The sequence below is a fragment of the Phocoena sinus genome, chromosome 13 (genome assembly GCF_008692025.1).
Source record: "Phocoena sinus isolate mPhoSin1 chromosome 13, mPhoSin1.pri, whole genome shotgun sequence".
In the NCBI taxonomy this organism is placed as follows: Eukaryota; Metazoa; Chordata; class Mammalia; order Artiodactyla; family Phocoenidae; genus Phocoena; species Phocoena sinus.
In genome coordinates this window covers 8350422-8494600 of record NC_045775.1, presented here as the reverse complement: position 1 = coordinate 8494600, position 144179 = coordinate 8350422, and the positions used below count along the sequence as shown (strand labels likewise).

General features: G+C 48.0%; 1 protein-coding gene and 1 long non-coding RNA gene across 3 annotated transcripts; one reads left to right on the top strand and one right to left on the bottom strand.

The window, feature by feature from the left end:
• Nucleotides 1-56640: 56640 nt before the first annotated feature.
• Nucleotides 56641-125318, bottom strand: LPIN1 (lipin 1). Its single transcript, XM_032653039.1, has 20 exons — nucleotides 125207-125318; nucleotides 109716-109916; nucleotides 108887-108982; nucleotides 105305-105603; nucleotides 102326-102451; nucleotides 96499-96628; nucleotides 94845-95160; nucleotides 93651-93744; nucleotides 92798-92988; nucleotides 91628-91721; nucleotides 90778-90847; nucleotides 87592-87684; nucleotides 84454-84533; nucleotides 78730-78856; nucleotides 77329-77477; nucleotides 76882-76968; nucleotides 69371-69523; nucleotides 64130-64244; nucleotides 62336-62439; nucleotides 56641-59235 (listed from the first exon to the last, which is right to left on the bottom strand). The coding sequence occupies exons 2-20, from the start codon at nucleotides 109905-109907 to the stop codon at nucleotides 59076-59078; spliced, it is 2676 nt and encodes an 891-aa protein (XP_032508930.1). The 5' UTR covers nucleotides 109908-109916; nucleotides 125207-125318; the 3' UTR covers nucleotides 56641-59075.
• A 233-nt stretch (nucleotides 125319-125551) lies between these two features.
• On the top strand, nucleotides 125552-138725 carry LOC116764426. 2 transcript variants are annotated; one of them, XR_004352881.1, is made up of 5 exons: nucleotides 125552-126627; nucleotides 128004-128054; nucleotides 130813-131012; nucleotides 137835-137932; nucleotides 138058-138725. It is a non-coding gene; the product is annotated as an uncharacterized LOC116764426 (long non-coding RNA). The 2 variants fall into 2 exon arrangements; XR_004352880.1 differs by lacking the exon at nucleotides 130813-131012.
• Nucleotides 138726-144179: the final 5454 nt, after the last annotated feature.

Genomic DNA, 144179 nt, shown 5'->3' with positions numbered 1-144179 from the left:
GACGAAAAGCTGGAGGAAGCAGGCGGAAGGAAGAGTCTTTGAGCCGTTCTCTGGGGCAATCTGTACCATGGAAAGTTATTTTTAATTTGTTCCATATGAATCGTGAAAAACATGAAACATTCAGGGGGTTTATCATCATTCTCTATGAGATAAATACTGTGTTCTGCAATAAAAAAATGGAAAATATGTATTTAGTCCAAAAACTCCGTTTAAAAAAAAGTTAACATAAGGAAATGATTTCCTAAAGAGCCTTCCAGTCTGAGACCAAAGACGGACTCAACCATCTTAAGGATACAGATCAGATTTATCACTCCAGTTACGTCCTTCGACTAGGACAAACTTAAGCCATGAGTTTTCCAAGCAGCGAGATTAAATTCTGAAGAACCCAAGCATGTGCTCCACTATGCTGTGCATCTAAAGCCTTGCTCATTCCATGTCCTACAGTCCCACATACCCTGCTTCAAAATTACTAGCTGTGGAACCCTGGGCAAGTCACTGAATATCTCCGAACTTCAGTTTTCCTATTACCATAATAACTACCTTCCATGGTAGGTAAGAAGATAAAACGATATAATAGAGCTTTGTTTGGTGAACCGTCTAACTTATTTATAGATGTTAGCTACTATTGCTTTTGTGGACTGAAAAGCAGACACAGAATATTTCCAGGACCTATCGGGAGCTCAGCAATATGCTAGACACTAAGGAAAGAAACACAAGAAAAGAAGAAGATGTGGCCCCTGAGTCCAAGGAACTTGTAAGCACGTTTTCAGACATAAACAGGAAACAAAGAGAGACACATGTAGGATAACAAATAAGCAAGTTAGTATTTTTACGAAACAAAAATTAGTATCTTAAGATACAAATGACTAGAAGATTCTGGTAAGAGTTAGGCACATGTGTGTGGCTACAGGAAAACACAGCGGGAGGGAAGGCAGATGCCCCATGAGAGGTGAGCGAGATGGAGAAGACATATCTTAGACGTCAATTTGGCCAAGACAACGCGATCTAATTTTCCCTCTGGTTCTGCTCATCCTCCAGTCAACGCACACCTCCCAGATGTGGCCGTGGCCCAGCCAGGCTAAGTCAGAGGAAGACTTGGAGAAAGCCTGGTCTCCAGGCTGGCCATGGTAGAGTCACCCCTCTGGACACAGGCTCCCCATCTGCAAAACAGGACATCAGTGGCCCCACCCCTCCAAAGGGAGGGGCTTTGAGAGAGGTCATGCAGACTGTGGAAACGGGACTAAGGATCACCTGTCCCAACAGGGGAGAAACAGACCAACTGGGAGGGAAAGGAGATTAGGAGGAAAATGCAGAGTTCCTGTTCGGTGCCGGGTTCCCTATTAACGTGCCTTGTTGCACATTTCCCCTCTTAATTCTCTCAACTGGAGTTGAAATTAATATTCCCATTTTACAAAGAAGGAAATGGAACCTCACAGTTGAGAGACTCGCCCAAGATCCCGTACAAAGGAGAGATTTGAACCCAAGTCCTTCGGACACCAAAGCCCACACTCTTTATGGCTCCCAGAGGAGGTGGAAAGCCCTGGGCTGGGCAGACATGGCAGGGAGGCCTCCACTCTGCCTTTTCCTCTTGGTTGAGAGAAGAGAGGCACTCCGTTGGGGGCGCAGAAGGAGGAACCAGAGGACTGCAGCTTAAGAGTGGCTCACGGCTCCCCCATGACAGAAGGGAGCATCTCAGGGGCCCAGCCCGGGTGGCCCCAGCTGGGGATACACTCGGTCCAGGGATGAAGATGGGGCATCTGACGGGGTGCTCCCTGGAGGGCATGTGTGGCCCTGCCCTGGAGTCCAGGACCAGTGTAACTGAGGGGCTGGTCTCAGGGACCACCAAGGGGAAGCAGCACCGAGAGCCTGGGCCCAAAATTTGGGGAGGACTTTACTTATGAGGGTGCTCAGCCAGATCAGAAGTGGGAAGAAAACTGAAGCTACAGGCGAAAAATGCAGGACCCAGCATGCACAGGCAACCTGCATGTAACAGGAGGGCAAGGGTACAACAAACCACAGGAGAAGCAAGGCCCACCTCTTTGCAAGAGCAAAGCTCAGTAGTTTCAAACAATATTTTCACATTGGCACAAATTTGGAAAAATGGAATAGAATTCAATAATCTACACGAATTTTTAAAATAAAACATGATTTCAAAGAAATTTCACACATGAGGCAACCACTGGAGCTGCCCCCAAAAAATCTCCCAGCCATTAGGCTGTGTGACGGGAATTTTCTGAAATAAAATCGTAGAGACAAAGAGGAGGCAACACAAAGGGAAGGCAGCCAGGCCAGTCCTCAGGGGAGGCCAGGCTGGAGGCTGGAGTTAGATACCCAGTGGCTGAGGAAGGGGGGCCAGGAAGACAAACAGATGAACAAAGGACTGGCCTCTCAGGGCCCATTTACACAAATTTAGAAGAGTGTCACCAGGCAAGAGACATCTCCCACGCATCCAGGGATTTAATGTGAAAGAACTTGTCAAACTGCAGGTGTGTGTAAACTGCAAAGGGCTCCAGGACAGAAGGAATTAGCATCTTTATTATGCAGCGCTAACCTAGGTGACCTTGCCTGTGTCTTGACTGGTCCTCTCTTCTCTGACCACACCTCCCTCCTCTGTAGCTCCTCCCACCTTCCAAGCTGATGCCCCACCCACAAAGATCTGCCCCTCTGCTCTCCTGGTCCACCAGTTGCAGATGTGAGCTTTGCAATGGTTGCTCCCTTTGGCCACTGTTTCTTAGACCCACAGTCCAGACGCACGGTTCTGGCTGAATCATGTCTGTTGCTCTGGCCACTCTGGGAGAGACGGGTCCACAGCCTAATGGGGCTGGGAGAGAAGGGAGTCCAGAAACATGCACGGGGGTACCTGTTGTGGGTTGAATTGTATCCCCCCCAAAATTCATATGTTGAAGGCCTAATCCTCAGATCCTCCAAACGTGCCCTTATTTGAGAATAGAGTGGTAGTTGTTAAGGGGAGGTCACATTGGAATAGGGTGGGTCCCACATCCAATGTGACTTGTGTCCTTATAAAAAGGGAAAATGTGGCGACAGACACACCCACGGGGAGGACACCAGGTGAAGATGAAAACAGATTGGGACGATGCTTGTACAAGCCAAGGATGCCAAAGATTGCCAGCCAACCAGCAGAAACTAGGAGCGAGCATGGAACAGATTCTCCATCACAGAGGGAACCAAGCCTGCCAATGCTTTAATCTTGGAGTCTGGGCCTCCAGAACTGTGAGGCAGTAAATTTCTGTTGTTTAAGCCACTTAGTTTGTGGTATAGTCGGCCCTCCAGATCCGTAGGTTCTGAATCCTTGGATTCAACCAACCCCATATCAAAAATATTTGGAAAAAAAAAAAATCTAGAAAGTTCCAGAAAGCAAAACTTGAATTTGCCAAGCACCGGCAACCATTTACATAGCATTTATATTATATTAGGTATCATAAGGAATCTAGAGATGATTTAAAGTATACGGGAAGATGCGCATAGGTTATATGCAAATACCACTCCATTTATAGAAGCACCTGAGCATCCGTGGAACCAATGCCCCACCGATACTGAGGGACCACTGTTCTTTGTACCAGCATCCCTAGCAAACTACTAAATGCCCAACCTCTCCCACCAGGGTCAAAAAGGGCTTAAGAAAATAGTATGGCCTGAGCCAGGTCTTAAAGAATGAAAAAGAGGATTCCAGGTAGAGTAGGGGCATGAAGGTTATCCTGGGCAGGGGAAAGAAGACAAGCTACAGCGTGAAGATGCTCCCAGTGAGCCACCGCTTGCTTTCCTGAGTGTCTAGCTCCTGGAGAGAGAGGCGGCTGACAGGCTCAGTGGCACACAGCAGGACCCAGAGTGGGGAAAGGCCTTGGAGATGTAGAACAAGTCTCTGGTTTTACGAACAGGGAAATTGAGGGTAAGGGAGGGGAAAGAAGCCACCCAGAGTCACACGGGGACAGAGCCCGGCCAGAACTAGAACCTGGGACTCCAGACACCACTTGGTACCCTTCCGCTTACAACATAATTGATGCGAATGGGCTATGATTAAGCACAGACTTCTCTTTAAATCGAGGCTCATTAAAAGAAAAAACTTATCCATGGTTTTTTTGCAGCAACATGGATGAACCTAGAGACTGTCATACTGAGTGAAGTTAGACAGAGAAAGACAAATATCATATGATATCGCTTATATGTGGAATCTGAAAAAAGGGTACAAATGAACTTACTTACAGAACAAAAGTAGAGTTACAGTTGTAGAAAACAAAACTTATGGTTACCAGGGGGTAAGGGAGGGGAGGGATAAATTGGGAGACTGGGAGTGACATATACACACTACGATATATAAAATAGATAACTAATAAGGACCTACTGTATACCACAGAGAACTCTACTCAATACTCTGTAATGACCTATATGGGAATGATCACTCTTTAAAAAGAGTGGCTATATGTATAACTGATTCACTTTGCTGTACAGCAGAAACTAATACAACATTGTAAATCAACTATACTCCAATAAAATTTTTTTTAAAGTATCCATGGCTTTTGTTGGTATCACACAAAATATTTCATTTTCCAGTGTAATCAGTATAACATAGATTGGGCTCATAGCGAGATTCACACAGGAGAAGCTGCAGGCCTGGCACAGCCTGGGATGCTGTCACCTGCGAAAAGGGAGCTGCTTCTATCAGGGGTTCTCACCAGAAAAGTGCGTCTCGCCATCCTAAGGGCGTCCTGCCCTGGACCGGAGAGGGAAACGGTGTCCGGTACTTCCCAACCACAGCCCTAATCACTTTAACACGTTTGTTTTTCTGCTTAGATTAAGGCCGTCGGGAACTCACTCTTCTTCTAGCCAGATCTAGGGAGAAATTTTGCTGTAAAAGTCATGGGGTGGTTGCACCGGGAAGGTTCCAAACCCTGTGTGGATTCGCTGGACTCCACCTGGAGGCCATGAGTCCCGGGCCAGGCGGATGGGGTCCAGCCAGGAGGCTCCCCTCCTCCAGACACCAATAGGAAGAACTCAGAATTCACGGTGGCAGCCTCAGCCCGGCTTCTCCTCTCCCAGGCTGTGTGACACAGGACAAGCCCAACCTCATGAAATGCAGCTTAGCGACCTCACTTGGATGAAGGTAGAGTGCTGGCCAGGTGACCTTGACGTTCCTCCCCTCCCCACTTGTAAAAGTGCTGTGCTCATTTTCAAATAAAAATTGTAGGATTAAAGATCAAAATGGGCTTGCATTTAGGAGCCACTGACATGAGCTGTCTCCATTCCCCTCTTCTCCACCCTTCTCCTCTGTGACCTTCCCCCTTCCTCTCTTCCTTTGCTTCAGAGTTAATCCCCTCCTCCAGGAAAGGGGAGAGGACAGAACCAGGGTGCATGTCCATCCTGTTCTGTCCCAGGCCCCTGGCTCTGGACTAAGCCTTTATGCAGTATCATCACTTCATTGAATTCTCAGAACTCTAGGAAGGGGCTGTGTTTGTGCCCATTTTACATATTTGAAAGCTGAGGCTCATGGAGGTAAAGCAGCTTTGAGGTGTGGGTCTTGATCCCTAAACTTGCCCATCCTCTTTTCTAATTTGACCCCACGTCATAGTACCAAGTTGTACCTGGGATTCCTAAATCTATCCCCTTCTACCTCCCCAGGGTCAGGTTCAGGCCCCCATCCCCTCTCTTCTTCACTGTTTCAATATTACCCATCTCCCTAACTCTTGCCATCCAGCTTCTCCCATCTCTGCAAGTTCCCTTGTCCTCCTGAAGGTCCGACTCAATGGCCTTTTCTCCAGCCAATGCGTTCATACCATCAACAAATTCCCCAGTCTCAGGACACCCGAGGCATTGTTTACCGGTGACTTTCTTCCCTGTGCTTCTGATTACTTCTCCTCTGCCTCTTTCACTCTGGAGTATAATAGAGGAAAATCATGGACTTAGAGGCTCATCCCCAATCAGCTACTTCTAAGTCTCACTGATATTTTTTTCCCTAAAGCTTTCTCTGATTCCATCTATTCCCTGCCCGAACCTTCCATGCTTCCCCATAAACTACCACCCTGCTGGAAATAACACCATCATGCAAGCGATCCACCAGACACAGGGGACGGGCGCAAGTATTTTGTGGATTCATCACAACGTACTTACAAGGGAAAGTAAAAATCAGGTCATCTTGCTTCCTTAAGAATGCTGATCTGAACGCAAAATTCAGATGCCACAGAGCTACACTGTTTATTCAGATAGATGCCAAGAAAAAAAAGCTTAACCCTTCTTAACTCAGAATAAATGTCCCTCGGCTAGAAAAGTGATCTCTTCTCAGGGGTCTGGAATATCTACAATGTTTTACAAAGGACAAATTAACATCTTTGAATAGGAGATGTGTGAAAGGGGCACTAAAGCTCTAGATTTTGAATGCAGTATTACACAATAGAGTAACATCTAGAATGGAGAAGATTCTCTATTCCAAAGTGTTAAGGATATTATGAGATTCAGCTTCCAGTTCCGGCCACTCCACACTTTTAAAATATCCCCTCTTTCTTCTCAAATCCTCCTAAATAAAGTAAAAACTTTTTAAAAAAATACCTTAGCCAAGAATACTTAGAATTGGTCATAGTCAGAGTATAAACAGTTAACAAGAAAGATGAGAGAGAGAAAGAGGCAGCAGGGTGGTGCTAATCTTATATTGACAATTAAAGGACGAACCAAAGCATCATACACAGAAAACTCAAGTCCAAAGTAACAAAAGGAGAGTTAAGTCGTAATGAAAACTCACTGACTGTTGACTCTAAACAGTTTTCATGCACTAAGAGGTATGAGAGTGTTGTCCAAAACTTGAAGAGCTCAAATCTTTGCCTTGTTTTCTGTTTCATCATTATTGAAAGAATGAGGTGATGTCACGCATATACAGGGTCTGCTTTAGTCCTTGGCACCTGGTAAGCATTTCATCATTTTTAATGCTTTTCAAAGTCCAGTTCAATAGGTCCTTTAGAACTCTCATTCTTATTGGCCACTTGGTTGGAGGAACAGACCTATTTATTGAGGGTCCACTGTGCATTCATCACTCTACAAGGACTTGTAAACTGGGGTGTGTGGGTGCAACCCATGTGGTATTTGGCATGAAATGATTAACGAGCACTGCCCCCCAGCCTCCAACCACGGATTTATTTCTAATAGTGTGATGCATGGTGTCTACATTTCTACCTGACGGAAGACCCTGTTTTCAGCTCAGACTCCAATAAGGAAGTGAGTCTTGCTACCAAAAGACATTCACAACACCCCTCCTTTCTCCACAGAGCGGCGGAATTCAACACTGAAAGAGGAGAGGTGGGAAACTAAGAACAGAAGGGAAGCCATGCCTGTATTCACAAGAAGCAGGCAGCCAACAGTTCCAGCAGAGTGTTGAAGGAAGCTACCTTCCTCAGAGCTACAGGGAAAGCGACTGCACAAAGGAAAATGGAGCAAGTACACGCAGAGACAGGACAGATACGGGCTCCTGTACAGGAAGACGCCGTGGAAGCAGGTGGGCATCACAGATGATGGGCAGAGGAGTCAGCCCTCTCAGACCACATCGTACTGGTTACCAGTAACTCCTGATAAGGAGGTTCTCAACCCTGGGTGCTCTGCACATCCATCTGTGAAACCTGCTTGGTTGCACCCTAGCCCGACCTAACTAGACTCTCTGGAGGTGGTGCCCCAGCATCTCACAAATATTAAATGTCGTTATCCTGCCTCTGACCGCCACCTCCAATTCTTCCGTATCTTTCCTGCCTTCATTCTCTTGACATCTGTCTTTGACCTTGAAGAGACCTCCAGGTCCTGGATCCCTCCATTTTCCCACACCCTCCTGGTCTCTCCTTTCTCTCCCAATCTGAAGTCTGGATTAGTCTGTGGTCTTCGGAGAAACAGAGCCAATAGGATATAGAGATAGAGACGGACATAGAGACAGAGACAGAGATAGAGAGATGATATAGAGACAGAGACAGGCAGAGACAGACAGAGAGATTGATTATCAGAGATTAGCTCATGTGATTAAGGAGGCCAAGTCCCGAGGTCTGCAGGGCAAGCTGGAGCCCCAGGAGAGCCAGTGGTGCAGTTCTAGTCTGAGGCAGAAGACTCATGTCTCAGCTCCGGCAGTCAGGAAGGCGAAGTTCCCTCTTACTCAGTCTTTTAGTTCTAGAATGGTCCTCAACTGATTGGATGAGTCCCAGTGACATCGGGGAGGACAACGTGCTTTACTCAGCCTACCTATTCAAATGTCAACCTCATCCAGAAACATCCTCACAGACGCCCCCAGAATAATGCCTGACCAAATGCCGAGGAACCACGAGGCCCAGCCAAGCTGACACAAAGCAGACCATCCCGGTGATAGCTCCTGCCATCTCTGCCAGGCGAGCTCCAGCTTTTCTGAATTTCTACACCCAAGTGGCTCGGTGCTCTGGGGGGACACTGCATACCCTGGAGTGGGAACAACTCCAAGGTCATCTCTCCAACTCCAGCTGAATCCTCAGCCCCTCCCTTACACCTCTCCGCTTATCCTGACTCACCTCCAACCCAAGTTCCTTCAGTAATTATTCCACTCACTTACCACTCCCCTCAAGTTCCCTATAAACCCCTCTCAGGGCCCTACTACCTCATGCCTCCCGAATTGTAAACCCAAACATACCCTCTCCCATAACTACTTTATTTTTCCCAATTTTCCAAACTTCGTTCCACCTGCACTTGATGCCCACTACTATCATTTCCTCTCCTCTATCTGCAATATCTATCTATCTATCTCCCGTTCTCTCTCTTTCCTGCCTCCTTTCCCTCAAACTTCAAACATGCTCACTTCTCTCCCATCCTGTGATTGACAGAACAATGCCCCCACCTAGAATCTGTGAATACATTACTTTATACAGCAAAAGGGACTTTGCAGGGCTTCCCTGGTGGCGCAGTGGTTGAGAGTCCACCTGCCGATGCAGGGGACACGGGTTCGTGCCCCGGTCCGGGAAGATCCCGCATGCCACGGAGCGGCTGGGCCCATGAGCCATGGCCGCTGAGCCTGCGCGTCCGGAGCCTGTGCTCCACAACGGGAGAGGCCACAGCAGTGAGAGGCCCGCGTACCGCAAAAAAAAAAAAAAAAAAAGGGACTTTGCAGATTGATTAAATTAAGGACCCTGTGATGGAGAGATTTTCCTGGATAGTCTAGGTGGACCGAAATGTCATCACAAGGGTCCTGATAAGCTGGAGGCAGGAGGGTCAGAGTCAGAAGATGTGACGACAGCTGCAGAGGTCAGACTGATGCAAAGAGGGGACCACGAGCTAAGAAATGCCGACAACCTCTAGAAGCTGCAAAAGGCGAGGAACCAGATCCTTCCCTGATAAGGAATGCAACCCTGCAGATGCCTTGATTTTAGGACTTGTCATCTCCAAAACTGTAAGAGAATAAATCTGTGTTGTTTTAAGCCACTAAACTGGTGCTGACTTGTTACAGCAGCTGTAGGAAACTAATACACATCTTGAAGATAACCTCCCTTGATTCAAATCCCTCTTTATCCCACCATCCAAGCTCGCCTTCGCTTCTTACACAAGCTTCTAAAGTTAATTGTCTGACCTCCTCTCTCCTACTTCCTCATCTTCCATTTACTCTTCAACCTACTGCTTCCTGTCCCATCCCTACTGATGCGGATTTTATAATTTATTAGTTATAATAACTCATTGTCAAGTGCAGTGGAAACCATCCAGTCATATCTTACTATGGATACTCAATGAGTTTACTGAATGGGGCAGGGGAGGGGTTTGACTGCCACCCATATACTCACACCCTGAAATCTACAGCTCCAGCCAGACCTCTCCCCGTGTGCACATCCACTGCCGGCTGCACATTTCCATACAGGCTCCCACTGGAGCCTCAAATTCAAGTTGTTCAAATCAAAACTCATTTCCATTGCCATGCCCATTCCTACCCCCCGCAAAAAAAAAAAAAAAAAAAAAAACCCTTTTCCTAATTTATCTCTGTTTGAATTACAGCCAGAAAACAAGTCACCTAACCCAGGGTTCATCTGCGATTTCATGCCCCTCCTTCCGTCATCCATATCCCATCAAGCTCACCAGTCTTACACCCTGTCTCCTGAATCCATACATGTCTCTTCATTCCCCAGGTTGCTATTTCATTCAAGGTCACCATTATTTCTTGCCTGGAATTACCTCAACTTATCTACCTGCTTCCTCGCGTATTGACCTGCTCTCCCCACTGCAACCAGTCATTCATCCAAAGTGCAAATCTGACTACTTCTTGCTGACAACATTCTGTGGCTTCCTGGATGAGACAGAGCAAGCTGTGTGGCTTACAGGGCCCTTGATAGACTCATGCCCACCTACCTCTCCAGCCCCACTTAACTTCAGCCTCTGTCTCAAGCGTCACGCACCAGCAGCAACACATCGACCCAGGTATTCCCTGCTCCCATGTCTTATTCATATCCTTCCGATTCCCTTCCTACAGTTACTTATCCTTCAAGACTCAATTGAAGCATCCTCTCCAAAAGAAAACTTCTCTAGACTCTCCCAGGCTGAGTTAGTTTCCCCGCCTCCACGCTCCCGGAATGGGCTTGCCAGCGCTCGGCACGGTGCCCTGTGCATAGCAGGCAGTGCTGTCGATGTTTGTTGAGTGAGTAAGTGAATACATAAACAGTCCATGCTGGTTAAAGGGTGCACTGATCCAGGTGAGAAGAAGAGGCTCTAGGAGCACAGTGGAGGGTGCCTCGCCCTCCTGGAGAGTGAAGGAAAGCTCTAAGAAGGAAACAGCAGATCTGAGCTTGGGAGGTGACTTAGGGGAAGGAGAGGAATTGTGTGTGCTGGGCGGATAAGCAGAGGCAGCTTCCCAGGCACGTCACGTGCCTCGTCGCCCAGGGACCCTACTTGTTCTAATCCTCTGCAGCCACCATCTTGAAATTCTTCACCTTTGAACATGGAGACCTGCGTTTTCATTTTCACTGGACCTACAATGTAGGCACCTGATCGTGCCGATAAGACAAGTTTGTCCAAGTGCAGAGGGCCAGGAGAGCCTTTGAAAGGGCTCATCGGGACCCCTGAAGGCAGCTCCAGTCTGACTGGGCTCCTCTAAACCAGACACTCAGCCACAGTAAGAATGAATGTGCTCTCCCCACCCCGTGCATCTTGATCTATTTATAAATGTTTAGAGTTTAGGAGGGAAACACCAAATCCACATTTCCAGGCCTTTTTCTATGCAAGATTTAAACGTGCAAATCGTGAGGCAAATCAGATCCTTATGTTTCAGATTCGTTTACGCTTTGTTCATCAGAAGTCCCTCCTACCCCCTCCCCAGGAGGAAGATCTCACGTCCAAGAAGGCATCGAAGCTCTCCTGGAGCTTTTGAGTTTAAACAAAAAGGGAGGGGATTTGAAAAATCTGAATCTGACTAAAGAAAACTGAATTTAAACCTCAAAAGTTTCAATTACACTTTGCAACTCTACATCCTCAAGTTAACGCAGCTCAACTCTGTCCCTTGAGTCACCCCAATATCCCTGTGGCAGGCACGGCCCCCAAGGAGGGACGTTTCCTCCCAGGGAGGAGATGGGGCCTTGATTGTGCATTGGGAACTGGAAACTCGGAGGAAATCATATCGACAGTTGCTTGAGAAAAAATAAGCCTCTTGCTCAGACCACTGTGTTTCGAATCACAAATCTTTAGGACTGAAAGGGATCATTGAGATCATCTACAGTAATAACTACCATGTGCGAAGTACTTTACACTTGATAAATCACTTTCACACTCATTTTCTTATCTAATCCCTGCAGCTATTTTGTAAGGGAGGGAGATGGTTATCATTGCTTTCAATTCAATAGCTAGGAAAATAAGGCTCAGAAAGGTTAGGTGGATTTTCCAAGCTCACACAGCAAACAGTAGCAAGGCCAGACCCAGAGCCATGCTCTTGACACCGCCGCCCCCCCCCCCCCAACCCTGGGGCTTGTCCTCAACCCCACTCACCATTTCTCAGGACGAAAGAAGGCCAGCCACGTCCAAGCCCTCCCTTGTCTTGCCAGCGTCCGCCCGGTTCAGAGAAAGGATGACGAACCAGCCAGAACGTCCACCTCCCTGCGTGGCGTCCTTTCTGCCTCTCTCAGCCCCGCTTTCTCTCTTTGTTGGAGGAAGTCAGGGAGGAATTCTCCTTTCAGAGAAATGGCTTTATTGTTTCTGACATTGCAACACCCGCCCATTGGAAACAGCCATAAACAGAGCAACTCAATTTAACCTGTGTATCTTTCCAGTTCTTACACAACCTGGTAAAGTAGATATTCCGTAAGCTATCTTCCTCCAAGAGGAAACTGAGTGTCAGAGAGGATAAATAACAGCCTCTGTGACATAAATGGTAAATAGTTAACAGTGCCAAGACTTAAACCAAGTTTTCTGACACCAAACCTAAAGATCTTTCCACCAAGACACAATGATGGCATTTGGCTTCCATCCCATGAGGAGGGCCAGTGGCAGAAAATGGAGCCGATGGAAGGAAAAGGGGAGAGAGGAAAGATATCTCTACAGGCCTGCCAATGGGACAGATTACTATATGGTTTGCCTGTTTGGCCAGGATTATTAAAAACTGCAGGAAAATCTTATGCACAAGGAGGAAGACAGACTGAGAGGAGGGACTGGGCTGGCTTAGAGCACAACCTGAGGAGCGCTTAAGTACGTGCACACAAAAGGCACACAGGTTTACCTCTTTCATGTATATGCAAACTAAGCTATAAGTTAGTACTAAGCAGTACCCCTGAGGTGAATTAATTAAAAAGTTATAATTCACAAGAGGCCTATATTACTTGATAATGTATCACCAAGGCTTATGAATGTGAGAATTAATTACTTGGCCCAGATACTGAAGGAATGTTTCATTTCTTGATCTCTTGGTTTCAAGTATCCACTGATTTTATCCAGCATTGAAATGAAGCTAACAATTATTATGTTTACTAAATTATTAGTTTAACAAACAGTCATCACTTATTAATGAGTTAATATTCAGTGTCTTGCTGTGTTGATTATACATATCATTTCATTTAACCCTCATGACAACTACGTAAGATGGACATAATTATCATTTTATATGTGCTAAAAATAAAATATATATATAGGCTCTGTGATCTAAGAAGCCAAAGTTACACAAGTTAAATAATGTACTGCATACACAAACTTGTGTCTCCCCAGTTCCGCCCATGGCAATGACCTTCCTCCAGATGAACCCCTTGACAATTCTGGATTATGAAGCTTCAAATGACTGAGAATTTATTCCAATGGCTTTGCCTGGTTTTCATTCAAACTTAGGAGTACATTTAAATCTCGAATCTACAGGCACGTAAGTCCATTCATTTCCATGCTATGTGTTCATTCCTAACTTGTTTCTAAATTCTGCTTTAACCAAAATCAAAATCAAATGTTTCTGCCTGGTAGGTAGTACAAATATGGAGCCAAATTCCAGTCATCATTGTGAGGACTGTGGGAGCAGAATGAATGTAAACAAGTTATATCCACAAAGTCCCTAAGCCCCACTGCACGCAGCTGCAGGAAAAAGGAAGCAGTGGAGAAACTAGAATTTTTTTTTAAATATGGATTCCATGTGGTTCTAAGTTTTTAAGATGTTTTAAATTTTAATAGTAAGTTTTTATTTTCTATCATGAACATATTTTTTCTTCTATAATATGAAAATGCCTGTTAATTGTTGAAATTACAAAGGACAATTTGGGTGGGTATAGAATTTTTGAGTCATAATCCTCCCAAACTTTATAGATGCTATTCCACTGACTGCCTTTATCCAGTGTTGTAGACAGAAGTCTGAGGACTCCTTGACTTTTTCCCACTGTACTTTTTTTTTTTTTTCTGTCAGGTTTTTTAGGATTCTTTGGTTGTCCATGGAATTCAATATTTTCACCAGGATATGTAAAAATGTTTGTCAGATTTAATTAAATCTTCTGGATAAAGTGGATAAAGTTCACCTGACAGGTTCACAACTTATTTGGTTTTAGAAACATTTTATTCTGTATTACTTTGAATATTTTTTTCTGATTTGTTCTCTAGGCCTATCAGTTATTCTTTTTTCTAGTTCATGTTTATTTACATCATCTTTTTTCTGACTTTTTACATCTGTCATTTTTCTCTCCATCCAAATTTCACTTTGATTTGGTTCTCTATTATTATTTCTGTACAACACTGAATTTCTACTCTGCTATTATTTGTTTTACTTTATTTTCTGGAGTCTGTTTTATCCAATCGTGGTAATGCAATTTCAATCAAAATACAGTGGAATATCTTGGGAGACTTGACATCCTAAAGATTATCTATAGAAAAAAATCTATAAAACTAAATGGGACATTATGAGGGAGGGAATGGGGAAGAGTAGAAATAAAAGGAGGGGATCCATGCAATAAAAGATATTAAAATGAACTTTAAAACTAAAATAACAAAAACAGGAAGAATCATAGCCTCTTGCCAATATAGGTAGGCAAATAAATGGAATGGTATAATTTTGTTTCAGCTGGAAAGAAAAAGGATTCTACTTGGCAAAGGCAATGAAACTCCTAGCTAACCACTTAGGGAAAAAATACCATACTAGAGCCCTGACTTATATTTTATAATCTAAGTTCTAAATGAATTAAAGATTTCATTTTTTAATACATAAGAATACTTAGATAAAATTGATCAATATTTACATAATCTTCATATATAAGAAGATGTTTGAAGCACATCAACAAAGATAAAAACCATAGAGCAAAATCTAACAAATTTAGAAAAATAAACATTGAAGGTAATGGGAAAAGATACAAATGAGGATTGTTTTTAAAAGGAAAGAAAAGAAGAAAGAGAGAGAAAGAGGGCGGAAGGAGGGAAGTGTAACCGAGCAGGAGACTGTGGGGTCTTCCCAGAACAGGGCTTCCCCCATGCCCTCTGCTTGCCTTTTGTCTGTACAAAAACTTTAGTCAAAGAATAAATTTAATCAGAGAAGCACGAAAATGCAGAAAGAAAGGAAAACAGTCAAGCAAGACAAACTAATATTAGTTTGGCCATTAAGCAAAGTCAAGGACATTTAGTTCCTCCTCAAGGGCTGTAGATAATATTTGGAACCATGTCCTTTGAGCTGTTTTGCAGATACTGAAACTCCCACCAGGTGGAAGAAGTGAACCGTGTGCTGCCCACAAGCACGCAGACCCCAGACCGGTTGGAACCAGAAGGTTAATGGTGTTGACTCCTGATGACCTCACCAGCAACCAATCAGAAGAATGTCCACGAGCTGATCACACACCCCACAATGCTCCTCCCTCACCCTGTCTTTATAAACCTTTCCCTGAAAGCCTTTGGGGAGTCCTGATCTTTTAAGCACTAGCTATCTGGATTCCTTGCTTGTCAGCCCGAATAAACGCTTCAGTTTCCTTCACCAAAGCCTGGTGTCAGTAGATTGGCTTTACTGTGTGCGGGCAAGCGGACCCAAGTTTAGTCCAGTAACAGAAGGAAGGAAGGGAGGGAGGGAAGGAGGGAGGGAAGGAGGGAGGGAGGGAGGGAGAGAGGGAGGGAGGAAGGAAGGAGGGAGGAAAAAAGAAATATGTATGGCCCAAAACTTAAGAGAAACAGTAAACTCACTATAATCAAATCATTGATTATAATCAAATCATTATAAATGGAAGGTAACTCTTAACATGTTCTCAACTTTTATCTCTTGCTTCAGAAGCTCTATTTTTATGCATTTGTGATATGTAAAAGGCTTTAATTGGACAGTCTTGTAAGACCTGAAGTTGGCAGAACTTGCTGGAAACTGGCTAAAGGGGACACAAACATGAAGTAGAAAAATATAACTGTGCCCGAAATAAAAATCACAACAGGTAGGACTAGGCTCAGATGACAGAAAACTCACCATGGCTGATGTCGTCCAAGAAGACATTCAGGAAAACTGGAGTCTTGAACTTGAGCTTGAGAAAAGAAAAATCCAGAAGAGTGAACTCGAGTGTACTTCATACTTGGCAACCTGCCTCAGGTGACCAAGATGGCTGTGAATTCACGGAAGATAACTGGACAGTAGAAAACTTACTCAGCCTAGATTGCAAGAAAATGTGTTTATGCATCATGCTTTATAGTTCTAAAGAATCCTTTGATACATTATTTTCACAAAATCTTCCCACAACCCTTAGCGTTAGGCAATGAACAGGTCATAACCCTCCTTTTAAGAAGAAACTGAGGTCTAGAGAGATAGGATGATATACCTGCACTTGAACTACTACATGTAAATGGAGGACGTACTTCAGCCCCGTCTCACAGGGAAGCTCACCTTCTTCTTCTCCACCCTGTTGCCATGTGGAATAAAAATAACCAGCTCCACGCCTCTGCCGTACAGCTGCACCAGCTTCAAAGAGTGGCTGCTCATCCAAATTTCAAGTTGTTGTGCTAAGGAACACCAATTGCTGTTGCATGTAAAATGTTCTTTAAAAAGTCAGGGCTTCCCTGGGGGCGCAATGGTTAAGAATAAATCTGCCAGTGCAGGGGACACGGGTTCGAGCCCTGATCTGGGAAGATCCCACATGCTGCGGAGCAGCTAAGCCCATGCGCCACAACTACCGAGCCACACTCTAGAGCCCTCAAGCCACAACTACCGGGCCCGTGCGCCACAAGTACTGAAGCCCGCGTGCCTAGAGCCCGTGCTCCGCAACAAGAGAAGCCACCGCAACGAGAAGCCCATGCACCTCAACGAAGACTAGCCCCCGCTCGCCGCAACTAGAGAAAGCCCGTGCGCAGCAACGAAGACTCACCACAGCCAAAAATAAATGAATAAATAAATAAATGTATTACAAAAAAAAAAAAGAATCCAGATACTCTTACCACCAAGAGAACCCTTTTGCTGTATCTGGAGCCCATTCTCGAAAGAGTAAAGGAACACTGCAGTGAAAGTATAAAAGTTGCTACCACAATGGCATCACGGCTGTAAACAGATAAACCAGAAAACACCTACTAGGATATGCCGCCGACCACGACAGAACTTGCTGTGCTAATACTCCTCATGTTGGGCGTCTGTTTCTCCAGACACAAAACTACACGTGAGATGCTCTCTAAACACCCTCTCTCCCTTGACTCTGAGAGGTACCATGGTTTGAGTAGGAAGTAGGCACACACTCAGAGAAGATTAAATAAGGCAAGAGGCCTGGAAACCATGTGATGACAAGGAGTGACCAAAGGAACCAGGGACTAGAGATGAGACACTGAGGGACAAGAGTGATGTCTGCAGGGATGGCGTAGGGAAGACTGACTGGTGGCCACAAAGAGGGAAACTGAGACTGATGAGCGAAAAGCCCGGGGAGTCAGAAATTGATTTAAAACAAAACTAGAGCCATCCGAAGATGAAACAAGCAGCTTCCAGGGAAGGGAAAGAGAAGGGAGAGAGGAAAACGGTTATTGCACTCCTGTCTTGACCTTTGACATGCATGACCTCTGAGCCCTGAAACAATCTTGATACCTGGGCATTATCAACCCTATTTTCCAGGTTAGGAAACTACTGCTCAGAAAGAAGCCATTTGATCAACATCAGGGTAGTGAGTTACTGAATGCCCCATCAGGAGGATATTGAAACTGAGGCTGAAATACTAATTCAAATGTATTTAGGCATCGCATGTAGAAGGTTAGAGGAAAAGGTCTTTATGATCCCCTCCAGCCAGGGAATCCCATTATTCTATTGTATTTGGGTGCTACTTCCTAATCACAAAGAAGAATCATGTACTTCAAAATACTGAATGGGAAGAAAAAGCCCCATTGCTACTAAGCTGCCAGCACCGCGATGACCACCACCATCACTGTCATCGCTATCAGCAGTGCCATTATCAGTACCAACACCCACTCTGCGCTGGGTACTAGTATAAGCTGTAAGTGGAGATACCGACTGCCATTCAATACAATAGCTGTCAAGGTAAGTTTCTCTGTCATCATTTCCCAAGTGAGAAAACTGAGCCCCGAAGAGGTACATTATTATCACCTAGCAAGTTAAGTGGCAGAACTCAGCCTCAAGCCCAGTTCTGTCTTCTTCCAAAGCTGGTGCTGTCTTCAGAATACCCCAGTCTCTCCCTAAGACTTCCTGCATGCCGCCATACCAATCCTGCACCTGAGCACAGGATATACCACATTAGGAAGCAGAGGAACAGGTGTTAGAGCCGCCCCCTGCTCGCATGGTTTAAAAAAAAAATGCTCTCCTGCATGTAGCTATCACGACAAGTCTTGCTTCGATGGGCTGCCACACTCCTTGAGAAACATGAACTTGATGGCATGCTAAGAAGCAGCCTGGCTTCTCAGCTCTCTGTGGCTCTCGAAAGGAAGCTCCAGGACTCTGGCCACTCCATTGGAAAGCTCTACTGGCAGGACCTCAAGCAGGCAAGACGCCACCTTGCAGAGTGTACCTCATTGGAAAGGTCCGGCCCCCAGGGCCATCCTCCCCACTCTGGGATGCTGACTTGGCTTGCCTACCTCACAAGGTACCAAGGCCGTCAGTAACTTTCCCCACACACGCACTTTTTCCGACTCTCTGGCTCTTTCAGCTGAGGCTGCAATGTTAAACACATAGTTCTGTAAATTAATTCTTTGAAGATTCACTCTTGTCAGCTAACTTTTCTCACTGAGATAAGCCAAGGAAGTCACTTCCTCGCAACTGAATTTTCCATTTTCATGTACTCCTGAGCCTTTTTAATTTGACAGTGTTCCAAAACCTCTGTTCAGCAGAGCTCAGCAGTTAGATCCAAGAATCTCAAAAATGTTCGCTTAAAATTAATGGGGAAAGTGATAATCCCATCTTGGCCTTGGATTTTAAAAAGTGGGTATATCATCTGGGGTGAGAAAGGAGGCAGAAGATGAAGAAGCTTTCAGTCAGCAGTTGACTTAAGACAATCCCAGTTTTTCAGTCTCGTTCTCCATTCCAGCCTCAGTACAGTAGTCAGCTGTGCCTTGAATAGACTGGCCAGGCTACAGGTAAATGTCACTACAGGTGAGAACTTAGAAGAATGAGTCACAGCCTCTGCCCTCCAAGAGATCACAGCTGAACAGTAGAAGGACACACCATCCACCATGGGGCAGGGCAGACAGTCCTCAAGGTGCAGGGGTGTCCTGGGAGCAGCTCTGGGCCGAGAGGCTTGAGTCCTGGCTTTGGGTTCTGACTGCATCCCTCATTTACTCCGTAAATTTGGACAAGTTGCTCCCCTTCCTAAATTTCAACTTACTCATTTTTCTAAAACAAAAAGGTAGCACCGGAGGATAACTAAGATTCCTTCTGTCTCTAGCTTTCTAAGAGTTAGGAATAGCAAAACGTTCCAGGAGAAATACAAAGGTTCTAGCAGAAAATGAGAAGAGTGGTTGTCATAGGGTTGATTGGGGAGAGTGCTGGGAAGGCGGCCGTCGTGAGCTGGCCTTTGAGAAATGCCTAGAACGTTGATGGATCTGGAGATGAAGTGTTGAGAGACATTTCTGTCAAAGGTGACACCCCTGCAGCTGCTGAAGAGGAGAGGGAGGGAGATGGAGAGGTAGGGGAAGGGAGAAGAGCAGAGGTAACACCACCTGATGAATAGTAGTAGTCATAGCTGCACCACGCTTTACCGTTCACAGAGCAGTTCCCCATACACTGGCTCACTTCAGGACACAGCCGGGAGGCAGGGAGCGGCACTTTAGCCCACCTTATGGACTCAGAGTCGCTCACACGTCTGGTAAGTGGTGGAGCCGGGACTCACCCTGAGGTCTGACCGACAGCAAGCCTCACATCACATAGCACAACTACAGGCTCGGCATGCTGTCACCACACGACGTGGTGTCCAAAGGCGGTCTGCGTGCATGCCCTCAGCTGTGTCAGTGGCTAACGTGGTCTCCAGAGGCAATGAGAGGGAACTCTGCTGTGTTCTTTTTTATTTTTTGGCTGCGTTGGGTCTTCTTTGCTGCGCGCGGGCTTTCTCTAGTTGCAGCGAGCGTGGGCTACTCTTCGTGGCGGTGTGCAGGCTTCTCATTGCGGTGGCTTCTCTTGTTGCGGAGCACGGGCTCTAGGCGCGCGGGCTTCAGTAGTTGCAGCACATGGGCTTGGTAGTTGTGGCTCGCAGGCTCTAGAGCACAGGCTCAGTAGTTGTGGCGCAAGGGCTCAGTTGCTCCGCGGTATGTGGGATCTTCCCAGACCAGGGCTCGAACCCCTGTTCCCTGCATTGGCAGGCAGATTCTTAACCACTGCACCACCAGTAAGCCCCCCTGCCATGTTCTGTTCAGCCCGGGACCACTGCTTTCACTCTAGGTCTCACACTTCATCAGGGAAATTGCCCCATTGGAACATTGCAGAGAATAGGTAGAATTCCTAAAGCCATGCAATGTTAGTCACAGTTGAGGGATCTTGGGGCATTCGAGTGGAGAAGACATAGTGGATATGCAGTGTATTAGAATTATCTGAAGGGCTGTTGTATCAGCCAGAGTCCCAACTGGAAACAGATGGCTTTAACCAATTGGGTTAATTCGAGGAAGATTTGTCTACGAAGGGACTATTTGCAGTGGAATAGGTATAAAAGGTAAAAAAGAAGAAGGCTAGAAGCAGAGAAGCTGTTCCCTCAAGACACAGAGTATGTAGGGAGGAAGTAGTTCCTGAAATCTGAAGAAAGTCATGTAGAGAGAAGGTCTCCTTGAAAAAAAATCAGTGACAATCAGTAAGAACAAACCCAACCAGAGAGAACCCCACAGGTAGGCGCCTAGGTAATACAGACATCCGAACTCACTCTCCTCTCTCCTTTCAGTCTCCTATGGCCAAAACCAACCAGAAGTCAGAGCATACAGGACCCCACGGATGAAGTCCCTTGAATTCCATATAGGTCAGCGTCCCAGGGCAGAGAGCAGAGGGACGAGGTGGAGAGAGGGTCTGGAGGGCCAGAGGGATGTTATCAGACACAGCTGGTCTTGTAGAAGAATTAGACGTGGGTGTGAGACCATAAGGGGAAAGCGGGGGTGGAGGCAGGTGGAGAAGGAATTAGGACCAAGAGACTTTATGAGGAAATGAATTTTAACTAAATTTTAAAATAAGTAAGGAAGAAATTAATAGTCAAAAAGAGGGAGGTATAAATTAGGAGGTTGGGATTAACGGATACACACCACCATATATAAAAGAGATAACCAACAAGGACCTACTGTATAGCACAGGGAACTCTACTCAATATTTTGTAATAACCTATGGGGGAAAAGAATCTGTAAAAGAATGGCCATATCTATCTATCTATCTATAAATATGTATGTATATATCTCTGAATCACTGTGCTGTACACCTGAAACTAGCATGACATTGTAAATCAACTACACTTCAATTGTTTACAAAATCTAGTGAAAGACAGCTGAGCTAGGAAGACTGCTAGTTCATGCTGAGCTTCCCACCACCCAACTTCAAGTCGAAGTTAGAAGACCAGTGACACAAATTCTCTAGAGGAAATTCAGTGGTCAACTGGATTAAATAACTTGTAAAGTTTCCTCTAACCCTGATATTTCAACATTTTATACATAAAAAAGGATAAAAAGTAAAATAATAGGAGGGTGTTTGGTGTTTTTAAATCAATCTAGAAGTTCTCCCAATCTTCCCCCTCAATCTTCTCCCCAATTAAGTACCTGCCTTCACTGTGCCTGGAAGATAATAAAAGATGCTTATTGACTAAGGATGGCACCAGAGTTAAAGTTCTGATTAGGTAGAATTCTGAAGTCCTTTGAGTTTTTTAAACAAACATCTTGCTTGCGTATTGTGAAAATAGGATGACCTTGACAAGGAAAGGGCATGTTTTTTTCCAGACCAAACAACTTCAGAAGACCACTTTCTTCATCATCTCAAGAAGTGTCACATTTCCTCGCAGAATTTTCAGCCATAATTTCCCCAGAGTCTCTCTAAAATGGAGTCGAAAATTACAAATGAGGGAGTAGCTGAGAAGTGATTTGCCAACTTTATTAACCTCTAGATTTGTTTTCCCTCTTGTTTAGCAAATAACAATAACAGTATGTTTCCCAGCCTTATTTACCAAAAGAGTTACACTGTGATCACTGTCAAGGTTAATTAACATCTGGATTTGCTGATGTTTCCATTTCCTGAATTTTCAAACAAATGCTTTAGAAGACTTTAGCAACTGCATAATTACCCATAATGTATTTCATATACTAGAGGCATCTCACGTGGGCTTTGTATTAAATGAATAATAGCAATGTTGTTTTGAGTGAATGGTAGTTTCGTTAACTCCATTGTTACTAAGTAATTTACACTTAGTTAGAAAACCAAGAAGGTCGTTTGGAATTGTGTGCGCTGAAATCTGCCATACAGATTATGTGACCTCCATTACACAATGTGCTTCCCATTATTTCACAATGTCTTGAAGAATGGAACTAATAAAACTGATATTCCATAGTGTAGGGGGCAGACTAGCAGTTTGATGTAACGTTTCAGCTCACGGGAGAAAAAGACCACCCAACGTTTCACTGTGCAGGTGAGGTGCAAAGAAAAGCTGGCTGACTACTGTTTTCTCCCAGAATTAATGGAACCAATTGGCATATCTCCCAAACAAGCATGACAGAGCCGTAGGTCGATGGATTCCATTACTAGTCTACAAAAACCATGAATTAATTCAGTTATGCTCAGGAAGCCAAAATATTGCCGCCATTAGGGAATCTTTTAGGAACCATGGTTTTGATTTCTTTGTTCCCACATAGTCAGTAGTAAGTGGAAGACGTGATCATCAGCTCAGGCCGTGTCACGACAGATTAGTGGAGAGCCATTCCCACACAGGCCGCCCCATGAGGAGGGCAAGAGGAACGCTGTGCCTGCAAAATCTTCAAAATGCGATTCTCAATGCCAGAATTTCACCTAATCCCCGAGAAATTCTTGTTGCCTACATAATCTCTTCTACCCACACAGTACAACATTTTTAAGTCCTAAACCAAAAAAGCAACGCTGTCTCTTCTCTGCATTCATCCAGCAAAATCCACCTTCATCCATACATTTGTTCACATTTGTTACAGACACTCACAGGCTCTTTGCCTGCACTGAGCAGGAGGTCTTCACAGACCAAGTTTCATCTTATCCACATACTAAGTCTGCCATGCATATATGTCATTGCTGTTTTCATCATTATTGTGTGTATCACTCCCTCCCAGCAATGTCAGTCTATGTGCTTGCTAACACAGCACAACTCACAGATGGGGAAACAAATGCACGTGGGCAATGGGCTTGCCCAAATCACCTGGTGCCTTAGTGCACTCAGGCTACTGTAACAAAAACACTTCTTATGAACAGTAGATATTTATTTCTCACAGTTGTGGAGGCTGGAGGTCCAAGATGAAGATGATGGCAGATCCGATGTCAGGTGAGGGCCTGCTTCCTGGTATATAGTCTTTTTGCTGTGTCCTCACGTGGAAGGGAGGAGGGAGTTCTCTGGGGGTCTCTTTGATAAGGGCACTAATTCCATCAATAGGGCTCCACCCTCATGACCTGATCACCTCCCAAAGACCCCACCTCCTCATACCATCACATTGGGGGTTAAGTTTCATCACATGAATTTTGGGGGGACACAAACATTCAGTTTGTCACACCTGGTTAATGGTCACAGAACTTAGGTATTGAGAGCATTCCAGGTCAGTCTGACTGCAAGTTCCATGATCCTCCTACTGTAGCAAATTATTTCAAGCACTGCAGCATCAACCATTTTCTCATGGGCTCTACCAGCGATAGTATGAGAAACATATTCTAGACACTGTTCAGTGGACTCACACATACAAATGCCTGGTACTCACTGAGCACTTCCTGTGTGCCAGGCACTGTTCTAAACGCTTTACAAGTTGTTTTACACACCTTTCAATCCTTACAACTATCATGAGGAAAGTTATTAGTATTATCCTCATTCAACAGATGAGAAACATGAGGCACAGAGGGGTTAAGTAACTTTCCCAAGGTCACACAGCCAGGAATTAGCAAAGTTGAGATTCAAAACCAGGTAGTGTGGCTCCAGAGTCCGTGCTTTTAACCTCTACATTACCCTCCATCAACATACGGGATCTTCATTTATTGAGTAAAGCAACCATTTACTAAATGCCTCCTATGTGCCATCCGTGAACAGGTCCTGGGCACCCAAGAGGTAGTGAGAGGATGTGATCCTTTCTGTGCTAGCATTTATAGCATGATGCGAGAGGCAGATAGTAAACAATTAAGAGCTATGGAGGAAAACACACAGTAAGAAAAAAACGATGATGCAGAGGCAGGGGACAAGATCCTTTTTAGACTGAGTGGTCAGAAAATGCTTCCTGGCTCTAATTTGATGAGAATCAGCACTTCAGAGAAATATAAATAATGGATGAGAAGGACACAGATTCTCCCTTCATAGTTCATTTCCTCAGCCTGAGTTTGCATCTCAGCCTGGACCATTACCAGCTTTGGGGCTTTGAATGAGTTACTTCCTTGAGATACCACACTCTATCTACAAAAGGGAAGTAATAATAATAACTCCCTAGGCTGCTATGATCTTTAGAATGTAGAGAAAGCACCTGGTTCAGGCCTTGCTACCCAGTAGATGCTGAACAAAGGTCTGTCCTTTTGCCCTTATTTCTCCTCATGTGCCTCCTCAGCCAAACCAGTGCTGGGGCCCTGGTACCAGCGGGGGCAGGTGTCAATGGAATGTTCCAGCTCAGTCACCCTCACACCCAAATCTTCTCGGCGAGGCCCAGACCTGCTCCATTAGTGTCTGAAATAAAACACATCTGAGTGTCAGCTGTGAATGCAGCACTGTGAAGGCCATATGGGCAAAGTGAAGCCATCTGCATTTCCACCTCTGCCCTCAAGTAGTGTATCAGTCAGAATAAGCTCGGTTCTGCTGCAATTACAGAAAGAAATAATCCCAAATGCCCAGAGACTTAGAACAACAGAGGCTGATTTCTCGCTTGTGTTATTGGGTTGGCCAAAAAGTGCCTTTGGTCTTTTAAGTAAAAATAAAAGACCCATTTTTCATTTACACCAAGAACTTCATTGAACAAGGTATCACCCTTTTGTTCCACTACCTTCTGCCATTTTTCTGGCAACTTCATGATTCCATCTTCCCAAAACTTTGTATCTTTTTGAGCAAAGAACTGTTCCAGGTGCCTTTTACAGTCTTCCAGGGTATTGAAATTTTTTCCATTAAGAGAATTTTGTAAAGACGGAAATAGATGGAAATCCAAAGGTGCAACGTCTGGTGAACATGACGGATGAATCAGAACTTCCCTGACAAGCTGTAACAGTTTTTGCCTGGTCATCAAAGAAACATGTGGTCTCGCGTTATCCTGATGCAAGATTATGTTTTCTGTTGACTAATTCTGGACGCTTTTCGTCGAGTGCCGCTTTCAGTTGGTCTAACTGGGAGCAGTACTTGTTGGAATTAATCGTTTGGTTTTCTGGAAGGAGCTCATAATAGAGGACTTCCTTCCAATCCCACCATATACACAACATCACCTTCTTTGGATGAAGACCGGCTTTTGGCGTGGTTGGTGGTGGTTCATTTCGCTTGCCCCACGATCTCTTCCATTCCACATTATTGTACAGTATCCACTTTTCATCGCCCGTCACAATTTGTTTTAAAAACAAACTTCTTCGTTACATTTCAGTAGAAAATGGCATGAGGAAATATGGTCAAGAAGGTTCTTCTCACTTACGTAGAACCCAAACATCAAAGGGAATCACATAATCAAGCTGGTGCAAATGACTAACACTTGATTTGGATATTTTGAGTATGTCAGCTATCTCCTGCGTGGTGTAACATTGATCGTTCTCAATTAGTGTCTCTATTTGATCGCTATCAACTTCAACCGGTCTTCCGGACCGTGGAGCATCGTCCAGCGAGAAATCTCCAGCACGAAACATCGCAAACCACTGTTGACACGTTTGATCAGTCACAACACCTTCCCCATACATTGCACACATCTTTTTTTGCGTTTCAGTTGCGTTTTTACCTTTCTTGAAACAATAAAGCATAATATGCGGAAAATGTTGCTTTTTTTTCTTCCATCTTCAATATTAAAATGGCTACACAAAAATTCACCGATTTTGATAAGTCACTTTTTAAATGCACGCTGATATGACAGCTGTCACATACAATCTAACAAAATTGTTTCTAATGAAGTTAAAGGCAACTAAGTGCTACGAGAGCCATCTTACGGCAAAAGCCAAACGAACCTTTTGGCCCACCCAATACATGTCACTGTGACCTACTGGGAGACCCTGCCAGAGACCCAGGCTGAGTGAAGCTTGTCCCATTTCCACGATGGCTGAGACTGGACAGAGCAAAAGGGCGAACCAGATGCTGGCTCATGAGCTTCTGCTCCCATGACAAATATCACTTCTGCCCACGTTTCGTTGTCTATGACAAGTCCCACAGTTACACCAAATGTCAAGGGGCCAGGGGAGTGCCTGAAGAACAAGATATAGTCTCTCCACAGCTCCAATGTCCCCACAAGGAGTGTATAAAGATACTGCGTGTGCCCAAGAGGAGGGAACCTTCCTGGGAGGTTCTCTTCCAGGAGGCTGGGAGAAAACTGCTCCCTCAAATTGCCCTGGTGAGCAATTTCCTTGAAGCCTTATGTTTTTTCCTAGAAGTTCATGTGAATCTTGCATCCAACTCCATTACATATAACTGTGTGTTTTAATATCAAAATCGATGCTTACAGCAGGTGGGCAGTGCTGTGTTTTTGCATTACACCTAACCCATCACACCTCATGTTTCTGGGAAAGCATAGTGACAGATCCCTGACATTCCAAAAAATTATTCTTGATATTTTCACAAATTGCCAACATCTCTAAGCCATCATTTATTTTTTTTTACTTAGATTGCTTATTTTTTCTGGATAAAAATACTATTGACCGGGACTTCCCTGGACTTCCCTGGCAGTCCAGTGGTTAGGACTCCACGCTTCCACTGCAGGGGACACGGGTTCGATCCCTGGTCAGGGAACTAAGATCCCACATGACGTGAGGGATCACCAAAAAAGAAAAAAAAAAAATACTATTGACCGTTTACTGAGAACCTATTACGTGCCAACCATGATCTCATTATCTCATTGCATACACGATCTACATCACCTCATTCCATACTCGTAACAGTTCTCTGAGAAAGACAGTTTCTAGTAATGATCAGAGGTAGAGGCTCAGGAAGGTCAGTGATTGGTCAGAGCAACATAAAAAGAGGCTGAAAGGAACGGGAACCCCGTTCTGAATGGCTCTGTATCCCTCACCTTTTTCCACAACAACCATGTTCCCTCCCAGTTGCCACTAGGAAATCAACCTCGGATCCCCATCAGCACAAATGAGAATCTGCAACACCAATGTTATTTCCTTGCATCTTTAGCGCACATGAAGAAAGAACCACTCGATTACTCCACAGGTGGCACTAAAAAGCTACTTTGAAATACAGGAGCTGGACAGGGATGGCTCTGCTCATTAACCTGCTAAGCAACACCGTCACACACCAGCCTCACGGCCACTGGGATTCAAGTTCACACCATGGGGAAGACGACAGACTACCACGCAGCGTGGACCTCAGAGTATCTGGTGATGGGTCCAACCAGGATTATAAAAGACACAAAGAAGTGTGTGGCCCCCGCTTCCCAGGCAGGATGACGGGAGGCTGGGGCCAACGGTAAAAGGACAAGGAGCGGGTGTGAGCGAGGCGCAGGCTTCCTGATGGGCTCACAGCATCACCACGAGGCCCCAAAGGCCTTTGCCAAGCATCCCTGTGTCAGTTAACCATGGACCCTGGAGGCAGTGGACACAAGCTCAGCTGGAGGGGAAATGTCGCACAGCACATCAGCTCTACCTGTCAGTTCTGGTTCCAGAGACAGAGAGCCTTTCTGAACATTGTTCTGCTAAGTGGCAAAGCCACTACATCTTACATTTTTTAAGAGATAGGTCAAAAAAGATGTTCTAAACATGAAAGCAATGGCTGTTATCAAAAAAGAAAGAAAAATAGATTCAACAGCAAAACACGTTAAACCCCACATGTCAAAAACAACTCCCCAAACAAAATTAAAAGGCAAATGACAACCTAAGTAGGAAAATATTTGTAATTTAGCAAACACGAATACAGGGCAATTCATACAAATTGATATAAAATGGACAACATTTTTTTAAAGGAAAAGACATTCACAGAAGAACTATAAATGGTCAATAAGCATTTCTAAAATGTTTATCCTTACTGCTTACCAGGAATGCAAGTTAAAATAAGGTACCTTTTTTTGCCTAACTGGCAAAAATGATCATTTTTCTCTTTTCAAGATAATACTCAGCACTCTTGAGAGTGCCACAACGCAGGCTGTGAGAGAGTAGATTCCAGGAAAGCAGTTTAGCAAAATGTATCAAAAGCCCTAGCAATGTTATCTTCTTTGATCTAGTCATTCACTTCTGGGGATCTGTCCTAGGAAAATCACCAGAAATGTGGATAAAGATTTATATTCCAGAGTCTTCAATATACTGTCATTTATAATACCTAAAAACGAACAAACAAAAAGAAATGCAAGCAACCTAAACAGCAGAAAAAAAATTAATAAATTAAAGACAGGGTAAGGATAAATATGGTGGAGAGATACGATAGAATATTGAAAGGTATCATATTTTCAAGAATTATTTGGTGACATGGGGAAATGTTCATAATATAATGTCAATTTAAAAGGCAGGCTCTGATATTCTTTTAGAAGAAAATATTACACAAACGTATATACACGCACAGTCATCAATTCACTCACATGCTCGTAAGACAGGAGGAAACACTAAAATACTGACAATGATCATCTCTGAGTGGCGCGTTATAGATGATTTTTGTCCTTCTTTAGATTTTTCCGTATCTCCCCAATTTTCCAAACGAACACAACATACGTATAATACATGTATAAGATATAAATATATCATACATACATTCATTTTTATAATCTAAAAGAAGTGTTTTGAAAACAGAATGTGATAGATGGACAACAGTGCCACAAATTATTCCCTCCCTGCATCCATGCCCTTGGGCAGCGACCACCACACAGATTCTGAGCCAGGTAACTTGGTCAGTGGGATGCTAGCCGTTGTGACAGAAACAGAGGCTAAAAGGCGTTCACACGCTGGAGTTTGTCTAACCTGGTTGCTCTTGGATCCTAAGACAACTACCGTGCGACAGAGCCTGGGCTTGTCTGTGGCGTGATGAGACACAAACTGCCCCAGTGCCCCAGCCGTAAGCCAGCTAATCTCGAGAAACAGGGGTGCCTAGCCAGCAGCAGCTCACCACTGAGGCAGAAAAGCCACCCAGCTGATTCCAGTCCAAATCACCAACCCAGGGAGTCATCAAATAAATAAGTCGTTGTTGTTTTAATCCACTAAGATTTGGGGTGGTTTGTCATGCAACAAAAAATAAATGACATAGAAGAAAACACACTCTAGTAGTAAAGTGGGGAAATCTTGGGTTTCTCCATTAGATACTTTATTTGACCTCTCAGTGACTCTATGTTTTAATCTCTAACATGAGAATAACACTACGTGCTTCACTGGGTAGTTGTGAGAATCAAATGAGTTAATGTACATGAAAGCATCTGACACAGAGTGAGGCTAATGAATCTGAACTACTGTTAATTGTTAGGACTTGTTAAGAAAAAAGAAACAGTTAAGAACGTTAGGAATAGATGAATCGGGATACATCTATCTCCACAGTGCAGGAGTGGGCTAAAAATATTATTTTAGGAGTCAAAGGATTTCAGTAGTATGAGCAAAGGATAAAGCCTTGGGCTGGAAATTGGGAGCATGAGTTTTACACCCTAACTCTCCCACTGACTTGGAATGTGACATAGGATGCTTTTTTGATATAGCCATTAACTCCTAAGTGGTGGTCCCTCAGGTCCGAGCCAATTGCAACAGAGCCAGGGAAGAGCTCTAGCCAGGGTTATTTCGGATGTAAAGCTTGAAATCCATCTTCTTACCTGGACTTTTACAAATTAGTTTCAAACTGCTTCTGCCATTCACAGCCCATCCTACCCCATAAGCTTAGCACTTCAGCCAAATAAAACATCCCGATATTCTCGAGACACAGCACATGACTATCGTACCTTTCTTATGCTGTTCCTCTGCTTGGAATGTCTTTTCCTATCATCAAATTCCCATGCATCCTTCGAGACCTACCCGAAGGAAGACTCCTCTGAGCTCCCAGACAAAAGTATCTCCTTCCCTTCTGTTCCAACAGCTACTGATTTTCAGTCAGGCTCTCTAGAACTAAGTCAGGGATCCTTGGGCAAGTAATCCATTAAGGGAGGGCTCTCAGTAAGGTCCTTACGGAGGAGAGGGAAGCAGATGGGGCAGTGGAGAGAGCTAAGCAAAAATCTGGGCTCAGCTGAAGCCTATGTGGACCATAAAAGAAACCCTAGGCTTGTCCTACCTTGAGGCAAGGGGTCAGTCTAGTCTTCTGTATCCCGAGTTAACCTTTGGCTGGAACCCATCCTCTGGAGGAGAGCGTAACCTTGCAAGCATTTCCAGGGCTGCACCCACTATCCAAGGCAATTCTCAGAAGGAACTATCAGGTAGAAGGGGTCTACATGGGCATCAGCAATGCGGTCCAACGCTTCACCACTCACATCCCTTGCCTCTCATATTAAGTTCACTCTATTAAGGCACTGCTTCTTCGGGATTCTGACTGGGCATACTTCCTGGGGAAACTTACAAGAGAGGGGCTGTTGCGTTGTTCCCAAGGTCGTATCTGAAGTTCATCATCTCCTTCCTCCACCACCCGCACTGTTTCCCACCACGTTAGCTAGCACTGCTGACCTATGTGGATTTTCCTGAGGCAGGGGGAGACCCGACCATCCCCTAAGGGGGCCTGAGCCCCTACTAAGCCGTAGCTGTGGAACTTGCCCACTTACTGTCAAAATCGAGTGTGGCAGTGCCAAGAGATGCCCAGGGGAGAAACTCAACGCCAAACATATTTCCCCTGCTCTCGTTATAAAGCAGCAGCCCCACTTCCTCTTGATGAGCACGGCCAATGACCTCTACCAGTAGAGGAACTCCTTTCTTTGCCTGATGATTATTGGCACACTGAGCCCAAAATGGCCAGCAGATGTTGTAGCTTTAAGTCTATGGGTTCTTGTTGTATTCCTTGGTGATGACATTGCCACTCTGGGACCCAAGACCTCTAGACCCTCAGAGCCCAAAGTTGCAGAAATGACAGGAAACATAAATTCCCCAAGTGGGTCATTAGGGGGCGATGGTGAGCAGAGCCACTCCTGCTCCCATCTCTTAGTTCCTGGACCCGTGTGATCTACCTATTCCATAGCACGTCTCACTCCAGGGACTATATTTGTGTCTGTCTTCTAATGCCCCCTTGTCCAAGGGCTCCTTGGGGGCCAGGTCTATTTTCATTGCTCATAACTCACAGTGCCCACCATACAGTGAGGGTGATGAACAAAGAAGAAAAGCACTTTCTTACACCGCATACCGCATGCCTCTGGATGGCCAGTCTCACCTTCCTCCAACAAAATATCAATTCTCTGGTCCTAAAACCTGACACAGGGACAATGGGTCAGAATGGTACATTAGGACCATCCCAGGATGCCTGCAAAACAAATGGCTACCCAATTTGGGATAGCTCCTTGAAGACCTGACAAAATTAAAAATACCAGCAGCAGCACATGTGTGGTTCGGAAGAGGGAGAGGGAGGGAAAAGGCCAGGGTTTCCAAGGTAAAAAAATCAGACTTTGAAGATGAAACCCATTTCCCTGCCAGGCAAGACTCCCCTATGTGGGACTTGGGGCTGAGAGATGGTCACCTGGGATCACAGCAATGTCAGGTCTCTGTCCCCAGGACCACATCTGTTTGGGCTCTGGAAGTGGGAGATACGATGGGTGGGCAGAAGGAGTGACCATAGAAAACGCTGGACAAGGACCAGCTCCCTGGCCACAGCCAACACTGGATATCCTGCCTTGGTCAGAAGGGACCTGGAAAGGAAGCAGACACAGAACAATTGGGAAAGGTCTAAAAACCACAGGAGTCTGATGAATAAAGCCAAGAGGCTGCCCAGTGATGCAACTCATGGGAGACAAAAAAAAAAAAAAGAAGAGAAAAGAAAAGAAATAAATAAGAAAAAAGAACCTTCCAGTCCTACCCGGGAGCATTCATCCTTCAGCTTGACCTTCCAGGAATCTGCTGACAAACACAAAGTGTTTTGTGTGACTTTCTGCCTGGGTCCTGGAGTGACTGAGAAGGGGAGGAAGGCAGGGAAGAGGCTGGAGTGGGTGGGGGAGACAGGGGGAAGGGGAGGGCTGGGGACCGGGGGAAACCTCGTTCCCAGCACGGTGCGTTGTTGGGCGCCATCTGCTGGTGTCCTGGGGAACCACACCCATCTCCCTGCCCAAACAAAGTAAAAACAATGTTTCAGAGAGAAGGTACATGTCAGAGGAGAGCAATAAAAATCTGCCTCTGATGAGCCAGATGCTTCCATGTACCTTGAATGTTACGTTCCTGTTAGGTGAGAATTGCTCTGCCAGTTTTACAGATGGGAAACTGAGGTTCAGGGAGATAATTAATTTCACAGAGGGCAAGACGATGAATTTGCTGTCATTGAAAAATCCATCCTCTTTCTGAGCTCATACAGCCTGGAATAGTTCCTGAAGCATAAACGTTCTCTGAGTGAATGACTGGACCAGGCTTCAGTAAGTGGGTCTTTTTGTAATCTGTCTGTATAAATCCAACAGAATAGGAAAAACTAAATGCAAAAATTAGAACAGCAGCTGTGTTTGTCAGTGGCGCTCAGGAAATGCCCGGGGCTTTATCATCCTCCAAGATTACAAACTACTTCAAAGCCTGGGAGGGGTTTGATTCCTTTTGGACCTCTTCCTAGCCCTGAGCTGCTCTGGAGGGGCCACGTTAGGAAGGAGATCAAGCTGCACAGGCAGGCACCGAATTAAAGGAACTCGAACCAGTCCTAGATGGCCGGTGGCAGCCACCACTGAGGGTTCTGAAAAACCATTCACTATTTAGTGACAGCTTTACCCCCTTTGTTTCCTGTCCCAGACTAGGACCCTTCTTCCTCTCCAATGTCTGGTGATATTCAGGCTATCAAGTCTCTTCATGCTGGGCCCTACCAACCGTTCCATTCAGTCCCCCCCCCATCACCCCCACACACACACACACACACACAACCTTCCTATAAACACAGAAGCATACCTACTATCCATACTCCTATACACAGGCAAAAATTGCACCAGTCATGGACTCCGGCACAGAAACCTCAACATCCCCAAAACACACTGGGATCTGTCACATCTTTGAATCTTTGTAGTACTTCTCTCTGGCTGGGATGACTCTCCTTCTCAGGCAAACTCCTATTCAACCTTCAAGACCCATCTCCAATATCACCTCTTTGTGAAACCTCCCCCCCCGACCCCATTCACTATTTAGTTGTTCCCTTATCTGAATACCCAGAGACTTTGTTCATACTTTACTACCATACATAAAGCACTATCTTCACCTGTGCATGCCCTAGATAGAAGTAGATACTTGGTAAGCGTTCACTGAATGAGTACAGGAAAGAATGAGCACAAGCTGCTTATAAACCCTCTGTGAAACAGAAAAAGAGTCAAAGCGGGAGGGAACCTGCACACCATCAGCCACTAGATCCCAGCTTCAGGACCAGGCAGCTCTCAACCCTTGGTCTGGAGCCTCTCAGCAAGGGGAGCTGACTTTCTGGAGGGGGACGGGGAGGAAGTGGGAGGCTCCTAACTCGTGGAGGAACAATGCACAGCCAGTCAGAGAGAAAAATGACCCTCATGTCAGCAGCATGTCAGAAGTACTGAGATCTAGAAGCTTCTGCATCCAGCTCAGCTCCTGTACAAATGTGGTCCAGCACTGGGCACTCATTTATTGTGCTCAGGCTCTGATCTCTCTTTACATTTATCTAGAAAATGGGATTTCCCGAGTGCCCAAGCTAGGAAGCAGCACCGTTCCCTCATTTCTAAATGAACGGTTTAAAAATAAGAGGACAAAAATGACCAAAACCAGTGGTAAATCTGCTCATCTGAGACCTTCATCCCTGTCCCAAGGCCCTGAGTCCTAGATTACAATGATCCTGCCCAGGAAGGGAGAAGAGCGCCAACAGTTAGGGACCATCCACTGTGCACCAGCTGCTTGACCTGCACAAACGGCTTCGAGGCAGATGTCATCAGGCTCTTCTGCCAGGTGAGGACAGAGGCTCAGAGAAGCAGAGGAACTTGCCCAGGGCGCCCAGCTTGTCAAGCGGGGCAGCCGGCCTCACTCGAGGGGTTGGCTCCGGCACCTCGCCCACTGCACTGCAAAGACAGCCTCCCACGCACACTGGGGGCTGGGGAGCAGGTAGCAGAGCCAGCTGGTTTCCTTTGCTGTTTGTCCTCTAAATGACCCCTTTCCAACTCTGTATCCCACGTGGGAAGGACTCTACAAAGGGTTTGAGGGAAAACTCCATCTACGCAAGGAAAACTGCAGAGAGGAAGACAGAAGCTGAAGCCTTTGCTCTTCTTTGGATGAGCAGGTATACCCCCTGTGGACCGGGCGTGCCTGGCCCTCCCCTTCACGGCACAGCGACAGAACGCGCACTGCCCACACCTTGACTGTGGGGCACTTCCGCAGGCCTTGGGACTATAAACCTGGTTCAGGGTTGCGAATAGGTAGGTGCACTACCACTTTTTTACCAAAGCTTGGCAAAGGCGGAGAAGTGAAAAGATCATATATTACAGGATGTGAAACTAAGTTTCAGGCTAGCAAATCCTTGATCAGCCTTCCTCAACAGTATCGTTATGGTGCATGTCAGAAACACTCACCGTATAAGCCAAACACTGCCTCCTTTTTTTTGGAACACAAAGGCAAAAAAAACAGCGAGTTATGATTCTTACGGCAAAAACAAATATCACATCAAAACGGCAGGACCTTCCCTCGGGGAGAGCGAGATGCCCAGCAGTGGCAGAGAGATTTGTACCATTATTTCTTCCTTATTTATTCATGAACAAAAGTGCATTGGGTGATTACCAGGTCCCAGACACTGTCCCAGGCCCTGGAGATGCAGCAGCGACAAGATGGACAAAACTGCCCGTCTGAATGCAGCTTACATCCCGGTGGAGGAAGACAGACGGACAAGGCAAGCTTGCAAAGCACAGGCAACGTAAGAAGGTGATGCATGCTACAGGAAAGATACGATGAAGAAGGCAGGGGAACGAGAAGCGCAGGCCGCGCTGTGCAGAGCACCGGCTCCCACAGTGCCCCTCCCCTAAGGAGCTTCTGGAAAAGGATGGATAAAGGAGGGCTTCCCAGAGGGGGTGACCTTTGAGCAATATTGACCAGCAGACCGGGGGCAGGGAGGGTGGGCATTTCAGCCGACAGTCAAAGGCCCAAGTGCACAGGCAGACAAATGTCCTTAGGGGTGTTGACTAGCTGAACGTATTAGTCACCTCAGGCTGCTGTAACAAAACACCATGGACTGGGGCCTCAAACAACAGAAATTAATTTTCTCTCAGTTCTGGAGGCTGGAAGTTCAACGTCAAGGTGTCAGCAGGTTGGGTTTTTGGAGGCTTCTCTTCTTGCTTTGTAGATGGCCACCCTCTCACTGTGTCCTCATGTGGTCTTTCCTTTGTACCCACACATCCCTGGTTCAGATTTCCTCTTCTTATAAGAACGTCAGTCAGACTGGATTAAGGATCACTCTAAAGACTTCATTTTAACTTAATCACCTCTTTAAATACCCCATCTCCAAATGCAGTCATATTCTGAAGCACTGGGGTTGGGACTTCAGCATATGAACTTGAGGGGATACCATTCAGCACATAACCCCTAGCTTATCAAGAAACAATTTCCCATGGATAAAGAAGAGGTGGTATGTGTGTATATATATGTGTGTGTGTGTGTACACACACACACACACACACACACACACACACACACAATGGAATATTACTCAGCCACAAAAAAAGAATGAAATGTTGCCATTCGCAGCAACATGGATAGACCTAGAGATTACCATGCTAAGTGAAGTAAGTCAGACAGAGAAAGACAAATATGATATCACTTATACGTGGAATCTAAAAAATAATGCAAATGAATCTATTTACAAAACTGAAACAGACTCACAGAAAACAAACTTATGATTACCAAAGGGGATATGGAGGGGAGGAGGGGTAAATTAGGAATATGGAATTAACACATACACACTACTATATATATGAAATAGATAAGCAACAAGGATTTACCATATAACTCAGGGAAAAATATTCAGTATCTTGTATTAACCTATAATGGAAAATAATCTGAAAAAGATATATATGTAGAACTGAATCACTGTGCTATACACGTGAACCTAACGTGATATTGTAAATCACTATGCTTCAATTAAAAAAAGAAAGAAATTTAAATTGCCTAAAAAAAAAAAAGTTCCCCTTGACCCCTTCAGAGCAGAATGTCTCAAAGTGGTCATCCAAATTCATTGCTTCCATCATTTCCATTCTTCTGAAAGTGTTCTTCTTAGGATTCTAAAGCCTTCCATGGTGCCAAGTCCAATGGACCCACGTATCCAACCACCCAATGGGTACCCTAAATTTAACGTGTCCAGCATGGAGTTAAGTGGGCTCCTCCCTTTGCCTTTCCTAATGCGCTTTATCTGCTACCACCATCTTGCTAGTTTAACCCCAAACACAGGAAACACCCTTGATTTCTCCTTTTCCTTTAAGCCTCCCATCTAAACAATCAGAATCCCTCTGGCTCTACCCCCAGAATATTTCCTAAATCCACGGGCTGTTCACTGCCCGCCTCCACCCCTTCCTTGGGGCAAGCCTCCATCCACCCGACCCTCACGTTCACTGTTGCTCTCTGTTACTCATCCTTCCCACCACTTCCCCCCACCTCCTTAAAATACCTCAGTGACTTCCCCGTGCTCTTAAAACAAACTCCACCTCCTCCCCATGGCTCAGGGAGGCCCTGAGCGATCAGCCACCTGCCATTTTCTCTCAGCTCCTGTCATGTCCCTTCCCTCCCCTGCTGTCACACAGGCCTTCTTTCACTGCTCTGAGCACACCTGGCTCTCTCCAGCCCCAGGTCTCTGTACTTACTGTTCCCTCTGCCTGGAAAGCCCTCTCCCCAGCTCATCTCATGGACGAATTGTTCTCACCCTCAATGCTCAACTTCAGCACAGACCTTAGCCAGTCACCTCCCCAAAACGGCCCCTGCAATAATTCTGCCTCACCTCCAGGTAGCGCCTTTTAGAGCATCCTCTGGATTACACTGTTATCGTCTGTACTTCAACTACAAGGGCAATGCCGAGGCAGCAGGGACCTTGTCTCCTGTCACCGGACCAGTGCGAATAGAAGCAGGAACCACAGCTGAGCAGAGGCATCAGCGGAGACGTGAATAGACGCACTGGGGTCTAGGTGCTCACACGGCGTCATCCTGGACAGACACACGTGGCCAGCCCTCAGAATGTTCTAGCCTCCAGTGACTCAGGCCATTCAGAGGAGGTGTCTGAGGGGGACTTTAGTCCTGGCCACCTGAGATGCGTTTCCCTTTCAGCATTTGGGAAAGACCCACTCAACCAAAAACCTTTATCTTTGCGGGAGTCCCTGCTCCCTGGCCCCAAGTAACAGGACAAGAATTTTCTCCATTGTTTGGTGTTGCGTTTCTCCCTAAGACCCTCCATTAGCTCCTTATCACCTACAGGCACTCCAAGCCGTTGTATCCAGCCCAGATTGCCCACTCTGGCCTCATCTCCCACCACCAGCTCAGAGGGCCTGCACTCCAGGCATGTAAACTCCAAGACTTCTGCATGCCCATTTAAGCTTTTGCTTATACTTGTTCCCTGAGCCTGGACTGCTTGCTTCCTTTTTCTCCATCTCTCTAGAATGAAGCACTTCTTCCGAGCTAGTCCCGCACCCCTATATTGATATTTCCCTTGAGAACGTCTTACAGCAAGTCTCTTGGATCGATGGATAGCAGTTTACTCCACTAGATGGTTGTAAGACCCTAACACCAAACTAAAGTTGTTACTAGAGTATGATCCACCATGAGTCACCACAGGAAACATGGCTGGGGCAGGACAGCTGAGACGGATGCCACAGTAAAGATCTTACAGGATGGGGTGGAACCCAGTATGGGGATGCTGGCCAGTGTAGGAATAGAAGTGGACTTGGGGTCAGGCAGGGAGCAGTGTTCAAAACCCACCTCTGACACTTCTTAACAAGGCAGACTTGAGCAAGCCACTTCCCTTCATCCCTAAACAAGATCGTGAACCCACGTCGTAGTTTCGCATGACGATTAAATGAGATCATGTAAGATACCTGGTGCCCAATCAGAGTCAGTAATTGCCCATCCCTCCTCCCTCCCCTCCCTGGCCTCCCCAGGACTCTGCTGTGAGGCACGCTGCCATTCTGTGACCTCTCTGCCTCTATCTCCTGCTCTCGGCTCTGACCTGAATCTCTCAGGTCTGAGGGATACACTTTGGGTGATGTCACCCCAGCCTTCCCCAGCTTATTCCCATCCATAGACTTCACTGTCCCAGCCCTGCCCCTGCTCACCTACCCTGATGCTGGCAACCACATGAGATTTCAAACCTCAGACACAGGTTTAAGTTCCAGCTCTGCCGCTCACAGGTCGTGTGATCTTAGACTCAGCAAAACATGTCTACGTGGGGTGGTATTTATTCCCTCCCCAGCCATGCGTTCAATCCTCTGGCTGACGTGTGAATGTCTGTGACCTGCAGACCCCACGCTCATCGTTGTTACTTGGAAGTCAGGAAGGGCGTTTTCTCCACTGTTCTCGTATCTGTGAAATTTAGGTTACTTGGCAAAAATTACAGACCGTGTCCTGTTGTATGATCCCTTAGGATAGTCTATCTATCTGCACTCGATGGTGGGTTTCTATCTGCCACTCGACGGTGGGTTTCTTGCAGGTGGAGAGGGTGTCTTCTCTCTGTCTTCCCCTTCCTTGGCACAGAGAAGATGCTCAGAATAAATGTGTCGTGGGCGTCAATGATTTGCTGAGTGACTCCAGTTTAACCGAACCTGTCTTCCAACATCTCTAGGCCCACTTCTTCATCTGAAAGATGGAGAGCACATGGCCCCAAGAGGCAAATGTAGTGAAGGTTTTCTTCATCCCTCTCCTTTCCTTCCCTCTCCTTCATCCATCCCTTTCCTTTCGGAATTCTCCTCTGGACAGGTGCCCCACCTCCTACCCAAGCTCCAGGGGTTCCCATACCCCTCGAGGTGCCTCTGCCCAAAGGAAAGCCTGTAGATGAACTACGTGCTCAGTGTGTGAGCTTGTGACATCAACGCCTCACCGAATGTCTCATCAGGTACAGTTCATGTGACTTATCTGATGGCTCAACTGTCCAGGACTACCCACACTCACTGAGAAAATGAATCACTTGGGGTTGGGGGGTTGGGGGCTAAAGGAGATTAGAAGCCTAAGTATTCTAAGCCGGTGAAAATTCAGACACTGCAGCCACGGATAGGAAGCAAGGTTCTTCCAGGATACACTCAAATCCACACCGCTGAGGAACACGGCTGAGAACAGACTATGATGTTTTCCATCCATCCAAATACCTACTGGGGTACAGTTCAAGCCCAGCCACTTCCTAGCTCTGTGACCAAGGGTAGGTTAATTTATCCCCTTGAGCCTCAGTTTCCTCATCTGTAAAATGGTGACAATAATACCTATTTAAAGCATTACTGGGATGATTAGAATAATTAAATAGATATATTAAATAAAATCAATAAAGAGAAGTAGATATAATAACAAAATACATAGGATAATTAGAAACAGAAACCCATTCTATAATGAGTACATTATTTGCCTGCATAATAAGTACTCAATGAATGAAATTAAATTTAGTATCTTGACTCTAGACTCACTTTTTGTGTGACTTTGGTCATATTTTCTGCACCCTAGAGTTTTCATCTGGAAATTAGAAACAACTTCCACCCAGTAATGCCATGGTGAGTGTAATGCGATATCGTAGACGTGAAACCATCAAGCCTGCCACGTGGCAAAATGTACTTTCGTTCCACGGCTTATCTGTTAGACAGGAGCTGGGGAAAGCAGGAAGCTGAGATCATGTGTCCCTCCCTGCAACACCAGGAGCCAAGGAGCTGCCCAAATTTGACTCTGGGATTCCACTTGAGCCCCGAAGCAACTCTTAGCAGTGATGATGATGTGTGATATTCACCCCACCTACTATGTGCTAGGCTCTGAGACAACTGTTTCTTGGCTCCATCCCAGGCTAGCTCCGGAAAGCAGAAGTTTTGTGAACGACAAACCTGTCCACAGGAGCTGGGGATCCTCCCGGGAAAACAACTCGCCCCTTCTCGGGCTGCCAGGCGCCCTTCCAGGGAGCGCGGGGCACACAGCTGCAGCTGGAGGCCGGCCGGGCCAGCGCACACTTGCCCGATTGTGTCAGCAACCAGTAGGAGAAACAGTGTCCGCTCTGAGATGCACAATGGTGCTGTCAGCCTCCCTCTTCAGGTGCTGCCCACAGGGCACCTTTCCAGGGACGACAGAGCTGTTCTTAACGCGTTCACTGCAGGGTGTCAGGACCTTCCCACGGGTCTGCTTTTTGCTTCAATAAACTAGCAAATGGCATTCAGGTAATAGCGATAATAGGTGATGCCTTGAAAGGAACTTCCAGAGCCACCTATTTTAGCTCCATTTTCATTGTGTGAGGCCACTCTCCTGCCGGTCATCAACCCAGATGTTACTGGTAATAGGTATACTCTGTCCTCTTCGTAGATTAGAGGAGAGAATCGTAGACTCTTTGAGCCAGAAAGAAACTTCAAATTCACCTAACCAGTGGTTCTCAAACTTTAGGTTATACTAGAACCACCCCCTTCCAAAGGGCCTGGGGAAACAGACTGTTGCCCCCTGAGCCCTGAATGCCTGATTTCAAAGGTCTGGGGTGTGGCCTGAGAACACACATTTCTAATGAGTTCCCGGGTGCTGCTGAGGCTGCGGCTGCCAGCCCAGAGCCCGCACTTGGAGAACTGTTGACTTCATGGTGGAGAAACAGGAGCCCGGAGAGGGGAAGGGACTCTCCGGGAGTGACACCAGGAGTGAGGAGGGGGGCTCCTGACAGGAAGGGCAGTCTTAGCCCGCCCGCCCAGGGCCCTTCGAGCTTGCTTTTGCGGTGACGCTCTTGTCTCTACGACTGGGAACTACTAACAGAAGTTAGTGTAGGGATTGCCTGGGATCTGTCCAACGTTTTCAGAAAATGGTCCCCAGATTTCTCAGGGGAGGAAAGAGCTGGGGCGATGGGGAGGGCTGGTGGCTCAGTGTGGCTGGGCTGGGGGCAGTGGGCCGGGAAGGCGTGGCCGGTGAGATCCATTCCAGCCCAACCCCGCAGCCCACCCGGCAGGGCCCCAAGCCTTGTGAGAGATTCCCTGTCCGTACCCTCTTCTCTGCTCACCTGTCCCTCCATTTACCACTGAGCAGCATGGCTCAGGGAAGCTTGCCCAACAGCAAGTCAGAGCCAGTGAAGAGCCAGGTCTTCACCATCTCCGTGAAGAGGAACTCAGCCGCTTTGGCACCGGCTTTGGGTTCGAGTCCACGTCCATTATACACACGGCCTTCACTCCCCTCACCTTGAGGGTGGTCTTGAGCATGAGGCTGATAATAAGCCGAAGCACCCCTCACGATGCCTGGTACATAACACGTGCTCGAGTCATCACTTCACCCCTTGTAGTTCTAACCCTGGGTCAAACGGTGACCCATGAGATTTTTATATGCACTGAAGACTGTGCCACACACAGAAAGAACAGCAGAGAATTAGAGATGCCTTCTCTGACGAGGTGGAAACTCTGAAAAACGCCTTCGGAAGCTGTTCTGCGGAGCTGACGGGAGATGGTCCATTTGGGTAAGAGAAAGGGCCCATAGCGCAAGCATCTTCACCCTTTCTGGAGGTCATTAAGGGTTTGCAAGAGCCTTTTAAATCTAGTCTGTTTTCAACCTCCTTCACGTGTCCCCTGCATTCAGGACCGGCAGCCACTGAGGCCAAAAGACCAGCCCAATCAGTCTTTAGCAGGAGTTAAACATAAATCTTTAAGTTAAAGGGTCCAGAGATAAGAAAGGAAGCTCCCAAGAAACAAACAAAAACAGATGGAACCAGCTGGGACCAAGGTGGTGACCAATCTGACCTCCAACAGATCCCGTCTCATTATATGCTGATTTGACTACATCAGCATATTAAATGACACACCTACCTACCCAGACCAGGGCCAGACATTAAGGACCAAAAAAGGATAAAAAGGGGGTGGCACCCCCTCCCTGGAAAAGTCCCACCCCTTCCCCATAGACTAATGCATATGCCCCCCATCATTAGCCTCACTCCTCCTCCCTTTGTCTTTACTCTTTAAGTTAAATTCCTCTTGCCACGTGGGCAAGAAATTGCTCCGTGAACTTAGTTCCCGCTTCTCCATCTTTTGGCCACTGAATAAAGCCTGTGCGGCTTTGATCTCAGCTTCAGTTTCATTATTCCGGCTGCTCCTACCCGAACGGAAAAAGAACCCTTCCCACCAATAGGGTGGGTCTTATGGACCAGCAGGGTCCATAAGATTTAATTCTGTACCAGCTCAGCCTGGGGAAGAAACAACCTGCGGGAGAAAACAGAACACGGTAAAATCAAGTGATTGCCTGAGTGTGGTTTATCAGTTCAGTCTAGCAACCAGGAGATATGAACGTTGTCCTATGATTTTTGTCCTTCCCTGACTTGGGTTTTTATGTAGAAACTACTTTTGTTCAATCTACGTATATTAATTCATTAAATAGTAATAGCCAATACTTAGAATGCACTTAATAGGCACCAGGAGCTGCTTCAAATATTCACAAACATTAATTCATTTATTCAATCTGCACAAGCTACAGGTATCCTCCCCATTTTAAAGGCGAAGATGCTGAGGCACAGAGAGGTTAAGTAACTTGCCCGTGGACACAGTTAATTAGCCCAGGCAGTGTGGCTCCTGAGTCATTGCCTTGAACCACTACTTACATGCCCCGGGCTACCGGCCCAGGATTCCAGTTATCCCTGTGCGTGTCACAGGAAATCATAATTACTGATGTACTTGTCGGTCTGTCTCTTCAACACCCCCTGCCACCGGTCTAAAGCTCCTCCTAGCCTTCGATTTGCTCATTGTGTGATCATTAGCTGTGCGTGAGAGCTTGGCACGTGCCGGGTGTCACAGGCCTACAGCAGAAGTTGAAGGGACAAATGCACGGGAGAAGAGATTAGGGGAGAGCAAATTCGCGTATCAGTTTGAAAAAAAATACAGTGCAAGAAGATCTAATATTGATTGGAAAAATCCTCTATGTCAGAAACTTTACATGTATGTTATTATTTTTCATCTGCAAAACAAGCCGGTGAAGAAGTATCAGCCTGATTTTACAGATGCGGAATGAAGGGGTTAAATAACACGTCCAAAGCCACTATCCCAGTGTTCTCCGGGGTCAGAGAAAAAACTGTGGAAGTCTCTGAAATGGGAATGAAACAGATTACTAGGTGTTCTTTCTAGAGCATCCTTTCAAGATATCTAAAACTTCTGTGCTATTTACTACTCTGTAAACTGTAGAAAACTGAGAGTAATGCAAATAATTCTTGCCCATGGAAATGCAAATGAATTTTGGTCCTTGGAGCCAAAACTGATTATTGCCCTGTGGACACTGAATTGTTTTGCATCTATTTGCAAATTCATTTCCCAATTCCTGACTGCCTGTGTTTGTGTGTTCTTTGAATTCTCCATTGAACCTGCTTTTACATTTTACTGGTTCCCTCATTAATTAATGAGTTAAATAAAATTCTTGGCATGTATTCATTATGTATTTCCATGAGTCTTGATTTTACCTTTATTTTAATTTCAGCAGCAATTAGGATTCAAATCCATGTTTGTTGGTTCTTTCTGATAAATTATACACACACATACACATACGTCACCGCTGATCACAAATTCTTTATCATAAAGCTCTCTGTCAAAGGCAAAGAAAGCTTGGCTAAAATGTCAAAGCAACACATATTTAAATAGGCCTTTTAAAAATTGTATTTTTCAGTATTGTCTATTAAGGACTGAATTAGAAAGGTTTGATTTGAGGAATGCGGCAGGTCATCCTCGGGGGGGCGGGGGGCAGCCCTGGGTTCCCACTATAATATGTACCCCAGTCCTCTTTATTCTGTGCAGCCTTTGTTTCTGTGCTTGCCTGCCTCCCTCTCCACCAAAGCCACAGGGCACGAGCCACGTATTTTCTTCTGTTTCTCCTACCCTACACTGTAGCCCACAGCAAACCAACAGATGGTCAGGGCAAAAGAATTCAGGCTGGATTCAATCAAACTGAACTGAACTGGGCCAGCCTCCAGCATCTACCCAAGAATCCTTACCTTCCCACAAAGCCAGGTCTTCGAGAACTGTCTTCCAGAGATGCTATCCTGAGAAACCTGGGGGAATCCCAGATTTTTCTCCCAGTAAGGTGACCAGGTTATCAAGGCAGGAAAAATGGCTGCTGCCATCAGCAGACCCCGGGCTTAATAGGTCCGTGCCCCTACCCATCCATACACGCACTACATGAGACGGTGTGGCTTTAATGGAACAAATTCTGGAGTCAGCTCCCGACTCAAGTCCTAGGTACACCAGCCCATGTTTCTCTGAGTTTCAGCTTTATCATCTGTGATGGTTAATTTTTCTACATCAACTTGGCTAGACTATGCCTAGTGCCCAGATGTTTGGTCAAACACTAGTCCAGATGTTGCTGTGAAGGTATTTTTTTAGATGGGATTAACATTTAAATCAGTAGACTTTGAGTTAAGCAGAGGACCCTCCATAATGTGAGTGGTTTCATCCAATCAATTGAAGACCTTCAGAGGAAAAGACTGAGGTCCCCTGAGGAAGAAAGACTTCTGCCTCCAGACTCCCTTTGGACTTGAGCTACATCACCTCTTCCCTGGGTCTCCAGGCTGCCAGCCTGCCCTGCAAATTTCAGACTTGCAGCACCCACAACTCTGTGAACTAATTCCTCTCTCTCTCTCTCCCTCTCCCTCACCCTCTTTCTCTCTCTGCCTTTCTCTCTCTAAATAAAAAAATATTAAATGACAGTCCAGGGGTGAACTTGCAGGACTGGGCTGTCTTGGATATTACAGAACAATAAAAAATTTACTTTCACAGACCCAGTGAGAGACTATCCTACTTGGCTATTGTCCTGCAGATAAATGAAGGGCCAGAGGAAACTCTAATGCGTCACAGTGAATCCTCTGCTCTCCGCTCTGTGTGACCACCTCACTTCCAATAGGTGTCTGCACCTTTGGTTAAATAAACAGAAAACTTAATCCAACCGGAGAGTGGATATTTGCCTGGGACGAGGTGGTATCAAATCCATAATCCACCTGAAATGTTGCACAACTAAAAAATGAAAGATGATTCTAAAATTTGATCTCTTCTGAGGACCACTTTACCAACCGCAGAAAGGTCAGTGAGCGAGTAGGCTGTTGGGATAGTGTTTGGATGTTTTACGTCACCCACAGTCCCCCAGGCTATTCCATCTGATCAAACGCAGACTGAAACCAACAGGGTGGCTGCTGCCACCAGACTCTGCATTCACATCGAATTCCATGTGTGTCTATGAGTGCAGCTGTCCTCCTGATGGGGACTCCCCAAGGTGTCCCTCACAAGGTGTGAACTTTGGGGGTTCACACTCCCCACGGTGTGAACCCACTCCCTCAATTCCTATCACTATTCCATGTGTATCACCAAAAGCTCTGATGGGAAAAAAAAAAAGACAATAATTAACTCCAAGGCCACATTTCCCCTCTTCTGAAAATTCACCTTTATTCTATTTCACTTTGTACGTTAAGTTCAGCCATATAGTCTAATACAGCCCTGCAGAGATTGTACGCTGAGCCCAAATATACATTAAAGAATGCTCTCAAATATGGACACTAAATTGTTTCCCATTTTTAAATTTCCACATAGGAATTAAAGGCCAAAGAAATCGAATCTAAAATAATTCTCCTTTCAAATGTCTCATTCTACTCAGGATTAGAGAAAGAGGTCCTGATGGAAGTAGATTCTGGATGGATTTGTTCCAAAGCGGCTGCTTCCTGAGCTCCTTCCAATGGAAGGGATGTGATTTTTTTTTTTTTAACACTTGCAAAGGGGCAGAAATCCAATGCCAAGTCTCTCGTATGCCTCATTTTTCCAAAGATCCATGAAGAACCACAAGATTACCTCAGCACCACCACCCCCACCCACAAATGTTACAAAACCCTAGCAAATCCCTAGCTCTGTGAAAATTAGGGTGGCGAGACCAGTTCACTGCACAGTTCAGCACTCAGCCAAACACCACGACAGATTTCAGAAATTTCTGTGAGAGGACAAGAAATGGAAAATACACGGGAAAGGTTCAATCTGCTTGGTTTCAGCTTCAGCAGAAGCCCAGTGAGTCTGGCCATTTTTTGGTCGCGTTTTTTTTTTCCAGAAGCACAAATTCAGCAGGAAGCCTTCACCTTGGAGGAGGTTCGGGGTGATGGCTGCAAATAGACTGCTCTTCAGAAAGTGACATTTGAGACACTGCCGTCTTCCTGAAAACTTGAGAAATTTGAAGTCTCCGTATTTATTAGAGGCTCCCTTCTGCCTCTTAAAGTCTCTTCATTTGTTTCCCCAGGCGTTCCTGGCACCCCCAGTGCCTAACCGTGTATCGCATCAATCTCTGCTCCCTCAACAGGGCATACCACATTTATTTGTAGCGTTTTGTTTCCTGACAATTCCGTTTTGGTTTTTTTCTCTCTGCGTTACTCAAGAAGATGGAATAACCCTCATAAAACAACTCCTTCCCCCGGCTCGCAAAGGTCTTTATCCTTTTGTAGATAAAATCCACCATCACGCTGCTGTGGCTGAACCCACTGTCTGGGTCTTTCAAATCTCTAATAATCAGAGTTTACGACGTGAGCACTGACGAGCAAGCCGAGCCCCACCTCCCTGGAGGATGGAGATCCAGAGACTCAGATCCAGTTGATCTGGGGCGGGACTTTCACATCAGTGATGTTTAAAATACCACCCCCCTCCCATTAATTCTAATATCCAACCAAGGTTGATGAGGATCTCTGATGGTAGGACCTCGAAGGTTCTCTGTTCTAAACCAGCATCAGCCACAGCTGTAATTCTGATGGGGGCACACAGCTGCAGCCTCCCCAAGGACAACGGAGGCCCACAGGGTCTGTAAACACTCTGCCGTCCCACCAAGAATCTCCTTCTCTTCCTGTAAAACTCACAAAGTTTATGCTCAGAGATTCCCAGCCAGAACGCACCGAAATGTATCAATTACTCCTCCATTCTGCACCAAGAACTAACAAGCCTGTAGGAACCAAATATCAGGGTTTTTTTTTTAACCTGGACAAGGTGTCCACAGCCCCCTCTCTCCTGGAAGAACAGGAGAAGAGCTGGGATGGAGACGAACTGGACCTGAGCCCAGATGAGGCTCCGCCTCCCTCTCCTCAGGTGTGAAGATGCTGGGAGCCCACCCGGCCAGCCTTGGGCTCGGAGGTCGAGAGAGGAGCGGCAGAAGGTGGGTCCCCCCGCTCACACGTTTTCGGAGCTGGGCTCCGGGGGGCTCTGAGAGGGTCTAAGACTTGCTCAGCCAGAAGTGAGACTCAGTCCAGGCACCTCCCTAACACCCACCGCCCCCGCCCCCAGATAAACTTACCCTTCCCTCCACGCCGCCACCCCCGCCTAGGACCCTGGACGTTTCTATCGCTGCACCTGCCCCACCTCAGCACACAATTTCTTAAACGTCCGTCTCCTCCTGAGCACGAGCTCCTCGGAGCCCCTAGCAGCTGCATTTTATCAGGCATATAGTGGGTCTGCAATGTACTTTACTCCTTCAGAGGCTGGCTTTATCGTCAAGTACTAGCTCTAAGGTACCAGACGCCACTGATTGTCCCATGAACACTCACTCTAGGCAAAAAGCAGCTTATAAATAAATGGATTGGTGCTCTTGAGATCTGGCCACTGGATGGAATAAAAAGGACTGCCCTTGAAGAGTCTGATGAGTGAAGAAGCCTTGTCCCTTAGGAACAGTGGAAGCATGGAGGCGACGGGAGGCGGGTGCTGGGTCTGGTCTCCGCAGGTCGTTTCTCTCTCCTCTTCCTGCTTCTTTCCTGCTCCTGCTGTGTTGTTCTTTTTGTTTCTTTCTCACCTTATTTTGCTGGCATCCTTTGATAATTTTCATCTGTTTTATTGAAACCATAATAACATATTCACATAGTCCTAAAAGTCAAAGAGTGTTACTAGAAGACACAGAACCAAACTCTAACCTGGCCTGGCCACCACACACATACCCATTCTGCTCCTTGGAGACGGGCCTTTCCAACTCTTTCAGCTGTTGATTCTGGTATTTCATTTTTTCTATTTCTAAATAACATGAACGTACTATAATATCTGCATTAACCAAATTTAGATACTACTTATTGACTTACTATGACAGATGAAGATTTTCTCTTTCATACGCCCTCTTTTCCCATCCCCAAACCTCCTAGTATAAACGCCGTATTTTGAATTTCTATAACTTTTTACTTTTCCTGGGGCTGAGAGTTGCTCCTTTGTTATTATCATTCTTTCAATATAGTTCTAATTCCTCCCTTCTCCAAAAAAACATCTTATGGGAGAAGAAAGCTTCTCAGTAGCATTGTTTCACATTGTCAAATACCTCCCTCCTTTTTTCTCCTTCTTTAACAAACAGGAAAAGAAAACACAGAACTCAGGATGAAACACCACTTCTCCTAAAGCACAGTGACCTCGCTGTCACAGGAGGCCTGGGCCACCTCCCTCCCCAGGCCTGCTCTGTCATCGTGCTTCTCTCCAACCAGAATCCCTTCCCTCATCTGTTCTCTCGTTCTGTGGATCAGTTAGGTAGCACCAGCTGCTGTCGCAAATAAACCTCTGAATCTCAGAGGTTATCACCATGGCAACTTATTTCTCCCTCTGCAAAGTTGATCTGCGTATTTGGCAGGCGGCCCACTACAGAGTGAGTCAGGGATCCAGGTTCCTTCCAACCTGTGGCTCTGCCCTGGAGACCTTCGCTTCCAGCGATGCAGAGAGACAGGGAATGTGAAAAAGGCACACCTGGTTTTCAACCGCTTTGGCCCAGAGGTGGTCAGATCCCTGCTGCTTACGATTCCATTGCCAAGATGGGGGTGACACAGCCCCACCTAGGTGTGGGGCTGGGGGCTGGGGGCTGGGGAACTCAGTCCCTGGGAGGAAGCTGTTTTTCAGCAACGACCCTCCAGGACAGCAGGACTCTTCAGAGGACAGCTAACCACCTCTGCTCTACCTCCTAAAGCTCAGGGTCTCCAAATGCCCTGTCCCTGCCCCATTTTCACAGGAAATCCAAAACCAATTAACATTTCCACCAGGATATTATACAGCAGGCATTCAGCAACTGAACTTGAGTGTCATTCCTTTGTGTTCCTAGGCTGCTGTAACACATCTGTGGCAAACAAAGCACAGAAGGCCGAAGACGAGTACCATTCACTCACTCCCGCGCCCCAGACGCTATTTCCTCAGTTCACACTCTGGTGCGTCCAATCGCTAGGTTTCATGGTGCCTGGCGAGTCCTCCAGTGCAGCCCGGAGTCGGTGTCTTTGGCAGGAGTTTCAGTGACACGTGCTCCATTCGCCCACCCAAGCAGAATTGGGTCCTTGCAGATACTTCTGAATTGAAAGGTCAAGCTCTGCTTGGTGAGAGGCCTGGTTTGCATTCGTTTCTGGTCGAAACAGGAAGCGCTTACCCCATTTTGCAAAATGTGTTAGTTCGAAAAGGCACTGTGGCACACACAATGATTCAACCCTGAGTAATTTGTGGAAGACGCTTCAGGTCTTTCTCACGGCCTAATCCCTGCTCTGTGTCCTCTTGTCTCCATCAGCTCAGCCAGGACACGTGTTGGTGCCTCTCTTGTGTGTAGAGTTCTGGGCACACCGTGGGGCTGCTCTGATCCTAGCTCACTTCACCTCCATCGCCCCAGCGGCCACCCATACGTCTGCCACTCTCGGTGGGTGCAGTGGGACAGGGCCTGTTAACACTTGAGATCGTGCTAGATTTGGAGACCCCAGTTCCTGCTCTGCCTTTTACTCATCAGAGGACCTTCAACCAATCACAGTCTCTCTGGATGTCAATTTTCTCCTCAGTAAAACAGAGCGAATGTAAAAGGTGATCTGAAACAGCAATGACGATAAAACGAAGGATTGTGCCATGTCCAAAGCACAGACATGCCCATAACTTGGGGCCATTATTTGCTTCGTGGCAACCGTGTGGAGCCAGCAGGGATAACGATACTCTCCCACCTCACAGATGAGGAAACTCACGCCCAGGTAGGATGCTGGTGCCCATAAGGAAAGACTGCAAGACCGACTAGGCTTACAAATCAACCTTTCTGGACATAAATGGGGCGCCAGGCACTGCAATCATTGCTTTGGAAAAGAAATATAAGAGCTTGTCCTTCTACGGGGCTCAGAGTTGAAGTGGGATGACACAGGGAAAGGGAGACTTCCCTGCTCCTGGCCCGGCTCCGTCTTGCTCAGCAAGTCAGGATGAACTGAATGACTGGCGTGCGGCAGCCATCCAGAGAGCTTCACGGAGACCATAGGAAGGTGAGGCTTACACCAGGCCTTGAGAGATGCTTGAGGCGCGCCTGGGGAAGGGGGCGGGGGGGGTGGGGGGCGGGCAGGGACCAAGCCAGTGAGCTCGGGAATGTGCAAGCACTCCGTACACTGGAAAGAGATGCTCAGAGGGGCACTACTGTCAATGAAGCCTATCGGCACGCCAGCTGAGAGATGTCCTTAGAGGACTTGTTTCAATGAACATATTGTCAAAGAAAATAATCAATAAACGATCTATAATAAGAATAAAAAAGCGTCTTATTTGAGCCACACCGAGGACCTATAGCCCAGAAGCCACCTTCCCAGATTACTCTGAGAAAGTGCTCCAGAGACGCATGGTTTTCAGCACAGTTTTATATCTTATCAGAACAAAGGACATGAAATAAGTCAGGGATATATTTCTTCAACCTTAAAAAAAAAAAAAAAAAAAAAAACAGACCAGCATGTGCACCGAGAGTCAGTATGGCCTCGGCACCTGGGAAGGGAGTCCTATCATCAAAGCAGTCCCAGCATCGGTGTCCCAGGAACGGAGGCGTTCAGTCTTTATTTTTTAAATGGACATTCTTTAGCTCTGGTCACTGCGCCCTTTTCGTTAATAATTAAAGCAGATGTACAATGTATGCTTGGCAGGTCACAAAGAAAGCTGTTCTAATTAGCATAAAATTCGAGTTAGCTCATGTATAAGCCAGAGTGACTTCCCCGGAACTCAATATGTGAACATTTCTTCTATCAATATGAACAGGCATATCAACTATACCGAAAACAAACGGCCTCAGAAAAGCCATGTTTCATCCACAGGCATGGGTGAGACCCTCCCACAGACATGCAGGACACGCTCAGTTTTAATGTCTGCCCTTTCCATAAGCTCTCGTTTTCATACATTGTACCTCGACAGCCCTAAATTATTTCTTGTATCTGAATTTCAATTTCTGTACTTTAGCTGATGATTTTACACTGTTGTAAAAGGATGCTCGTTGCCAGGTACTGCCGTTCTGCGGAAAGAAAAAGCCAGGCCTTCTCTGAGGCCCAAGTCAAGTTCATTGTCATTCATGGGCAGGAGAGGTGCCAGGCCTGGTTCCCCAGTCCCTGGAAAAGCCATCCCAGGGCCCCCCAAATTCACGCAAAGGTTCTTACCTGACCACTCGCCAACTTTCTCCCAAAGCAAGCAAAACCATCCTTAGAAGTTTCAAAATCGTTTTGGTTCCCTGGAAACAGAATTGCCCACCTGCCTCCCTTAATGCACGCAGATGTGCATTTAGCCCATCAGACCCTCCACATGGTTGGAGGGACGGTCCCCGCCCTGTGTGAGGGGCTGCCAAGCAGGCCTCATCCTCGCTGTTCCCTCTGGCGGGTGGGGGCGCTGAGCTTCTGCTGCACAATGCGGGTGCAGGCCAGCTGGGCCCAAAAGCGGCAGGCATGCTCCCTTCTCCACGGAGCCAAAGGCGGGAGGAACTTTCTAGTTTGGGGGGTGAAAAGAGATATTTAAACGCTCCAATGAAACTGCAGGCAACTTCCATAACTTGTCATTTTGGGGAAAAAAGCTGACCCGTGAGTGCCCATTTTCTTCACTTGTGCTCCATCAACCAGAATCCTGGAGGAGAGAAGGGCGATGGGCACCCCAGACCCAGCCTCCAAGTGTGCTGATGTGTTAAGTACCGAATGATGTCACACGATGTCCAAACGACAGTTTTAGGGCACTTCAAACAGAGAAGATTAGGGCGATGGAATGGTAGTGCGAGCCCTGGCTAAATACCGAAGTCCCGATTTCCAAATCTGTGCCACGCTCATCCCATCAGACAATTTACTGAGGGGACCCCATCCTGTTGGAAGAATCTGCAACCGCTCATTAGCCGTCAGTGTTGCTGGAAATGGGAAATAAGAACTTCTTCATTACTGTGTTTTGCAGGAGTCAGTGTTAATAATGATTTACATGATGACCCACCATGCTCAAAAAAATCAAAAGGATCAGGCTGACAAATGAAACATAAAACACGGACACGTCTATTATAAACCCAAATCCAGCACCATCTCGCCAGCCTTAATACATCATTTTCTACCACATAACATTCAGGTTAGTTTGAATTTCATTGGTGCTTTAGTTTTATCTGCTCTTAATTTTGAATGCATTTTGGTTTTATTATTGTATAAGGGCTCTTGCTTTCTGTTTATGCGTACTTAAATACAACTAGCTCAACACCGCGATGTTTAGTTCAACACCGCAACATTTTGAAGATCCCTGTATTGTTTGAATTGGAGAAAAGATGCTACGTAGCATTTGTCCACTTAACGCACACTCTCCAGTCCTAAGAGGTTCACCTATTCGGGTACCGTAAACTTATTTCTGCGGAAGGTCCAGATGAAAACCATTTTCCTGCGTAAGAAATTATTTCCATTATCATCCTTTGTGTGTTGCATGAAGACAAGAACACGAACTTTTGTCCAGAACTAGATCTCCCTCAATAAAACAGAGGTTAACTGCTTCTCTCAGTCAACAGGCACTGCTTATTTTTAGGATATCCCTGAAATATGAATCAAAAAGACAAAAGAATAAAAGCGAAACTATCAGGCCACTCTGGAAGGAAAAATATAAAGTTCCCAAATGAATGTGTTCCTTGAAAATATAAACCATTTCTTCCTAGCTTGGCTCTGTCATGCATCTCGGAAAAGGATGTTTTTACAATCAGAGCAGAAATATGACTGGCGCTCCTACATTTACATTTCTTTGTTGCAAAATGAATGTAACTTGTTCGGATTCCAGCAGCAGAGAAGTCGTGGTTACTTTCCAAAGTGAAACCTAAAACCACCATCTCCGGTTCACAAAAGGCAGAATGAGTCACCGGAAGAGGCTACTTGCTTGCAAAACTCATTAAAAGCAATGCAAGGCTGAATGGACTTCCTGCACCAGTGAAAGGATCGCTGGCATCAGGACAGCAGCTCAAGGCTCCAGCAATCTGGGGGAGGAAGGGAGCCGTCAGAAATCCGGGTCGAGCCCAGGTCTGCGGGTTCACACGCACTCCCATCTCCTCCCAGCCGGGACCAGCGGCCCGAGATGCCCAGGAAGGTGGTTCCGGCTGGCAGCTGAGCCTCAAAGGCTCGGGACACCCTGGACTCGGTCGAGGCGCTGTATTGGGTTTCCAGGGGCCCCCATCCTTCAGCAGCTCCTTTCTGTGGCCCTGAACAGGCCAAAGTTAGATGTCAGCTGCTATATAATACAGAAGCGGCTCCCTGGGAACAGGATCCGGCCTCAGGTGTGTCCTCTGGAACTTGAGCGTGCATCAGAATCCTGGGGAGGATTTATTAGCACAGACCGTGGGCCCCATGCCCAGGGTTTGATTCAGGAGGCCCAGGGAAGAGCCCAGGAACGTGCATTTCTAGCAAGCTCTGATGCTGCTGCTACAGGCCCTGAGACCATATACTTTTGAGAACCACGAATCTAAATGGGTCTTAGACCTGAATGACGAGCAGCCATAAACTGCTCCCTCCTCGAGGCTGGTTAATGATGTTTGACCTGGGGCCATGCCAACCGAAGGCACTTTGGTACCAGAACGGTCCCTCCTTTCTCTCCCCATTAGCTCACAACACACCTGGCTGGCCTCCAAGGCAAGCACTACAGGGAGGGGCCTTTGTCAAGCCAGGACAATGTGTTTAAAGGCTGAACTGCCAACCAAAACAGACTGCGCCCCCCGGTGGCCATCTGGGGGCCAATGACTTCCAGGGCCAGCTTCTGTCTGCTCAAATTCTGGTTTTCTGCAGACACCAAGACCTATCACGGTGGTGGTGACACCCACCTCCACCTTCCACTGCAGCAGGAGTTGAAAAAGGGGTCAGAAACAGGAAGGAGACTCTAGTGGCGTTTTTTTTTGGTTGGGTTGGCTTTTTATTTTTAATTATTTTATTTATTTTATCTTTGGCTGCGTTGGGTCTTCGTTGCTGCGCGCAGGCTTTCTCTAGTTGCGGCGAGCGGGGCAGTGCCCGGGCTTCTCATTGCGGTGGCTTCTCTTGTTGCAGAACACAGGCTCTAGGAGCACGGGCTTCAGCAGTTGTGGCACGTGGGCTCAGTAGCTGTGGCTCACGGGCTCTAGAGCGCAGGCTCAGTAGTTGTGGTGCATGGGCTTAGTTGCTCCGCGGCATGTGGGATCTTCCCGGACCAGGGCTCGAACCCGTGTCCCCTGCATTGGCAGGCGGATTCTTAACCACTGCGCCACCAGGGAAGCCCTCTAGTGGCGCTTTTAACCACCTTATCTTTGGCCTAGCACAGAGACGGGATGCCCCGCCACCCCCCGCCACTGCAGACCTGTGGAAGCAGGGCACAGTGCTTTGTACAGACACTTTCAAGGGGAGGCAGATAAGTAGGAAATGATGGGCGATGTCACAAAGCTCCCTGGAACAGCTGGTTAGGACAACACTCCTGCTGGAACAAGGAAGTCAGATTCCAGAGTTTCATTTTTTTAAATGGGGACTGTGTAACTTTCCTCCACTCCTGTTCTCCTGTCCCAGGTGTGTACCAGGGCTGCCTGCGTTACCTTTTAGAGGAAAGGTCACTCTGAGGTCCAAAGCCGGCGGTCACTGACCCATCGGCAATGTTCCTTGAGGTCCCATGACGGCACTGGCAAATCTGGTGGGGTGTATCAGGGTTTGAAAACTAGGATAGGAAGTATTTTGAATATTCAGGTGATTACAGCTGAGACATTGGGGAAATGCAAGCTACCGAACTGGTTTCCCCGGCGCATGTGTGAGGGCTGCTTGCACAACCGAATGGAAACAGCAGAGCCTACTGGCTCCACGGAGACAAAGTGGTGATGGGAGAGCAGGTGGGGATCGCCGGGCCCAAGATGCAGTTTGTACTGATTTTTGCTTTCCAGATAAAAGCACCTACAACTTGAAATCAGGGTTGGAATAAATCTGTGATGTTCAGCTAAATGAGAGTTTGTTTTGTTTTTAAGATACAGAGGCGTGAAGAGATGAACTGTTTGGATCTGGGCTTCAGGAGAAGCTCAGCCCGGCACCCTGTACCAGAGACATCTTTGAAGCATTTCAAAGAGGGACCAATATTCTTCCATTTGTTCCCGAAACACTCAGGCTGACGCACACAGGTAAATCGACAGGATGCCTCAGGTACCCTATTGTGTCGACGATGCACAAAATCGATCAGTTATGACGGCTTTCAGGTGATCTGGGTAAACTCGCCAAGGGTTTTGACTGATTTGTTCAAAATGACAGACAAATCGGGTATACCACAGAAAGTGTCCCAAAAATGAGGACAGTGGACATGACGCAAGGGAACCTGTCTCGTGTCTTTTAGTTTACGTATATTATAGTGTTTGGGGATCTTAAAAAACTTGCTGGCTGGGAAAGACGGGCTGGTCATGTTTTAGGGATAGCAAAAGGCCCAGCTGAAGCACGCCCGTGATGTGCAGACTAGCTGATCCAGAGCCAGGCCTCCTGTCTGGCCTGTGCACCCCCAGGAGGCACTAGTCCTCTGCCTTCATCAGCCCAGGGCAAAGGCACCAGGCAACCAAGGGCCACCCCTATAGCTCAGGGCCACTGAAATGATTCACACTAGGCAGTCCTAAGCGGTTCACCTTGCCCTGCCTTTCTTGCAGAAATCCCAGCAAAGGCCGTGGCCTCAGCTCCGCCCGCCCCCATCACTTGTCTTTTGCCTCCTGACCACCCTGGTGCTTCCCCACGTGGCCCTGCTGGCGAGCTGCCTCCCATTCTGAGAAGATGCAAGTATAATAAGCTTGGTTTTCCTGAGCCTCTCCTGTGTTTTCTCTTGTGGCTGCCACCTGACTGACATCCCATTCAAGAACAGGGAACGGAGCCCACCCGTGTAAGAGCCACGTGTTAAACACCGATTACAGGCCAGGTCCTGGGAGGCACCCCAGGTACAGCATTTAACGGAACCCTCCCATCAAGGTGCGACGAGCCCAGGGGGGCAGCCCTCTCCTCTCCTCTCTGTCTTCACCCCTCCTTCCCCCACCGCCCCCCGCCGAGTGCACACAGAGGGTCAGTATTTCACCGAAGGCATCAGAAGAGACGGGCTCTTTTATTCCAAATATTGAATGAACAGTTCACAGCGTTAAGGGTTTCGTTTTTTTGTTTACTGAGTAGAAAATAACATGCTTGATATCACACAGTAGGAAATCAGCATCTTAATAACTTACCAAAAACTATTTAAAATTCACACACCTCATTTTCAGGGAAGTCTGTCATTCGTCTCATCTGTTACAATACATCCTAGCTTTGCATCCAGCGCAATGCAATGAAGTATCACAGTGATTTTTATCATTGCACCAGCACACACAAATACAGATCAAGCGTTGTAAATAAAATATATTTAAAGTGGCGATCCAAACCTAAAATGGAAAAGGGACTCCTCTTTGAAGGTGTAGTCATTTTCTCCAATGTACCAGGGACATACACTTTTCTTCATCACGTGTGATGAATGTTTGATGACTTGTCGCGATAGAGGGATTCGTTTCCATCGGGCAACTCTGAAATGCGTGGCCCAAACACAGCATCCTAGCACGTGGCTTTGGGGTCACTGAGTTACGGTTGTGTGAACACAGATAAACAAGCTCGCACATGCGTGAGCGCTGCCTGGGCACAAATCCCGCTTTCCGAAGCCACGAGGCAGGTGTGAATGTCACTGCCTCTCCAGGGGGTCACACTCTGAACCTGACACAGACCCGAGTGTGACTTTCTGGAAGGCGTGCTCTGTTTCAGAGGGCAGTGGCGTGGAAGCTTAGGGTGCATCAAAATTGGGGGGTCCAAAGTTGCATGCTCTTGCGAGAGGACTACAGCTGGTCGTCTTCTACTTAGTTCACAGCAGTTAAAGTTCACCGCAAAATACCCTCGTGACAGAAAGAATGAAGGTAGCCTCTGAAGGTCACTAATGGCTAGCCCAGGTTAAGGCAGGACTATTTTAAATCATTTTTAATGCCTCCAAAAGGGCATCTGCACATGTGGTGTGCGCTGCTCCGCGAATCTGGGACCACTTACGCACGGGTGTTTGCGTTTCTCTGGGTGGCCACGCGAACGGCTCGGGAAAGGCGGCCGCTGCCGGCAGAGCCCACCGGCGACAGGGGAGGCAACGCCTCTGGGTTTTCTTTCACAGAAAGAGTAAAACTGCATTCAACTGTTTCACTGTTTGCCTCCATGACTCTAACCATGCGATTTAAATAGGAGAGCATCTCAACCACTGGAGTAAAACGCTCTTTAACAAAATAAGAGCTCGAAAAGCGAAATCTTTTACCAAAATAATTCTTTCACTTTTCAAATTATTCTCTTCTCCACAGGCCAATTTAACAAACAAGGAAAAGAATCATCTTCTACCGGCTTGACGAATGTCACTCAAATGACTACTTATCCACTTGCCCTTAAATCTGAGTGGGAAAAGCTAAGGGAAATAAAAAGTATGACTCATACATTCCAAAAGAAGGTCAGTGCTGTGAGAATTACAGAATAAGGCCCTTTGGATGGTCTAACACGTATATCTTTTTAATGTATTACTGACAGTTATAATAGAAAGAACATGGCTAAAATGCTTATAGCAGTAACCCAATCAGAGTAAGGTAATAAATAATACTATCTACAAAGAATATAATTTAACTTCTTCAAACTATTTTCTTAAAACCAACCAGTTTCTGTTGAGAGCTCCCAAAAGAAACTGACACCATCACCGCTTGGCATAAGCTCTGCGCGAGCCCACGTTTTCAGCAGCGCGTTGCCAGACAGGTTGCTGGCAGAGTGTCGAACTGATTCGAAATACTGCCCTAATAATATTTCCTATAATCTGAACTTAAGGCATCGCAGAGGTACAGGAAGCTGGAAAAAGCACATTCTAAATAAAACATCTTCCACGGGTGCGTTAAGGCATAAATATTCCAGCCTTGTGCCACAAAAGTAGGGGAAAATATGCCAGTTATATAGGTTAGCTTTAACCAGAGGAATTAAAACCATCAGACCAGTCGGCAAACACCACAAGGGGACATCCGCAAGGTCAAGGCCCAGACGGTGGGGTTTGGAGTCCCTTCCGAGACCTCAGAGTCAGATCACGGGACCCTGCACAGCCCTCCGCGTGGCACAAATGTGTCCCCCACTCTCCCAGAAGTCGTGCACAGCTGGTGCCCCTCCTTGGATCCCATCATCCCAGGGACCCCCGCTTCACAGCCCATCTTGCACACTAACTGCTCCCAGCCTGCAGCAGGCTGGGGAGGGCAGCACTGCCACAGGCTCGAAGCCTCAACCGGGCACGGCCTCCCCACCAGGGACGCACCCGACGCTCCGTCTAGGACGTACACATCACTTAGAAATGTCAACCCCGGCCAGGGGGACCGGGAGAGAAATGCTCCTCTGCTCGTAAGCAAATGACTGCAGGTTCCCAAACCTATCCTTTAATGGGGGCGCCTGATTTCCACAGGATGCCAGGAAGTGGCCCGGAACGTACTATGCTGATGCAGAATGAATGTCCTGGTTGTCAAAGGGTGGCGGTGGTTCTCTCCAAAAGGTGAAGTTACTGAATGTATCTGAACAGGGAAAGTCTGAAGAATGGCTCCTTTTCAGCAAGGGGAAAACGTGGTCGACCACCTCGCAGAGTCTCACATACCTGGGAGGAAGATGGACAACGTCACCGCCTGGGAGGGACACTCGGCCACGCGGGACACCAGCACGTACCCCCCGAGCGGTGCCCGGGAGTCAGGAGGGATCCAGGACCCCCAAGAATGGACCATATGCTTAACACAAGGGAGGCTGTTCTAGAATAATCCCTCACTAATTAACGGGAAATCGGAGAGTCTGCCAAGGAGGGGCATCGGAGACGGCCTCATGGGCAAGGCAGGTGTGACCTGACTTCACTCAAAGGAGCAGGAGCGAGACAGCATGACAGACGTACAGCCGCCCGCCTTGGGGGCAGTGGAGACAAGAATCACAGAGAAGTCACATCTTCGGAGCGCCACCCAGAGACTGTCTCACTGTGCAATGAAAGGGCGCTGGGCCCTGGGGCTAGGAGACTCCAATCTGACCTTCAGCTCTGCCATTTACGGGCTGCGCCGCCTCCGACAAGCGGCTTCATCTCTCTAAGCCACGATTCCCTCAACCGGAAAGGGAGAAAATGAAAACCGTGCACAGTGCTCACGTGAGAATTAAATCAGATAACGTATGCCATGGTAAAATAATGTGAGCCAATGCTCCATAAATTTATTCAACAATAAGTCACGAACACTACAAAATAATTCGCCCTGGCTAATTGTTAGCCTCAGGAAAAAGAGCCATAGTTGGCATGAGGGTCAAGAGACCTGGGTCAAGATTCCCGCCTTACTGCTGTGGAACCCTGGGCAGGTGTCTTGCCCTCTCTGGGCCTCAGGTCCTTATGAATATGGACTTGGACCTGATCAGTGTTTCTCAACGCTCCCTGCAAGACTCTCTCACTCTGTTTTCTGTGTATTCCCAAGAAGATGTTGCATATTAGTTTCTGTGGCCTAGAACTACCAAAAGAAAGTTGCTCTACTGATATGCATTCTCAGACCTCCGGGCACCTCCAACCAGAAACTGTGACAAGCCCAGGCCTCCCTGCACATCCTCGGAGTCCTCCCTGACAGCCGCCGGTCCCTCTCCAGCTCTAATTTGCTAAGAACCAAAAAGGCTTTTGAAATCCAAATTCAAGGAATTAGCATGTTCTGAGGCATAAAATAACTGTTAAATAAGGATGAGTGTGTGTGTATTTAATAAAGGACGTCCAAAGAACTTATGAGAAACATTGTGCTTGCACAAACCGGGGAAAATCTCTCTTAATAAGCAAGAATCGTCTTTCCTAGGGATTAAAACAAAATTTTAAAATACCCTCTGGCTTGGAGACCTGTCTGTTTGAGTTTTGTGGCTCTGGAAGGTGGCCCCTCCCTGCAGGGGGCAGTTCACAGCTCATCATCAGCTCCGTCTGTGCCTCTCGGCCCAACACTCCACGCACGCACGGGGCTCCTTCAGAGCAGGCAAAGCTCACACACTGCTGGCCATAAATGCCAAGAAGGAAAGCACAGAAGCCCCCCATCGGCATGGGCCCCTGACTTCTCCGAGACAATGTCCCAGCTTCCAAGGGGCAAGCACCCACTTGGTTCTGAAATGGTGGTACCGAGTTTGGTACCACCAGAGAAAAGTGTGTGCTTAAACTGGGGAAGGAGAGTCTCTCTCCCACAGGGAGAATCACATCTCCCGGTCTAGGCAGAAGAAGACACCATTCCTTGGCGATAAATAAAGTTTCCTCCCCCAAGGCGTGGGCAAAGCGTGCATTTTTACCCCAGCGTCTCAGCAAACGGGATAACCTCAGAGGCCTCCTGGGCAGACCTTCGTAGATGCTGGCATCCCCCTTTCAACACCTCTTATGACAAGACATGCCACTGGGCTGCTGCCTGGGCAGAAACCTTTGCCACTTCAGGGCAGTGTGCCATCAGCTGAGAGTTCTTTTGACCCTAAATGGAAATCCGCTCTCTCCTCGAGACCGAGGAAAGACTTTCATGTGGGGAACGACGGAGAAGAGGGAACTGAGACGTTATCAGGGCGGCCGCTCAGAACTCAGGAGAGGGAGAAACCGTAAGGAAAGGCGTGTGGAAGAAAGAGTCCCTGCTGTCGTTCTGCCCATCAGGCAGCACCGGCACGGCCTCCCCTTGTGAAGGATGGAGGCGGGTCCTGGCTCCCCCACTCCCCTCTCGCCCCACATACCCTGGGAACTGCTTACTTAGGTCCTGGCCTGGCTATGGGGGGAGGGAGGCAGACCCCAGGGCGCCCTCTAGCCTGGAACTATCCTCTTTAAGCTGGATTAGACTCCCAACGGGTAAAAGGATCATCTTGAAAGTGAAAATCTGCCCTAGGGGAACCTCGATCTCTATCAAACAAAAAAACCAATCCCTGGGAAGCTGCTAGACCCGAACTCCCCCAGTCCAACTCCTCCACATAAGGAGGGCCCCAGCAGGCCCCCTGGGGTCGCTCAGGCCAGAGGCCGTTTTCCAGGTCTGCAGGGATCAGGCCAACAGGGGTACGGCCTCTGAAACGGACAAGGCAGGACGACACCTGTCTGCCCGACATCACCCAGTGGGCAAAGCTGAGGAAACACGCTCCACTCTAAGAAGTCAGGAACCCAAAGAGAGACATATCCAAGTCAAGGGAGATTCCCGGCCAGCCAGGAGGCCTCACTGCAAACAGTTACCCAGTTCAGCCCACGGCCTTGGGGAGAATGCGCTTCGGCCAAAAATACGAGAATTCTTACCGTCACATAGCCATGTTTCTGGTGAGAATGTTATTACAGGTCAGTAACGTGAAGGGCTACGTAGGTTCTTCATCTTTAAATATACCTTCTCATGATATTTTAATCTGGCTACATTTCTAATTCGCATTCTAGGCTTTCAAAACGAATTCGGCAAATGGAAGCCAGTAGTTTTCAAATTCATGCCATTCCACTCTGCAGCAGCATCTAACCGCTCGTTTAAATTTTCGACCCGGTGGGGATCTGATTTAATAATGCGGGCTGTCCGAAAGTTAGGTTCTGGACAAAATCCGAGACGTTAACATATGTTTTCCTTGTAGGAATTAAAGATTAAAATATAGGCACCGAAGGATTAAAAAGGTATATACTGTTGACTGTGGAACACCACTCCAAGGTCAAGATGACGACAACAGGCAAGGACACGGCGATGACAGCGAGGGGGCGCAGTACTCACGAGGAGACGTTGGTCTTCGCGTGCTCCTGTACCAGCTCTCCTTTGGGATTGACGGTGAATATCCTGTTCAGGGACACTCCCACTTGCTTGTACGAGTACACATCCTACATTCGGTAAAGTGGTAACGAGGAAAAAAGAGTTCATCGTAAATACAAATACTTCAGATTTGATACAAATACAGGCGGACCGCAGAGTTACCGCGGGTTCGGTTCCAGACACCACGACGAAGCCAATCACACGAACGTTTTGGTGTGCCGGTGTATATAAAAGTCATGTTTACACTACACTGTACTCTATTAAGTATGCAACAGCTTTATGTCTAGAAAAAGTGCATACAAAAAACACTTTAGGGCTTCCCTGGTGGTGCAGTGGTTGACAGTCCGCCTGCCGATGCGGGGGACGCGGGTTCGTGCCCCGGTCCGGAAAGATCCCACGTGCCGTGGAGCGGCTGGGCCCGTGAGCCATGGCCGCTGAGCCTGCGCGTCCGGAGCCTGTGCTCCGCAACGGGAGAGGCCACGACGGTGAGAGGCCCGTGTACCGCAAAAAAAAAAAAAAAAAAGTTTAAAAAAACACTTTATTGCTGAAAATGCTTACCCTTATCCGAGTCTTCAGCGAGTCCTAGCAGTCACATCAAAGATCACTGATCCCAGATCACCGTAATGTATAAAATCATGAAAAAGCTTGAAATATCGCAAGAATTACCAAAATGTGACACAGAGACAGGAAGTGAGCAAATGCTGTTGGAAGAATGGTGCTGACAGACTTGCTCGATGCCACAAACTTTCAATTTGTAAAAAAAAAAAAAAAAAAAAAAAAAATGCAGTATTTGCAGAGTGTAACAAATCGAAGTGCAATAAAACGAGGTCTGCCTATGTTGTAAAACTTTCATTAAACTCGAATAATACCTCCAAGTAGTGTAGAGAAATAATGTCTCTGGATGTGAAACTAGTAAGTAAGTTGTCCTCTCTGGGCCTCAGTTCACCCCTCTATTCGAGAACTGAGTTAAAAAGTAAACCACCGGGCTTCCCTGGTGGCGCAGTGGTTGAGAGTCCGCCTCCGATGCAGGGGACGCGGGTTCGTGCCCCGGTCTGGGAAGATCCCACATGCCGCGGAGCGGCTGGGCCCGTGAGCCATGGCCGCTGAGCCTGCGCCTCCGGAGCCTGTGCTCCGCAACGGGAGAGGCCACAACAGTGAGAGGCCCACGTACCACCAAAAAAAAAAAAAAAAAAAAAAAAAAAGTAAACCACCTACTACATCCCCTGCAATTCTAACATTGCTTAAGGTTACTCCGTGACCCATTTTCTTGGGCATGAGTTTCAAAAGCAGGAGAATTTTCTGACTGGGAAGTAAGTACCCAACTACCTTCTCCAGAATGCTGACCCTTCTAGCAAATTTGGGAAGTATGCACAAAATCTCGAAGTACTACTTTTACGATAGGAAATAACACTCTTAAAACTTGAGACACTGAATTCACCTTTGTGCTCTGTGGTCCCATTCTGGTAGAAAGGATCTAATCCTATTTAATGTTCTTGTTTTACTAATTTAGCAAGCAATTTGGAATTTAAAGTTTCTAGTTTCAAACTGAAACCCACAAGCCCACCTTCAAAGAAAACTAGATGCCACGAAATAATGACGATCTCCTTGCCTTTAGACGTAGGCAAGCGGCTCCTTAGCAGTTATTCCTAGTAGTAGGAGAATCTGGCTTCACGTGGGAGTCTAGGCCGGCCTTTCAGATGACGGCTATCTGAACAGACAGTAATTTCAAGAATTCGTATATACCCGACTACTACTTACAGCTGGTCGGTTTCCAAAAGCAGCATAAAAGGGTTCTGTATTTGGAGAAAACAAGTTTTTGATGTCTGTCAAACACTGGACTTTAAACTTCTCTGGCTTCTTTTCGATCACTTCTCTGTTAAAACAAATAAATAACGGGTCAGCACGAGAGCGTCAGCTTCATTAGCATCAAACTACTTTTAACCGTCAAAGGTGCTGGGATACTAAGAGCGCCTTCTTTCGTATCTTCAGAAGTTAAATATGCGTAAGTCGGTTAAGCCATCCCAGAGAAGCGCTAGACAGAAAGTGAATCCGTACTTTCAAGTCTTCCCACAAGGAAAACACCCCAGACAAGTGATTTCGACAGAGACTTCCACCAGTCATCCAAGGAACAAAGAATTCCAGGGCACAGAGGAAGAGAAAACCTCTCCTGACTCACTTCACGAGGCCAGCATGACCTCAAAAACTAAACCGCAAGAGGTAGTAAAGTATGGGGAAAGTGTGGGCCAATCTCACTCGGGAACGCCAGTGCAAAAATTCTAAATGAGTTAAAAACTTTGTTGCAATATATTAGCGAAGACCTAAATAAATGAAGAAATATACCATACAATTGAATTGGAATATTCAATATTATAATGAGATATTAATTCTCCATTGGTCTACAGATTCACTGTCATCTCATGTAAACTCTCACCAGGTTGTTGTCTGCATGTTTTTATGGAATGTGATTCAAATCGCTATAGAGACGAACAAAGGCCAGAAACGGAGGCACACATTTCCGGGCCTTCAATTTATGACTACGACGACAAAGTCAAAGCAGAGGAGAAGGGTACTCTCTTCAGCAAATGGTGCTGAGACAACTGAATATCCATACAGGTATAAAGAAAAAGAAAATGGACCCCTAGTGCACTCTATATACAAAAATCAATTCCTGGTGAATTACAGACCTCAACGTGAAAGGCGACACCTTTAGGTAAAATACAGGAGACTATCCTCAGGCCCACAGTCTGGGAAGGCTTTGTCAACACACAGAAAGAACAAAACTACAGGGGAAATGATCTGTTCAACTAAAGGCAACTCAGATTTACGTTCATCAAAAGCCATAAACTGGAGAAAGATATTTGTAGCGCTCGTAACAAAGGCTACGTGTGCACAATCTATAACACTCTTACAAATCAAAAGGAAAATAAGGGACAGACGTGAACAGGCACTTCACAGAAGATGAAGCCCACGTGGCCAATAAACGCGTGGAAAGAGACATTTCTTACCCACCAGAGTAGCAAAAATGTAAACGGCTGACAACGTGTAGGTAAGAAAGTAAAGCCGATGGAAGGAACACTTCGCACTGTTTGCTTCTGGTGTACAAACTGGTTCAACTACTTTGGACAACAGTTTGCCATGGCCAAAGAAGACCACACATGTGCATGCTCTGTGGCCCAGCAATCCTGCTCCTGGGGGTGTACCCTGGAGCACACTGCACAGGTGCCCCCAGAGGACACACACAGGCAGCACTGCGCCCGAGAGCAGAAAACCACAAGCGGCTCAAGCACCCACCAACAGCAGAAAAGATAAGCGGGCTGTGGTGGAGTCTAACAACGGGACCTACACAGAAGCAAAGACGAGCCAGTTACAGCGACTCTCAACAATCCTGGGAACGTCACGTTGAGCAGTAAAAGTGAGTTCCGGAAGAACATATGATTCATTTACATAAAGTTCACAAATGTGCACAATTCAACATACTGGTTAGGATCACACATACACGTGCTAACTATTTAGAGGAGCAGGGAATGACTAACGCAAAATCCAGGGATAGCAGTTACTATTACAGCTCAGAGGGTGGAGTGAGAGCACGTCCTCTCGCTTCATCTCGGTCGTGGGCAGGCTGGTGTTCACTGTCTGATTATTGGATGATCTCTAGGGCCCCTTTCAGCTTGCGTACATTACAGAGATACTGCGTATCTAGCTATGTATCTATCTATCGACAGATGCCTTGCGTGTATTTTTTGAACTATTCTTCGGCGCCTCAACAAAACGTAATTTAGATGATGCTGATGAGCCCCAAACTGAGTGTCAGAAGGCCCAGGGGCTGGTCCTGGCTCTGCATGGCCTTCTATGGATTCCAGAACCCTCCTTAGCACTAAAAGGGCCTTACAGTCTACATCTCAGGACTCTTATACAGAGACACATGAGTGAATGTATGATTATAAGTCTCAAACTTCAATCCACTGCTTTGAGAGCAGCTCAGGACACTGCCCTGGGCCCCCAGCTCCAGGGAGGCTGCTGCTTTCCTGCCCCCCACTAGGAGGCCAGACTTAGTTTGGCTTGGCTGTCCTGAATGCGGGCATGAAGGGGAAGGGGAGAGGGTCATCAGAAATGGGCTGGTGTTCAACACCCATTTATGATAAAAACTCTCCAGAAAGTAGGCATAGAGGGAGCTTACCTCAACATAATAAAGGCCATATATGACAAACCCATAGCCAACAGCGTTCTCAATGGTGAAAAACTGAAACCATTTCCTCTAAAATCAGGAACAAGACAAGGATGCCCACTCTCACCACGGTTATTCAACAAAGTTTTGAAAGTTTTAGCTACGGCAATCAGAGAATAAAAAGAAATAAAAGGAATTCAAATCGGAAAAGAAGAAGTACAGCTGTCACTGTTTGCAGATGACATGATACTATACATAGAGAATTCTAAAGATGCTACCAGGAAACTACTAGAGCTAATCAATGAATTTGGTAAAGTATCAGGATACAAAATTAATGCACAGAAGTCTCTTGCATTCCTAGACACTAATGATGAAAAATCTGAAAGGGAAATTAAGGAAACACTCCCATTTACCACTGAAACAAAAAGAATAAAATACCTAGGAATAAACCTACCCAAGGAGACAGAAGACCTGTATGCAGGAAACTAGAAGACAGTGATGAAAGAAATTAAAGATGATACAAACAGATGGAGAGATAAACCATGTTCTTGGATTGGAAGAATCAACCTTGACAAAATGACTATACTACCCAAAGCAATCTACAGATGCAATGCAATCCCTATCAAACCACCAATGGCATTTTTACAGAACTGGAACAAAAAACTTCACAATGCGTATGGAAACACAGAAGACCCCAAAGAGCCAAAGCAATCTTGAGAAAGAAAAACGGAGCTGGAGGAATTAGGCTCCCAGAATTCAGACTATACTACAGAGCTACAGTAATCAAGACAGTATGGTACTGGCACAAAAAACAGAAATATAGATCAATGGAACAGGATGGAAAGCCCAGAAATAGACCCACACACATACGGTCAACTTATCTTTGATAAAGGAGGCAAGAATATACAATGGAGAAAAGACAGCCTCTTCAATAAGTGGTGCTGGGAAAACTGGACAGCTACATGTAAAAGAATGAAATGAGAACACTCCCTAACACCATACACAAAAATAAGCTCAAAATGGACTAAAGACCTAAATGTAAGGCCAGACACTATCAAACTCTTAGAGGAAAACATAGGCAGAAAGAACACTCTATGACATAAATCACAGCAAGATCCTTTTTGACCCACCTCCTAGAGGAGAAATGGAAATAAAAACAAAAACAAACAAATGGGACCTAATGAAATTTAAAAGCTTTTGCACAGCAAAGGAAACCATAAACAAGACAAAAAGACAACCCTCAGAATGGGAGAATATATTTGCAAAGGAAGCAACTGACAAAGGACTAATCTCCAAAATATACAAGCGGCTCATGCAGCTCAGTATCATAAAAACAAACAACCCAATCCAGAAATGGGCAGAAGACCTAAACAAACATTTCTCCAAAGAAGATATACAGATTGCCAACAAACACATGAAAGGATGCTCAACATCACTAATCATTAGAGAAGTGCAAATCCAAACTACAATGAGGTATCACCTCACACCAGTCAGGATGGTCATCATCAAAAAATCTACAAACAATAAATGCTGGAGAGGGTGTGGAGAAAAGGGAACCCTCCTGCACTCCTGGTGGGAATGCAAATTGATACAGTCACTGTGGAGAACAGTATGGAGGTTCCTTAAAGAACTAAAAATAGAACGACCATACAACCCAGCAATCCTACTGCTGGGCATACACCCTGAGAAAACCATAATTCAAGAAGAGTCATGTACCACAATGTTCACTGCAGCACTATTTGCAATAGCCAGGACATGGAAGCAACCTAAGTGCCCATCGACAGATGATGTGTGCTAACACATATGTATGGAATAAAAAAAAAAAAAAAAAAAAAAAAAAAAAGCTTCTGATGAACCTAAGGTCAGGACAGGAATAAAGACGCAAACGTAGAGAATGGACTCAAGGACACGGGGACGGGGAAGGGTAAGCTGCGACTAAGTAAGAGCGTAGCACGGACATACGTACACTACCAAATGTAAAAGAGAGACAGCTAGTGGGAAGCAGCTGCATCACAAGGGGAGATCAGCTCGGTGCTCTCTGACCACCTAGAGGGGTGGGATAGGGAGGGTGGGAGGGAGGGAGGCGCAAGAAGGAGGGGATATGGGGATATATGTATACGTATAGCTGATTCACTTTGTTATACAGCAGAAACTAACACACCATTGTAAAGCAATTATACTCCCATAAAGATGTTAAAAATAAATAAATGAATAAATATTTTAAAAAATAACCAATGAAAGAAAAGAACTGGGCTGGTGGTCTATAAAAATAAACGGTGTGACCAGGACTCCTCATTACGGGAGGTCTCAGGCCAGGCAGGTGGTGATGGTGGCTGGTAGAGGGGCCACTGGACCCAGCCGAGGTCCCTGATTGGACGGAAAGCACACAGATAGATTCTCAGAGTCACTAAGACTCAGGCCAGCGATGCAGGGAGAGGGGCAGCTCCCCACGAAGGAGGGCAGCACGTGCTAAGGCTCAGAGCAGAGACCATCCCTCTGGACAACGGAGACAGCTCAGCACGACTGCATCCCAGAACCCGGAGAGAATGAGATGGGCGAGAAGGACAAGGCGAGTGGTGAAGAGCCCGTGATGCCGAGCTCGTGGCCTCGGGCTTTCTCCCGAGGGCCATGATGAGCCAGTGAAGGATGCTGATGGGTGATGAGGCCAGACCCGCACTTGAGGCTGAACCTCCTCCGGGGCCCAGCACGGAGCGGGGGTGTCAGCTGGGAGGACGAGTAAAGCAGCTATTCTGGCAAAACCTCCGGTGAGCGGGAGAGGGGTCCCGAGCCGGCCCAGCGGGGCGGGGCGGGGGTCGGGCAGGCTGAGCCCTCACCTGTGCAAGGCAGAGAAGAGGCTACTGGGGCTGAGGAGCAGCGGCCCCTGGGGCAGCACCGTGCCCCGCTCGTTGACCCAGTGCAGGTAGCCCCGCGTCATGTCCGCCATCCCGATGGCCCGTGCGGAGCAGTAGAGGAACTTGTACCCGTTTCTGAAAAAGAGATGAAACGTTCCCGCTTAACGGCATCACACGATGGGCCATCTCGCGTGCACAAACCCTGATCTGTATGTTTCAGGAGGAAGGGCAAAAGGCCACATTCTATAAAATCTTAATGGTGAAAGAAGCCTGAACGCCTTTCCCTGCCGTTTGCTAAAGGACCCTCACGGCCTCACTCGGTTTAATCCTCACGGGAACCTTGTTCAGTAGGTGTCTTCCTCTCGCTTTACAGTTAGGGAAACTGAGGCCGGAGGCATCAAACTGTCCAACTTAGCTGCACCCGGACCGTTCATACATCTCCATCTGGCTGCTCAGCTGTATCCTTTATAATACCCTGATAACACAGACCGGTGAATGCGTTTCCCCAAGTCCTATGAGCCGTCATCAAACCTGGGGAGGGCATGTGGGAACCCTCACTTTGTAGCCAAGTCAGGCAGAAGTGTGGGTAAGCTGAGGACCTACCACTTACGACTGGTGTCTGAATTTGTGGCGGCCTTGCGGGAATGAGCCCTTAACCCGTGGGGTCTGCACTAACTAGGTAGTTAGTGTCAGAATTAAACTACTGGACACCCAGTTGGTGTCTGAAGAGAACTTGGGAATTGTGAAATGTGTGAAACCCCCACACATCTGGTGTCAGAAGTGTCACGAGTGAAGAAACAGATCACAGGAGGGTTCTTCTGTTAAACACAACTTTATTACTTTAGAAGAACTACATGTCCCTTTCTTTGAACCGCTGAAAACTTAGGAGTCTGAAATGAGATATTGTGCTACAAATATAAAATATAGGCCAGATTTCAAGGCCTTACTATAAAGAGAGAATATGAGATACCACCCATTCAGAGTTTTGATATCGAGTACATGATTAAATGGTAGGATTTTAATATACTGGATTAAATACATGAAAAAAAATGTTTAGCCCCCATCTGTACACTGATATCTCTCAACTTTACATTCTTAGCCCAGACCCCTCTCTTAAGCTCCAGAGCAATACATTCAGTGGCACACACCACATTACCCATCAGAGACCCACGAGTAGTACCTCAAACGCTTCCAGGCACCCCTGGAAGCCCACCCGTAGCACCATGAACCCCGTGCCGCCCCTCAGTCCCCCCGCCCCCACCAGTGGGACCTCTGACCTCTGTTCCTGCAACAGCATCAATCATCTCCCTGCCCCCCGCCGAGCCTCCACAGAGAAAGAAAACTTAATACTCAACTCTCCAAAGCCTTGCCAGTTCTCTCAGATATAATCCAAATTCCTCGCCGGAACCCGCAAGGCCACTGAGACCTGGTCCCTGCCTTTCTCTCCAGCCCCATCTGCTCCCTGGCACCGGGCTGGACACCTTGCCACACCCCTTCTTCCTGCACCTGCCGTTCCTGCTGCCCGCACACTGTTCCCGTAGACCTCCGGGCTTGCCTGCCCCCTCACCTCATCGAGACCTGCTCAGACAGCACCTCCTCGGCGGGCCTTCCCTCGTCCGCCTAGCTAATAAAACACACCCTCCCTCACGCTCACCCCAGGCACTAAGCCCTCGCTCTGCTTTTTTCCTCATGCACGACCGGTCACTAATATTACACGACAGCCCCGTGTTTGACTGTGTCTCATTAATCCATGAGCTCCCTGAGGGTGGAGACCTTGTCTCATTCCTCGCTGTTAACTCCAGCGCCAAAAACAGTGCTTGGCAAGTAGCAGACATTTTGTAAATCTTTGCTGATGGGTAAATACAAACTACCCGCTTCCTATCCGACTTACTGCTCTACAGTGAATACTTCGTGTTGGCCAAAGGACCTGTCTCGAGATTTGCCTAATAATACGTTCTTTAAAACCAAGACACAGGAACGTGCTGGGACGAAGAGAATCTAGAAATAGCAGGTTGTTTTAAACACAGGGATGCATCTGAAAATCAAGCAAGCACTTTAATGAAACATCTTTGTATCTGAGCTGTCTAATTAATGCAATCTTTTTTTAAAAAAATCACTATTTCTGTATATAGCTCTTCACATCAAAGTCCTAAAAGCTGCCACCTGCAGGGGTCTGAGATGCTAATTTTATTTAAGGCTTGGTTTGCAAATATGCTTCGCGGCTTGACCCTGCCACTGGCTGTCCTCACCACACAAGTGTTCTGCTTCAAAGGCCGTTACTAAACGTAGCTGGAAAGGCAGCTCGAGGACGTCCTAACGGGAGAAATGCCTGTTGGTGGCAGCAGGGATCACCTCTCCAGAGCCTTCACCCCGGTGAAAGCTGCGTGAAACGCCAGGTGTTCCCATCAGTCACTCAGGTGGCAGAGAGTCACCAGAAAGATTACTCTCAACGGTACCCCTCGTGGATAAGACCCCTCGCTCAGAAGGGCAGCCAGTAGCAGGATGCAGCAGGCATACCCACCGGACAGTCCCGAGCCAGGCTGGGCTGGGCGTGCTCAGGGGCCCAGCACAGCCCTTCCCTGCAGGAGTAGAGTGTACTGCGGGACCAACTATAACGGAAACAGGACACGGGATGGAGCAAGGTGGCCACGAGGGACCCCAGGGCAGGAAGGACAGCCCTGCCCGAAGAGGTACCAATGAACAGAGGTGCAACGCACACACGTGGGTCACACTTACCCCTCCGACATCTCAGCAACTAGAACAGGACTCTGGGGAAACGCCAGAGACAAAAAGAAGGAATCATTCCATGGCCAGGCTTGGCACAAATGATTTTCTCCTTTTGTCCCAATCTCTACATCCCTCTTAGAGGCCTGGAGAGATACTGAAATAGACTGGAAAGATTCCCTTTGGGTAACCTTCTACCTCTTCTACTTAATTTTCCAAGGTAAGCTTCTATATTGGAGTTTCTCAATTACTAGTTGCCAATGACACGCCCCAGTCATGACAATCAAAGATGTCTCCAGACATTGCCACACACCATGGGGGGTAAAATCCCCACTGAAAGACAGTGATGTAGAGGAAAGGGAACTCGGTAGCCCTGTCTGCAGCCCTAGAGGAAGGGCACTCGCCTGCCACCTTAAGAAAGGAAAGCTCAGGGCCAAACTCAGGCTCATTCTCAGCCCCGCCTCCACGGGCCCTGCTGTCTGGTGCCAGCCAACTTCCAAGTCACATAGGCCGTCAGCCCTCTGCACCGCGGGCCCCCTGCACCGCAGGCCCCCTGCACCGGGGCCTCTGCACCGCCAGCCCCCTGCACCGCCGGCCCCCTGCACCACAGGCCCCCTGCACCGGGGCCTCTGCACCGGGGCCTCTGCACCGCCAGCCCCCTGCCCCGCGGGCCCCCTGCACCGGGACCTCCTTTCTGTGAGCGCTCCTCACCCCCACGAACCTGCCCATCTCTCAGCCCCTCTTCCCACTGCTACCTCCACCTGTGATGAGCCTTCCCCTCTTTCAAAACTCTGCTCACCCAGTAAGGCTCAGCTCAGGTGCCACCTTCTCGCTGAAGCCTTCTTTGATTCCCCGCCCTTCCAATCAGAATTCATTTCTCCTTCACTGACGTCTGTAAAATCTGCCTCTCTCACTACGCCCCGCCCCAGTGCCTCGTTACGGGGCGTGCTGTAGGGGTCCTTCTTGGGGGTCACAGGGTGCCCGACGGGAGGGGCTAGCAGCACCCCCTAGCGCACCCAGAACAGCGCCCGGTGCACAGAGGGTTTGTGGTCGGGCTCAGCGCATCCTCAGGGCTCTCACGGAGCCTTGGCTTGGAACAGCGCACGCGGGCTCGGGACTGACTTGACCACCCGACCTAGCGGCGCAGCGCCGCCAGCCTAGCAGGGACCGACCGAAGGGATGGTGGGATCCAACTCCGCCCTTCGGGGATGAGGAAGCCAAAGCCGCGAGCAGGGGACGGGTCGGAAGGTCTGTGGTGGCCCGACGGCTACGGCCCCTAGAGCCCAGGTCCCCGACTCCCTCCCATTCGCCACACCACCCTCTCCCTTCCTGGCAGACAGCGATGACGCGATAACTTAGGAAGACCTGAGGGGAGGGGAAGAAAGAACCGCTGTGGGCAGGAGAAGAAGCAAGATGCTAATGAGTCTGCTAACGATGGGTCCCCGTCGTCAGCATCTCAGCTTCAGACGATGCATTCCGCAGGCCACAGATGAACTAATTTATCCATGGAAACCCAGGAAGCATTCCTCCCGCTAAATCGTGGGGCCGCCGATTTCCGGTTAACATAAAAATATTTATCCAGGAAGGTAGGAAAGTAGAGCAGTTTTTGTCCATACTTAGCCCCCCGCAAACCCCCACTGGCTCAATGATCTACATACTTTAGGAAACGGTCCTGCTTTATTTTCCTTCTACTTATTGGACACGTATATTTGAATACGTGGGAGCTTCACATCTCTTCTATTCGTATCTGCTATAGCTCCTTTTAATCAATAACCAAGTCCGCTTTTTAAAATCAATAACCAATTGAGCTTTACATCCTCTCTACGAACAAGGTGATAACCAACCTGACAGGTAATTTCTCATGGGCTGACTTATTCAAACGAGTCATTACATTTGGCAAAAAATAAATACAATGGTCCTCATTTTCTGTTGTTTCCAGGCAAGTGGTCATCTGCAAGACTGGTTTTTCCGTTAGAAAAATACTGCAGGGCATAAAATTTGAGGGGTACCCAAATGCAAGGAAAGAAGCATCAGGGAAGAGTGATCAGTCCAAAACTCAATTAAATGGCCCCTTCCTCCTGGTACTCTGTCATGCGAAACATTTCTCTAAATACATCTCTGGGTGATCACAAATATGACACCAACAGAAACGGCCACCCAGCCTTTGCCAGTTCTCAGTCCGTCCCTGCCCTTCTCCCAGCTGGGGCTGCTGAAGACTTGGAGGAGGTAGCACGTGAGACGCTGCTTGGATGGGCATCCGCTCTAACCAGCTACGAAAGCCGACACCACATCCAGCCTGGGCTAGAACTCTGGGATGGCACCAAGGCCACCAAGCCAAGCCGAGCCCTTGGGTATCAGGAAGCCTAGAGGAGGAGGACGTAGGGCTGCCCAGGGCACCAATTCTGGCCTGAAGAAGGGGCTTGGTGAGGACCACAGGGTCTGAGCCAGGCATTACAGGCTGAAAAACTGGGGGAGGCAAAAATCAGAAGTAAAGGCACGCCAAGCAGAAGCCACCATGTGAGCAAAGGTGGGAAGATGAGAAAACGATGGATACGGGGTGGGGAACAGTCAGACTGGATTCGAGCAGGAAGGTCTGCAGAGAAGCAGCAGCAGATCAGGAACTAGCGGAAGCTGACCTGAAACCGCAGGGCTTGAAGCCACGCTAAGGAGGCTGCCCTTACTCCCGTACAGAGGCCCTGAAGGCGACGGCCGAGCTGGGGGACGGCCAGGACATCACTGGTCTAACCGTCCGGGTGCCACTGAGGACACACGTCAAACTCAGTGAACAAGTTAAGTGTCAAGCTCCTTCCTCTCAACCAAAAGGAAAACACAACAAGCAGTCTGTGACTCTCGGGTCCTCACCCACAGACTGGACTCATTCTAAATCAATCAATCGAACCAAAACAACGACCAGGTATTCTTTGGTAAGCTACGCAACTTTATTTTTCAAGAAGATACCTTTTCTAGGAAAACCCAAGAGAGACACAAATCAAAACCAAAAAAAAAAAAAAAACCGGCAAAACACAGTGCCTTTTCTTTTTTTAACCTTACAGTAAGAACAGGAATAGCTTTATGTTCCAAAACCCAAAATGAATGAGGCTGTGAACGACTCTGTATCCTGACCCACAGGGGTTTCTTTCGACTAAAAATAGAGACAGTTTTCAGTGTGAGGCCAGTAAAGGCAGCTCATCAGTGGATTAATCCTTCAAGGCAAAGAGTCAGCCGTGCGGAGGTGGCGGGGAAGGCCCTGAACACACCGCCTACAGGAGGGAGGCCGGGAGAACCTCTCAGGGGGCAGCTCGGGAATATCGACCAAACCTTTCCGTGTGCTCGGCCTTCCACCGGCAATTCTACTTCTGAGAATCCACCTTACAGCGGCCCTTGTGTAAGCGTCGTACCTTCTCTACTTATCTGTACGCTCGTTGTACATAATAAGGACTTTTCGTAAATGCTGATTGCATCACTATTGGAAAGAGTGAAAAACTGGAAACGCCCTATCGCGTTCACCAACAGAGGACTAGTTAAATGCAGGGTGGTTTACCCACAGCATGGAATTTTGTACTGCAGTTAAGAAGAACGAGGTAAACCTCACACATAATGAAACAGAAGGATCTTCATTAAATAATGTGCACGTGGGGCGAGGGAGCACGTAAATGAATTTTCAGTATACACGGAACCAAACCGGTCACAGTGGTTCCACTGGTAGAGAACGTATAATACTCGTAGCCGATAACTTACAGCTTATCGGTAAGGCAAGGAGAAAGATGTGACCTTTGTACTTTTATATTTCTCTCGTTTTTCTTATTTATTTTTTTCAAAGAAGCATGTATTACTTTTAACATTTCTTAAGGAAGCCATCCAGAAAAGGAAAGTCAAATCAATGAGCTGGGCATCTAAGAAGTGAGAAGCTTTGAATCCACCAGGAGGAAAGGTCCTCCCAGGCACCTCGTGCCCCACCAACCCGAAGCGTGAGGCCCAGCAGGCCAGAGACCATGTCTGCACCTCCCGGCTGTAACTAACTGGAGGACAGAGAGGTTTCACTTACGTGGGAGACTCTAGTCCACAGAGAGATGGAGACAGTGGGACCAAGCACCTGCTGGTGGTGGTGCAGGGATGGGGACCCCAAGGGCTCTGAACCCTGGAGACGAACCAGAGCAGAAGTACTGCACTTGGAGCTATAGGCCGACCAGGGTTTCGGTGAGTTCTGCCTCTTAGCAGCTACGGGAATTTGGACAAATTGTTTTAACCCTCTAAACCTAGAAATGATATTACTTGCTTCTCGGAACTACTGTTAAGAGTTAAGTGAAGTGACAAATGTACCCGACACACGAGAGCAACTCAAAATCTACCCTCCCACACTGATGTCCCAGGTACGGCCCCTCGGCAGAGCGCTCCCCGGACCAGGTGGGCAAGGTGTGCACTGCTGGCTGGCCCACAAAACCTGCTTAGAATCTGGACCTTTTCAGCCTAAAATAACTCCCCTGGTCTACATCAGAGACTACCATGTCCTCACCCGACTATCTGCGCCATTCCTCAGTATGAACTGAACCTCAGGCCCTCCCCTAAGGCTGCCACCACCTTCCTCCTCTGTCCATTTGCAATTCCCCGGCCACTTCCTCTCTTGCCTTTTGGTACTGAATTCAGATCTGGAGTTGGCGGGATTCACCACGCGCTCACCCTCCCTGGCCAAGGGGTACCCGTCTGTAAGTCAGCCCGTCAGCAAAGGTTCCGTGTGCGGATTTGCCGCAAGCACTTCGCTGGGTACTTACTGGCTCACTTTATGGTACAACTTGGCGATGCCCTGGTGGGTCCAATCCTTCCCAAGGGTGGGCAAAATGTGGCCGAGAGTATCTGATCTAAATAAAAACAGAGACAGGAAAAATAAAGTTAAAAGGGCATCGCGAAAGGGGAAAAAAAAAAAGTCATTCTGACTCATCGCACCAAATGCCTCATTAAAAAATGCAAATGGGATGCACGACTTGCTCTCTGGACGGAAACCCCGAAACTGAGCAACAAAGTCAGGGAGCCACCGCCCCAGAGGGAAGCGACCCCCAATCCCCCACTGCAGCTGTTTAAATCAAGGAGCTATGGCTCTGCGGGCGGCACCGACCGCCCCAGAAACTGAACTGCATGAGCTGCACGACGCCCCGGAAAGAGGAACTGACACGCTGGCTCCAGGCCCCGGGGTCCCACGGCCCCGCGTCGGCGGGACCCACCTAGTGATGGTTCCATCGATGTCAGAGATGATAACCTTATCGTCCCAGTTCCACAAGTAGATGGTGCCTTCGCAGCGGCACGTGCCCTGGTACTGCGTGGTGACGCTGAAGACCACGTCGTTGGGTCCGTTCTTCAACTTCAGGCTTTTCTGAAAGATATGCACTCTGTGTCCACTGGAGGGCGAGGCTCAGAGAGACGGATATTCGGTTTCTGTTCCACAAGAAACCGGATCCGGATTTTGTTTTTGTCAAAGCACCACCCTAGGCCACCGTATAGTTCTTTCCCTGTCTTGCTCTCGAGGAGGACTGGTCTTTCCAGGACTTGGGCAACCTGAACCCCAGGCCCCCTCGCAGGCCCCAGCGTAGCACAGCTCACCCTCACCCACGCCCCCTGGGGTCTGTAAGTGACGGGCTCTGAGGGTCGCCGCAGGAAATCACAACTTCAGACCGGGATGCGTTTACTAGGCCACGTCTGAGTACGAAGGGCCATGGCTGGGGAGACGAATCTAAGTCAAGGGTGAAAATACGTTCCCCGAACCAGCCACGAGTACTAGTTAATACACAGACACAAACTGGAAGAAAGCAGTAGTCTCAGTTATCAGGTACATCTCATATCCACAAGCCCAGAAGCTAGACCCCAGGAAATCACACCGGATTCCAAAGGCAGAATCCCCTCTCAGCGGTTCTGAATCTCGGCACCGGGGCCCTCGAGTGCGAGCCAGCTGGGGGCAGGAGTCCAGGTCGCCCCCAGCGGTGCAGGGTGTCAGGCCTGACCGTTCTCTTTTCCCATCAGACACCATCACAACTAAGCCTGGCCCCCACGAAGTCCTAGGAGAGCAGCAGAGCGCAGGTACCTGCTCGCTGTCTGCTCCTGGGAAACAGGGTCCAGGGATTAAAACTGGTGGCACGGCCACAGAGCAGAGGACACTGTGACCAGGATGGTCCCCTGCTACCGGAAGCTCTCCGAATCCCATCACAAGTCCTCCTTTTCCCCCAATTCAGGAGATGCGGTTGACTTAACAAACATCTCTGGAAAAGTGGAAACAGCCCTGCGAGATTTGGGCTCTCAGGCATTCACAGCTCAGGATAAATTCATGCCTTCAGGCCGCCCTCCGCCAACACTTGCAGACAGGAGCCTCCAGGGCAGCGGCAGGACCGGCACAGGGGAAATGATGCTTTGGAGCCAGCCCAGACAGGAGCTGACGTGGGGCGCGAACCGGAGGCACCAAAAGGGGGGTGTGAGGTCGCAGCGGGGCGGCAGGCAGTTGGATAGAGGTGCCAGAGCTGAAGCCGGAGACAGAGCACAGGAGGGACGCCCGGATCATTGAACCCACTGAGTCCAGGTGGCCGTGGCTGGGTCAGTGCCCGCAGCGTGGTGGAGGGGGAGGACAGGACACTCACCAGCTGCTCTGACGTGAGGCGCAGGGTCTTCTTGTAGCCAACGCTGGACAGCAGCGGGGGGCGGCTCGTGCTGGGCAGCCTGGCGGACGCGTGTTCCTCCTCACTGGAGGATGACTCATGCTTTATTCTGGAACACACAATGATGTAACTGCCAATTAGGAAGTACATCTGGGTAGCCATTAAAAATGCATCAGGCCGGGCTTCCCTGGTGGCGCAGTGGTTGAGAGTCCGCCTGCCGATGCGGGGAACACAGGTTCATGCCCCGGTCCGGGAAGATCCCACATGCCGCGGAGCGGCTGGGCCCGTGAGCCATGGCCGCTGAGCCTGCGCATCCGGAGCCTGTGCTCCGCAACGGGAGAGGCCGCAACAGTGAGAGGCCCGCATGCCGCGAAGAAAAAAAAAAAAAAAAAAAAAATGCATCAGGCCGGACTCAATGACGGAGCCCATCAGGTGGTGGTCACTGACCAGAGGCCATCACTAACGCCATCCACGCGGCTCCTGCATTATTCATCCGGGACTGCCTCTCCTCATTCACCCTGTCATCATCACTCTACTTTAAACCAGGAGGCTCCCGTCCTGATCAGCGGGCTCAAGCTCCCTCCTGGCCTTGGAGGATGCTCACATTCCCTCTCTTGCCCTGTCCCAGGCTGCTGGCCAAGCACAGGAGCCCAAATTTCCTGCACGTCCAAGCTGACCAGTTCCCGGTACACACCGCTCCAAACGCACAATCCCAGGTAACGAGGACCCTCTAGGCCTTACGAACAGGTGCCGGGGGAGCCAAGCAAGGCCCCCCGATGCTCCCCTGGGCCCCTAAGCAGGCTGCCCCAGGAGCAAGAGCCGCACCTCATTCACCAGCACAGGATCCAGCGCTCCGAGCGCTTCTGGACTTCCACGTGGTCGGAGCTGGGAGGTGCGGGTGGGAAGCAGGCTCATTTTCTTTAAATAGCTCAGATAAGGCATGTCAGCAATTAGCTGTTCCCTGGATTCAAATCCTGCTATGGCATAGTCCCCATCCCAGCAGTACTAGACCTGCTTCCCGGGACCATTTTCTTTGAAAATGCCGTTAACTCCCTGCAAAGTCCTTCGTAGACGTTTGTTAGGCTAAACGGAGAAAGCTAGGCAGCCCCAGAGCAGGCCCCGCCTGACTCCCGGGATGCACGCTTCCCCCCCCGGCCACCGCCCCCCGCAAAGCTTCTGGCTCAGCGCATCCCTTTATGCAAGACAGGCACACGGGGCTCCATCTTAGCTTTGCATCTCAGTGAACTCCTGCCCCCCCGCCCTCCCTTCCCTTCTACCAGGAAATGATTGGGTATTTCCTCTGCAGCCTGTTGCTTTCTTGCCCCATGTGCTCGTTCCAGAAGCAGTTCCTACAATCCGATACTGCCCCGCACTAGGGCAGACAAGAGGGAAGACCCCATTACATGGCAGCCCGCTTCTGTGTTCTTTCTACTGGCTCCTTCCATGTCCAGAATGAGCCGCCCCTCCTCAGACCCCTGCTCCCGGGGCCCTACGAGGGGCGGCCTGTGGGCTGCGGGCTGGTGGACTGGAGCTCGTGCCACCGATGCCTCTAGGCACCATGCTAGGCGTGGAGGATACAGCAAGCAGCCTGGCCCCTGTGCTCCCCGGGGCTTTCTGTCTGAACAATCACAACAGAGATGGACAAGTGCTATGCTAAGAAGGCAGAGGACATCTGAGAGCAGCCGGACGAGGGGTCCAGGAGCTACACAGAACAATCTGGGCTGGAGTCACAGACTTGGCCATCACGGGGACACAGCCCTGGTGCACGAGCCGTGGGGACAGGTGACTATGTCCACAAAGAAAGAGCACGTTAGCCTAGAATCCCGGTCGGTCCGTGGCGGGGTTAAGCTACAACTGGATGAATGAATCTACACCTGTGACGCTGGGGGCCGCTTCTAGGTAGAGCGGAGACCTGAGAAGCCCGGGTTTGAACCCCAGGAACTTCAGGCTATGTTATCCTGGTCAGACTATTTTCTTTCAGACTAGACCTCCTCATCTTAAAGTGCAGGGGAGCAAACGGCATCCCACCGACCAAGAGATCCCGGAGGCCGGCAGGTACGAGACAGAAAGAAGTGGACTGGGAAACAGGCGTCCCAGGAAAGGCCTCACAACCACAGGATTCCTCTCTGGGCCTCAGAGGCTCATCTGTAAAATGACACAAATGTCCCTTCCCCTTCCGACCCCTGCCGATCCTACAAACAACGCTGATCCTTTACAACCAACGACCTAGAGGTTGGTTTTCAGACAGACGGGTACACGTGGTCCTGGAGCCAAGCGGCCTGACCAGTGCCTGGGTGGGAACCCAGGAGATGAAGCTACAGGCCCCTCATTGAATTGGAAAATGTTTACGTTCCACACAAACAGTTTGGTGGGAAATGAGATCCAAATGTGAACTGAAGCTCTCAGTGGCAACAGACTGATGTGAGCCTCTGCTGGTGGGATGCGGAAGCAAGGCACAAGAGCTCTTATCTCCATCGGCTGCTTTAAAACAAAAACCAAAACCCCTAGATCGGTGCAGCATGCCACGTTTGAGGGAGCGCGGAAAGGAAAACACAGATACAGAAACGGCAATGGGAGCTGTACACCTCAGCTGGCGGTGCCGGCTTAGGGCGAGGGCACGGTCATCTGTGGACCTGGCCACCCCCTTCCCCACTCCTGCAACAGTTCTTAATGTCACTGGCTTCGCGGCGTCTGCAAGGAGCGACAGAACGAAACAAAAGGGCTCATCTCACTCGAGTGTCTGTGTTCAGCCAAGGAGCTGTGAACAACACTGAAGTTCGCACTTGTCAGTGTTCAGTTTTTGATGGTATTTTAATGACTTGCATGGTGACAAGCTGTTTGCTCAATTATGAGACTTCAGGGACTGTTCTGTCAATCACAAGTCTGTCAATTAGGAAAGCACTCCGACACTTTTTTTCAGTCAACTGCATGAATCTAATTAGGGGACTAGGATGCCAGTAAAAATGAAAAGATGTACACTGCTCAGGAGACTTTACACGAAGACTCTTCAGAGCCTCAAATCCTTTTCGCAAGAGTCAATTCTTCGTGTTTCAGGTTTCGTAAAAAAAAATGTAGCCTGACTAACTCAGAGTGGCCAACAGTCAAACTCAGATATCTAAGAGGGCAGAGCGTTTCTGTCAACATCTGAATAGGATCATATCAGATACTAAGAAAATCCGAAGTGCTTCAGATGGACTGCGTCAGCCGATGTTCCAGCTCAGGAAGAGCTGCAGGAGCGCCCTGCTGCCTCCTCCACCCTCAGCCCACTGGGCGGCCTCCGGGAGTGGTCATGCGGCTGGAAAGGAGAAGAACACACAGCCACAGTCGTGTTCTGTCCCTGTTAAACCTCTCTGAGCCCCTGGCCAGCCTTCCCCAGGTCTCAGACTGGCATATCGCAGGCCGGATTTGGCGGACATCCTGCATTTGGCCCATACTGTGGAGTATAATTTTAAACACTTGCAAATGCATGGTTAAGATGAGCCTGTGTCTTCCAGGCCACCACAGAGCCACCCACCCGCCTGACCGCAGGCACAGCCCATGTGGCCTTGCTGGGTTTTACGTTCTGCACCTCCTTTCTCATGAGGCTGCCGTGAGGATTAGATGAGCCAACACCTGCAGTTGTAGGTGTCAGTCTTGTGCCCATTTCACAGATGAAGGAGGAAACACCGAGGGGCTGATGAATTCGCCAAAGATCATAGAGAAGAGTGACAAAGTCCCAGCCCATGCTGCCTCTTCTGCTTGGAAATTACTGCAGGACACAGAGGGCCTCAAAAAGAGCCCCAGGAGAGCAGGGTATTTCCAGTGCAGCCAAACTGCTGGTTTAAACTGCTCAGGACAGAAGAGTGGCATCTTTGCTTGTGTCTCCCTCCCTGGCTGCTCTGGGAACGGACAGCACGCTAGTTCCTTCCCTCAGATATGGAAAGGAGTTTACCCAAAGCCGGGACTCCAAGCCGGATCTGCCTGACTCCAAAGTCTGCCGTGTACATCCTGCTGCTTCAAACACCTACTTACCGAAAACCCACTGCCTTCTATCCTAGCGGCCTCCTACACCCCCTCAGCACTGCGCATTTTTAGCCCGAGCTCCACCTGCCTTCTCCCCTCCAAGCTCACTCAAGGTACACTCAAAATTCCAGGTGGGGAAGGTATCCAGATAACCGTGCTGGAAAGCCCCTCCCCAGAGAATGAGCCAGAGATGGAGGGGGAAGATTGGAAAAGAAACACACAAGCTCTTCAACCCTGCTCCCTTGTCCAGGGCAGACCGGCAGGGGGTCAGGTGGGAAGGAACAGCGCCAGGGCACCACCAGGGGGAACAGAAAGGGTGTCCTGTGATAGCATCCCAGCCGAGAGCCGGCCCTGCCATGCAGAGTTTTATCAGGTCCTGCGCGCTCTTCTCCACAGAGGACAAGAAAGAAATCAGACTGTTTCCTACGTGACACCTACATGAGTTTCTATTTCCAACAATGAGTTCTAGAAATAAAATAGTTTAAGATACAGAGCTCTGGCCAGGAATCCAAGGACTGGAAATCTAAGCCCGCCTCCCCTAGGAAACAACAATATACTGGAAAAATCTCATCAGTTCAGTAATAGCACATTTAGGACATGCCTGCTCTGGGTCAGCCACTGGCTTGGCCTCTAAGCTATAAAGAGGATAGAGGGCTTCCCTGGTGGCGCAGTGGTTGAGAATCTGCCCGCCAATGCAGGGGACACGGGTTCGAGCCCTGGTCTGGGAAGATCCCACATGCCGCGGAGCGACTAGGCCCGTGAGCCACAACTACTGAGCCTGCGCGTCTGGAGCTTGTGCTCCGCAACAAGAGAGGCCGCGACAGTGAGAGGCCCGCGCACCGCGATGAAGAGTCGCCCCCGCTTGCCGCAACTGGAGAAAGCCCTCGCACAGAAACGAAGACCCAACACAGCCATAAGTAAATAAATAAATAAAATTAAAAAAGAAAAAAAAAAAAAGGATAGAGATATGCATCTTGCCCTCAGTGAACATGTTAGCATTTTCTGCCTGCTAAATAAGAAACGCAACCCTGGTTTCTCAAGCACAGGAATACCAGAAGGGTGAGGTCATATGTAAAAGGTGTTATACTAGCTCGGATCACTCAGCGTCAATATGCAATAACACCGTCGAATTAGAGGGTGACGGCATGGCCCTCACAGTAGTTACCCTCAAATCCCGTACAGGTAGGTTACCCTGAAGACAAAACACGACTCACATGGATCCGTATTATCAAAATCTAAGGGCTCCTATACCAAGCTAACATGAATCCCCATCAATACGTAGGAAAGTATCAATGTAGGTCCTGGTACGTGTTTAAACTATAGAGAAAGGCAAGTTCCTTCAGAAGGGCAACTTGTTTTCATGCCCCTGTTAACCTCATCATCATTATTTACCACCACTGCTACCACCTTCTGCAAACTGAGGGCTAGCACGTGCCAAGAGCACGAGGGGTGCTCGTTACATCATCTCATGCACGCCTCACATTTACTTTGGAAATTCGGTATCTGAGCGCTTCCATCTGATTCTTGGGAACAACCATTTGAGTAAATTGCTCCAGGTCATTGAGTAAAGGACAGAGCCAGGTCTGCAACCCAGGTCCATCCGGGTCCAAGGCCCGGGCTATTCGGTGAACGCTATCAGCATCTGTGCCTTGACCGTAGACACAGAAAGGAGCCGCAACGCCCCAAGGTGACGTGGCACTGTACCTGGCGGCCACGCCCAGCTGTGACGGCTGCTCCCCAGTGCTGTGGCTCTTTCCTGCTAGGCACTGCTCTGGCTTACTTTCCTGGAGAAGAAGAAGACAAAGAATCATGAACACACCGAAGGGAAACCACCTACACAACCACTGGCGTTCTGTGACGGGCTCCCCAAAGTCCAGAGCAGGGCCCCAGTGCCCTCCCCAACGGCAACGCCCCCACAGGGATGGTGGGTCCTAGTTACTCCTTTGCTTAGCTGTCTACAATTAAGCTGAGAAGTATTTCTGACAAAAATAAGTCTGTTTTCCATAAGTATTCTTGGCACCAAACCAAACTTCATAATCACTGTAGCTTATGCAAATGCTTTATCAAGGGCTGCTTGGATACGCGAGGGCTTTCAAAATATTTTCTTATAATTGCTGATAGAAATGCCTGAAAATATTTTCACACCATATTTTGCCTGAGAAAAACATGGGCGCATTCTCTTCCTCAATACGGCATGCTCTTAATAGAAGATGCTCCTTTGATGTACTGGAAAGAGCTTTGGAATTCTAAGAGCTCTGGGCTCAGTCCTGCTTCCCTGGCTTAGGAACCCCGGGCAAGTCATGCAACCTTCTGGAGCCTCGTTTCCTCACCAGCAACACAGGGATGATGACACGCCTCCCCTAGTGCTGCCATGGGGACCACAGAGATGCTGCAAATAAACACAGAGCCTGGCCCACAGCAGGCAAGGGAGGAGGAGAACATCCACGAGCCCCACAGACGTCACAGGAAGTCGTCACAGGCCAGACACGTGTGTCAAAGGACACAGAATTTACAATCAAATTTCACGATCTGTGGTCATTTGGTCAGGGGGTAGAGATTGATGTTTTTAATATGAATAAAGAAAATGAGTGATAGAAACTGTGTAACAGGGTGATGAGCTTCACATTTGATGGGGACAAGCTATTTTCAAATACTCTTTAGCTTTTTATAAGCACGCAAATAATTGATGTGAGAACAGGCCCAGTAATGTTTAATCTATCTGTTGAGGCAGGTAACTTAGCCGCCACTATTAACAATTCTTTATTAGACCAGCACAAAAATGTGTATCTATCTGAAATATATTTCAGGTTTTTAAGAGATTTCATAACCCTTCCTTATTGCATGTCGCATTCTCCTCAGTTCCAACTAATGAAACTCTGGACACTCCACAAAAATAGGGCTCTGAAGTAGCCTTCTTCTTAAATTCTCAAACATTCTGCTCTCCAGTAAGAGAATCAGAAAGGCCCCTTACACCTTAAGTCTCCTAAAGTAAAGTGCATGCTTGCTCTACCGTGTTTATACCCCTTGGAGATAATGGGACAGTCAGTAAAGCTCAGGTATGCCAACAGAAAATGCCCAAGAACAGTTTTATCTTGATGAAACCCTCCCAACAGACTCTTTCCCTTTGAATTAATGAAATAAACAAACTGAGCTCCTGGGATTTCTTTTACTCTTATAATAACCAACTTGACCGCTGCCCTTGGGGTTTCTTCACACTAGATTCCAAAAGTATAATCAGCATTCCCTCAAATATCTGCCGAACCCCTGCTCTGGGTCCCAAAACGGGTGCTCGGGAGACCCCAGGGATCCAAGCCACGAGCACGTGTGGTCTCTGCCTTCATGGAGTTTAGGGTCTGGAGGGGACACAGGGATGTTAATCAAATAGTCGTACTAATCAGTGTATAATTATAAACGATGAGAAAACCTGTGAAGGAAAAGTTCACAGGCAGGGTTAGGAGAGCAGAGAACAGCAGACTAGACTAACCTGCCCAGAAAGGGCCATTTGAGATGCTAGTTAATTAAGTGAAGAAGGGTGACAGGGGTCCTAAGAGCACTAGGCAGAGAAATAACACATGCAAGAGTCCTGGGCAAGAAGTTCAGCCAGGGACACCAAAGCACAGAGGGCAGGGGGAGAATGGCAAAAGGTGAGGCTCTACGGAGGCAGGGGCCAGGATACACAAGTCCTGTAGACCATGCTAGGGATACTGGTCTTAATTACAAGAGCGCTGGGAAACCACGGAAAGCTTTTAAGCAGGGAGAAATATAAATGGGGCCATTATACTACATAGACCAACGCCAACTGCAGAGAATGAGGAAGAAAGGGCAAGAATGGATACAGAAAGACCATTTGGAAGCAACCCTCGGAGGGAAGGTGGCAGCCTTGAGTTGTGGGGTGTGGAGCTAGAGAGAAATGGAAAGCCTGAGCGATATTTAGGATGGTAAACTGACAGGAAGGGTGAGGGAAGAAGGAAGTACTAGCCTGTGGGTGGACAGTGGTGCCATTTGCTGACGGTGGTCCAACAGAGGAAGAACTCTAGAGAAAACCAGCAGATCGATTTCAGAAATGACAAGTGTGAAGTGCCTGAAGCATCCACGTGGAGGTATCTGCCTAGCTGGCTACCTGATAAACGACATGGAGTACAAAACGCCCTCCTGGTTAATAAAAATGGAGTCATCGCATGGGCGTGAATGAGGTTGCCTAGGGAAAAACAGGCAGTCGAAGCAGGAGGGAAGGCTCTAAGACAACCCTTGAGGACCCACTTACAAAGGGGCTGAGCCAGGGGAGGAACAGCCCCCAAGGCGGGGGGGAAGACCAGGCAGACACACTGGCACAGAAGTCAAGCAAAGAAAGTGCTTCCAGAAATAGGCTGAGAGGTTGGCAAAGATCTGAAACAAATTATAGGCATTTATAGAAATGGAAACCAAAGCCACCGAAGTGAAACGACTAATGGGAATTAGTCTAGGCTGTAAGTCTACCTCGTTAAAACTGTTCTCACAAGCAACAGGAAGATATTTAGCTTAAAAAAAGAAAAAAATTTAAACATCACGTTGAATCTCTTCTTTTTACAGACGAAGACACATTTCAGAGCAGGAGTGACCCGACCACGGTCCCCAGGCTGAGAGGTAACAGAGCCAGGAGGCGACGGCAACTCTGCTCAGCGCTCCGGGCCCTTCTCCACCTCCCCTCATTCTGTGCTCCCTTTGCGTACCCTGTGGCAGGCCTGACTCTTGCACACTCGGTGTGATGGCTTCTTTCACTGACACGCGCATGGAGACAAACCCTACTACCCAAACCCAAAATCCGCTGAGCTAAGTAGGAACACTCTTGTTTTTCAGACTCACCTCTTTGATCGTGCTGTTTCTTCCCCTCCATGAAAACCACCATCTTCCTCCCTTTCTGGGCATCTTATCCCTCATGATAGATTCCACCGTGGCCTGTTTTAAATGGATGGTAACATAAATAATGGAACCAAAAAAAGATCAACTTAGCACATTCAAACCAAAAGACACACACATGCAAATTAAAGTAAGATTTAAAAAAAAAAAAAAAAAATCAGAGAAAACACAACATACTATTTGTGGATTAAAAATTTTTGAGAAGCAAAACCTAATGGAGTCCAAAATTACATTAAGATAACTTAAGCATGAAGACTTAAGAAGATGTTAAAGGAATCAACAAACAACAAATAAAATACAACACAACAACAACAGAAAAAGAAAGCATTGAAAATCATTAGTGATTAGTCAGACCAGAGGTTTTCAAATTAAAGTGGTTTACTGATTAAGATATTGTTATTCTCAATAAGATGACTGTAAAATAAAAAATGAAATGGTTAACATGAGGTATAGGGTAAACAGTCTTCCACAAAAGGTAAAACGCACAGGATCTTTTTAGTAAATGTAAGTTTCCAGATTGTGGCACACTGAGTATTAATAGATGCCTCTGATTTAAAAGCTCAAGCATTAGAAAGAAAATTCATACTCTTGCCCTAAATAAATGCCAACCGAATAGGAGGAGATTAAATATTAATTAATAATTTTCTTTGTAAACCAACAGTACTTTAATAAAATAAATTTTTAAAAAATAATTATAATTTTCTACATATATCCAAAGAACAAAATAGCCATCTTGAGGCTAATTCCAGGACCAAGGTAAATGTTATCTAATTTCCTTTCCTTGGTTTACAGAACTATCAGGTAGCTGATACCTCAGCTAGTAACGAAAGAAAGATTTAAGTCTTTCAACCAAACGAGTTGCAGGTAAGTGGAAAGAGAAATAATTCACATATTTAGCCTGATGTGTGCTTCTTTCTATCATTTAAAAATCCCTACCTGACACAAAAGAAAACCACAAAATACACCAAAAAGCAAACCATGCGTACCCAGTTCACGAATAGGACAATTCATGAAGATGTCAGTTACCCTATTCCATCCATAAATATAACAAAACTCCAATTAAAAAAAACTAACAGGATTCTTTCCAAACCTAGACAAACTGATTCTAAAGTTCAATTATAAAACAAACAAAACTCGCCAAGAAAACTCAGACAGAATAAGTAGGCATGAGCCTTAATAAAATTTATTTTATTAAAATACATTTAAAAACCACAGTATTTAAAAGAACGCAGTGTTGGGACATGAGTAAACGTGTTGATGCAACAGAAGACAAAGTCCAGAGATAAATCTAAATTCACGGAGGAAGTAGTAATATGATAGAGTTGTGACTGCCTATCAGTGGGAGAAAGAGTTATCTAATGAAAGGTATCCGGATAATTAGGTAGCTTTGACAGACCCTCTCGGTTGCTTCCCGGGGTGAATCATCCCCTTTCTTGCTTGCCCACATAGCCAATGCTTTGCTGGAGAATCAGACTACACTGTACAGGATGTTCTGGGAAGGCGGGCTCAACCCCAGGGGAGGAACTTCGATTGGTCGGCACCACTTCGACTGGCCATTCCACCGTGTTGCCAACAACTGGCTTGGAGGTGGTCGTGTGACCAAGTTGTGGCCAATGAAATGTGAGAAGCCTGCCTCTCTATCCTTCCTATTTTGGATGCGAGATGATGGGTAAAACAGTCATCTTGGGATCGTAAAGGGGAAGCCAAGGAAATCAAAGAAGTTCACCCAGATTCATCAAGCCTGAAACTACCAACCTCTAACATTCTTACTATGGCAGATAATAAACCCCTATTATTTTAGGCACTTGTCGTCACTCTGTTTCTTGCAACCAAAGCGTCCTGATTCAACAACCAGCTGAAGAGAAAAAAAAAAAAAAAAAAAACTGATTTGGGTCCTGACACCTCACTCATGACTCTCAAAATATCCAAGTGTGATACAAAACCCAGCAGCCACAAAAGAAAACAGTGAAAAATTCTACATATAAAGATAAATTCTATATTAGATAAACACCGAAAACAGAATGCCAAAAATTACTGACAACCTGTAGGAAGACTGAGAACGCCTACCACAAAGACTAATTTCTTTAAGTTCAGGAGGCATTTCTTTTTCTGTGAACCTTATCACTAAATATCTAGTGCATTGTTCTTTCTTCTTTTTGATCTGTTAAGAGCTGAGACACGTAACATAAAAGTCTGTCCTGGGCCACAGATGCTATGCAGAAGCTGCCGAGGACAAAACAAAACCCACTCTGGAGAACATGCCCTCAGCCCTGTCGAACAAAGGATACTCACAGATAAAGCACCACCAAGGATGAGGTCACAGTCCCAAAGCACGCACACACACAACCACAAAGGAGCGAGCAGGGGCTCAACGAAGTCGGACTAGACCTCCAGGAACCTCAGAGATGAGAGTTCCGACAGACCACAACATCCACAGCAGCACAAAGCACTCGCTAAGCACATGAGGGAGGCAAGTGTGAGACATGGCCTCTGCAGCAAAAAGAACGTAGCATCTGGTAGAAAGACTCAACGCCGGAAAACGGTCAATCCCAGGCGAGGCCCAGGGAGCCAGCAGGGGGAGGATGTGGGCACAGCGGGGTCGCGGCGGTGCGTCTGCCCCTCGCCCTGCCTCTTCCCTGCAGCCGCTCACCTGCGCTCAGGTGCAGCTACGAGCTGCCCGGAGCCCGCACTTGCTCCTACTTGGCCCATCGGTCCCAGACCTGCTTCCTGGCTGAGGGACGCCTGATGCTGACGGTGGCACCTGGCATCTGGTACAGCGCCTCCCTGCGCCCAACCCTGCTGCCTGCTCCCACCCGTCACCCTTTCTCCCCTCATCTCCCTTGGGCTCAGACGTCGGCCCATCTGCTCCGCCTCCACCTGTGTCCCTGGCACGGCGGGTGCGGGGACAGGGGACTGGAGGGGGCAGGGCTCAGACCGGCACTGCCTTGATTGCGAGGAGGGGGGGAAGGACAGTCAAGGTGCAAGAGAGACCCTGACGTTTACACCCTTCGACTTCCAAACAGCACAATGTAATTCACCTCGTGGTTTCTAAGTTAAAAGCTAAGTTCCAACCCCCCACATTCATCTCGCCATCATTTTCCATGTCCCTTTCTGTCTCATGGTAAAGCTCACCTTTGGCAAAGGTTTCTGGAAGGCCTGCATCGCCAGAAGCAGAGGTGCCGCCGTCGTCCAGTTATAGTACCTGACACGAAACAACAAAAAAGATGTCAGAAGACCAAGGCTCAGACTGAAAACCTCATGTCCTGAGAAGCAGTCGTGGAAGGCTCTGGAACCCCAGCTGGGTCCTTAAAGAGCCCACAACTGTGGCCAGCTCCCCGGCCCAGCTCCCCCACATGCCCCGCCCTTGCAGGAGCCCCTCTTCCATCAAACCCACAGCGGCCACGGCCATCTGGCATGACACACGGTGTGGCGGGCGACCAAGAGGCCAGCTGAGAGCAGCCCTCACCCCGCAGCGCATCAACCACCAACGCGCTGGGGCGTTTCTTGCCACATTTCAAGGAAAAGGAAACTAGGATCCTCAGTTAACGCGTAAACGTCCGTGGCTTCCTCTTGGAGAGAAAAGTTTGCCAACAGTCTGTAAAAACACGTGCATGCCCCTTGACCCTAGACAACGGAGCTTTCACGGGGTGTGTGCACAGTCTATCATGCAACACCCGCGCATCATACAGGCCGAGCCCCACGGGCCAAGGTCGTGACATCACACCTCCCATCATGAAATCTCATGCAGGTGAGTGTAGACGCCCCGGGATCCAGTTACGTCAACGCTCTCGCTATATGGTGACACAGCATTTTGCCAAGAGTGACACAGCATCTTGCCAAGAGTGAAGAGACAGTAGTAGACTTTTAACAAAGACTTAATTTCACATATTTCCAAGAGCTATCGTCCAGGTCTCTAGAGTTGAGAAACTGAAACTGAAGCATTATCACACGGCAGCTAAAACGACTTTCGGGAGGAACTTACTTATTCCCGATCTTCACCACAAGATTGGGGTCGTCAATGAGGGCAGGGTTGTCCACAAACTGCTGATATGACACGGCTTGTTCCAAAAACGCATCTGCGAAAGCAAGCATAGGGAAAACATAAGGAAAATTTGGTTCAAATACCAGGCCTGTTTTTCAGTCGCTCATGTTCACAGCTATTTTGAGAGTTTATACATTCCAACTGTGCAGACAATCCTATAAAATCTATTTGCAAAGGGGGCTTCCGTTAGTTTGGGGGCAGTGTCTGCACATAAATGGAGGGAGGTGGGGCGTTCGGAGGATGGGGGGCAGGCTGGCCCTTAATCAGTGCACACGCGCTTACGTGGCAGCAGGGGTGTGGGACTACGGTAAACACACGTGTCCGCAGAAGCAGACGACCGGGGAGCAGGGCTCAAGGTCTGGCCACCCGGGTTTAAGTCACAGTCACTGGTGTGACCTTGGGCAAGTGATCCACCTGCCCAAACCTCAGTTCCCTCACGTGTAACGTGGGAATAGGAACCTCGCCTACCCCCTCGGTAGTCGTGAGGATGAACAAGTCACAAATGAAAGCGTGGTGACCTGCTTAAGGCACGTTGGGGGTGGGAAACACCCAGGGCCACCAGGGCCAGGAACCATCAGCTGGAATGGCTGACTGCATCGACTGGGGGTCTCAGGGCCACCTCACCACATAACTGGCATAAGATGCTGGGACACCACTGTTATACGTAGGGTGCGTGCCCCCTTCGGATGCAGCCGGGATGTGTCCCAGCACTTGCTCAGACATCCCTCCCTCCTCCGGCACTTCTGCACACTTGCAACGTACTGCGTTTTCCCCATGTTGACGCTGCCGCCCTGGGACACCCCTGCAGGATGGGCACACGCTGTGCTCGGCGGGCACCTGCTGTGCTCTGCAAGCACACTTGACGACCCGTGACCCCAGTGGCTTTGCTGTCGTCTGGAGCCACGTGTGACCCACAGAACCCTGAGGTCAGCCAACCGCCAGGCAGCAACGTTCGGGTCCTGAGGAACAGGGGGTCACGCGTGCTCCACTAACCGGGCCAGAGAACATCGCCTGTGACCTGAACGCATTCTAGGAGCCCAGGCTTCGAGCCGTTCCCACCAGAGGCCACCAGGGGGCGCTCTTGGCTTGAGCCCGGCTCCCGGACGGTACCTTTGGTGATCTCCCTGTTGTCGCTGAGGCCGCCGCACAGGGAGATGGCGATGGACGGCAGGTCCCTCAGGCTGTCCGAGGTGCTCTCCATGCCACTGTCAGCGCCAGAGCTGCCCACGGACTGCGGGGACTGGTTGGCTGAGCGGGCTCCGTTGTCGCTGGCGTGTTTTGTGAGCCCAGAAGGGTCTCCGCTGGAAGCAGAAGAGTGGAACGCGCTGTGAGGTCTCACATGGATATCAAGGGGCTCTGGCAATCAGAGGAGCCAGTGATTTCATCCCAGGACAGACTTTCATTCAGGCACCATGACAAAGACAGACAAGCTCAGTGAACGACCTCAGGAGGGAAGACGGTCATTTTTGGCCTCTACGTCTCCCTGCACCCTCTCCCAGACACACTGAAACCGACGGAAGAGAAAGCACGCTGTCCTAAGAGGCCACAGTCCTCTGCTACATGCTCCGAGCATCTGGCCCTCCCTGCAAATCACAGGAGAACTGAAGATGGGCCCCCAATGGCCACAGGGGACTCTCCCCTGGGGAGGGACAGGGCCACACAGCTGCCCGCTCTTGGCCACTGATTCGGGCTGCGGGCCACTGACCACTGCGACACCACCCTGGTGCCATCGGGGAGGTGACCTCATGCCTGCGTTCCCGCTCAGATGCCACCCGGGGACACACCCACCCACTCACATCTACACAGAGGGTCCACTGCTTTCATTGGTTTCTTCTCACAGTAAAACGTGGGCATCCTGCGGCCTTTTCTTACTCACTTTCTAATCAAATGTAAGGAAAAAGCGGACTCCCGGATTAATATTCAGATTACAGAAAATGATACGAAGAATAAAAAGGATTGTTACTTTTTGGGAAAATACAGGGCAGCGACTTCAGGATCCATGTCTGTGAGGTCATCCAAGTAGACGCCGTCGGCACCAAGGTGTCTGCTCCGTTTGTCTAAAACAGCAAAGGGCTCAGATCAGAGCACCGTTCTCCAGAGACAACCTCGTGGACTTCTGAGTGTCTCCAGAAAGGGCACCTGAGCAGTGTGCACATGTGCTCAGAAGTGCCCAAACTGCAAGAGACCCAAGAGCTAGAAGCCAGCGGCACAGCGTCGCCACCGAGGCCGAGGCCCAGGTTCGCATGCGGCTCCCACCCTCGCCAGCCGTGTGGCCTGGGCCGGTCGCCTGACTTCGCTGAGCCTCAGCTCCCCAGCTGGGAAGGACCTGAAGAGTACTAAGCGCTCAATATACTGACACGATTCCTATTGTTATTATTATTGGTATTAATGGCATTGGTTTTGTTGTTATTATTATTACTAAACAATAACGCTTTCATTAAGCACTTCCCCATCAAGACTCTGAAGCACAGTACCCTAATGAGGGTACCATCGGCCCCTGGGCACCATGACTGCAGCCTTCCAGTTTACTTCTGCTGGAGAATTATGTCACTGGTTCATACAAACCTAGAACACTGTACAAAGCCACACGGCTAACAGACAGGCTTAATGTCATTCCTCCAGACAGGCAACCAGGTGGCCATTCAGCTATACGTAAGGAGCCCCCACTACGTGCCAACCACTATTCTAAGTACCACGGAAACAGGTAAACAGACCAAAAAGATTCTTGACCTTGTAGAGCACATATGTTCTAGTAGGGAAGTCAGGCAAAAAAAGAAACAAATGGTCATTTGAAATAGTGACACACAGTGCACAGAAATTAAAACAGCCTAATGCACTAGAGAGAAACTAGGGGCAAGGGGAGAGGGGCACAGATCAGCTTAGTCATCAACGTCTTGTGCAGTCCCAGCGTGTGCTGCACCCCAGCACCCCTGACCTGCACGGGGCGGGGCTCACCACACCATCTCCGAGGCCTCCTTCAGGCCGGATTTTCTATGACTGAATTCTGAGAACTCACATATTCAGCAAAAGGGTACGGACTGAACAGGAGAGATGTCCTGTTTCCACTCTGAAGCACCCCGAACTTTGGGGGGAAGAAGCTGTAGTTTGCCGAGCCCCAAGTTCGCAGGAGGGAGCTGGGAAGCGCCGGCATTCTCACCCTTTTTCCTAGAAGGCGAATCCGTCTTGCTGGCTGCCGGGGCAGCGCTGGCGGAGAGGGTTTTAGACTCTTCGATCGTAGGCAACGGGGGCGCTGCGGCTCCTAAGGCCTCAACATCTTCTTCGTTTGCGAACTGAATCTCCGTCTGCGGCTTGTCCTGCTCCAACAGCGGCTGCACGGGAGACGCCCCAGCCAGTGTCGGTGACTGGTCACTAAACGCGTCTGAAGATTCACTGTGGATGGCTTGAAAGTGCATCTCATCACAGACTTCTCTACTGTTCAGCGGGCTGGACTCTTTCATCTTGTGTGCAGATGACTAGATCAAAGGGGCAGGGAGGGAGAGAGAAGGTCAGAGAGAAACTGAGTCACCAAAGAACAACCGGGCAGGCAAGGATCTCCAGAGCCAAGCCCACACTTGGTACGACACGGTGAAGCTTCAGGAGTCACCTGGTGATTCCGTACCTGCCGAGAGGTCTGGAAACCAAGGACAGTACTTCCAAAGTGAATGAACTTTCACAGAAAACATCAACTACCAAAGAGCAGTGAGTGAGATTAGAAATGGAACGCAAACGTCCAGCAGGAAAATGGGAAGTGTATTCACACCACAGGGCGTTTGCAGTAATAAGAGTAACAAGTGAATTACGACTACACCCAACAACATGACGAATCTTGCAAAACTAATCTCTGCTGTTAGAGTCAAGATTGGGTTTATCCTGGGGGTTCCGGGGGCGGGCAGTCAGTTGGAACAATAACTGCAAAGGGTCAGAGGGTTTCCAAGTTCTGATTTAGCCCCACTTCCTGGTCTGGGTGCAAGTCACGTGGACACGTTCACAGTGTGAAAATTTACTGATCTCAGCACTTAGGATCTGGGTATTTCTCTGCCCGTGTGTTATATTTCAACGAAGTCTACGCCCCCAAAACGTGAATGAACAAGGGCAGACTTGGTGGCTGGTTCACATGAGTGGGAAATTAGCATTTCTGTCTCTATCTCTCCAAGGAGTTTCCAGTTATGGAAAAGATTTATCCAAACAGAAACCGAAATGCAATTTGTGGGCCAGAAAGTGGGGAGAGGGTATGCATTTCTGTATCTCATCCCACAGCTTCAAACACAAACGAAAACAATGCAACAGCGGATCTGTGGCCGGAACTGTTTTGCCAGAAGAAGTGATGGGTTTGCACTTTCGTGCCGTTTCTCCAGCAACAAACGACGTGAATTTGTAAAGATGGTTGGCTGGGTCAGCACTACCACTTGTGGGCAGAGAAGTCAGCATTTTCCGTGAAAGTTAAATAACCTAGAAAGCGAATTAACCCCCAACTCCAGCCTCAACAGACCTAGTCTCCAAAGAGCTGCCCTTCTTGAGTCATAATAGGAACGCTTTCCATCTTCACTCACTCACTCATTCATTTATTCATATCACAAAGACTTACTGGGGATACAAGAGGCCGTAGCATCTTCCAAGGATCTTACAATATTATTATTTAAAAAAAAAAAAGCCCCAGCTTGCAATATAATAATATAATTCAAGGTTCTTATAACACATTGGAATATGAAATAAAATTTCTTGAAAGAAAGAACTGTGCCCATTACATGTTTTTCGAAACTACCTTCGGTGCATGGCAGAATTGAGCGGGTGGCGGGCAGGGGAGAACTTACCTTTGCGGCTTGGGGCAATTCTCCCCAAAGCCAGAGCATTTCTAGATTATCCTTTTGCATTGTCCTGTCCACAGACTTGCTGACCAATTCCGAATCACTTTTAGGTGTTGAAGGTCGGGAAACTGAAGGACTTAAGAAAACACAAATGCATGATTAAAGTGGGAAGGGAAGCTTTTAAAACTTGTTTTTGGCCCAGAATTCTATGGTTCGAGACAGCCCAGAAAAATGCACCTAACCCGCCACTGCCTTATGTCCACGGCTTCATGACTATCCCCTCTGTGGCCACCAGGGGTCGACAGAACACGCGCCAAGGGGGAAGGTGCTCCCAATTTGCGTAGCCCTGTCCCAACCTGCCGCCAAATTCCAAGTAAGTAAAGATGAAAAGAAGGAGCATTTAAAAGGGGAAGTTGGAAAAAAGAGAGATGGAACGGGAAACTGATCATGGGCCAACTTTACCACAAATGCCAGATGCCACCCATAACTCACTAACGTGGCAGGGACCTCCAAGCTGAGATTTTGCAAAATATTATATCTTCCAAGAATACTTCAAAGATTCCTATTTGCTAAGCTCTTCCTGCAACAACACATCACGATGCTTAATTCTCAGACCAGCTTTTAAGTGGCTTTAACTTGGGTTTGCCTCTCTGCGTTTTCTCCATTTTCATTCCTGAGCCCTGAGCCGTCATATCTCTGTCCAAGCACAGAAACCATCAACTTATCTACAGAGTTCTCACAGCCTTCTAAACAACAACCGGATGAGAAGACCCATTTAATTATCTCTGGTCTTCCATCTCCTGCACCATTTCCTCTGACAGTTTTAAATGACGTGAGAAAGAAAGCCCCTGCAATTTTCCTTTTGCACCTTCTCTCACAGACCTCACACAGTCTCCCTTAAGTTACCTCTCATCCATGTGCTTGGTTTCATTTATCTTTTCAAGTTAGATGTCAGCTCCAAGGGAACAGAACTTTCCTGCCAGGATAAGGAGAGCCCGTGGATGACACACAGCCATGTTTCAGACAAACAGGGACCCTGAATGGCTAAACTGCTCCTGGCTCTCTTTAGTCCAGCCATTCGGACAAACAGACTAAATGCTGCTTCTCTCCATCGTTTCACACTGAGGGGGACGCTGGCTGGTTCCTCCTCCTTGGGCGCCCGCTACCCTCCACCCATGTCAACGGCACGTGGCAGCCCTCGGGCTCCGCTTGGCCAGTCTGTGGAGAGGAGGACCCTGAGATAGCATACCGTGGGCGTGTAAACGACGGGACACCTCTACATGCATGAGCGTAAATGCGTGTGCACACACACACACATACACACACACGCACTCGTGCCCATAAGGAAGGAGTCCCCCGAGAAGGAACGCTGGGCCCTCCAGACATCTGAGAGGTGAAGCGTTCATCACCTCCGATCTGTCTTGCTTCCTCTAGTTTCCTAAGTCTGCTTTTCTCCAAAGGGTCAATGCTTTTCCGGCACCGAAGTGTCCAGAATTACACGTTCAGTATCAGTGACATGTGCAAATGGAGCGCTGTGGCCTCCAGCGAGGGGCCTTTGTGCCGACAACTGTGACCTGGGTCATTCTTTCTCCAGAGGCATCACGGGGGAAAATCCATCGTAACTGGCTTCCCACCCTCATGGGCACTGCACCCAAACCTCAAATCATTTGTTTGAAAAGAACACAATTTATTTATATTTTGTTATAAATTCTTCGGAACAATACATTGTCTTACCCACCGCACAAAATTAAGTCAAGCCCTTTAGACTGAGCCTTCTCTGGAGTCAGGTGTTGGCAAACGTTTTCTCTAAGACGCCAGGTAGCAAGAATTCCAGGCTGTGTGGGTTATGTGATCTTTGCAGCAACTGCTCAGTTCTGCCCATGCGGTGCAAAGGCAGCCACAGACAATATATGGACAAACTGGCTGTGCCCCATAAAACTTTACAGAAACAGAGGATGGGCCGGACTGGGGCCACGGGCTGTAGTTTACCAAACCCCACTCTAGAAGAATGTACACACTGAACCCGGCTCTCTGTCACCCCGCTCAACTCCAGAATCCCCAACATTCTGATCCTGTGATAAAAGCTACAAGCCATACGGTTTCCATAGAGGCACGCAGGTGGGCAAATTCATATTCACAAAGGACCCAGCCCTGTGTGAGCCATAAGCTAGACGCGCCACCTCTCACATTCACTGTGCTACTACAATAAACGCTGGCCCCCAGGCCGCACCAGCCTCTAGGAAGGATGCTGCACCCAAGTACGTGAGCACAGTCTGCGCCGCTTGTTGAGAGAATTCAGACAGACAGATGAATTAGGAGAAAGACTCCCAATGCTGACTGTGATCGATGAGAAAGATGGCTCCAAAATTCCTACTACGATTACCAAATATTAGACTTTTAAGATAAGGGTTGTCCAAAAAGTAAGCTTCAAGGTCACTGATTGATTTTCATAACGAATGCAGTTATTAGCCATAATAGTTTTCAGCATTTTTCCTGAAATCCCAATCAGGGACATCCGTTATAACTGCTCACAACTTAGCTGACCTCATTCGAATGTGGCCTTCCTTCTGCACAGTAAGCTGTGAGTGAAGTACGTCCTGAGATTGGGTTCTTGAATCAAAAAGAAACACAGTTTCCCAGGTAGAAGTTAATCACAGCTTCTCTGTTCAGGTTTCTAAAGAAAACCCTGTAAGTCTACAAAGCAGGCAGGTCATAGTGTGGGCAACGTTGAGGGAATGGAGGCAGAAATCTAAGGCCTCTGCCTCAGATGAAGACTCTAACCTAGGATCCCAAACCTTCAAGTCCATCCTATGCTATTCTCCAAAATTCTATGCTACAAATGCTGTGGAAACATCTGATTATATTACGCAGAAAATCTATAAGCTATTTTTTTTTTAGGAATTTTTTTTTTTTTTTGATGTAGACCATTTTAAAGTCTTTACTGAACTTGTCACAATATTGCTTCTGTTTTATGTTTTGGTTTTCTGGCCGTGAAGTGTGTGGGATCTTAGCTCCCCGACCAGGGACTGAACCCACACCCCCTGCCTTGGAAGGTGAAGTCTTAACCACTGGACCGCCAGGGACGTCCCGGAAGGTCCATAAGCTATTTACCTTGTTATAATAATAACTCTCCTTAAGCAACATCTTAAAAAAGTCTCGTAAACTTATTTGTTGAACAACCCCAGACACAAAACAGAGATCATATTCCCAATTTTCAATGCATTGTTGTATTTTTCAAAGCACTTCACAAAATTAGAAAGAATTATATGCGTGACCCTAATTTCCAGAGAGTTAAATTTAGTACTTAAAAAAAAAAAACTAACCATCGACAAATGTTTACAATGAAAGGAAAAGTAATAATCTATACGTATTTTCTTCATAAGTGATTTGGTTAGTTGGTAAAATAGATTGGTAAGAGTTAAATCTATATTTTCACTTCATAGAATCTATATGTATTTTCCACATAAGTAATTTGGTTAATAACAACACACAGTTCTAAGAGTTAGATCAAAGTTTTTATTATCAAAGACATCCACGGTGGGAAGATAACCCAATCTACCTTTCCGAAGCGTGGAAGTGGGAAGACTGTGGAGGGCAAGAACTAGAAAGACCGCCCTCGGCCGCAACGGCCAGACGAGGGGGGCTCCCCCTGCCATCTGTCAGGCTACTGGATGCCACGTGATCCACATTCAAGGAGAGAGAAATCACAGGTCAATTCAATTAAACAAAATTTCTTATCAATTATTTGGCTCCTCTCCACGCTAACATCTTTAAGAAAGTGAAGGTACTTGGGCATCGAACAATAGCAGAGGGTCACATGTTGAAATCACTAAGAAATCAACCCGAATCTTCTGAGCCACAGAAGCAGGACACTGCCAAGACACACATTTCACTTTCTGTTTCAACCATATGCCCATAAACGCTTGCTTTTCTTGGGTCAGAATTTAGTGCCTAATCAAATGACTTACTCCAAAAGGCTGGATAATTTGGGCTGGTAACTGTCTCTTAAAAGAAAACACATAAACCCAAGTATGGAAATGTATCTATTTAGCCTAACTTGTAATTGCATTTAACAGTGGCCAGATCACTTAATCTGACGTGGCCATTCTTCTAGATTCACAGAGCCAAACATGAAAGACAGAGAAACATATTCAGGATTGTGTTTAAATCATTTGTTTAAAATGCTTAAAATCAGAGTGCTTGAACAGATTTTTCTACCTATTAGTGGTTTCTAAATATTCCACATCATTTTCTTCCTAAAAGTACTGTGTTTCTTCCCTCAGGGTTTAACTCCACAGGCCTAGGGAGAGAATGTACAAGGTTCTAGACAGGTCTCACACCTGCACTGTCCAATGATAGCCATGGGCTGCATGTGGCTATGGAGCGTTTGAAACGTGACTGGTCCAAACTGAGATGTTCTGTACATATGAGACACACGCCTCCAAGGCTTTTGAAAATGAGAACTGAAACAGCTCAATAATGTTTTAAAAAACTGATTACCTGAAATGACAATATTCTGGATATACCAGGTCATTGAAATAGATCATCAAAATTAATTTCATCAGTTTCTTTTCACTTTTTAAGGATGGTTACTAGAAAATTTTTAATTACGTATGTAGCTAGCATTACGTTTCCACTGGACAGGGCTGGCCTGAGGACAGACAGACCCCCATGAGGGGACACCACAGGCCCCCAGCCCCACCTCGGCTGACGAACATTCACTGTCACGGTCCCGGCTAGAAACCAGGCATGTGATGCATCCATTTTTCTCCAACCTCAACTTCAGCACACAGCGCTGACCATGCCACCTCATTAATGAGATTGCTCGGGTCAAACTGGAACCGGGAGTGGCGTCTATGTGAGCCTGGCTTCAGGTGGGAAGCCCTGCAGCACGTGCCAGGGCTTAGGGGCTCCGAAACCTCCCCTTTAGACCAGAAGCAAACCTAACAAGTTAGAGGCACGAGTAACCTAAGGATGTCGCTGTCACTTAGATCAGTGCTTCCCAACCGCTTTTCTATTCTCGCCACACCTCCGGGACCTTTTTTTTCCCCAATAGCCCTCCCTCCACCATGAAATTGTAATGCCATGGATATACTATGTATCTGCTTATGTACTGTGGCCCTTTGGAGGCTACACACTATTATAATATCTAAGATTTTTTGGCCACCCCAGAACCAAGTTGTGTCCCGACAGGGGTGATATTATCCCTGCTGAGAAGGCACGCTTCAGTTCTGTCCCCTCCCCAGTCCTGAAAACTACTCAGAAGGGCTCACATATCCTCACAGGTTTCACAGGCTTAAAGGCTTTAGAGTCTTCCCCGCACACCGAGCAGCTCTGGTTCTCCAAGTTGATACAGGAAGTCTAGGGCCCCTTGAGAGCTCATTTCAGGGAAATCAATACTCGTAAACGCAGCAAGGGAAGAAGGCCTCATTCTCACAGCCCCGAATGACCACGGGGGCCCCCGAAGCAATCTCTTTGCTCTTGAGTCCCATTTCAGGGCTCAGTATCCAAAAAGGCTCTGTCACCTGTCTGCTCCTGTTGACAATTAGCTTTATGTAACTTAACAAGTGGTTGGCCTTTCAGTGTCTCCTGGGGAAGCTAAGAGCCATATCTGTAGCTCCATTTTGCTATTAGATAGAAGTTTATGATCTGCACATTCTCTGGTTTTAGTCCTGATCTGTACCTCTTACTCTAAACTGTGTTTTTTCCAGTCCTACTTTGTTTCATTTTTTACTTAGATTTCACCATTTTATTAAACATGTTTCCTGTAACTGACTTGGAATCCTCTGGACCAGGACAGGTGAACACACACGTACACACACCAGCCACTCACCTGGCGCTAGGTGACCACTCTCTGTCGGAATTCGGGTAAGATGCTGACTGAGGGTAAGTCATGACTGGGGAAAGGTTTTCCTTAGGGATATCTCCTTGGAATGGAGGTACATCATTAGAAAGAGTTCTGGAGACCAAAAAAAAAAAAAAAAAATCAAAGTCAAAGAATTATTAGTGATAGATTCATAATAAAGGCAAGTTTCCATTTTTTCCTTGATTATCGCTAATACTTTATAGATTAACATGATCTCCTTTTAAACTACCCCGGCGGGACTTCCCTGGTGGCACAGTGGTTAAGAATCCGCCTGCCAATGCAGGGGACACGGGTTCGAGCCCTGGTCCGGGAAGATCCCACATGTCGCGGAGCAACTAAGCCCATGCGCCACAACTACTGAGCCTGCGCTCTACAGCCCGCGAGCCATAACTACTGAGCCCATGTGCCACAACTACTGAAGCCCATGCACCTAGAGCCTGTGCTTTGCAATAAGAAAAGCCACCTCCATGAAAAGCCCATGCACCGCAACGAAGAGTAGCCCCTGCTTGCCGCAACTAGAGAAAGCCCTCATGTAGCAACGAAGACCCAATAGAGCCAAAAGTAAATAAATAAATAAGATTTTAAAAAATAAAATAAATAAACTACCCAGGCATATTCCAGGCACATTCCAGGACAGGAACGGACAGGAAAAAAGTGACTCAGAGAAATGTTTTGTGTGCTCATGCTTTGGCTGAATTATAAATGTAAAGTGATTTTGTTCAAGAATTGGAATTTAGACATGGGCTCGATGACCACACTGCTTCTTACTTACACTGTAGGGCCTATGGAGCTGTCTTTCACATTTCACGTCTCAAAAGCCTGAGAGGTAGATTGGGCCCAAAACTGTACCCAGAGGGTTAATAAAACTCCTGCCATGTACGAGTGAACTACCAAATCCCTGTATGGCCGTACACAGATAATGTTTCGTCCAGCGGAATTAAATAAATGTCACAACCAATCGTAGTCTTATAATTATGAAATGGTTGCCAATCTACCTCGTTTCAGGTATAGCGCGCTCAACGAAATAGGATTCACTATTTCACTCACGCAGAGGCCACTGGTCTCTATTTTTGGATGTTATCTGAAATACCTAACACTAAGTTCTGGAACTAAAAGCCAGGCAGGGAAGGCGACTGCAATAAACCCAACCACCCAGCTTCTGAGCCCACAGCGGATCAGAGGCCACAGTTAGGAAAATCGACGTTGTCAATGTGCCTTTATTTTCAGCCAGGAAAAAAAAAAAAAATCTATTCTAAATAACAAAGCAGAGGTTAATCCTGATGTTCCTTCTCCCTTTTTTTTTTTAATTGAAGTATAGTTAATTTACAAGGTTATGTTAGCTTCAAGTGTACAGCAAAGCGATTCAGTTATCCATCCTTCTCCCTTTTGTGTCAACAAGACACAAAAAGAATGAGCAAAAATTACACTGAATTACATAAAAATATGAAACATCAAATATTCTTTACAAATGTTTTGGCTTTTAAAAATGGCATTTTTCACCATAATAGTAATACCCAGAAACAGCATTCCGCCACACTATTAAAAGCAAAGAAAAAAAAACAACAGGTGTCCATTCAACTTTGGGCCTCATCAAAATTGAAAAGTCTGCTTGTGGAGAAACCGGTCATGTTCTACATTCACCTGTGGCCCTAAGTCTATAACAGATTGGCCTCCAGCTATCCATCAGCCCAACTACCGGGCTCACAGGTGGTGCTCAAATAGGAATAAGCGGGTTCTGAAACAACGGTTTCATGCATGAAGTATTCATTTGCTGAGCTCCTGTTTCTTGGTTCTGATCTGGAAAGCTGGAGTTATCACCAAGGATGTCACTGATCGTCTCTCTGTCACAAGCTACATCCCATCTTTATGCTACTTTAGAATCGGGCCTGCAGGATTCCAAAATTCAGTCTCAAATGCATTAACAGAAGAGTAAGAAATTCTGGGGGAAAAAAAGTTTATAAGAATAATCCTACCGCAATCCCACTGCTGGGCCAATATATGGAGAAAACCACAATTCGAAAAGATACCTGCACCCCAATGTTCATGGCAGCACTGTTCACAACAGCCAAGACATGGAAGCAAACTAAATGTCCATCAGCAGATGAACGGATAAAGAAGATGTGGTACATGTATATATACATAGTGGAATACTACTCAGCCATCAAAAAGAATGAAACAGGGCTTCCCTGGTGGCGCAGTGGTTGAGAGTCCGCCTGCCGATGCAGGGGACACGGGTTCGTGCCCCGGTCTGGGAGGATCCCACATGCCGCGGAGCGGCTGGGCCCGTGAGCCATGGCCGCTGAGCCTGCGCGTCCGGAGCCTGTCCTCCGCAACGGGAGAGGCCACAACAGTGAGAGGCCCGCGTAACGCATAAAAAAAAAAAAAAAAAAAAAAAAAAAGAATGAAACAATGCCATTTGCAGCAACATGAATGGACCTAGAGATCATCAAACTAAGTGAAGTAAGCTAGACAGAGAAAGACAAATATCATATGACATCACTTATGTGTGCAATCGAAAAAAAAAAGATACAAATGAAACAGACCCACAGACATAGAAAACAGAAACAGACCCACAGACATAGAAAACAAGCTTATGGTTACCAAAGGGAAAAGGGGGGAGGGATAAATCAGCAGTTTGGGAGTAACAGATACACACCAGTATAGACAACATAGATAAACCACAAGGACCTACTGTAGAGCACAGGGAACTCTAGTCAATATTCTGTAATAACTTATAAGGGAAAAGAATCTGAAAAAGAACAGATATATACATATATATATACGTATATATTAAAAAAACCGATTCACTCCTGTACACCTGAAACTAACGCAACATTATAAATCAACTACACGTCAATTTAAAAATAAATAAATAAATAAAAGGATCATCCTAAACACTGCATTCACCCAGTTCTAGCTGAGGCCCTGCCTTTCACCCACACTTACCTACTGCTGTCCTGCAGCTCGTCCGAGCTCATCTCTATGGGGAACATGTCTTCATCCTCGGACGTGTTCGTGTTGTCGTCCCGCTTCAGGCTGTCCAGCTGCAACTTCCTCCTCCTCTTCCTTCGCTTCTTCACTAAAGAGCCACTTGAAGGGGTCTCGCTGGGAGGTAAGACCTGCGCTGACGTGTTGGGGTCCAGGCTTCTCATCCAATCTACGGAGCTCCTCTTCAGCTGGGACTCCATCCTCGAGGCTCCTTCCGACAGGATCGGGGAGGTGGCCAGGTGCACGGGGATCACCTCCTGAAAGACAGAACACATTTCCGAGAAGGAGCGTTGTTAGTTGGGGTTTAAGGAGCCGGTGGTGCCGACGACCCACCAGTGCTCATTCCGGAGCCCAGGCACGGGGGGCAGTGGGGAGCACAGGGCGGTCACGGCGATCTGCAGACGCGGCTGCCGAATTTGACAGGTGGTCATAAAGTCGACAAGTCGCTAACTGCCATTTTGTACTGAATCCTGCGTTTTCGTAATTATAACAAAGTGAGGTAATTATCAGTTATTTCAGGCTACCAAAATCCCACTTGGTCTGAAATTTCCAGGGTAAAGAGGAAAAAATGGGCTTGGAGTCATCACATTACCCCGGGAACTGGACTCCGTTTTGCACTCGTGTGTGTGTGTGTTTTTAACATGCACTGAATTAGGATAATAATAATTTTTAAAGAAAACATCTGACAGTGTCCCCACACCGTGCCCCAAGTGCCCACCTGCACCAGAGCACACCTAGGTGTGCGGCTCTCAAGTGATTAGGTACTGACCCTCTTCTCTACAAGAAAACAAAAATAACAACAACCAAAAAGAAAAACCTCCACCGCCTGTCAATTTAATAGTTGTTTTATAATGATTCACCAGTTTTTTAAAAAACTATAGCCATCATTTTATTATCAAATGACTCATTTCTTATCAGAAACCTGGTAACAGGTAGTAAAAAATAGGGTTCCACCTCTGATGAGCTATGTGATCTTGGGCAGAGTCACTTAACTTCTGAGTCTGTTTCCTTCATCAGAAAAATGGAAATGATAATCCCGACCTTACGGCGTTGTTAGATAAAAGGGAACAATGTAACTATTGTACATACAGCCTGACACATATGCAAAAATTCACAGACAAACATGAATGGATAGCAACAGAAAACGGTATTGGAACAGTGGGAATCAGCAGTTTTACACAGGAAGCTTTGGGAGATGTTGTTTACTGTCGTCTGCCTGAAGTTGCAACAGAACTGAACAAACAAGAGGCGTCTGGTGCTTTGGAAAGCGTGAAAGCTGCTCGTGAGCTCTATTCTCCTCTATCAGGAGAAGTAAATGAAATTAATGAAGCTCTAGCAGAACATCCAGGACTTGACAATAAATCTTGTTACGAAGATGGCTGGCTGATCAAGATGACACCCGCAACTAGGTGAACCAGTGAGTGAAGAAGCACATGAGAAATACATAAAATGTATTGAGGAGAGACAATGGAACCCCTAAATAAACTACTTTGAAAGAAAATCTAGGGAAAAAAAGAAGTAAAGAATATATACAAAAGAGAGGGGGGATTAACAAGCATGCTGCTGATAGTTTAAAGTAGCTTAGAGAGGGACTTCCCTGGCGGTCCAGTGGTTAAGACTCCGCACTTCCACTGCAGGGGGCTCAGGTTCGATCCCTGGTCAGGGAACTAAATCCCGCAGGCCGCAGCATGGCCAAAAAATAAATAATTAAATAAATCAAGTGGGTTACAGAGCATCAGACCATGTGCTACACGTATAAAATCCACATCTGAGCAGGAAGGCTGAGGCTGGGAGAGACCATGGCACCTCTGGGAAGACCAAAAGGAAGCAGAGCCTGGGATGTTTTTGTCCTGAAATTGAAACTATGCGCATTCATTTTAGAGCCTGGAGCTATTTAGAGCCGTTACTCTATAAAGGCTATCTTCTCATAAAGGAACTAGTTCAAGTGGTTTTTATTGAGGAATCTCTACATCAGATCCCTTCAAAGTGGCTCTCCCAGTGAATGAAAGAGCAAAAACAAATGGTTTGTCTTAGAAGAAAACATGGGGGTAAATCTTCATGACTTGGAACTCGGCAAAGGATTCTTACATGTGACAACAAAAGCATGAGCCACAAAGAGAAAACAGATAAACTGGACTTCATCAAAATTTAAAACTTGTGTGTTTCAAAGGACAACATCAAGAAAGTGAAAAGACAACTCACACAATGGAAGAAAATATTTACAAATCGTCTACCTGATAAGGGACTCATATCTAGAATATATAATCAACTCTTATAACTCAAGGATAAAAAGACAAATAACCCAATAAAAAAACGATCAAAGGATCTGAATAGACACTCCTCCAAAGAATACATACAAATGGCCAATAAGCACATGAAAAAATGCTCAACATCATTAGTCATTAGGGGAATGCAAATCAATACCATGATGGGATACCACCTCACACCCACCAGGATGGCTAGAATCACCAAGTGAAAGAGCAAGTATTGATGAGGGTATAGACAAATCGGAACCCTCGTGCACTGCTGGTGGGAATGTAAAATGGTGCAGCAGCTTTGGACAACAGTCTGGCAGTTCCTCAGTGGTAAGTTCAGTGTTACATATGACCCAGCAATTCCACTCCCGGGTATAAACCCCCCAAAATGAAAACATGTGTCTATACGAACACTTGTACACAGCGTTATTCACAACAGCCAAAAGGTGGAAACAAACCCAAGTGTCCACCAACACATGAAAAGATAAACGAAATGTGGTATACAGATACAGTGGAATATTATTTGGCCATACAAAGGAATGAAGTAGTGACACAGCCAGAACACGGATGAATCTTGGAAACATTATGGTACATGAAAGTCAGGCACAAAAGACCACAAACTATGTGATTCTATTCAGATGGAAGTTCAGATTAGGGAAATCTATAGAGACAGAAAGTTTGATTAGTGGTTGCTTAGGGCTCAGGGTGGTGGGGAGTTAGGGCTTTAGGGATAGGGGAGGTGTAGCTAAAGGGTACAGAGTCTATTCCTGAAGTGATGAAGATGTTCTAAAACAGACTGCGGGGATGCCTTGCATGTATCCGTGAAAACACTAAAAACCACAGACCTGTACACGTGAGATGGCTAAAGCACATGGTGTGAGAATTGTATCTCAACAGAGCTGTTAAACATTTTTTCATAGTAAAAAAGTTATGTGATTTAGTCACTCACTAAACAAAAATTAGAACATTTCAGCCGTCTTGAGATTTGACACACAAGTATAACTTCCATGCTTTGGGATGATGGTTTCAGGCCAGTGTCATTCAACTCCTCTGTCTCCCTGGAACCAGGGAGCGAACGCATCAGGCTGGGACTGCTGAGTCTTGGGTAGACATAGCACACACTCACCCTGTGGCTCAGATCCCCAGGACAGGTAAACAGCCACTTTTCTCCTCTTCCGTCACCCACGCAGCCGGCCCCATTATCACCTCTCCACACACGCTCCCAGATGAGCCCTGCTCAAAGCTCAAAATGCGGGAGAAAGCTTCACCACCCAGGCTTCCTTACCTGATCGTTATCAGTCTCTTGAACAAAAAATGCTTCTCCATTATCTCCCAATTTCATGTGCAAATCCACTGCTTCCCCATTGATTTCTATGTCAACCTGAAGGAAAAACATATGTTCTTCATCACAGCAGGAAACCTCACGGGCAATGACCAGGTCTCTACGTACACTTCAGTCACACGCATCCCCCAAATATCTCACAATTCCAAACCTCCGTTGGTCACTCCGGTCAAGAAACGGAGTCTTCTCCCCCACCACCACCACCATCCTGGGTCCATGCAAGCTTGTGATTGCCCCAGTGAGTAGAGCACAACACAGGTAAGGCCACGTGGCTTCCGAGGCTAGACCAGAAAAAGAAGGCAGAGTCCGCCCGGCTCCCTCCCTTGCAGCCAGCCGCCATGGTGTGAGGAAGCCCAGGCCACATGGGGAGCCCGCACGGTGTCTGGGTGACAGCCTCGGCTAAGAGTCCAGCCAAGGGCCACCAGCCAAGTGAGCAAGTGCATCTACACAGGATCCCAGCCCCCAGCCCTGAGTCTTCAGCTAAGGCCCCAGGCGGCAGAGAGCAGAGACGGGCCAGCCTGCGGCACTTGCTGTGAATTCCTTCCCCACAGAACCCCCGGAGCTTAATAAACAGTTGGTTTATGCCACTAAATCTTGGAGAAATTTACACAGGCATAGAGATCAGAACAATCTGAGTAACCGTCAACTCAGGGACCAGCCCTTTCCAACGGAAAGCTAAAACTCGGGGTCCGCGAGGAGCTCCGGATACGTAAGGCCGCAGAAGTGCGAGGAATTTTCTCTAAGGAGAGAACCCGTCCCCCAGGTCACATACCACCTTCTCCCGGGAACGCAGGACCCCCATCTTCCCAAAGCGGACGTGGAAGGGGGAGCACTGCAGGCTCCCGTTGGGCTGGCGGACCACGATGATGTCAATGCATCCGGACAGGGTGGCAGGGTTCAGCCCCTTGTAGAGCTCCTTCACGGTGACAAACACCTGGCCTGCCAGCTGCCCGACGTAATTCATGGTTTGAGCCTAGGAAACAGAGACACAAGCAAGGTGCACAAACGATTAACTCGGGGCAGGCTCTAGAGCCAGTCAAGGTTAACGTGCCCACGCCACAGGCCCGACTTCAAAGACACCCAGCTCAGCGCATCTGGCTCCCCTGGAATGGGCCCCGCCCAGCGCTCCCCACCCCAAACCCTGGCCACCCCAGGAGGCCTGATCTCAGTCGTCACCGGGCTCTTCCTCTCCGAGTCCACCGCACGTGTGGCGCTCGCTCTTTCATCACATGCAGGTTTTACAGACCAAATCTTCAGACTCGGGAAGAGAGACTGTATTTGAGACCTCTTCATACTCCCCACCACGCCAGAAAGAGCAGGTGTTTAATAACGCTGGCAGAAAAAAATGACTATTTTTACTTGAGAAGGAAAAAATAAGTGACTTTTATTTTGAACAGTTTCCATCCTGGTCCTTCTCTGCCCGCCTGATGCTCTCACATCTCGAGGGACACTTGTGCTCGGCTTCGGTCTGTCTGCCCAGCCGATCAACCGAAGTCCACTCAGCAAACATCCAGGGCCTCCACTCCACCAGGAGCCTGGCGCCGGGAACACAGATTAAAAGGACGCAGACCCCGTGCCCCGGAGGGACTCGGGCTCGTGAAGGAGAGAGAAGGAGAACACACGTGGTCGTGTCTGCTTGGACTTAAGGAGACGCTGAGGGACTTACATCCAGGGAAAGAGGAGAGCCATCCCAGAGGAGCCGACAGTCGATGGGTGGGGAGCAGGGCTGGGATGCTCCCCGGGAGAGGAAGGTGGACAGGCCGCCGCAGACAGACAGGTGTGCGCACAGGCACAGAGGGGGTGGCGCCTGCGGCAGAGAACACGCAGGGGGAGGACGAGAGCCGACACCTGCCAGGAGACTCGGAAGGTGCTTTGTAGCAACTGAAGCCGTCGGGGACTCGGGAACCACAAGATGGGGATTCGATCCGTGATTTAGATAGAGCGCTACAGTAAAAATGTAGAGAAGGCGGCCAAGAAAAGACACTGAAGGCAGGAAGACCAACCTGTGGCTTCTGGTGATGGTGCCGACAAGACAGGATGCCAGCCTGAAAGGCGGCAGTGACGGAAGAAACGAGGCAGAGCGCCAATCCGGGAGACACTGGGGCACAGGGCAACGGGGGCTCCGCCGGCGCCGAGCCCTGGCCCTCCTCACAGCTGGGGCTGTGACGGCCACCCCGGCGTGAGCCACACCCGCCTGGCTGCCCAGCCAGGTGCAGCGACGGCGTGGTGACCCCTCAACAAACTTAAGACAGGGCTGCCACATGACCTAGCAATGCCACCTCTGGGTATACAGTTGAGAGAACTGAAAGCTAGGTCTCAAAGAGATAACCTGCACACCCGTGCTCACAGCAGCATTACTCCCAACAGCCAAAAGGTGGGAACAACCCAAGAGGCCACAGATGGATAAATGGATAAGCAGAATGCAGTATTACAGACACAATGGAATACTACTCAGCCTTAAAAAGGAAGGAAATTCTGGCACGTTACAACATGCATGAGCCTCGAGGGCATTATGCTAAGTGACACTAGCCAGTTACAAAAGGATGAATACTGTATGCTCCTACTTATCTGAGGTACCTAGAGCAGATAAACCCATAGAAACAGAAGGCAGAACGGTGATTACCAGCGGGGAGGGATAGGGCAGGGGAAGTTCATGTCTAACGGGGACAGAGCTTCAGTGTGCGAGATGAGAAAAGTTCTGGAGCTAGATGGTGACCGTCCACCGTGTGAATGCACACCCACGTGCATGTATTACATTAAGTCTACTGAACTGTTCACTCAAAAGTGGTTAAAAGAATAAATTTTATGTCACGTGCATTTTACCACCAGTTTTAAATTTTTTTACAAGGAGGGTAAAGGAGAATACTGCATTAACCAAAACTCATTTCAGGAAGAGGAACCATTATTTGGTTAAAAAGTTTCTTTGAGTGACAGCTTGGGCCCACGTCACCTCCAGTGCCTGCCTGGCCGAGGGGCGTGAGGGTAACCACACTCTCCTTGACCTTCCCTTCGTCCAGGGTCTCTTGTAAATACGTGCTGGAGAATAGGTACCGAATACAAGAATAAACCAGCTGGGCGCCGGTTCCCAAGTTTCACTTCCGTCAGTTCTGTTTGAAGTAAAAGGCTCAAGGAAGAAGCTAAGTTGATGACAGTGAAGAAGCCAGGCCAGCCCGAGTCCCCCTCCCTGCCACCCTTCACCTCCCTCCCGCCACGGTGTCCGCGGAGACACACCAGCAGGCGTGGAGGGGAACGTTTGCCCCGAAGAAGAAAGTGCCTCAGGACCTCAAGAGAAGCCAAAGATGTGCACAAAACAAATGCTGCAACTTCCACTGAACGGCTTTGAGACACCTGCTCTCCACTCACCCCATTCCAAGTTACTTTTCAATCTCTTGATTTTAATCTCAGAATTTGGCTGGAAACACCTGCTTCACCTGACAAGGCTTCACTGACCACGTGAAACGGGATTCCACAGCCCTCGTTCCAAAGTTTTTCAAGGAAAGCTGAGCCAAACCTCCAAAAAAAACCCTCTGGCCAAACTGGGGCTCTCTAAGCTGTGCTTAACTCTGAGGTTAGGAAACAGGTAAATATATTTTTCTCAACATGACATCTTCCAGCTTGACCTCCTGGAATACTACTAATTTTCTAAGATTATTCCATGCCATGGAACAGTGTCTTTCCAGATACTCTTCCCTAAGTTAGAAACCACTGCAGTAGTGGTATTAGACCCAAATAGATAATACACCACAGAGCACAAAAATCCAAAAGCATATTCCCGCTGGGGATTCTATCTACAACATTCATAATCAACAGCGTCTTCAGCTTGAACAGCATCAATTATTAAAACTAGGGACTTCCCTGGTGGCACAGTGATTAAGAATCCACCTGCCAATGCAGGGGACACGGGTTCGAGCCCTGGTCCAGGAAGATCCCACGTGCCGCGGAGCAACTAAGCTCGTGTGCCACAACTACTGAGCCTGCGCTTTAGAGCCCGCGAGCCACAACTACTGAAGCCCGTGCGCCTAGAGCCCGTGCTCCACAACAAGAGAAGCCACCGCAATGAGAAGCCCGCGCACCGCAACGAAGAGCAGCCTCCGCTCGCCGTAACTAGAGAAAGCCCGCGCACAGCAACAAAGACCCAACGCAGCCAAAAATAAATTAATTTTTTTAAAAAAAGAACCTAAATACGGGGCTTTGAATTATTTTAGGCCAGTCCCTTTAATCGCCAATTCAGGAATCATTCCCACTCATTTATTATGCAAGTGGATAAAAGTGATTTTAATTCCCTTCCCGGGTCTGTCAAGGAGACTATTATCGAAGGCATGTTATCTAGGAAATAACACTGTCTCCATTTTCATACTGTGGCTGTGCTTCCCGGCCGTGACACAGTGATGCTACGACAGGCGACACCCAAGTCGGAGCTACTCCTCTCCAGGAAGGCTGGTGGATCAGGGCGCAGGGCTGAGAAACCTCACCTTAGCAAAGGTCAAAAAGAGTGCAAAACTGTCTCAATAAACACAATTCTCAGAATACCCATTTTTGTTAAACCTTCCTCACCTTCATCATTTCCTTCTACATTCATCTCTTTAAGTCCCGCAAGAGTTCTACAATCACCCCTTAACCTGTATTTCCCATCGCGTCTCCAACGTCCTCATCTGCATGTCAGGATACCTTGTTCATCTACGCGCCCAAAATCACTCATCGTTTTGCAAACTGAACCTTCCACTGGCCCTCCTGTTCAGTTAACACCAACCCCTCCCATCCTGGAAAGTTGCTTGATAAACGCAGGCTGTCATTTGTCAAACGGCTGGAGAGACCCCATCCAGCAAGCTGTCTGCCCTCCTTGAGGACGGGAGGGGGCCTGCTCATCTCTGGGCACCCAGGAAATGTTGCGGCCGCACACGACCACGTTTCCTTTAACTTCCCAGGCTACCTCTGATTACATCCTTCAGCATTTGCCAGGAGCCCAATCTCTCGTATTTGTCTATTCAGATAGGTACGTGTGGAATGACGTGATTGAATTAATCTACATGGTGACTGTCTTCCAAAAAGTGAAAATGCTTCATTGGTTGCGAACGCTTTTGCATTGGTTCGATGGAAACAGAGGATGCACAATCAAAGCTGCCCCGGTCCTACTCTTACCACTTTGAAACAAACGCACATCCCAGAGTGACGGGCCAGAGTGCAGGAGAAGCCTGTTTCTCCCTGATGACCATCGTGCCACAACAGGACTGGGGCGGTGGCACGTAGGGGGATGCGAAGCTATGTCACACAGGGGGCCCCCAGGGCAGGCATGGCCACACGGGTGGGCACAATATTCTAGTGCTTTAATGAGGAACGAGGAGACAGGTCATCACATAAAGAGAAATGAGGAAACGTACCAGAAGCTAATGAAAGAGAACTACTGAAAGCAAATTCCCTAACTCTACTAGAATTTCAGCAAAGGCTAACCTGTGGATCATCTTTGGAAGGACATCCAGAATGAAAGAGTATTTCGGGCTCTCTGAGAAAACAAATTCTACTGCCGTATGATGTTAACTTTTTGTCGGTCAACCCAGCCGCCCCCCCCCCCGCCCCCAGACCGATCCTTGTTTCCGTGAAGCTCTCCGGGGAGCTGCAGGTGCAGTCTGAACACGCATGCTTCTTACCTGACGCAACAACCAGGAACTCCAGGGAGAGTAAGTGGAGACAAGAAGATAAAATGATGGTTTGGAGAAAGATTTAAATGGGCTTGGAAAACCACGACGGGTGCCTACTGACTCTGGAGAACAAGGAATACTCCAAAACCATCAGACCTAACGCCCATCCGGCGGGTGCTGCAAATCCTCAGCAGGCCACTGATCACTAATAATCACCTTTTCCTGAATCCCAGGTGAAAGGCCACGCAAACCTCCACACGACATTTGCTCAGCACTTCACGACACACGAAACTCCTTTGCCCAGGGCAGCTCATGTGATGCAAATCCATGAAACTCCTCTGCATAGGTTGAGTACTCAGGACCGACATCATTACCCCATTTCTGACAAGGAACTGGGGCGCCGGGCTTGCGTGGTGTTCAGGGCAGCACAGCCGGTAAGCGGCAGTGAGGACGGGAGCCCAGGTTGAACCCCTGGCCCTCCCTGTCCTGCTGTGCGTAGCGTTGCCTCCCCTTCTTGCTGGACAGAACTGGTATCAATGGGTGAGGCCCAGTTAAAGAAAGACCAGTCCTGTGGCTTCAGCGAAACAGATGGCAGTCATCTAGTTCTAAAGGTCGGTAACGTTCGGCACACGTTTACAGGGTATCCAGTGCTACCCCGGTGATCAGAGATTGTAATTAAAGTTGGAATCAGAGAGAGGCCATCCCAGAGCCAGGGTGGAAAGCACAATCTATGAGACCAAGCTTCTACAAGAACTGACTCGTTAGAGGGAGTGAGCTCAGCATCAATGGGAGTATTCAAAGAATCTCAGCCACGATCCAACAAAGACGTTGTAAAGGAAATTCAAAAATGGGGCTCTAAGCTGATGATCCTGTGACCTGGTCATAACAACATCATAAAAGCAAGTTTTCATCCCAAGCAAGAAACCAGGGGTTTGGAGTTGGTTTTTTGTTTTAGGGTTATTGCGGGGGGGGGGGGGGGGGGGGGTTTGATTTTTGGCGGGGGGAGGGGGAGAGCGGGGATGTAGGAGAGAGGGATTTGTTTGGGAATTTTTTTTTGTCCCATCATAAAAAGTTCCAGATGTGCACACACCGCCTCCAAGTAGCTTAGCAAGTCTGGGTATGAGGGGAACAGTGCTAAAATTCGAAGAAATTAAGAAAACGGGAATTGTTCTCTCCCAGGAACATAAAACTCATGAAGACAATGCCCCCAACTAAATTCACTACAAACGCAGTTTAGGTAACAAGCTCATAACACGTTTCTTGACAACAAACAGGCCATGAAAGATAAAGGATAAGTAGGAAAAATAGAAATTGCATAAAATTGGGTGTGAGTACAAAAAAAAAAATGCTGCCTGCCATTCTGGTAAACAATGAATGTCGCCCCACCATCAAGCCACCCGCCACTGCAGCCACCCCAATGGTGCACCCTGAAGGAACTCAGGATGGAGAAAAACAGGATACTGGCCCTAGACAATTAAAATCTATTTCAAAGAATTCGTTTCAATGAGCTCAGATTCTTGCATCTTCCCAAATCTTTAACTTGAGATGTCTGGGGTTTTGTCATTAATAGTAATTATTTTTTCTTTTTTTTCTTTTGCGGTACGCAGGCCTCTCACTGCTGTGGCCTCTCCCACTGCGGAGCACAGGCTCCGGACGCGCAGGCTCAGTGGCCATGGCTCACAGGCCCAGCCGCTCCGCGGCATGTGGGACCTTCCCGGACCAGGGCACGAACCCGTGTCCCCTGCATCGGCAGGCGGACTCTCAACCACTGCGCCACCAGGGAAGCCCAGCAGTAATCTTTTGATGTTCAATTAAATTTTTTGTTTTCAGCAAAAAATTCCTCTATCCGCTGGCTCCCCAATTACCTCTCTGGAGCACCCAGGCTGTTAGTCCTCGACAAGGTCACAGACAAACATAGCTCTCCGCTTTCAGGTGCACATATGTGTTTAGTCAATGGGGCTCCAAAGGCCTGGATGTGCTCACCTTCCTCCGGCACTTGTGAGCTGTGTGCACGGCGGCCGGGTCTTCACACGGCCTCTCTGATGAGGCCTCGCCGCTGTCACCAAGAGCGAGGTACAAGACGGTGATTTTGAAAAGGTCTTTGCCCTTGGAAAGCACAGGCCAAACGTCCGCCATTTCTTCCCTGAGCAAATGACTCGATAAGTTGGACTCAGTCGTGGGCTCTGGGTGCGACATTCTCACAAGCGTTCACACCTTCCTCCGCTACCCCTCCTCGGGGCTACAGAAGGTCAATCCAAAACCTTCCCCCACAGTCCTCAAGGTCTAAAAGGTCAGACACCCTCCTTCATTCAGTCTGGGATCTGAAGACATCTTCGGCACTTCTGTCCTCAGGATGACTCATGGCTTCCTGGAGCGAGCCTGCCGGGAATCCCCCACCTGTGCACGCAGCCGTGTGCTCTGTCACCTCTCCCCTCACAGCAGGTGCCTAAGGGACTCCCGTGGACTCTGGGTTCAAGGCACATGCAGGGAGTGTCCTGGTTGGAAAACCAACCCAACATCACGCAGGGCGAGGCCTCTGACTTTGTGTTCCTGGGACCGGCAGCAGGATTACACCCCCAGAAACCCAACCAGCTGCTGCGGCCTGCCAGCTACTCTGGTCAAAGGAGCGCATCTGAGGGACTTCTCGATATCCACCGAGGGGATATTTACTGGCAACGCTAGGCGAAGACAATAACGCAGCAAACCGGCGTGACACAAACCTTTTTAAACCTGCTGTCCGTTTTCACACACCATTAAGGTTGGTCCACTGTCCTGATGGGAGAATCATCAAGAGTTTAAGTTGTTTGCTTAGTTATCATAATGATGCAAGGGATATAATTTTCCCAGTTTGCAGAGAGTCTATATATAACCTGGGCAGGGGAAGGGGTGGAAGTACATCCAACCCAGGTTCAGTCTATATCCGACACTATGACAATCCTGCCAACCTCCCGTATGACTTGATGGCCCGACCTACCTATGGGGCAGCGCGCGCAGACTTTAAATTATACCTGCAGAAAGGTAAATGTAACGCACGGCATTTAAAAATATATTCACTTCTCCAACGGGGAAGGCAAAGTTATCCACCACGGTACATTTTAAGAGCTGTATCTGCTGGCTTGGAAATTGGTCTCCTTGCTCCAGGGGTATGTCTGTGCTTGCCGGTTGGTCCAGGAGCGGCAGACCAGCCTCATCCTCTGACATGTCCAGGTGGCACACGCAGGTGAGCAGAAGGTGCTCAGGGCAGGCGCACAGGCTCGGCTGAGCCCTGCCACCAGCTAATAGTCAGGGCCATGCCCCAGGGACCTTGCAGCTCTGGAAAGGGTCTCATCACTTTTGAGTTAACGAAGAAAAAGGGCAAAGAGATTTTACCATTACAATCTAAATTAAATGCCCATGGATAAAACCTTCCCCTCCTCCTCTTTATCCAGCTCTACCTCAAGCATCTGAAAGTCACCTCTGAGGACTGGTGAGTAACTAGCCAATCCCACCCCTTCTCACACACGTCCACTCCCCCTGCACCCAGCAGATGACACAAAAGCTCACCTGTGCCCGGCACGGGGCTTGGCACCAGCCAAGGCTAATTCCTGTCCTGAGAAGCTGGAAGTCTTACATCTTAGCTGGCTCAGTTATTGAACAACTGAACGTGGATGTCCATCTATAACCTTTCTGGACATTGAAGAATTTGCTCTGGGAGAGAGCATCTGCCACTGGGCGTATTTAAGCCATTTGGCTTTTATTAGCTAGGACCATTCTTCCTCGAGGACACGACAGAAGCTGCCTCTCTGGGGTTCTCCCCACAGCTCCCTGAAGCCCCGGGACGTCTCTCTGTTCATCTGAGGATGGCTGTGTGACTGCCCCTTGTGCCCTAGCACTCTAGCCGGGCCTCACAGGGATGGGTGGGGGGCCTCCACCCATCACCCCTGGCTGATCTCCGCTGAGCACATTCCAGACTCTGTCTCCACGTCTGGGGTCCAAACGTGAGGTCTGATCAGCTCTGAGTAACAACACAAACACCGTGGTGCTCCGGAACTGGCCAAGATCACATTCACCTGCGAGGTTACGAGGCAAACGCTGGTTTTCACACAAAGCATTAAAAAAAGACAATTTCTAAGAAATTCCAAGAATGATATTATGACTAATAAGACTTACATGGAAATGAAATTCGTTCATAAACAGCGTCTCTTCCTCGTGCTATTTACAGTAACGGCAAAGAGGAAGTCTTTGTTCAGAGCACTGCACGTCGATATTTATCAGTTGGCAAGTGTGATAAATCATACAGACCAACGAGGAAGTATGACTTAGGTGCGGCGTGACGCAGGGTAAACAACGCCAGACTGCAAGTCCAGGTGCCTGGGCTTCACGCCCACCCCTGCCGCGCGGACAGCACACGCTGGGGCAGGTCCCTTCCCCCTGGCCAGTCTGGACCAGGTGAGTCTGGCAGCAGCTGCCCCATGTGTTAGTCCGACCATCTTTTTTTTCTTTTTTTTGCGGTTCGCGGGCCTCTCACTGTTGTGGCCTCTCCCGTTGCGGAGCACAGGCTCTGGACGCGCAGGCTCAGCGGCCATGGCTCACGGGCGCAGCCGCTTCGCGGCATGTGGGATCTTCCCGGTCCGGGGCACGAACCCGTGTCCCCTGCATCGGCAGGCGGACTCTCAATCACTGCGCCACCAGGGAAGCCCATGTCCGACCATCTTGAACGGAGCACTAAGAGAAACTTCGTACGCAAGAGAGCAAACTTCTGTGTCCGTCAGTACCCCTGGGGATGCGGGGACTTTATTGGCACGCCAGTGTTCTTCAGGAGGCACTCTGGTCCAAAGTAAGAAAAATTCACCAGAGAAACCTGCAATGCTTTTGAAAAGCTTTCAGGTCACACTAATATCACTACTTCCTGACAAAAGTGATGAAGCAGCAAAACCAGCCCGCCCTGGGGTCCCCGCGGCAAAGCCCTCTCTGAATTAAGCAGGTCCTGCCCATCACAGCTCAGCTCCAGGCCCAGGGGAAGGGCGAGCCAGCTGCAGGCCATCCTGCAGGACGCAGGGTATATGGCAGGAGGCGTGGGGCGTGAGTGTGCCCAGGATGCAGGGGGCTGCCACTCTGCAAAGTCAGTCAGGAAAGCGGGCGTCCAGAATAACTCCAGACACTCAGCAAAGACAGAGAGGGAAGGCCGAGGAGATTTTCTCCTCCTTCAAGGCCGCCCACAGGGGAGGAGCCCCACACTCTGGGCACACAGCAGATGCACAAACCCGCCAGCTACCCCAGTCTCGTACGGGTCCAGGGGGCAGCGCTGTGAACACTTGTCAAGATGAGGGAATGGAGGTCTCATGACTTCTCACCTCACTGTGACACCAGAAGAATCAGCATTTCATCCAAAATTGGCCGAATTCTTCTCCAGGGTTCACAGATTGCCAAGAAACACTGCTTTCTTGGAACTTCTGCCAAAATTCAATACCCCAGCCATAGCTCTCGTAACCCTGTGGCTTTGCTAATACCATCCACCTCTAAAATATTAATGTCAATTTAAGATGGCCTCAGACCAACCCAACAGAAAAATGAGCAAAAGAGAGAGAGTTCACAGAGAAAGAAGTCCGTTTGGTCAAAGATATATGAGAAGATACTCAATCTTATTCATAATTTAAGATATGCAAATCAAAGGAGGCCGTTCAGGTGGTCCAAAATCAAAGCATTTTGTAAAAGCCTGAGGGGTTGGTGAGAACAGGAGAAAACGAACACTCACCACTCCCTGCTGGAGGGGTAACAAACGGGGTAAGCATTGTGGCAATAGCTGTCCTTTTTGGCACACACCAGCAAACTCCAGCAATTCTTCTGCTATGTACAAAACAGTAATCAGGGCACTGATTATAATAAGGAAAATTAGAAACAAATATCTACAGGACTTCAGTTAAGTAAATTAGGGACCACCCACACCATATAATTGAATATTATGAAGCTGTTAAAAAAAAAAAAAGAGAGGGAGAGGTAGTTCTCCAAATACTAACATGAAAAGGTATATATACTGTGTGAAAAAAGTACAAAAATATTTATAATATGAACCCATTTCTAAGAATTACATTTATACATATTCTCATATGCACAAAAAAATTACGGACTGATGTACATACCAAACAAGGTTCACAGGCTCACCCTAGGGAACAGGCCTGGGGAAGGGGAGGAGACCTTCACTTTTCATCACAAATATTTCCAAGGCGTTGGTTCCCGGGTTTTGTTTTCTACATGTGCATGTACTGCTTTAACGTTAATTTTTAATGACCTCAGAGAACTGGGGGAGGGATGGCAAACTCTGGTCTGCTCGGTGTCAGGGTCTCCCCAGCACTGAAACTGCTGGACAGGCGGGGGCGATGCGGGGTGGTCCTGCTTTGGTCGGAAGGGTCAGATGGGTGACCGCTCCTCCAGCGCTGGGATTGTGCAATGCTCCGATCTTACAATCCCGTGTGATGAGTGTTCTCAGGTCCTTGCCAAGGAGCACAAAAGGCCTGGGTGGTGGAGGGTGGAGGCAGCTGAACTACCCCGGTGGCCAATGTGCTGGAAAAACAGGCCCAGGTTTAGACCCCGATCCCCCAGCTCTTGACCCCGCAACTCACGAATGGAGCACAGGGCTTGCAGCCTCTCTTTACACCCCAGCAAGGGCCCTCTGTCCAGGTCTGTCTTGGCCAAAAAGAAAGCCCTGCTTCTGTGACTTCTGCGTGAACCCTGCTCCCTCCACCCAAATATCACCTGGACGCTCAAGAGTGCTGCCTACAGCTCAGGGGTAAAAGCTTGAGCCGCAGAGGCAGACAGCTGGCCTTCACCTCCCAGCTCCACCACCTGCTAACCCATGACCATGAACGACTGACCGACCCCTCGGCCACCCAGTCTCATATCTATAAAACGGACGACCCTAACAGCACCCACCTCATAGGATGGGTAAACGTGGAGTTCTTTTCCAAGTGCACGGCCAAACGAAAGCCAGGTGCTAACCCTCTGGTCACACACGGCACCAAAGGCCAGACTGTGAGTTAAGGCTGCAGCCTGACAGCGCTTTGCATACGTCAACTATTTAGATCGCACCCTCCCAAAAAGACAGGGCCAAAGAATACTACTGGTTGAAATTAATACAGAAATATCAGAAGGGTATGGTTAGATTCCAATAGGCTGGGAATACATTTCCATTTTATCCAAAAATCTGAGCCCAAAGGCAACCCGAAGACTGGGCCACAGGCTGGAGTGATGCAGAGTTCACCGGCAGGAAATTCTCTGGCCAAAGCGGGGAGCTGCCTTGTGGGTGCCCGGTCATCCCACGACCCTCGCTGCTTCTATCTTTCGTAAACCAAAGGTGGATGCCTAGAGAGACCAATCAATGCAGAGGAAGATTTCACCAAAAAGAGAGAAGACACGTGTCCAAGGAGATAACGGGCCTTCCGGGAAGGAGGCACGTGGTGGAAGCGTGCAGATGGGTGTCCCAGGAGCACTGGGCACACAGGGTGTCTCGAATGCAGGGTCTGTGGTCAGCAGGCAGTCGATGCAGAGCCATGACTCTGCTCTAACAACCTGTAGCTCTTTACTCGAAAGCCCAGCATTCAGCAGCAGGAAAAAAGGTTGTCGCAAGAATCCCAAACCTGCTTAGTGTGTTGAGAGATGTGGTTTCCATCACCGGCGCGGAAAAGCATCCTCTCCAGACGGAGCCCTGTCCCTTCGCCCAACACCTGACACACGCAGGCCCCTCCCCGCACACCAGGCACTGGGTCTCACACACCCCGCTTCCCTCCACCAGAGTTTGCACGCGGGGGCACACGGGCACACACACACGCCATCTCAGCTAAACAAGTTTCACAAAACAATACCTAACCTAAGATTAGTATGTCCGGGTCTGGGATTTTCTCATCTATTCTATTTCACCTTTTCTAAAATGCCCATGGGCCTACTAAACTGATTTTAGGACCAGAGGGTGACAGGCGGCACTGTGAAGAATACTGGCCTGTGCCAGTATTCACTTCTTGTTGCTTAAATAAAAGGTGGGGCGGGGTCGGGGGGAGACATGGGAAGAGGAAGGAGAAGGGGCACACAGGGAAGTGTGGAGGACACAGGACAGGGGGGCAGGTCACAGTCTCCCTGGCACCCCCCCCCCCCCCCCACTGTCAGGAGGGTCTCCCGAGCCCGGCACATTGCATCCCCCGAGCTGGACCTGCTGCCAGGAATGAAAGCAGGTGTCAGGCCCCTGCTCTTTCTAGACCCTCTGCTCACAGCTTAGAAAGCTCCCGCTGATGGGCTTTGCTCGGACTTTGCTCGACTTCTTTTCACAAATCCCACTCCGATTCTGAGTGAGTGGGCTTTGGGAGTAATAAACCCGGCCAGGGTTCAGTGAAACCTAAGAAGTGGGACTTTGCCCGCCCTCCCCAGGGCACTCGCCCCAATGCTGACCGGACACTGCGGCCTCACATGTTCCTTGTCACCTCAACAGCCCCCGGTTCTCATGGCTCAGTCACGCTGAGGAAGTTGAAGTGCAAACAGGTCAAACCACCAGCCTCAGTGTCCCAACTGGACCACTGTCTCCTAGGTCTTTTTCAAAATGCTCCAAAGGCCATTCCCGTCAACAGGCCTTCCCTGGAATGAGCTGCCTGCAGTGTCATCCATCCCCATCGGCACCCCTGCCCAAATCAATTCATCACATTTAGGTACCTTTTAGACCTTGAACCCAGAAGAGAAAGGACCCAGGGGAGGCCAACTCACAGTGTGAGAGGGGGACCCACAGCGCTGATTCACAGCCCAGAGGCCCGAGTTAGGCTGGACTGTCCCAACTCTACAATTAGCCCTCCTCACTGGCACCCTGCGTCCCTCCCTTAAAATAACAGTGACCACAGGGACCCCTCATTCTTTCCCAGGGGCTCTTGTGTATCTCAGTGAACACGTTTACCATAACTTGCAAATGGGTGTGATTCTCTCTTCATTGCCTAGGAGAAGAAACACTCAAGAGACACTCAAGAGAATGTGTCTTTGGCCCAAGTTACAAGTGGGTAAAACTACAAAGCCAAGTTCTTTGCACCAGCCTGTGTGCACCATAGGCCTCAGGCCCTTCCTTTGAAATCTCTCTCCATCTCCTGCCCTCCACCCCGCCCTCTGGTCCAGGGCCCTGAACACAGCTGACTGGGTGGGGGGCAGGCTTACAGACTTCCTTCTGGCCAGGCTGGCCACACTACCCCCTCCCAGGGCAGACTTCCCAGCCTTTCCGAGGTCCCCTCAAGACCAGGAGATCCGTCGGTGCCCCACCCGAGTGCCCAAGTTCTCTCCCTTGCAACAAGACTCAGCAGCTTTGTCCTCTGCAGCCATTCTTTCCCAGAGTGCTGAGATTTTGGGCAACTGAGACCCGGGATGGTGAAGGCACCTGGGCAGGGCCCCACTGCCAAGCTAACGCAGAACCCAGACGAGAGCCCAGGCCTCCAGGCCCACTAAGTTCAGGTCCAGGGCTCTGTCCAGGCCTGGCTCCACACCATACAGCCCTCCACACAAACAAGCATAAAAGCTCCAACCACACACCCATACACAAAAACACTCGATAATAAAACAGATGTCGGCAGATGTGAATGAAGCATTATCAAAATACAGAACCGGAAGACAAACTCTTAGATTTCCACCATTTCTGGGGGGAAGACGCGTACGTGTGTGTTTACTTCTCAGTTGCTGTACTTTCCGCAGTTGCTTGCTTTAATTCATAAGACCCAAATTATAGAACAGGGACAAACAGTAAATTTCACAAGCACCCCCCCATTACCCGCCCCCTCCCATAAAAACAGTTGATAAGCTCATGTCTCCAAAAAACTCCTCGAAACTACTGGGCTCTAAAAATTCTTTGAATTAACACGGCCAGTTGTTTTAGTCAAGTTCCTGTTTGTTGGTCAAAACCGGGTTGACACCTGCGTTCTCCAGCCACTACCCTCCACGCAAATGGCCAGCCGGTCATCTATACACACCCCTGCTCCACGGCACTTCAAGGTATTTCCAAAACACTACTTTTCATCCTACATTTTCCCCACCTTCCCCAAAATAAAATTATTCGCAGGGGTATCTGATGGAATGCCTAGCATCCAGCAGGCTGCAGGAAAGGTGCACAGAAGCTGGCAGAGGAGGGACCAGACTGTATGTAATCCGAGAACCAGGATTCCAACCCGGGCTCAGCCTGCCGCCCGGCAGCTGTGTGACCTTGGGCACGTAAGTCAACCTCCCCGAGCCTGTTTCCTCAACAGCAAAGCAGGAATCCCAAATAACCCACCCCCACCTCCCCGACCAGTTTCATAAAAGTCCCCGGCGCTAAGCAAGGGCTGCTTGCTGCCCAAGTACTACCCACACGTCCTGCCAGGACGGAGTCCCGCGGCCACCCTCGAGTTCGCCACGCCGATCAAGGTCAGCCCTTTGGGAGAAGGCCCGAGGGAAGCTCACGAGGCCGCCGGGTCCCTGGGCCTGTTCTCCGCCTCCCTCCCTGAAACACTTGCCCCGAAGGGGCCGCGGGGACAGAGTGTGGTGCCCGGGCATCACGTCGTCCCGCATCCCCCGGCCGGCAGCGGCCCGACCGCGCCCCCCGACCCCGGGCGGTGCCCCGCCCTGCCCAGCCCGGCCCCGCAGAGGCTGTGGCCCCTACCTCGGCGGCGGCCGGGGTTTGGCCGGGGCTCCACGGAGACTCGACACGGGAGGCTGGCGGCGGGGAGGTTGTTACCTTGCGGCGCCGCACGCTTGGCCGCCTTTGTATGCAAACACCCAGCCCGCCTCGCGCTCCGGGTCTGCGCGGCCCGGCCCCCGGGGGCGGGGCGAGCGGGGTGGCGCAAGGGGCCTCACGAGACTCGAGGCGCTCGGCTGCTTTCAGGGCCCGCCCGGCCCCAGGAGGCAGAGCCTCCCTCGCAGGAAGTGCCGGGGCAGCCCGCCCCCTCCTTCCTCGCCTACCTTAGTGCTCTTTACTGAGCTGAGTTGCAGAGGGAAGACTGAAGATGCGGGCTCGGAAAGAAATACGAGTGCAGTTCTGGCCACTCTAAGACTGGGATTTTTTCCAGCCAACCCAGACATGTCGGGAAGGGGAAGGCTTCTGGTGCTCGTTGAAGAAACCGGCTGGCTCTAGGTAGAAGTTAAGGGTCATCTGTTATGTTTCTCTGCTATCCGCATTATTTCCACTGCATCTAAACAAGTCCAGACTCTGCAGGGAGAATTTGTTTCCAACAAGCAATGAGGAGAAGACACTAGATCACGTTTCAGTATAAATTGAGCTGGATTCACGAAAGCCCTTTGCCCTGCTGATCCTGCCCTGGCTGGAGTCCCCCTGGGAGAGCCCTTGCTGTGCTGTCTGCAACCAAGCAGTCACCCAGCTGTGACTCAGCCAGGACAGCTGAGGTGATCCCCTGGGCCAATCCCTGGACCTGCTGCTTTCAGCCCAACTCGGAAGAGGAGAAGGAAACCACCACCTGGATGAGTAAACTTGCTCCAGCCTCTGGAGGAGGAAGGAGGGAGGAGTGATGCCAGGGCAAAGCTATGCAAGCACCCTCGATCCTAAAAAGACTCAGACTCGGTTTCACTATCTGGAAAATCGGAGGCAGATCCACTTTGAGGATGGAAATGGCCAACACGTGAAATGCATGGCCTTTGCTAACTTGAAAGATTTTGAAGTTCTAGAACCGTATACATTAAGGAGTGGTGATTCCCAGGATCTGTTCAGTGCTTAGCCCAGCTGTGATACAGAGACTGCCCGGCTTGCCCAGCCTCAAGACCCGGCAGGCTGCTGACCTTCCTCCTAGGAGGGACACCTAGAGAAGGCTGATGATGTGTAAGGCTAAACAATGACAACTCCTCGACTGTCAGAACTTTTCTCTACATAGAAAAGCGACGAGAATGATCTAAGCCGCCCTATTCCAGCTGGAAATCTCCATCCTTCTATCCAGTGACAATAACAATCCTGGGAATTCTGAAGTTTTCCAGATTAACTACCTACACAATTGAAAGGGCTCTGCAAGGGGGAGGGGAGACAGGATGGTGAACGACCGCCCCTCTTCACCTGAGTCTCATGAAACAATACAGGTGGGTGTGCAATTGACTCATCTCCTGACAGTGACAACGGCGGTTAGCTCTGTAAATGCCCAGGGCAGAAAGGACAATGAATTTCCCCCAGAGGGCTATACTTTATCTCTGGTGCCTGACTTGGTCTCCTAGGGAGGGAGGGAATCTCAGTAGGATGCAAGGCCAGGGTTTGGCTGGAGGCCTTCAGCACAGGCACTCCCTTGCTCGAGGCCTCAAGAATCAGATGGGAACCAGGGACCACCCAGTGCTGCACCGCCCCCTCGAAGGGCAGGGCACAGAGCAGTGTGGAAATCCACCAGAGGTGGAGTGGGTCCCATCCCAGCCGGGTGCCCGTGGGCGGGCTAACCAAAGTGAGTTTCTTGGGGAAAGAGGCAGGTATGAGAGGTCCTGGGTTCCACAGGAGGAGGAGGGAGAGTACACCAGGGAATGCTTGGAACCAAAGCACAGAGGGCCCACCCCCAAATTAGGGGGAGGATCATAGATGAGGGCTGAGGCATCCAAGAGGGCAAAAGAAGTCGCAGGGAGATTAAGGGGAGCGTCTGACAATTGGCCACAGCTTGAAGGCCACAGCACCCTAATTCACCCTAACAGATACATTAATTAGACCACGCAGTGCACCCTCCCCTGGGCCACGCGCTGGGCAGAGTCCAAGACTCATGGGACTCAGGCACACCGTGCAGCAGGGAAGCAAGGAGAGCCCCCAGCCTCAGGACAGAGGGAGACGCAGGTCCCCCACTGGCCGGCGGGCCACACTGCCTGGCATGGAGAGCAGTCACCACCCCCGCAAGCCCCAGCCCCGTCTGTCTCCCCGCCTTCATTCAGTACTCATGTGTTGAGTGCCGCCCTGTGCCCATGCTGAGCGGTGGGGGCTCCAGCGGGGACCAGGCCAGTCGCGGCGTCTGTCCTCCGTTGAGTGTTCAGTTGGGGGCAGTAATGTCGGTCGATGGCACAGATACACATAAAAATTGTTACCCTATTCAGTGCCACCATGAACTGACCCGTTGGACGTGGCTGCGGGACTTGACCTGCCCGGCCCCAGAGGAAGAGGGGCAGGCGCTAACGTGCACTGCTCTAGGCCGGGTGTGCAGACCGACGGGAGGAGGCCAGCCTGTGCAGAGCGGGCTGGCACCTGCAGGGCTTGAAGGAAGACACCCCCCGGCCCGGCCCTGCACCGCTGGCCTCTGATGGGGGAGGGGGAGCACGCAAAGCCCCTTGACCGCCCCGGCAGTGGCTCCCCACCTGCGTCCCGGTGATCAAGCGGGGCTGGGACATCCTTTCTCCCCTGGCCGCATGGGGAAGATTCCTAAAGAGTCAGGTGAGGACAAGAAATACATTTTTGCTAGGAAACTACATCGTTCTCTCTTCTTCCTCCACAGCCAGGCCTGCAGGACCTAGGTCTCTAAGAAGCAGCCCTCACACCTCGGAAGGTATGTCCTTTGGTGTATGCGTCACACACACCAAATGTCTGAGTTTCGCTTTATAGCCTTCCTCCCTCCCTGTTTTTACCCCAGCCTTGTAGTGAACAAGTGTCTCTCCTTTGCCTGGCCCAGGACTGACAGTCACTCTGTTTGGTCTGGCACAAGCGTTTGCCAATGAGAACAGACATGTAGCACAGCAGAGCAGGGTCCTGCTGGATTCTGGAGAAGGTTGGGAGGTGAAGGGACGAGGAGAGATGAGGTGGCAGGAGTGAGGCCACTCAGGGAACCTGGGACAGTGACTGGTGACTGGTATGTTAATCACTGGCAAGGCCATACTAGATGAATCTACCTGAGAAGAAAACATATTTGGAATTCAACTGGGAAATGCATCTGCTACGGACTAAATGTTTATATCCCCCCAAATTTATATGTTGAAGGCCTAACTCCCAGTGTGATGGCATTTGGGATGGGGAGGGAATTAGGCTTGTAGATGAAATCATGAAGGTGGAGCCCCACCAGAAACCTGGACCCAAAAGTGGTCCAGCCTCTGACCTCGGTGGTCCAGCCTCTGACCTCAGTGAGGGAAGATGGCTACAGAATAAGATCAGCTTCCTGCAAGAAGACACTGTGCCACCGACCCGTTACAGGCCGTGGGCTCAGGGCCAGCCCCAAGGTCATTGCTCAGCTACTAGAATTTTCAGCTGATAGACCTTTGTTTGCACCCAGTTAAGATAAAATCTTCAATGCTAACTGATATAATCCTTTGTTGTCTCTAAACAAACAATTAAGAAAGGAGAAGGGACAGGATTTGTCAACAAATTCTCATATCTGTAAATATGCAGCATTTAAACTCGCCAATAGCCATGCGCATTGGCATCTGCTCGTTGCCTGGAGCCTAACTAAACACAACTTCTTTAATCGTTGACCTAGAACCTGGGGTTGGTTGAGGAAAGTCACTCTATACTCAAGGACTTCAAGTCATCGCTCTCATCATCTCTTGTTCTTAGAATAAGTAAAATTATTCCGAATTGGACATTCTCACCCACTCCTAACAAGGTAAAGCAGTGTTTACCGCGAAAACTTCTCACATATTAGAATCACCTGGGTAACTGCTAAAACTCTGGATGCCCAGACCAGCCACGAAAACTTCTCACATATTAGAATCACCTGGGTAACTGTTAAAACTCTCAATGCCCAGACCAGCATTCACATCAGCTAACCACAGTCTCTGGGGGCAGGACCCAGGCATCGGCACCGCAGAACTCCCCATGAGACTCCAGTGCACAGTCACGTTTACAACCCAGTGTTCTCCGAGTCCACTTCCCTTCATCCTGTACCCTGGCCGGCTGCCCTTCCCTCTCTCAAAGCCCACCATCTCCTCTCCCAGCACCCTGGGCCAAGGGTCAACATGTAATTTATGTTCCTTCTAAATGTCCTTATAACAGAACCCATACAAGACAACTCAAGTAGATTGAGTGAGTGAGTGAGTGTGTGTGTGTGTGTGTGTGTGTGTGTGTGTGTGTGTGTGTAGCATGATACATTGAAAGGGGCCAGGGATTCCAGCAATGGGCCTTGAACTGTGGCAGATTTCTCTCTGTCCCTCACTGTCTTTCCACTTGCTTAGCTCTGCCCCCTTCCCCTCTCCCAGCTGCTTCCTCTGCTTCCTCTCCAGGGTTGCCTCCTACACACAGCTCACCAGGTAGCTGTTTCCTTCACATGACCACCTACCTCAGTTCCCCTAACGCCAAAATTTCAAGGGAGAAATTGTATTGACTCGGGTCATCTCCCAACCTACAGTACAAAGTCGCAGGTCACTAACATGCTAGGAATGACTACCTTTGCTTGTCCATCCCTGGTCCAGTGCTCCCCAGTTCTGCTCATATCCGCTTTTCCATCACCTCGCGTACCCCAGACACAGTACTCGACACTGTAGGAGAGAGAGCCGTGAGCCAGACATGGCACCTTCCTTCAAGGCCTCCGTAAGTCTGTCAAACATCCGAGCCTTGATGTCAGAGAGAACTGAGGGAGGAAGAGAAGCAGGTGCTATGGAAGAGCGGAGAAGACCGGATCAAGCCTGATGGGAGACGCCAGGGCGAGGGGCTCCACGCTGGGCTCTGATCCCAGCTTCACCTCTTGCTAGTTATGTGGTCTTGACCTCCCTGACCCTCAGTTTCCTTTTCTGCTGAACTGGGGTGAAATATCTGTTTCACGGGCTGTTTGAAGGAGTAAATGATCTAAAGTACTTAGTGCAATGCCTGGCACAATATACATGGTCCACTCTGGTGAGTTTTATAATAGTAATGATAATTACTACTGCTATTATTATTTAGTTTGAACACTTAGAAGCCTGATACGGAACACAGTATCACATTTTGGGCCTTCAGGTTGGGGAAGACTCCTGACCGATGAAGTGTGAGTGGGAGGAGATATTTCAGGCCGAAGGACCAGCACGTGGAAAGGCGCCGTGAAGGCATGTGGGAAAGTGCGGAGCTCGTGCCCTGTGGCTCAAATGTGGCATTGATTCCCCAGTTTGAATGCAAGGATGAATTCATACCCGTCTCTCTTCCGTGGTGTCCAGTGCATGCTGGGCCCCCAGGGAGGTCTCAGAGGAGACGCTGAATGACTGCTGAACTGATCGGCTGGGTTTAGTTAGCCTGGGAGAGGGATTAACCACTCCGGAGACTTAAAGTCAATTTCCTGGATTTTAAAGCACACGTTCCTTTGTGCTTAGGAGGACTAAATTCAATTTTCCCTTAACCCAAAGCAGAACATTAACATCACACCTGAGCAAAATGACATGCACCTACGAGGAGCATCAAAGATGATGGAGCGTCCACATCGCCTCCTCTGGCACCCATGGGAACGCTGCCTCAGTAAACCTCTGGCCTCTCCCTCCACCCTTCGTCCCTTCCGTTCTGTGGAAGGAAGTACGGAGCTGTGACTCAACTGCTCCTTTCTGGTGTGACGGTCAGTACAAACCAAGACAAAATTCCATCTTCCCTGGTGCAACAAGGGAAAGAGGTTGCCTGCCCCTCCCCCCTTTCCTTAGCACGTTTACTATTGGACACTTACTACACATTCTTTCTCTGCCCCTTTGAGAGTAAATCTTAAAAAGTAAATCTTTCTAAAAGCTAAATAAGCCTCTGGGCACCTGTACAACTCAGAAATATTCCTAGCACCTGGCAGCCACCTCTCAGAAATGTAAACAGAAAGATGGCACCCCCGTCTCCCAGCGTCCCTGGGAGGGCAGGCACCTAACTTTGGCAGGTGTCCTGCCTCGCTCCACGGTGCAAAACTAGCTCTTGTCACAAAGGAACTAGAAGTTTCGTTTTTCCTTTGGATAAAGGCAATAAGCTAACACAGATGGCCACCCCGTTACCAGGTGAACCGTGTGTGACAAATGGTGCTGTCAGGTCCTCTTACTGAGGACTGGTTGTCGTTTAACCCGAGAACACATGTCAGCCTGCCTACGTGAATGTGTGAAATCCCTTAATGTCTTTGCAGTCTCTTATTGGATGGCCTGGTTTGATGCTTATTCGATAATTAAACGCATTTCTTTGTCGTCTCCCTTTGTGGAGGTTTTCTGGGCTGGGTGGAGATTTTGGTTTTTTTTTTTTTTTTACATCTTTATTGGAGTATAATTGCTTTACAATGGTGTGTTAGTTTCTGCTGTATAACAAAGTGAATCAGCTATACATATACATATATCCCCATATCTCCTCCCTCTTGCGTCTCCCTCCCTCCCACCCTCCCTATCCCACCCCTCCAGGTGGTCACAGAACACTGAGCTGATCTCCCTGTGCTATGCGGCTGCTTCCCACTAGCTATCTGTTTTACGTTTGGTAGTGTATTGTGTCTCAGCACCGGCCTGGCTGTCCTCAGGACATAGCCTTCCTGCCCTTTGGTTCCCCCGAGCCAGCACAGGGAAGCGTGCGGTGTGCGGCAGCCAAGGTTAACTCACGAGAGAAGCTCTACAATCTGCTTCTGGTCACAGGTCAAGTGGTTACTGCTGTCCATCCCTCATCCCGCAAGTTCTCTCTCAAAGCATGCTAGGAGTCCAGAGGATCCACGGAGAGAAAGCACAAGTTCACGAATTCAATGTGGAAAAAATTAAATCTTCATTTCACTAACTTCTAACTCACATTTAGTAGCGTTCCCTTCAATTATGAACGTAGGGCAACAACACACAATGGTAGCGACAGTTCCTGAGACCAACGCCACCAACTACAGATCACAAATATTTTCACACCGCAACAAAGTTGTTGATGACATTGAGAAATATCCTAGACGCTCATTACTACTTAAAAATGTTGGTCGTTATTCGATCTGCTGCTCAGGGACAGGGGAACCAAGGCAGCCAGACCTCGGAGAACCAAGGACGGGAGGCAGCCACTGGGACTTAGTCAGAACAACAGAGAACGTCTCCCTCCGCCACCCCACACCTCCGAGCTGTAACAGGAACAACAGCAGGGTAACAAGAACAGCAGGGAGAGGAAGAATAACAGGCAAAGGGACCCTCTGTGAGGCCCAGTGCAAAGGGAAGGTCTAAAGCTGAGAGTCAGGCAAGTATTTCTTGGGCAAACCACACCCTGAAACACAAGGTGTTCCCACAGGAACTTGAAGGGTTCAGTGCACTGAGGGTAACCATAGCAACAAGGAACCTCAAGCCCAGCCCAACTTCTACCCAGGTTAACTCCCACCCCCACGCTAAGGGCCTGCCAGGAGGAAAAGTGGGTCCATTTCTAGAGATTAAAAGCAATTTGTCTAAGTTTCTACAGTTCTACCAGGATGTCCAGCTTTCAAGAAAAAACGAGGAGGCAAATGAATAGGCGAGATAACACGCTTCCAAGAGACAGTAACAGTAAGAGATGAGATGTGACACGGGTGTTGGAATTATCTGACTTGCATTTTTTTAAATCTGATGTATAGGGTAAAGTGTCTAATGCATAAGGTACACAATATGCAAGATCAGATGAGTTCACTGGAGAGATGGAAACTATAAGAATCTAAGGAAAATGCGAGAAATGGAAAATACAGTGATGAAGATGGAGACTGTCTTCAGTGGGCTCAGTAATAGACTGGACATAGTGAGGAAAGAATCAGGGAAGCTGAAGTAAGGTGACCAGGAACAGCCAAACTGAAACACAAAGAGTAAAAGGGAGGAGAGAAGAAAGAAATGAGCATCTGCGGTGGTGGGTCAATGTCAAACAGTCTAGCATTCATGTAGCAAATGCCAGGAGAAGAGAGTGAGATAGCTGGGCAGAAGAAATCTTTAAAGAAATTCTGGCCTAGAATTTTCCAAAATGAGTGAGAGACACCAAACCACAGATCCAAGAATCTCAACGATCACCAAGCAACCATAGTCACACACACACACACACACACACACACATGAACATAGGCATATCGTACTGAACCACTGAAAATTAAAGGAAAGAGAGAGTCTCAAAGGCAGCCTGAGAAAAGAAATTACACAGAGGAACAAGATATGAATTACAGCATATTTCTCATCAGAAACCATGCAGGAGAGCCAGTGGAGGATCCTGGCAGACATGGGGTGCAGGTTAACATCTTAGGTGATGCACGGTGACACCACGTGCCCCCGATGGAATGCACTGAGGAGGCGTGTCCCCTCTGTAACCTTCTTCCCGACAGTAGAACAACTTTATCTGATCCTGAAGAAACACCAGACAAACCCACATGGAGGGGCTTCCAACAAAGTAACTGACGAGTACCCTTCAAAAGTGTCAAGATAGTGAAAGACATGGCGAGACCAAGGAACCGTCACAGACCGGAGGGGACTAAGGAGGCAGGACAACTCAATGCCATTGAGGATCCTGGACTCGATCCTGGAACAGAAAAAGTAATTGGCAGAAAAACTGGCGACATTTGAATAAATTCTGCAGCTTAGCTTGAGAAAAAATAGATGACTGGTTCGATATTGCCACATACGCTTAGTTCCAAATGATTGGCAAAGACCCAAAGGCCCAAGGAGTTAGGGAGGAGTGCTGGGAGAGTTCTGGGTGGAAAAAGGTGCTACAGGCTGTGCTTAATTTACTTAAGCAGATGGGGTCTGATCCAGACCTTGAAGGATCATTGCATAACAAGCAGTGGAAATGAATAGAGAAGGGATTTTGCAGGGGTGGGAGGAAGGGGTGCAGGGAAATGTGGAAAGACAAGTTTATCGAAGTTTTGGCAGTGGGCAAGTCAGAAACGTGTTGGGGATTTGCTGTGCAGGTTATCAAAGAGCGAATACCCTCATGGGTTTGTTGAGCAGTTAATATGGGCAAGTGAGCTGAGACCAGCACGTCATGGCCTCAAGTGCAGCCTCGTGTCATAGTTGGTGTTTTTAACCACCTCGCTTTATGTCAAGCCCGTGCTTTAGAGGGTGGCTGTCAAGTACTTGTCATCCCTATTATATTAGAGAGTACAGCTCTTCGGGAAGCTTAGATCTGAATTCACTGTGAATAAAGATAGCAATAGATATTTTATATGTATGGTGAGAATTTCAACCAGCTCTTGATCCCTTTTTAATGAAAATTCTTTGAATCACGTTAACCATTAAAAAATGTATAATACTTGGTTCTTTTTGGTTTATGAAATATCTCTGTTAACGTGAAAGTAAGTAATTTAGAATTACGATTGAAGTGAACATTCGCCTACTGCAAAAAAAATGGCACTGCAATTGATGCTTTAAACTGAAGGCCCTGGAGAACCACTGAAAGCTTATAAGCAGGGAGGGAAATGTTATGAAACCTCCATTTTATGGAAATGAATCTGGCCAGGGTGGGCTGGCCATGCGGGATGGCGGGAAGGCTGGGCGGCAGAAGACAGTAGAGGTAGGCGGCTTCTGCGATGGTCTAGGTATCCAGTTCCCGGGTCAAGCAATGATCAGGCATCAATTGTCATGGAGAACGGATGAAGGGACAACACCTTTCCAAACTCCTCGGGTTTTCTCAGGTAACAACACTAATCCCCACACTGGCTCCGGGTGGGATAAGTCCTGCCCCAGGCTGTGAAATGAGAGCCCTTAGAACTTCCCTGGAAGTGAAATCCTTCTTGGATGTAGAAAACCGGATTTTTCATTTGTTTCTGCCATCATCCATTAAAGAAGGGCAAGAGACCAGGGAGAGAAAGTGATTCGGGAGCTGTGCTTGCCTGTTTCCCAGCTGGGACCCTAGTGTGGGTGTCTGTCCACACACGCTGGCTGTTTGGAGAGGTCTGTGTCTACCACCCTATCCCAAATCAGAAACATAACAAAAACAAAGAAAGAAACCACTCTCCTAACTCCCAACGAAACTGCACCTCCTATAAATGCTTGTGTGCTGATATATTCATGACTAGCTGCTCTGGGCCTATACGAAGGGGAGGAGGAGGGAGCCAGGAGGGGGTGGAGGGAAAAGACAGAGTCACCTATTCACAGGGGTGCTGTGGGCTCTGCTTGGGTCCTGGTCTGGGAATCAAAGTTCCTGTCCCTATTGCTTTGTCCTTCTAATGAGAATTAGACTCTGGAGGTTCCTGTTAGGCACCAACTTGCAGGACTCCCTGAAAATACTCTCAGTATCACATGCCTGCATGTACATCTAAATGGCATTTCCCGTTTCATAAGATAAAATATTGGAAAATATTTGTATAAATAATGCACCACGGTTTACCATTCTTCAAAGAACTCCACAAGAAGGCAATCCGTGACATCGAACAGATGAGGAAACCCGTGTAACAGCCCAGAGCAAACCAATTCACAGAAGGTAGAATTGAGAACCCAAGAGTCTCGTGATAGGGCTCTAGTGTCCCCAGATTTCTGCCACTGATTCCATTCTTCTGTGGGTTCAGTGGCTGAGAAGCCAGCACGGGGGACATTTGGGCGTGTCGTGTGGGGATTGATACCCCATTGTGTCCACCCCCGCAAGCCAGCCGTTTACCTTCACTGCCAGCAGAAAGCCTCACCTTCCCCACTTGGAGGGCGTGTTGGCAGGACCCCATTCAACGTCCATTCATTTCATCTGGAGGTCACTGCTCATGGGAACACTGACCTGGTTGATTTTCCTCTTTCTCCTAGTTTTCTAGTTCCCCTCAGCCCGGGCCACTGCTTACGGGCTGTTGTTAGGACACACGTGGCTGGCCCCCATCCCAGCCTTACCCTTCTCTCTCTTTCCTCCTTGATCTTGCCCCTCAACCCGCCTCGTCCACTGCCATTTTCTCTCCTTCTCCACTGTCCTTTCACCCGTGCCCTCTGCAAAGACTCCGGGAAAAGCTCATTGTTGGGTGGCAGGATTCTGACGACCCCACTGGGGTTATGATGTCAGCATTTGGTGGGCTCAGGGGAGGAGAGAGAGGGCTCAGTAAGGCTGCTGCGTGGAGCTGGTTGGAGGCCAGCACTGGATCCAGAACGGAACCTAGTCAGCGCTGGGGCTGATCGAAAGCTTGGAGCACAATGTGACCAAATTCTTCCATGAGATCAGATTTTGCCTGGCTGAATTCTGAGTTATAAAAAGCTAACTAGAAGGGACTTTTCTTTCACTCTAACAAAGTGAGAAGACATTGAGAGAGGAATTAGCATATCCATTTTTTATAGAGCATGAAAATTTGGTGTTATCTACTAAGTATACTAGTAAGATATTTATATAATAGACCTTTTTGCAGAAAAAGCATCAATTCCAAGAAATTTAAACTATATAGGAACCCTTTGAAATGCCTAAGTCACGGACAAAAATGATGAGTAATTACAGGATACAACTGTTTAAGTATTATCCATCAACTAAAAATAGTTTTCAATGGTGATAAACTGGAAAGTTATTATACAGTTAGACTGGAATCCTTTAAAATATGACAATACCGCTACACAGCGTTAGACGTCTTTGCTCAGGTGTGACACAGTGAACTCAAACTTTTAGCTGAATCTCGAGGACCACCTTGCGCCCAGTCTTTATATCGGTGCTTAGGGTCACAGTGGGATTGTTTTCTCACAAGCAATTTCTTTAGGCATGACCAGAACGCCTACCACCAGATGTTAAACATCAGAGTAGAAGGTAAAACTTGGAAATACTGGTTCACAAACCATGGGCCTTCTCATTCTTTGGGAAAATCCAGAGTTACAGCCAGAGTTGGTCTTCCGGATGTACACAACCCGCTCACCCCTTCCCGTGTCTTCTTCAGATGGTGCTTTTGAATCTTAATGGAAAAGTCGCGTCTGTAAGACCAATTCTTAACAAGGAACAGAGTTGTTCCTTCCGTCTCTAGCTCCTGGTAGCTTGGATAGACTTGTGGTTAAGGTAGAGTCCTGAAAAGGATGTTGTAGTGTTAAAAGGCTGAGCGGTAGGTCCCAGTAGCTGCGTGGGATTTGTACATTGCTCTGTTGACTTGTCACCATGCAGCCCAGCACGTTTCAGGAAGTCACGTGCAAATCTAGCACATTCTGCCCTGTGTGAGAGAATGCCATTGGAAGCAGCAGTATCTAAGCTATCTACAAATCATGTCAACCAGATATGAGGCTCTTCTTGTAGTTTCTCCAGATCATGTCAACCCAACCTTACCAAAGTTTGGAGGCTAAAAAACGTTAACTCGCTTCTTAAATTGTGATTCTCATCTTTAAAGTGTACAGTCTTCTACTGAGATATGAAGCCAGCATATGCATGGCCACAAGATTGCAGCCTCTGTGCCCCTCTGCCAGCCTCAGGAGAAGAAGATCCCGAAGCTTCACACCCCCCCAAACCTGTGGTATTGGGCTGTGCAGATAGATGACTGTTAGCCTGAAACAAAGGAAGTCATTTTTCGTGGTTTTCTCTGCAGATCACGCCACACTCACAAAACCACATTCGGTGCCACCTTCATACTTGAGCTCCGGATGGCACCCGCCTCTCTGGAAGGAACGACCCACAACCTGAAAGGTGAGGCCAAACCACTCTCTAATAACAAAAGCTGTTTAACCTGCAAAAGAAAACCCATTGGCGGGGGGAACAGGAGATGGAAAAATGGTGGCCTAATGCGAGGATAGGATCATATCTGCCCGCAGATTCCAAAGGATCTGAAGGATGAAAGTAGGTGGATTTGTGATCGTGATAAAAAGACCGAAGGAGACAGGTAAGGCGTGTACAGAGACCGTCTGGGCTGCGTCTGGAGCCTGGGAGCTCCCAGCTGGATCCCCACTTGGAACAGGGCTGTGGAGGGTTCTGAACGGGAGGCAGATCCAGAGTGAACTGCTGGATCTTTCGCATAACCAGTTTGAGAATTCTGGGCTTAGCCTCGCTGTGTCCCACCCGAGCAGCCCGCAGAGGAATGGTGGTCTGTGTAGAGGTGGGCAGGTTGGGCTCAAGACGCTGCCACCTGATTCTTCGGCTCCTGGAGTGAATTAGCTGCTCTCCACCTCCACCCCGCCCCCCAAAGAGGATGACCTGGTTCTAGGGAAGCTCTATGTTGGGTAAAACAGAGGTGAACGAGGCTTCTGCCCCAAGAGGAGAAAAGGGCCAGGGACACTCTGTCTAAAGGGATTCTGAGAGCAAGCTGGTTCCAAAAGCTAATTCTGAGTTTTAGATCTGCACCTGGTCCAGCGCTCAGGTTGCGTTTGTAAGGTAACCCATGTCCCCAGAGGGAAAGTGGCCCTCCCCAAGCTCCACACTAAAGTTGATCTGGGGGACTTCCCTGGTGGCACAGTGGTTAAGAATCCACCTGCCAATGCAAGGGACACAGGTTCAAGCCCTGGTCTGGGAAGATCCCACATGCCGCAGAACAACTAACCCCGTGCACCACAACTACTGAGCCTGCACTCTAAAGCCTGCGAGCCACAACTACTGAGCCCACGTGCCACAACTACTGAGCCCACTCACCGCAACTACTGAAGCCCGCGAGCTTAGAGCCCGTGCTCCACAACAAGAGAAGCCCCCACTCACCGCAGCTAGAGAAAGCCCATGCACAGCAATGAAGACCCAACGCAGCAAAAAAAAAATTTTTTTTTTAATTTTGTTAAAAAGCTTTAAAAAAATAAATTTGACCTGGGTCTTGGCCACACTCTGTGATTTTTTCCTCCCCAAACAGTAAGGACATTGGCCCAGTAAAAAAATCCCACAGAACTTTCTGGAATCTGAGGTTTCCTGGGCAGGGTGTGGTTCTGGGGAACTGGAGACCTGGGTTCTGGTCTGTGTTCTGCCACTTATAAGACCCTGCAGATGTCGCCTCAGTCTCCACATCAGAAAGAGAGGAAGTGGGAATAAAGGACCGTCAGCTCTGGCCTGTCATCTACACATCTGTGCTGTGACTTCCTAGGTACAGACAGTCCTGCATCGTCACCCCTGCCCAAGCCCCCAAACACACATGCAGTGTGATGATACCTGTCAGTCCTGGGCCCATGACACCCCAGGGCATCTCCGTTCATTTCAGAGGACATTGAGGTAGTTTCAGAAGAAGAAATTAATGTGATTCCACTTTAATTTTAAACTATAACACCCACACCCAATATTCTCCTCTCCTGTCTCCCTCCCCAGGGGATGTGTAAGTGAAGGTTTGGGCATCACTAACCTAATTAGAGGAAATTCTGAGCAGAGTGGGGCATGCTCAAGACAAAGAATCAGTTGAGGGTTTCTTGAATTTCCAATGGGAGGCAGGGACTGGGGGCTGGGCAGACAAAGATTTATCCCGGTCCCAACACTGCTCAGTTTCAGTTCTCTTCTGTCACTCTGTGCTCTGTAGCGTCGAACCCACCGCGGTACGACTTGCTCCACTGATGCTCAGCTCAGCTGCAGTGTCCTCAGGAGACTCACAGGTGGATCAGCTAGAGAGCATCTGAATGGGAAACGGTTCTCTGACAGACACACGTGCCCGCTTCTCCAGCATCAAACGTCTGACTGCGTGTCTGCTGTCCCGGCTGCTCTGGCTCCACTATTTCTCCACACAGTCTAAGCTCCAGCTGCTCTGGATCATTTTCCTGTCTTTGTGCTTGTCCTGTTGCCTCCTCCCACCAGGGCTTTGTACCTGCTGTTCCCCCTGCATGGAATCCTCTCCCCTCTTCACCTGGTTAACCACTGCTCATTCTTCAACCTTAGCTCAAGCATCACTAACGTCCCCATCTGTCAGTTCTCCCTGTTCGACACTCACAGTGCTCTGCATATCTTCCACTCAAAGTACTGAGCATAGTTTAAATGCTCCATCTGTGTGTGCAATTACTGTAAAATCTCTCCCCAGCAGACAGACTCTGCAGGAAGGAAAAGACCATTTCTGTCTAAATATCTAGCACCGTTTCTGGCACTTAGTAGGTGCTCAATAAATATTTTGAAATGTATGCATAATTATTATATAGGGGTCATAATGCCTGGTTGCAAATATATATATTCATCCTAATAAAAATAGACTAACTAGGGATGCAGTGGTGTTAAAGTCCCAGTGCCCTTATCATGAGTGAGGCAGGAGGGAAGTCACAAAGAATGCACCCATCTATGCAACCAGCCATTTCTCTTTTTTACAATAAAATATTTTATTAAAGTCAATAAATCTAAAATATTACCATTACAACAGGTGATCAATATTAGAATTACTAGTGAAATATTTTACGTTCTTTTCTTTTATACTGTCTTTGAAATCCAGTACGTGTTTCATACTTGTAACACACTTAGGTCTGGACCAGCCACATCTCAGCTGCTCAGGAGACACACGTGGCTGGTGGATACCGTACTGGAAAGCTCAGGTTTGACATGTCCTGAACCAGCCATTTCTGAGTGCTTACTCTGTGCTAGGTACAGTGGGGGGTTAACGATTAAGAGATGCCTCTGTCCTCAAAGAGCTCAAGATAAGTCGATACACAGTGTGTCCAGCAAGAGAAAACAAACACAAACAATTCAGAACAGGATGCCCACTGGGGTGGGAGAAGGATTTGGTGAAAGGGAGGATTGGGAATACACACTAAAATGAGACGTTCATAGAACGTTTCTATCTATCACAAGTGAGAAAGGAGCCCTGGGACATCTCCATAAAACCTAAGCATTCACTGAACAGGGAATGATCATTCTCTGTAAGATTCTAATTAAATATATTATTGTTGGATCTGACTGTGCTGGTGCTTGGCACTAGTCCACCCGGGACGTGTACGGCAGAATGGGGCTATCGTGATTCAGGCTAAGAAACGCAATCGGCTGTAAGAGATATGCAGTGCATTTCTAGATAGGAACACAATGAATGTCATCGGACACGCGCAGAATAGCTCCATTAACAATGCTGAACAAGGAGGAAAATCCTGGGGCAGGGTAGCAGGTGAAGCAGAACAAACACGGGTGTGTTTATTTTCCCTTTACTTCCAGACACTGCATCTCATTAAATCTCAAGGCAACTTCAGAACTTAAAAACTTACAACAGTGAAGAGAGAGAACAGGAGGGCCATCTTCTGTGGAAAAGACATCTAATCAAATTTGGAAGGTGAAAGCAAAGGGAAAGGTTGAGTAGAGAAAGAACGCAGAGCACAACGGCTTAATCTCCAAAACATACAAACAGCTCATACAACTCAATAACAAAAAAACAAACAACCCAATCGAAAAATGGGCAGAAGACTTTAATAGACATTTCTGCAAAGACGAAATACAGATGGCCAGTAGGCACATGAAAAGATGCTCAACATCACTAATTATTAGAAAAACGCCAATCAAAACTACCGTGAGGTACCACCTCACACCAGTCAGAATGGCCATCATTAAAAAGTCTACAAATAACAAATGCTGGAGAGGGTGTGGAAAAAAGGGAACCCTAGGGCTTCCTTGGTGGCTCAGTGGTTAAGAATCTGTCTGCCAAGGCAGGGGACACAGGTTCGAGCCCTGGTCTGGGAAGATCCCACATGCCGCGGAGCAACTAAGCCCATGGGCCACAACTACTGAGCCTGCGTTCTAGAGCCCGTGAGCCATAAATACTGAAGCCTGCGTGCATATGCTCTGCAACAAGAGAAGCCACCGCAATGAGAAGACTGCTCACCGCAACGAAGAGTAGCCCCCGCTCGCCACAGCTAGAGAAAGCGCAGCTATGAAGACCCAGCCCAGCCAAAAATAAATAATAAATACAAATAAATAAACTTATAAAAAAAAAAAAAAGAAAAGGGAACCCTTCTACACTGTTGGTGGGAATGTAAGTTGGTGCGGCCCCTATGGAAAACAGTCTGGAGGTTCCTCAGAAAGCTAAAAATAGAATTACCATATGATCCAGCAATCCCACTCCTGGGCATAATCCAGACAAAATTATAATTCAAAAAGATACATGCACCGCTATGTTCATAGCAGCACTATTCACAACAGCCAAGTCATGGAAACAACCATGGATGTCCATCGACAGATGAATGGATAGAGAAGATGTGGTGCAGATATACAATGGAATACTACTCAGCCATGAAAAAGAACGAAATAATGCCATTTGCAGCAACATGGATGCAACTAGAGATTATCATACTAAGTGAAGTAAGTCAGAAAGAGAAAGACAAATACCATATATCACTTAGATGTGGAATCTAAAATATGGCACAAATGAACCTATCTACAAAACAGAAACAGACTCACAGACACAGAGAACAGACTTGTGGTTGCCAAGAGGTAGGGGGGTGGGGCAGGGATGGATTGGGAGTTTGGGATTAGCTGATGCAAACTAGTATACATAGGATGGATAGACAACAAGGTCCTACTGTAGAGCACAGGGAACTATATTCAATATCCTGTGATAAATCATAATGTAAAAAATATTAAAAAAAGAATGTCTACATGTATAGAACCGAGTCACTTTGCTGTACAGCAGAGATTGGCACAGCACTGTAAATCAACTATACTTCAATAAAAAGTAAATAAAATGTTAGAAAAAGAAATAGCACGGAGCAAGTTACAACCTGGAATACCTGCAAGCGGGCTGCAGCCAAGGGAGGGGCTACCTGCCCAGGAGACCCTCAAACAGGTGCCGGAGCCAGAACCACACTGTTCCCCAGGGAACCACCGGCTCCCTGACTGGTTAGAGTGAACCCCAGCCATGGGAGTTTCCAGGCAACCTTCCTACCCCAGGCATACAGTCAACTGCCAATCACCAGACATTTGAGGAAACTCTGCAACATGAGAGAGAATGACAGACAGGGGGAAACCTGACTCCAGAAGAAATAAAAATAATGACGGGAACAGAAGAGAAATTAATAGGAAGAAATTCCCAAGTTCAAATCTCAGAGAGATCTGGGAAGTTATTTCATTCAGAAAACAAAAAAACACGAGAATGCTGTGAAAGAGAAAAAGACTGGAGAACAAAAAAGAATCTGTTAAAGGAAAAATTTGATTGCCAAAAATAATCATAACAAAAGTAGAAGATTAAGTGAATGAAACATACCAATTGTAGACCAGAAAGCTGGGCTATACGAGATAAGAGAGACAGAGGGGAACTTCATGGGTCTCCAGTCACCACTCTTTTATCTGTTTTCCATTTTCCTTTAGCCTGTTGACATATTTAATCTGCTGATATTCATTAGCTTACAAGTATGTTGTCCGCTAGGACAGTACAGACGTGTGCTCCAAGGTCTAAGCAGAGTGAATGAGACATGATCCACTGCTGGGCACATCACTGTGAAGCTTCAGGACACAGAGGATTAATTGAAGACCCTAAAAACTTACAGGTAGAAAATAGTAATAGTAGGTCACCCAGGAAGGAGCAAAAGTCAGACTGGCATAGAGGTAACATTGGTTATTAGAAGTCAGTGAAACAATGCATTCAAATTCTGTGAAAAATTAATATCAACCTCAAATGCTAATTCCAACCAAACTATCAAATGTGAAGTCAAATTAAAAAGGAGATTCAGACAGGCAAGGGCTCGAAAACTTATCTTCTATCTCCCTTTTCTGGGAGGTTACATGAAAACAAAACTCCAGTTTGCTTACTTTTAAAGACTGAACTAAGAAGAAAACAAGGATCTGGGTAAAGGTGGATGTAGTGAGAGCCTCCCAAGACGACAGCTCTGGCAGAAGAATGAGAGTGAGCAGGAAGAGAGATTTCCTGCAGAGAGAGGTCATAGGAAAAAAAAGGACTCCTGCACAGAGAGCTGAGAGTTTGGAAAAATTAGGGAACGTGATAAAAGTACTAAGTGCAAGGAATAAATGAAAAGAATTAGAAACTACTGAATGGGAGAAACTTCTTATAGAGGCAGCA

Coding starts and splice junctions, on each gene's coding strand:
- LPIN1 (XM_032653039.1), bottom strand. CDS start 109,907: ATGAATTACGTCGGGCAGCTGGCAGGCCAGGTGTTTGTCACCGTGAAG. Junction 108,983..109,715: donor TGCGTTCCCGGGAGAAGGTG/GTATGTGACCTG, acceptor TTTTTCCTTCAG/GTTGACATAGAAATCAATGG. Junction 96,629..102,325: donor GAGTGGTCACCTAGCGCCAG/GTGAGTGGCTGG, acceptor TGTTTTCTTAAG/TCCTTCAGTTTCCCGACCTT.